The following is a 144,179-nucleotide window of genomic DNA, read 5'->3' as shown; positions in this document are numbered from 1 at the left end:
AATCACAGTGGGGATCAGGAATACACTGGGAAATACAAAAAAGCAGAATCACAGTGGATATCAGGAATATACTGTGAAATAGCTAGAAGCAGAACCACCGTGGGGATGAGGAATACACTGGGAAATACCAAGAAGCAGAATCACAGTGGGGATCAGGAATGCACTGGGAAATACCAAGAAGCAGAATCACAGTGAGGATCAGGAATTCACTGAGAAATACCAAGAAGCAGAATCACAGTGGAGATCAGCAATACACTGGGAAATACCAAGAAGCAGGATAACAGTGGGGATCAGGAATACACTGGGAAATACAAAGAAGCAGGAATACACTGGGAAATACCAAGAAGCAGAATCACAGTGGGGACCAGGAATACACTGGGAAATACCAAGAAGCAGAATCACAGTGGGGATCAGGAATGCACTGGGAAATACAAAGAAGCAGAATCACAGTGGGGATCAGGAATATACTGGGAAATGCCAAGAAGCAGAATCACAGCGGGGATCAGGAATACACTGGGAAATACCAAGAAGCAGAATCACAGTGGGGATCAGGAATACACTGGGAGATACCAAGAAGCAGAATCACAGTGGGGATCAGGAATACACTGGGAAATACCAAGAAGCAGGAATACACTGGGAAATACCAAGAAGCAGAATCACAGTGGGGATCAGGAATACACTGAGAAATACCAAGAAGCAGAATCACAGTGAGGATCACGAGTCCACTGGGAAATACCAAGAAGCAGAATCACAGTGTGGATCAGGAATACACTGGGAAATACCAAGAGGCAGAATCACAGTGAGGATCAGGAATGCACTGGGAAATACCAAGAAGCAGAATCACAGTGAGGATCAGGAATTCACTGAGAAATACCAAGAAGCAGAATCACAGTGGAGATCAGCAATACACTGGGAAATACCAAGAAGCAGGATAACAGTGGGGATCAGGAATACACTGGGAAATACAAAGAAGCAGGAATACACTGGGAAATACCAAGAAGCAGAATCACAGTAGGGATCAAGAATACACTGGGAAATACCAAGAAGCAGAATCACAGTGGGGATCAGGAATACACTGGGAAATACCAAGAAGCAGAATCACAGTGGGGATCAGGAATGCACTGGGAAATACAAAGAAACAGAATCACAGTGGAGATCAGGAATACACTGGGAAATACCAAGAAGCAGAATCACAGTGAGGATCAGGAATTCACTGGGAAATACCAAGAAGCAGAATCACAGTGGAGAACAGCAATACAGTGGGAAATACCAAGAAGCAGAATCACAGTGGGGATCAGGAATACACTGGGAAATACAAAGAAGCAGAATGACAGTGGAGATCAGGAATATACTGTGAAATAGCTAGAAGCAGAATCACAGTGGGGATCAGGAATACACTGGGAAATACCAAGAAGCAGAATCACTGTGGGGATCAGGAATACACTGGGAAATACCAAGAAGCAGAATCACAGTGGAGAACAGCAATACAGTGGGAAATACCAAGAAGCAGAATCACAGTGGGGATCAGGAATACACTGGGAAATACCAAGAAGCAGAATCACAGTGGGGATCAGGAATACACTGGGAAATATCAAGAAGCAGAATCACAGTGGGGATCCGGAATACACTGGGAAATACAAAGAAACAGAATCACAGTGGAGATCAGGAATATACTGTGAAATAGCAAGAAGCAGAATCACAGTGGGGATCAGGAATACACTGGGAAATACCAAGAAGCAGAATCACAGTGGGGATCAGGAATGCCCTGGGATATACATAGAAGCAGAATCATAGTGATGATCAGGAATCCTCTGGGAAATACCAAGAAGCAGAATCACAGTGGGGATCAGGAATACACTGGGAAATACAAAAAAGCAGAATCACAGTGAATATCAGGAATATACTGTGAAATAGCTAGAAGCAGAACCACCGTGGGGATGAGGAATACACTGGGAAATACCAAGAAGCAGAATCACAGTGGGGATCAGGAATGCACTGGGAAATACCAAGAAGCAGAATCACAGTGAGGATCAGGAATTCACTGAGAAATACCAAGAAGCAGAATCACAGTGGAGATCAGCAATACACTGGGAAATACCAAGAAGCAGGATAACAGTGGGGATCAGGAATACACTGGGAAATACAAAGAAGCAGGAATACACTGGGAAATACCAAGAAGCAGAATCACAGTGGGGATCAGGAATACACTGGGAAATACCAAGAAGCAGAATCACAGTGGGGATCAGGAATGCACTGGGAAATACAAAGAAGCAGAATCACAGTGGGGATCAGGAATATACTGGGAAATGCCAAGAAGCAGAATCACAGCGGGGATCAGGAATACACTGGGAAATACCAAGAAGCAGAATCACAGTGGGGATCAGGAATACACTGGGAGATACCAAGAAGCAGAATCACAGTGGGGATCAGGAATACACTGGGAAATACCAAGAAGCAGGAATACACTGGGAAATACCAAGAAGCAGAATCACAGTGGGGATCAGGAATACACTGAGAAATACCAAGAAGCAGAATCACAGTGAGGATCACGAATCCACTGGGAAATACCAAGAAGCAGAATCACAGTGTGGATCAGGAATACACTGGGAAATACCAAGAGGCAGAATCACAGTGAGGATCAGGAATGCACTGGGAAATACCAAGAAGCAGAATCACAGTGAGGATCAGGAATTCACTGAGAAATACCAAGAAGCAGAATCACAGTGGAGATCAGCAATACACTGGGAAATACCAAGAAGCAGGATAACAGTGGGGATCAGGAATACACTGGGAAATACAAAGAAGCAGGAATACACTGGGAAATACCAAGAAGCAGAATCACAGTGGGGATCAGGAATACACTGGGAAATACCAAGAAGCAGAATCACAGTGGGGATCAGGAATGCACTGGGAAATACAAAGAAGCAGAATCACAGTGGGGATCAGGAATACACTGGGAAATATCAAGAAGCAGAATCACAGTGGGGATCCGGAATACACTGGGAAATACAAAGAAACAGAATCACAGTGGAGATCAGGAATATACTGTGAAATAGCTAGAAGCAGAATCACAGTGGGGATCAGGAATACACTGGGAAATACCAAGAAGCAGAATCACAGTGGGGATCAGGAATGCACTGGGATATACATAGAAGCAGAATCACAGTGATGATCAGGAATCCTCTGGGAAATACCAAGAAGCAGAATCACAGTGGGGATCAGGAATACACTGGGAAATACAAAGAAGCAGAATCACAGTGGGGATCAGGAATACACTGGGAAATATCAAGAAGCAGAATCACAGTGGGGATCCGGAATACACTGGGAAATACAAAGAAACAGAATCACAGTGGAGATCAGGAATATACTGTGAAATAGCTAGAAGCAGAATCACAGTGGGGATCAGGAATACACTGGGAAATACCAAGAAGCAGAATCACAGTGGGGATCAGGAATGCACTGGGATATACATAGAAGCAGAATCACAGTGATGATCAGGAATCCTCTGGGAAATACCAAGAAGCAGAATCACAGTGGGGATCAGGAATGCACTGGGAAATACAAAGAAGCAGAATCACAGTGGGGATCAGGAATACACTGGGAAATATCAAGAAGCAGAATCACAGTGGGGATCCGGAATACACTGGGAAATACAAAGAAGCAGAATCACAGTGGATATCAGGAATATACTGTGAAATAGCTAGAAGCAGAACCACCGTGGGGATGAGGAATACACTGGGAAATACCAAGAAGCAGAATCACAGTGGGGATCAGGAATGCACTGGGAAATACCAAGAAGCAGAATCACAGTGAGGATCAGGAATTCACTGAGAAATACCAAGAAGCAGAATCACAGTGGAGATCAGCAATACACTGGGAAATACCAAGAAGCAGGATAACAGTGGGGATCAGGAATACACTGGGAAATACAAAGAAGCAGGAATACACTGGGAAATACCAAGAAGCAGAATCACAGTGGGGATCAGGAATACACTGGGAAATACCAAGAAGCAGAATCACAGTGGGGATCAGGAATGCACTGGGAAATACAAAGAAGCAGAATCACAGTGGGGATCAGGAATATACTGGGAAATGCCAAGAAGCAGAATCACAGCGGGGATCAGGAATACACTGGGAAATACCAAGAAGCAGAATCACAGTGGGGATCAGGAATACACTGGGAGATACCAAGAAGCAGAATCACAGTGGGGATCAGGAATACACTGGGAAATACCAAGAAGCAGGAATACACTGGGAAATACCAAGAAGCAGAATCAGAGTGGGGATCAGGAATACACTGAGAAATACCAAGAAGCAGAATCACAGTGAGGATCACGAATCCACTGGGAAATACCAAGAAGCAGAATCACAGTGTGGATCAGGAATACACTGGTAAATACCAAGAGGCAGAATCACAGTGAGGATCAGGAATGCACTGGGAAATACCAAGAAGCAGAATCACAATGAGGTTCAGGAATCCACTGGGAGATACCAAGAAGCAGAATCACAGTGGGGATCAGGAATACACTGGGAAATACAAAGAAGCAGAATCACAGTGGAGATCAGGAATATACTGTGAAATAGCAGAAGCAGAATCACAGTGGGGATCAGGAATACACTGGGAAATACCAAGAAGCAGAATCAAAGTGGGGATCAGGAATACAGTGGGAAATGCCAAGAAGCATAATCACAGTGGGGATCAGGAATGCACTGGGAAATAACAGGAAGCAGAATCACGGTGTGGATCAGGAATTCACTGGGACATACCAAGAAGCAGAATCACAGTGGGGATCAGGAATGCACTGGGAAATACCAAGAAGCAGAATCACAATGAAGATCAGGAATCCACTGGGAAATACCAAGAAGCAGAATCACAGTGGGGATCAGGAATACACTGGGAAATACAAAGAAGCAGAATCACAGTGGAGATCAGGAATATACTGTGAAATAGCTAGAAGCAGAATCACAGTGGCGATTAGGAATACACTGGGAAATACCAAGAAGCAGAATCACAGTGAGGATCACGAATCCACTGGGAAATACCAAGAAGCAGAATCACAGTGGGGATCAAGAATACACTGGGAAATACCAAGAAGCAGAATCACAGTGGGGATCAGGAATACACTGGGAAATACCAAGAAGCAGAATCACAGTGGGGATCAGGAATATACTGTGAAATAGCTAATAGCAGAATCACAGTGGGGGTCAGGAATACACTGGGAAATACCAAGAAGCAGAATCAAAGTGGGGATCAGGAATACACTGGGAAATACCAAGAAGCAGAATCACAGTGGGGATCAGGAATACACTGGGAAATACCAAGAAGCAGAATCACAGTGGGGATCAGGAATACACTGGGAAATACAAAGAAGCAGAATCAGAGTGGAGATCAGGAATCCACTGGGAAATACCAAGAAGCAGAATCACAGTGGGGATCAGGAATACACTGTGAAATACCAAGAAGCAGAATCACAGTGGGGATCAGGAATACACTGGGAAATACAAAGAAGCAGAATCAGAGTGGAGATCAGGAATATACTGTGAAATAGCTAGAAGCAGAATCACAGTGGGGGTCAGGAATACACTGGGAAATACCAAGAAGCAGAATCAAAGTGGGGATCAGGGATACACTGGGAAATACCAAGAAGCAGAATCACAGTGGAGATAAGGAATATACTGAGAAATAGCTAGAAGCAGAATCACAGTGGGGATCAGGAATACACTGGGAAATACCAAGAAGCAGAATCAAAGTGGGGATCAGGAATACAGTGGGAAATACCAAGAAGCATAATCACAGTGGGGATCAGGAATGCACTGGGAAATACCAAGAAGCAGAATCAAAGTGGGGATCAGGAATACAGTGGGAAATACCAAGAAGCATAATCACAGTGGGGATCAGGAATGCACTGGGAAATACCAAGAAGCAGAATCAAAGTGGGGATCAGGAATACAGTGGGAAATACCAAGAAGCATAATCACAGTGGGGATCAGGAATGCACTGGGAAATACCAAGAAGCAGAATCAAAGTGGGGATCAGGGATACACTGGGAAATACAAAGAAGCAGAATCACAGTGGAGATCAGGAATATACTGTGAAATAGCTAGAAGCAGAATCACAGTGGCGATCAGGAATACACTGGGAAATACATAGAAGCAGAATCACAGTGAGGATCACGAATCCACTGGGAAATACCAAGAAGCAGAATCACAATGAGGATCAGGAATCCACTGGGAAATAAAAAAGAAGCAGAATCACAGTGGGGATCAGGAATACACTGGGAAATACAAAGAAGCAGAATCAGAGTGGAGATCAGGAATATACTGTGAAATAGTTAGAAGCATAATCACAGTGGGGGTCAGGAATACACTGGGAAATACCAAGAAGCAGAATCAAAGTGGGGATCAGGAATACACTGGGAAATACCAAGAAGCAGAATCACAGTGGGGATCAGGAATGCACTGGGAAATACCAAGAAGCAGAATCACAGTGTGGATCAGGAATTCACTGGAACATACCAAGAAGCAGAATCACAGTGGGGATCAGGAATACACTGAGAAATACCAAGAGGCAGAATCACAGTGGGGATCAGGAATACACTGGGAAATACCAAGAAGCAGGAATACACTGTGAAATAGCTAGAAGCAGAATCACAGTGGGGATCAGGAATACACTGGGAAATACCAAGAAGCAGAATCACAGTGGGGATCAGGAATGCACTGGGATATAGATAGAAGCAGAATCACAGTGATGATCAGGAATCCTCTGGGAAATACCAAGAAGCAGAATCACAGTGGGGTTCAGGAATGCACTGGGAAATACAAAGAAACAGAATCACAGTGGAGGTCAGGAATACACTGGGAAATACCAAGAAGCAGAATCACAGTGAGGATCAGGAATTCACTGAGAAATACCAAGAAGCAGAATCACAGTGGAGATCAGCAATACACTGGGAAATACCAAGAAGCAGAATAACAGTGGGTATCAGGAATACATTGGGAAATACAAAGAAGCAGGAATACACTGGGAAATACCAAGAAGCAGAATCACAGTGGGGATCAGGAATACACTGGGAAATACCAAGAAGCAGAATCACAGTGGGGATCAGGAATACACTGGGAAATACAAAGAAGCAGAATCACAGTGGAGATCAGGAATATGCTTTGAAATAGCTAGAAGCAGAATCACAGTGGGGATCAGGAATACACTGGGAAATACTAAGAAGCAGAATCATAGTGAGGATCACGAATCCACTGGGAAATACCAAGAAGCAGAATCACAGTGGGGATCAGGAATACACTGGGAAATACCAAGAGGCAGAATCACAGTGAGGATCAGGAATCCACTGGGAAATACCAAGATGCAGAATCACAGTGGGGATCAGGAATGCACTGGGAAATACCAAGAAGCAGAATGACAATGAGGTTCAGGAATCCACTTGGAAATACCAAGAAGCAAATCACAGTGGGGATCAGGAATACACTGGCCAATACAAAGAAGCAGAATCACAGTGGAGATCAGGAATATACTGTGAAATAGCTAGAAGCAGAATCACAGTGGGGATCAGGAATACACTGGGAAATACCAAGAAGCAGAATCAAAGTGGGGATCAGGAATACACTGGGAAATACCAAGAAGCAGAATCACAGTGGGGATCAGGAATGCACTGGGAAATACCAAGAAGCAGAATCACGGTGTGGATCAGGAATTCACTGGGACATACCAAGAAGCAGAATCACAGTGGGGATCAGGAATACACTGGGAAATACAAAGAAGCAGAATCACAGTGGAGATCAGGAATATACTGTGAAATAGCTAGAATCAGAATCACAGTGGCGATCAGGAATACACTGGGAAATACCAAGAAGCAGAATCACAGTGAGGATCACGAATCCACTGGGAAATACGAAGAAGCAGAATCACAGTGGGGATCAGGAATACACTGGGAAATACCAAGAGGCAGAATCACAGTGAGAATCAGGAATCCACTGGGAAATACCAAGATGCAGAATCACAGTGGGGATCAGGAATGCACTGGGAAATACTAAGAAGCAGAATCACAATGAGGATCAGGAATCCACTGGGAAATACCAAAAAGCAGAATCACAGTGGGGATCAGGAATACACTGGGAAATACAAAGAAGCAGAAGCAGAGTGGAGATCAGGAATATTCTGTGAAATAGCTAAAAGCAGAATCACAGTGGGGATCAGGAATACACTGGGAAATACCAAGAAGCAGAATCAAAATGGGGATCAGGAATGCACTGGGAAATACCAAGAAGCAGAATCACGGTGTGGATCAGGAATTCACTGGGACATACCAAGAAGCAGAATCACAGTGGGGATCAGGAATACACTGATAAATACCAAGAGGCAGAATCACAGTGGGGATCAGGAATACACTGGGAAATACCAAGAAGCAGGAATACACTGGGAAATACCAAGCAGCAGAATCACAGTGGGGATCAGGAATACACTGGGAAATACCAGGAAGCAGAATCACAGTGGGGTCAGGAATACACTGGGTAATACCAAGAAGCAGAATCACAGTGGGGATCAGGAATACACTGGGAAATACCAAGAAGCAGAATCACAGTGGGGATCAGGAATGCACTGGGAAATACAAAGAAACAGAATCACAGTGGAGATCAGGAATACACTGGGAAATACCAAGAAGCAGAATCACAGTGGGGATCAGGAATACACTGGGAGATACCAAGAAGCAGAATCACAGTGGGGATCAGGAATACACTGGGAAATACAAAGAAGCAGAATCACAGTGGAGATCAGGACTATACTGTGAAATAGCTAGAAGCAGAATCACAGTGGGGATCAGGAATACACTGGGAAATACCAAGAAGCAGAATCACAGTGGGTTTCAGGAATACACTGGGAAATACAAAAAAGCAGAATCACAGTGGATATCAGGAATATACTGTGAAATAGCTAGAAGCAGAATCACAGTGGGGATCAGGAATACACTGGGAAATACCAAGAAGCAGAATGACAGTGGGGATCAGGAATGCAATGGGAAATACAGAGAAGCCGAATCACAGTGAGGATCAGGAATTCACTGGGAAATACCAAGAAGCAGAATCACAGTGGAGAACAGCAATACAGTGGGAAATACCAAGAAGCAGAATCACAGTGGGGATCATGAATACACTGGGAAATACAAAGAAGCAGAATCACAGTGGAGATCAGGAATATACTGTGAAATAGCTAGAAGCAGAATCACAGTGGGGATCAGGAATACACTGGGAAATACCAAGAAGCAGAATCACTGTGGGGATCAGGAATCCACTGGGAAATACCAAGAAGCAGAATCACAGTGGGGATCAGGAATACACTGGGAGATACCAAGAAGCAGAATCACAGTGGGGAACAGGAATACACTGGGAAATACCAAGAAGCAGGAATACACTGGGAAATACCAAGAAGCAGAATCACAGTGGGGATCAGGAATACACTGATTAAATACCAAGAAGCAGAATCACAGTGGGGATCAGGAATACACTGGTAAATTCCAAGAAGCAGAATCACAGTGGGGATTAGGAATATACTGTGTAATAGCTAGAAGCAGAATCACAGTGAGGATCAGGAATACACTGGGAAATAACAAGAAGCAGAATCACAGTGGGGATCAGCAATACACTGGGAAATACCAAGAAGCAGAATCATAGTGGGGATCAGGTATACACTGGGAAATACCAAGAAGCAGAATCACAGTGGGGATCAGGAATACACTGAGAAATACCAAGAAGCAGAATCACAGTGGGGATCAGGAATACACTGGGAAATACCAAGCAGCAGAATCACAGTGGGGATCAGGAATACACTGGGAAATACAAAGAAGCAGAATCACAGTGGAGATCAGGAATATACTGTGAAATATCTAGAAGGAGAATCACAGTGGGGATCAGGAATGCACTTTGAAATACCAAGAAGCAGAATCAAAGTGGGGATCAGGAATACAGTGGGAAATACCAAGAAGCATAATCACAGTGGGGATCAGGAATGCACTGGGAAATACCAAGAAGCAGAATCACGGTGTGGATCAGGAATTCACTGGGACATACCAAAAAGCAGAATCACAGTGGGGATCAGGAATGCACTGGGAAATTCCAAGAAGCAGAATCACAATGAGGATCAGGAATCCACTGGGAAATACCAAGAAGCAGAATCACAGTGGGGATCAGGAATACACTGGGAAATACAAAGAAGCAGAATCACAGTGGAGATCAGGAATACACTGTGAAATAGCTAGAAGGAGAATCACAGTGGGGATCAGGAATGCACTTTGAAATACCAAGAAGCAGAATCAAAGTGGGGATCAGGAATACAGTGGGAAATACCAAGAAGCATAATCACAGTGGGGATCAGGAATGCACTGGGAAATACCAAGAAGCAGAATCACGGTGTGGATCAGGAATTCACTGGGACATACCAAAAAGCAGAATCACAGTGGGGATCAGGAATGCACTGGGAAATACCAAGAAGCAGAATCACAATGAGGATCAGGAATCCACTGGGAAATACCAAGAAGCAGAATCACAGTGGGGATCAGGAATACACTGAGAAATACCAAGAAGCAGAATCACAGTGGGGATCAGGAATACACTGGGAAATACCAAGCAGCAGAATCAAAGTGGGGATCAGGGATACACTGGGAAATACCAAGAAGCAGAATCACAGTGGAGATCAGGAATATACTGAGAAATAGCTAGAAGCAGAATCACAGTGGGGATCAGGAATACACTGGGAAATACCAAGAAGCAGAATCAAAGTGGGGATCAGGAATACAGTGGGAAATACCAAGAAGCATAATCACAGTGGGGATCAGGAATGCACTGGGAAATACCAAGAAGCAGAATCACGGTGTGGATCAGGAATTCACTGGGACATACCAAAAAGCAGAATCACAGTGGGGATCAGGAATGCACTGGGAAATACCAAGAAGCAGAATCACAATGAGGATCAGGAATCCACTGGGAAATACCAAGAAGCAGAATCACAGTGGGGATCAGGAATACACTGGGAAATACAAAGAAGCAGAATCACAGTGGAGATCAGGAATATACTGTGAAATAGCTAGAAGCAGAATCACAGTGGCGATCAGGAATACACTGGGAAATACCAAGAAGCAGAATTACAGTGAGGATCACGAATCCACTGGGAAATACCAAGAAGCAGAATCACAATGAGGATCAGGAATCCACTGGGAAATAAAAAAGAAGTAGAATCACAGTGGGGATCAGGAATACACTGGGAAATACAAAGAAGCAGAATCAGAGTGGAGATCAGGAATATACTGTGAAATAGCTAGAAGCAGAATCACAGTGGGGGTCAGGAATACACTGGGAAATACCAAGAAGCAGAATCAAAGTGGGGATCAGGAATACACTGGGAAATACCAAGAAGCAGAATCACAGTGGGGATCAGGAATGCACTGGGAAATACCAAGAAGCAGAATCACAGTGTGGATCAGGAATTCACTGGAACATACCAAGAAGCAGAATCACAGTGGGGATCAGGAATACACTGAGAAATACCAAGAGGCAGAATCACAGTGGGGATCAGGAATACACTGGGAAATACCAAGAAGCAGGAATACACTGTGAAATAGCTAGAAGCAGAATCACAGTGGGGATCAGGAATACACTGGGAAATACCAAGAAGCAGAATCACAGTGGGGATCAGGAATGCACTGGGATATACATAGAAGCAGAATCACAGTGATGATCAGGAATCCTCTGGGAAATACCAAGAAGCAGAATCACAGTGGGGTTCAGGAATGCACTGGGAAATACAAAGAAACAGAATCACAGCGGAGGTCAGGAATACACTGGGAAATACCAAGAAGCAGAATCACAGTGAGGATCAGGAATTCACTGAGAAATACCAAGAAGCAGAATCACAGTGGAGATCAGCAATACACTGGGAAATACCAAGAAGCAGATATCCAGGAATACATTGGGAAATACAAAGAAGGCAGGAATACACTGGGAAATACCAAGAAGCAGAATCACAGTGGGGATCAGGAATAACACTGGGGGAACTATCCAAGAAGCCAGAATCACAGTGGGGATCAGGAATACACTGGGAAATACAAAGAAGCAGAATCACAGTGGAGATCAGGAATATGCTTTGAAATAGCTAGAAGCAGAATCACAGTGGGGATCAGGAATACACTGGGAAATACTAAGAAGCAGAATCATAGTGAGGATCACGAATCCACTGGGAAATACCAAGAAGCAGAATCACAGTGGGGATCAGGAATACACTGGAAATACCAAGAGGCAGAATCACAGTGAGGATCAGGAATCCACTGGGAAATACCAAGATGCAGAATCACAGTGGGGATCAGGAATGCACTGGGAAATACCAAGGAAGCAGAATGACCAATGAGGTTCAGGAATCCACTTGGAAATACCAAGAAGCAAATCACAGTGGGGATCAGGAATACACTGGCCAATACACAGAAGCAGAATCACAGTGGAGATCAGGAATATACTGTGAAATAGCTAGAAGCAGAATCACAGTGGGGGATCAGGAATACACTGGGAAATACCAAGAAGCAGAATCAAAGTGGGGATCAGGAATACACTGGGAAATACCAAGAAGCAGAATCACAGTGGGGATCAGGAAATGCACTGGGAAATACCAAGAAGCAGAATCACGGTGTGGGATCAGGAATTCACTGGGACATACCAAGAAGCAGAATCACAGTGGGGATCAGGAATATACTGTGAAATAGCTAGAATCAGAATCACAGTGGCGATCAGGAATACACTGGGAAATACCAAGAAGCAGAATCACAGTGAGGATCACGAATCCACTGGGAAATACGAAGAAGCAGAATCACAGTGGGGATCAGGAATACACTGGGAAATACCAAGAGGCAGAATCACAGTGAGAATCAGGAATCCACTGGGAAATACCAAGATGCAGAATCACAGTGGGGATCAGGAATGCACTGGGAAATACTAAGAAGCAGAATCACAATGAGGATCAGGAATCCACTGGGAAATACCAAAAAGCAGAATCACAGTGGGGATCAGGAATACACTGGGAAATACAAAGAAGCAGAATCAGAGTGGAGATCAGGAATATTCTGTGAAATAGCTAAAAGCAGAATCACAGTGGGGATCAGGAATACACTGGGAAATACCAAGAAGCAGAATCAAAATGGGGATCAGGAATGCACTGGGAAATACCAAGAAGCAGAATCACGGTGTGGATCAGGAATTCACTGGGACATACCAAGAAGCAGAATCACAGTGGGGATCAGGAATACACTGATAAATACCAAGAGGCAGAATCACAGTGGGGATCAGGAATACACTGGGAAATACCAAGAAGCAGGAATACACTGGGAAATACCAAGCAGCAGAATCACAGTGGGGATCAGGAATACACTGGGAAATACCAGGAAGCAGAATCACAGTGGGGTCAGGAATACACTGGGTAATACCAAGAAGCAGAATCACAGTGGGGATCAGGAATACACTGGGAAATACCAAGAAGCAGAATCACAGTGGGGATCAGGAATACACTGGGAAATACAAAGAAGCAGAATCACAGTGGAGATCAGGACTATACTGTGAAATAGCTAGAAGCAGAATCACAGTGGGGATCAGGAATACACTGGGAAATACCAAGAAGCAGAATCACAGTGGGTTTCAGGAATACACTGGGAAATACAAAAAAGCAGAATCACAGTGGATATCAGGAATATACTGTGAAATAGCTAGAAGCAGAATCACAGTGGGGATCAGGAATACACTGGGAAATACCAAGAAGCAGAATCAAAGTGGGGATCAGGAATACACTGGGAAATACCAAGAAGCAGAATCACAGTGGGGATCAGGAATGCACTGGGAAATACCAAGAAGTAGAATCACGGTGTGGATCAGGAATTCACTGGGACATACCAAGAAGCAGAATCACAGTGGGGATCAGGAATACACTGGGAAATACAAAGAAGCAGAATCACAGTGGAGATCAGGAATATACTGTGAAATAGCTAGAATCAGAATCACAGTGGCGATCAGGAATACACTGGGAAATACCAAGAAGCAGAATCACAGTGAGGATCACGAATCCACTGGGAAATACGAAGAAGCAGAATCACAGTGGGGATCAGGAATACACTGGGAAATACCAAGAGGCAGAATCACAGTGAGAATCAGGAATCCACTGGGAAATACCAAGATGCAGAATCACAGTGGGGATCAGGAATGCACTGGGAAATACTAAGAAGCAGAATCACAATGAGGATCAGGAATCCACTGGGAAATACCAAAAAGCAGAATCACAGTGGGGATCAGGAATACACTGGGAAATACAAAGAAGCAGAAGCAGAGTGGAGATCAGGAATATTCTGTGAAATAGCTAAAAGCAGAATCACAGTGGGGATCAGGAATACACTGGGAAATACCAAGAAGCAGAATCAAAATGGGGATCAGGAATTCACTGGGAAATACCAAGAAGCAGAATCACGGTGTGGATCAGGAATTCACTGGGACATACCAAGAAGCAGAATCACAGTGGGGATCAGGAATACACTGATAAATACCAAGAGGCAGAATCACAGTGGGGATCAGGAATACACTGGGAAATACCAAGAAGCAGGAATACACTGGGAAATACCAAGCAGCAGAATCACAGTGGGGATCAGGAATACACTGGGAAATACCAGGAAGCAGAATCACAGTGGGGTCAGGAATACACTGGGTAATACCAAGAAGCAGAATCACAGTGGGGATCAGGAATACACTGGGAAATACCAAGAAGCAGAATCACAGTGGGGATCAGGAATGCACTGGGAAATACAAAGAAACAGAATCACAGTGGAGATCAGGAATACACTGGGAAATACCAAGAAGCAGAATCACAGTGGGGATCAGGAATACACTGGGAGATACCAAGAAGCAGAATCACAGTGGGGATCAGGAATACACTGGGAAATACAAAGAAGCAGAATCACAGTGGAGATCAGGACTATACTGTGAAATAGCTAGAAGCAGAATCACAGTGGGGATCAGGAATACACTGGGAAATACCAAGAAGCAGAATCACAGTGGGTTTCAGGAATACACTGGGAAATACAAAAAAGCAGAATCACAGTGGATATCAGGAATATACTGTGAAATAGCTAGAAGCAGAATCACAGTGGGGATCAGGAATACACTGGGAAATACCAAGAAGCAGAATGACAGTGGGGATCAGGAATGCAATGGGAAATACCAAGAAGCCGAATCACAGTGAGGATCAGGAATTCACTGGGAAATACCAAGAAGCAGAATCACAGTGGAGAACAGCAATACAGTGGGAAATACCAAGAAGCAGAATCACAGTGGGGATCATGAATACACTGGGAAATACAAAGAAGCAGAATCACAGTGGAGATCAGGAATATACTGTGAAATAGCTAGAAGCAGAATCACAGTGGGGATCAGGAATACACTGGGAAATACCAAGAAGCAGAATCACTGTGGGGATCAGGAATCCACTGGGAAATACCAAGAAGCAGAATCACAGTGGGGATCAGGAATACACTGGGAGATACCAAGAAGCAGAATCACAGTGGGGAACAGGAATACACTGGGAAATACCAAGAAGCAGGAATACACTGGGAAATACCAAGAAGCAGAATCACAGTGGGGATCAGGAATACACTGAGAAATACCAAGAAGCAGAATCACAGTGGGGATCAGGAATACACTGGTAAATTCCAAGAAGCAGAATCACAGTGGGGATTAGGAATATACTGTGTAATAGCTAGAAGCAGAATCACAGTGAGGATCAGGAATACACTGGAAAATAACAAGAAGCAGAATCACAGTGGGGATCAGCAATACACTGGGAAATACCAAGAAGCAGAATCATAGTGGGGATCAGGTATACACTGGGAAATACCAAGAAGCAGAATCACAGTGGGGATCAGGAATACACTGAGAAATACCAAGAAGCAGAATCACAGTGGGGATCAGGAATACACTGGGAAATACCAAGCAGCAGAATCACAGTGGGGATCAGGAATACACTGGGAAATACAAAGAAGCAGAATCACAGTGGAGATCAGGAATATACTGTGAAATATCTAGAAGGAGAATCACAGTGGGGATCAGGAATGCACTTTGAATACCAAGAAGCAGAATCAAAGTGGGGATCAGGAATACACTGGGAAATACAAAGAAGCAGAATCACAGTGGAGATCAGGAATATACTGTGAAATAGCTAGAATCAGAATCACAGTGGCGATCAGGAATACACTGGGAAATACCAAGAAGCAGAATCACAGTGAGGATCACAAATCCACTGGGAAATACGAAGAAGCAGAATCACAGTGGGGATCAGGAATACACTGGGAAATACCAAGAGGCAGAATCACAGTGAGAATCAGGAATCCACTGGGAAATACCAAGATGCAGAATCACAGTGGGGATCAGGAATGCACTGGGAAATACTAAGAAGCAGATTCACAATGAGGATCAGGAATCCACTGGGAAATACCAAAAAGCAGAATCACAGTGGGGATCAGGAATACACTGGGAAATACAAAGAAGCAGAATCAGAGTGGAGATCAGGAATATTCTGTGAAATAGCTAAAAGCAGAATCACAGTGGGGATCAGGAATACACTGGGAAATACCAAGAAGCAGAATCAAAATGGGGATCAGGAATGCACTGGGAAATACCAAGAAGCAGAATCACGGTGTGGATCAGGAATTCACTGGGACATACCAAGAAGCAGAATCACAGTGGGGATCAGGAATACACTGATAAATACCAAGAGGCAGAATGACAGTGGGGATCAGGAATACACTGGGAAATACCAAGAAGCAGGAATACACTGGGAAATACCAAGCAGCAGAATCACAGTGGGGATCAGGAATACACTGGGAAATACCAGGAAGCAGAATCACAGTGGGGTCAGGAATACACTGGGTAATACCAAGAAGCAGAATCACAGTGGGGATCAGGAATACACTGGGAAATACCAAGAAGCAGAATCACAGTGGGGATCAGGAATGCACTGGGAAATACAAAGAAACAGAATCACAGTGGAGATCAGGAATACACTGGGAAATACCAAGAAGCAGAATCACAGTGGGGATCAGGAATACACTGGGAGATACCAAGAAGCAGAATCACAGTGGGGATCAGGAATACACTGGGAAATACAAAGAAGCAGAATCACAGTGGAGATCAGGACTATACTGTGAAATAGCTAGAAGCAGAATCACAGTGGGGATCAGGAATACACTGGGAAATACCAAGAAGCAGAATCACAGTGGGTTTCAGGAATACACTGGGAAATACAAAAAAGCAGAATCACAGTGGATATCAGGAATATACTGTGAAATAGCTAGAAGCAGAATCACAGTGGGGATCAGGAATACACTGGGAAATACCAAGAAGCAGAATCAAAGTGGGGATCAGGAATACACTGGGAAATACCAAGAAGCAGAATCACAGTGGGGATCAGGAATGCACTGGGAAATACCAAGAAGCAGAATCACGGTGTGGATCAGGAATTCACTGGGACATACCAAGAAGCAGAATCACAGTGGGGATCAGGAATACACTGGGAAATACAAAGAAGCAGAATCACAATGGAGATCAGGAATATACTGTGAAATAGCTAGAATCAGAATCACAGTGGCGATCAGGAATACACTGGGAAATACCAAGAAGCAGAATCACAGTGAGGATCACGAATCCACTGGGAAATACGAAGAAGCAGAATCACAGTGGGGATCAGGAATACACTGGGAAATACCAAGAGGCAGAATCACAGTGAGAATCAGGAATCCACTGGGAAATACCAAGATGCAGAATCACAGTGGGGATCAGGAATGCACTGGGAAATACTAAGAAGCAGAATCACAATGAGGATCAGGAATCCACTGGGAAATACCAAAAAGCAGAATCACAGTGGGGATCAGGGATACACTGGGAAATACAAAGAAGCAGAAGCAGAGTGGAGATCAGGAATATTCTGTGAAATAGCTAAAAGCAGAATCACAGTGGGGATCAGGAATACACTGGGAAATACCAAGAAGCAGAATCAAAATGGGGATCAGGAATGCACTGGGAAATACCAAGAAGCAGAATCACGGTGTGGATCAGGAATTCACTGGGACATACCAAGAAGCAGAATCACAGTGGGGATCAGGAATACACTGATAAATACCAAGAGGCAGAATCACAGTGGGGATCAGGAATACACTGGGAAATACCAAGAAGCAGGAATACACTGGGAAATACCAAGCAGCAGAATCACAGTGGGGATCAGGAATACACTGGGAAATACCAGGAAGCAGAATCACAGTGGGGTCAGGAATACACTGGGTAATACCAAGAAGCAGAATCACAGTGGGGATCAGGAATACACTGGGAAATACCAAGAAGCAGAATCACAGTGGGGATCAGGAATGCACTGGGAAATACAAAGAAACAGAATCACAGTGGAGATCAGGAATACACTGGGAAATACCAAGAAGCAGAATCACAGTGGGGATCAGGAATACACTGGGAGATACCAAGAAGCAGAATCACAGTGGGGATCAGGAATACACTGGGAAATACAAAGAAGCAGAATCACAGTGGAGATCAGGACTATACTGTGAAATAGCTAGAAGCAGAATCACAGTGGGGATCAGGAATACACTGGGAAATACCAAGAAGCAGAATCACAGTGGGTTTCAGGAATACACTGGGAAATACAAAAAAGCAGAATCACAGTGGATATCAGGAATATACTGTGAAATAGCTAGAAGCAGAATCACAGTGGGGATCAGGAATACACTGGGAAATACCAAGAAGCAGAATGACAGTGGGGATCAGGAATGCAATGGGAAATACCAAGAAGCCGAATCACAGTGAGGATCAGGAATTCACTGGGAAATACCAAGAAGCAGAATCACAGTGGAGAACAGCAATACAGTGGGAAATACCAAGAAGCAGAATCACAGTGGGGATCATGAATACACTGGGAAATACAAAGAAGCAGAATCACAGTGGAGATCAGGAATATACTGTGAAATAGCTAGAAGCAGAATCACAGTGGGGATCAGGAATACACTGGGAAATACCAAGAAGCAGAATCACTGTGGGGATCAGGAATCCACTGGGAAATACCAAGAAGCAGAATCACAGTGGGGATCAGGAATACACTGGGAGATACCAAGAAGCAGAATCACAGTGGGGAACAGGAATACACTGGGAAATACCAAGAAGCAGGAATACACTGGGAAATACCAAGAAGCAGAATCACAGTGGGGATCAGGAATACACTGAGAAATACCAAGAAGCAGAATCACAGTGGGGATCAGGAATACACTGGTAAATTCCAAGAAGCAGAATCACAGTGGGGATTAGGAATATACTGTGTAATAGCTAGAAGCAGAATCACAGTGAGGATCAGGAATACACTGGGAAATAACAAGAAGCAGAATCACAGTGGGGATCAGCAATACACTGGGAAATACCAAGAGGCAGAATCATAGTGGGGATCAGGTATACACTGGGAAATACCAAGAAGCAGAATCACAGTGGGGATCAGGAATACACTGAGAAATACCAAGAAGCAGAATCACAGTGGGGATCAGGAATACACTGGGAAATACCAAGCAGCAGAATCACAGTGGGGATCAGGAATACACTGGGAAATACAAAGAAGCAGAATCACAGTGGAGATCAGGAATATACTGTGAAATATCTAGAAGGAGAATCACAGTGGGGATCAGGAATGCACTTTGAAATACCAAGAAGCAGAATCAAAGTGGGGATCAGGAATACAGTGGGAAATACCAAGAAGCATAATCACAGTGGGGATCAGGAATGCACTGGGAAATACCAAGAAGCAGAATCACGGTGTGGATCAGGAATTCACTGGGACATACCAAAAAGCAGAATCACAGTGGGGATCAGGAATGCACTGGGAAATACCAAGAAGCAGAATCACAATGAGGATCAGGAATCCACTGGGAAATACCAAGAAGCAGAATCACAGTGGGGATCAGGAATACACTGGGAAATACAAAGAAGCAGAATCACAGTGGAGATCAGGAATACACTGTGAAATAGCTAGAAGGAGAATCACAGTGGGGATCAGGAATGCACTTTGAAATACCAAGAAGCAGAATCAAAGTGGGGATCAGGAATACAGTGGGAAATACCAAGAAGCATAATCACAGTGGGGATCAGGAATGCACTGGGAAATACCAAGAAGCAGAATCACGGTGTGGATCAGGAATTCACTGGGACATACCAAAAAGCAGAATCACAGTGGGGATCAGGAATGCACTGGGAAATACCAAGAAGCAGAATCACAATGAGGATCAGGAATCCACTGGGAAATACCAAGAAGCAGAATCACAGTGGGGATCAGGAATACACTGAGAAATACCAAGAAGCAGAATCACAGTGGGGATCAGGAATACACTGGGAAATACCAAGCAGCAGAATCAAAGTGGGGATCAGGGATACACTGGGAAATACCAAGAAGCAGAATCACAGTGGAGATCAGGAATATACTGAGAAATAGCTAGAAGCAGAATCACAGTGGGGATCAGGAATACACTGGGAAATACCAAGAAGCAGAATCAAAGTGGGGATCAGGAATACAGTGGGAAATACCAAGAAGCATAATCACAGTGGGGATCAGGAATGCACTGGGAAATACCAAGAAGCAGAATCACGGTGTGGATCAGGAATTCACTGGGACATACCAAAAAGCAGAATCACAGTGGGGATCAGGAATGCACTGGGAAATACCAAGAAGCAGAATCACAATGAGGATCAGGAATCCACTGGGAAATACCAAGAAGCAGAATCACAGTGGGGATCAGGAATACACTGGGAAATACAAAGAAGCAGAATCACAGTGGAGATCAGGAATATACTGGGAAATACCAAGAAGCAGAATTACAGTGAGGATCAGGAATCCACTGGGAAATAAAAAAGAAGCAGAATCACAGTGGGGATCAGGAATACACTGGGAAATACAAAGAAGCAGAATCAGAGTGGAGATCAGGAATATACTGTGAAATAGCTAGAAGCAGAATCACAGTGGGGGTCAGGAATACACTGGGAAATACCAAGAAGCAGAATCACAATGAGGATCAGGAATCCACTGGGAAATAAAAAAGAAGCAGAATCACAGTGGGGATCAGGAATACACTGGGAAATACAAAGAAGCAGAATCAGAGTGGAGATCAGGAATATACTGTGAAATAGCTAGAAGCAGAATCACAGTGGGGGTCAGGAATACACTGGGAAATACCAAGAAGCAGAATCACAGTGGGTTTCAGGAATACACTGGGAAATACAAAAAAGCAGAATCACAGTGGATATCAGGAATATACTGTGAAATAGCTAGAAGCAGAATCACAGTGGGGATCAGGAATACACTGGGAAATACCAAGAAGCAGAATCAAAGTGGGGATCAGGAATACACTGGGAAATACCAAGAAGCAGAATCACAGTGGGGATCAGGAATGCACTGGGAAATACCAAGAAGTAGAATCACGGTGTGGATCAGGAATTCACTGGGACATACCAAGAAGCAGAATCACAGTGGGGATCAGGAATACACTGGGAAATACAAAGAAGCAGAATCACAGTGGAGATCAGGAATATACTGTGAAATAGCTAGAATCAGAATCACAGTGGCGATCAGGAATACACTGGGAAATACCAAGAAGCAGAATCACAGTGAGGATCACGAATCCACTGGGAAATACGAAGAAGCAGAATCACAGTGGGGATCAGGAATACACTGGGAAATACCAAGAGGCAGAATCACAGTGAGAATCAGGAATCCACTGGGAAATACCAAGATGCAGAATCACAGTGGGGATCAGGAATGCACTGGGAAATACTAAGAAGCAGAATCACAATGAGGATCAGGAATCCACTGGGAAATACCAAAAAGCAGAATCACAGTGGGGATCAGGAATACACTGGGAAATACAAAGAAGCAGAAGCAGAGTGGAGATCAGGAATATTCTGTGAAATAGCTAAAAGCAGAATCACAGTGGGGATCAGGAATACACTGGGAAATACCAAGAAGCAGAATCAAAATGGGGATCAGGAATGCACTGGGAAATACCAAGAAGCAGAATCACGGTGTGGATCAGGAATTCACTGGGACATACCAAGAAGCAGAATCACAGTGGGGATCAGGAATACACTGATAAATACCAAGAGGCAGAATCACAGTGGGGATCAGGAATACACTGGGAAATACCAAGAAGCAGGAATACACTGGGAAATACCAAGCAGCAGAATCACAGTGGGGATCAGGAATACACTGGGAAATACCAGGAAGCAGAATCACAGTGGGGTCAGGAATACACTGGGTAATACCAAGAAGCAGAATCACAGTGGGGATCAGGAATACACTGGGAAATACCAAGAAGCAGAATCACAGTGGGGATCAGGAATGCACTGGGAAATACAAAGAAACAGAATCACAGTGGAGATCAGGAATACACTGGGAAATACCAAGAAGCAGAATCACAGTGGGGATCAGGAATACACTGGGAGATACCAAGAAGCAGAATCACAGTGGGGATCAGGAATACACTGGGAAATACAAAGAAGCAGAATCACAGTGGAGATCAGGACTATACTGTGAAATAGCTAGAAGCAGAATCACAGTGGGGATCAGGAATACACTGGGAAATACCAAGAAGCAGAATCACAGTGGGTTTCAGGAATACACTGGGAAATACAAAAAAGCAGAATCACAGTGGATATCAGGAATATACTGTGAAATAGCTAGAAGCAGAATCACAGTGGGGATCAGGAATACACTGGGAAATACCAAGAAGCAGAATGACAGTGGGGATCAGGAATGCAATGGGAAATACAGAGAAGCCGAATCACAGTGAGGATCAGGAATTCACTGGGAAATACCAAGAAGCAGAATCACAGTGGAGAACAGCAATACAGTGGGAAATACCAAGAAGCAGAATCACAGTGGGGATCATGAATACACTGGGAAATACAAAGAAGCAGAATCACAGTGGAGATCAGGAATATACTGTGAAATAGCTAGAAGCAGAATCACAGTGGGGATCAGGAATACACTGGGAAATACCAAGAAGCAGAATCACTGTGGGGATCAGGAATCCACTGGGAAATACCAAGAAGCAGAATCACAGTGGGGATCAGGAATACACTGGGAGATACCAAGAAGCAGAATCACAGTGGGGAACAGGAATACACTGGGAAATACCAAGAAGCAGGAATACACTGGGAAATACCAAGAAGCAGAATCACAGTGGGGATCAGGAATACACTGATTAAATACCAAGAAGCAGAATCACAGTGGGGATCAGGAATACACTGGTAAATTCCAAGAAGCAGAATCACAGTGGGGATTAGGAATATACTGTGTAATAGCTAGAAGCAGAATCACAGTGAGGATCAGGAATACACTGGGAAATAACAAGAAGCAGAATCACAGTGGGGATCAGCAATACACTGGGAAATACCAAGAAGCAGAATCATAGTGGGGATCAGGTATACACTGGGAAATACCAAGAAGCAGAATCACAGTGGGGATCAGGAATACACTGAGAAATACCAAGAAGCAGAATCACAGTGGGGATCAGGAATACACTGGGAAATACCAAGCAGCAGAATCACAGTGGGGATCAGGAATACACTGGGAAATACAAAGAAGCAGAATCACAGTGGAGATCAGGAATATACTGTGAAATATCTAGAAGGAGAATCACAGTGGGGATCAGGAATGCACTTTGAAATACCAAGAAGCAGAATCAAAGTGGGGATCAGGAATACAGTGGGAAATACCAAGAAGCATAATCACAGTGGGGATCAGGAATGCACTGGGAAATACCAAGAAGCAGAATCACGGTGTGGATCAGGAATTCACTGGGACATACCAAAAAGCAGAATCACAGTGGGGATCAGGAATGCACTGGGAAATTCCAAGAAGCAGAATCACAATGAGGATCAGGAATCCACTGGGAAATACCAAGAAGCAGAATCACAGTGGGGATCAGGAATACACTGGGAAATACAAAGAAGCAGAATCACAGTGGAGATCAGGAATACACTGTGAAATAGCTAGAAGGAGAATCACAGTGGGGATCAGGAATGCACTTTGAAATACCAAGAAGCAGAATCAAAGTGGGGATCAGGAATACAGTGGGAAATACCAAGAAGCATAATCACAGTGGGGATCAGGAATGCACTGGGAAATACCAAGAAGCAGAATCACGGTGTGGATCAGGAATTCACTGGGACATACCAAAAAGCAGAATCACAGTGGGGATCAGGAATGCACTGGGAAATACCAAGAAGCAGAATCACAATGAGGATCAGGAATCCACTGGGAAATACCAAGAAGCAGAATCACAGTGGGGATCAGGAATACACTGAGAAATACCAAGAAGCAGAATCACAGTGGGGATCAGGAATACACTGGGAAATACCAAGCAGCAGAATCAAAGTGGGGATCAGGGATACACTGGGAAATACCAAGAAGCAAAATCACAGTGGAGATCAGGAATATACTGAGAAATAGCTAGAAGCAGAATCACAGTGGGGATCAGGAATACACTGGGAAATACCAAGAAGCAGAATCAAAGTGGGGATCAGGAATACAGTGGGAAATACCAAGAAGCATAATCACAGTGGGGATCAGGAATGCACTGGGAAATACCAAGAAGCAGAATCACGGTGTGGATCAGGAATTCACTGGGACATACCAAAAAGCAGAATCACAGTGGGGATCAGGAATGCACTGGGAAATACCAAGAAGCAGAATCACAATGAGGATCAGGAATCCACTGGGAAATACCAAGAAGCAGAATCACAGTGGGGATCAGGAATACACTGGGAAATACAAAGAAGCAGAATCACAGTGGAGATCAGGAATATACTGTGAAATAGCTAGAAGCAGAATCACAGTGGCGATCAGGAATACACTGGGAAATACCAAGAAGCAGAATTACAGTGAGGATCACGAATCCACTGGGAAATACCAAGAAGCAGAATCACAATGAGGATCAGGAATCCACTGGGAAATAAAAAAGAAGTAGAATCACAGTGGGGATCAGGAATACACTGGGAAATACAAAGAAGCAGAATCAGAGTGGAGATCAGGAATATACTGTGAAATAGCTAGAAGCAGAATCACAGTGGGGGTCAGGAATACACTGGGAAATACCAAGAAGCAGAATCAAAGTGGGGATCAGGAATACACTGGGAAATACCAAGAAGCAGAATCACAGTGGGGATCAGGAATGCACTGGGAAATACCAAGAAGCAGAATCACAGTGTGGATCAGGAATTCACTGGAACATACCAAGAAGCAGAATCACAGTGGGGATCAGGAATACACTGAGAAATACCAAGAGGCAGAATCACAGTGGGGATCAGGAATACACTGGGAAATACCAAGAAGCAGGAATACACTGTGAAATAGCTAGAAGCAGAATCACAGTGGGGATCAGGAATACACTGGGAAATACCAAGAAGCAGAATCACAGTGGGGATCAGGAATGCACTGGGATATACATAGAAGCAGAATCACAGTGATGATCAGGAATCCTCTGGGAAATACCAAGAAGCAGAATCACAGTGGGGTTCAGGAATGCACTGGGAAATACAAAGAAACAGAATCACAGCGGAGGTCAGGAATACACTGGGAAATACCAAGAAGCAGAATCACAGTGAGGATCAGGAATTCACTGAGAAATACCAAGAAGCAGAATCACAGTGGAGATCAGCAATACACTGGGAAATACCAAGAAGCAGAATAACAGTGGGTATCAGGAATACATTGGGAAATACAAAGAAGCAGGAATACACTGGGAAATACCAAGAAGCAGAATCACAGTGGGGATCAGGAATACACTGGGAAATACCAAGAAGCAGAATCACAGTGGGGATCAGGAATACACTGGGAAATACAAAGAAGCAGAATCACAGTGGAGATCAGGAATATGCTTTGAAATAGCTAGAAGCAGAATCACAGTGGGGATCAGGAATACACTGGGAAATACTAAGAAGCAGAATCATAGTGAGGATCACGAATCCACTGGGAAATACCAAGAAGCAGAATCACAGTGGGGATCAGGAATACACTGGGAAATACCAAGAGGCAGAATCACAGTGAGGATCAGGAATCCACTGGGAAATACCAAGATGCAGAATCACAGTGGGGATCAGGAATGCACTGGGAAATACCAAGAAGCAGAATGACAATGAGGTTCAGGAATCCACTTGGAAATACCAAGAAGCAAATCACAGTGGGGATCAGGAATACACTGGCCAATACACAGAAGCAGAATCACAGTGGAGATCAGGAATATACTGTGAAATAGCTAGAAGCAGAATCACAGTGGGGATCAGGAATACACTGGGAAATACCAAGAAGCAGAATCAAAGTGGGGATCAGGAATACACTGGGAAATACCAAGAAGCAGAATCACAGTGGGGATCAGGAATGCACTGGGAAATACCAAGAAGCAGAATCACGGTGTGGATCAGGAATTCACTGGGACATACCAAGAAGCAGAATCACAGTGGGGATCAGGAATATACTGTGAAATAGCTAGAATCAGAATCACAGTGGCGATCAGGAATACACTGGGAAATACCAAGAAGCAGAATCACAGTGAGGATCACGAATCCACTGGGAAATACGAAGAAGCAGAATCACAGTGGGGATCAGGAATACACTGGGAAATACCAAGAGGCAGAATCACAGTGAGAATCAGGAATCCACTGGGAAATACCAAGATGCAGAATCACAGTGGGGATCAGGAATGCACTGGGAAATACTAAGAAGCAGAATCACAATGAGGATCAGGAATCCACTGGGAAATACCAAAAAGCAGAATCACAGTGGGGATCAGGAATACACTGGGAAATACAAAGAAGCAGAATCAGAGTGGAGATCAGGAATATTCTGTGAAATAGCTAAAAGCAGAATCACAGTGGGGATCAGGAATACACTGGGAAATACCAAGAAGCAGAATCAAAATGGGGATCAGGAATGCACTGGGAAATACCAAGAAGCAGAATCACGGTGTGGATCAGGAATTCACTGGGACATACCAAGAAGCAGAATCACAGTGGGGATCAGGAATACACTGATAAATACCAAGAGGCAGAATCACAGTGGGGATCAGGAATACACTGGGAAATACCAAGAAGCAGGAATACACTGGGAAATACCAAGCAGCAGAATCACAGTGGGGATCAGGAATACACTGGGAAATACCAGGAAGCAGAATCACAGTGGGGTCAGGAATACACTGGGTAATACCAAGAAGCAGAATCACAGTGGGGATCAGGAATACACTGGGAAATACCAAGAAGCAGAATCACAGTGGGGATCAGGAATACACTGGGAAATACAAAGAAGCAGAATCACAGTGGAGATCAGGACTATACTGTGAAATAGCTAGAAGCAGAATCACAGTGGGGATCAGGAATACACTGGGAAATACCAAGAAGCAGAATCACAGTGGGTTTCAGGAATACACTGGGAAATACAAAAAAGCAGAATCACAGTGGATATCAGGAATATACTGTGAAATAGCTAGAAGCAGAATCACAGTGGGGATCAGGAATACACTGGGAAATACCAAGAAGCAGAATCAAAGTGGGGATCAGGAATACACTGGGAAATACCAAGAAGCAGAATCACAGTGGGGATCAGGAATGCACTGGGAAATACCAAGAAGTAGAATCACGGTGTGGATCAGGAATTCACTGGGACATACCAAGAAGCAGAATCACAGTGGGGATCAGGAATACACTGGGAAATACAAAGAAGCAGAATCACAGTGGAGATCAGGAATATACTGTGAAATAGCTAGAATCAGAATCACAGTGGCGATCAGGAATACACTGGGAAATACCAAGAAGCAGAATCACAGTGAGGATCACGAATCCACTGGGAAATACGAAGAAGCAGAATCACAGTGGGGATCAGGAATACACTGGGAAATACCAAGAGGCAGAATCACAGTGAGAATCAGGAATCCACTGGGAAATACCAAGATGCAGAATCACAGTGGGGATCAGGAATGCACTGGGAAATACTAAGAAGCAGAATCACAATGAGGATCAGGAATCCACTGGGAAATACCAAAAAGCAGAATCACAGTGGGGATCAGGAATACACTGGGAAATACAAAGAAGCAGAAGCAGAGTGGAGATCAGGAATATTCTGTGAAATAGCTAAAAGCAGAATCACAGTGGGGATCAGGAATACACTGGGAAATACCAAGAAGCAGAATCAAAATGGGGATCAGGAATTCACTGGGAAATACCAAGAAGCAGAATCACGGTGTGGATCAGGAATTCACTGGGACATACCAAGAAGCAGAATCACAGTGGGGATCAGGAATACACTGATAAATACCAAGAGGCAGAATCACAGTGGGGATCAGGAATACACTGGGAAATACCAAGAAGCAGGAATACACTGGGAAATACCAAGCAGCAGAATCACAGTGGGGATCAGGAATACACTGGGAAATACCAGGAAGCAGAATCACAGTGGGGTCAGGAATACACTGGGTAATACCAAGAAGCAGAATCACAGTGGGGATCAGGAATACACTGGGAAATACCAAGAAGCAGAATCACAGTGGGGATCAGGAATGCACTGGGAAATACAAAGAAACAGAATCACAGTGGAGATCAGGAATACACTGGGAAATACCAAGAAGCAGAATCACAGTGGGGATCAGGAATACACTGGGAGATACCAAGAAGCAGAATCACAGTGGGGATCAGGAATACACTGGGAAATACAAAGAAGCAGAATCACAGTGGAGATCAGGACTATACTGTGAAATAGCTAGAAGCAGAATCACAGTGGGGATCAGGAATACACTGGGAAATACCAAGAAGCAGAATCACAGTGGGTTTCAGGAATACACTGGGAAATACAAAAAAGCAGAATCACAGTGGATATCAGGAATATACTGTGAAATAGCTAGAAGCAGAATCACAGTGGGGATCAGGAATACACTGGGAAATACCAAGAAGCAGAATGACAGTGGGGATCAGGAATGCAATGGGAAATACCAAGAAGCCGAATCACAGTGAGGATCAGGAATTCACTGGGAAATACCAAGAAGCAGAATCACAGTGGAGAACAGCAATACAGTGGGAAATACCAAGAAGCAGAATCACAGTGGGGATCATGAATACACTGGGAAATACAAAGAAGCAGAATCACAGTGGAGATCAGGAATATACTGTGAAATAGCTAGAAGCAGAATCACAGTGGGGATCAGGAATACACTGGGAAATACCAAGAAGCAGAATCACTGTGGGGATCAGGAATCCACTGGGAAATACCAAGAAGCAGAATCACAGTGGGGATCAGGAATACACTGGGAGATACCAAGAAGCAGAATCACAGTGGGGAACAGGAATACACTGGGAAATACCAAGAAGCAGGAATACACTGGGAAATACCAAGAAGCAGAATCACAGTGGGGATCAGGAATACACTGAGAAATACCAAGAAGCAGAATCACAGTGGGGATCAGGAATACACTGGTAAATTCCAAGAAGCAGAATCACAGTGGGGATTAGGAATATACTGTGTAATAGCTAGAAGCAGAATCACAGTGAGGATCAGGAATACACTGGAAAATAACAAGAAGCAGAATCACAGTGGGGATCAGCAATACACTGGGAAATACCAAGAAGCAGAATCATAGTGGGGATCAGGTATACACTGGGAAATACCAAGAAGCAGAATCACAGTGGGGATCAGGAATACACTGAGAAATACCAAGAAGCAGAATCACAGTGGGGATCAGGAATACACTGGGAAATACCAAGCAGCAGAATCACAGTGGGGATCAGGAATACACTGGGAAATACAAAGAAGCAGAATCACAGTGGAGATCAGGAATATACTGTGAAATATCTAGAAGGAGAATCACAGTGGGGATCAGGAATGCACTTTGAATACCAAGAAGCAGAATCAAAGTGGGGATCAGGAATACACTGGGAAATACAAAGAAGCAGAATCACAGTGGAGATCAGGAATATACTGTGAAATAGCTAGAATCAGAATCACAGTGGCGATCAGGAATACACTGGGAAATACCAAGAAGCAGAATCACAGTGAGGATCACGAATCCACTGGGAAATACGAAGAAGCAGAATCACAGTGGGGATCAGGAATACACTGGGAAATACCAAGAGGCAGAATCACAGTGAGAATCAGGAATCCACTGGGAAATACCAAGATGCAGAATCACAGTGGGGATCAGGAATGCACTGGGAAATACTAAGAAGCAGAATCACAATGAGGATCAGGAATCCACTGGGAAATACCAAAAAGCAGAATCACAGTGGGGATCAGGAATACACTGGGAAATACAAAGAAGCAGAATCAGAGTGGAGATCAGGAATATTCTGTGAAATAGCTAAAAGCAGAATCACAGTGGGGATCAGGAATACACTGGGAAATACCAAGAAGCAGAATCAAAATGGGGATCAGGAATGCACTGGGAAATACCAAGAAGCAGAATCACGGTGTGGATCAGGAATTCACTGGGACATACCAAGAAGCAGAATCACAGTGGGGATCAGGAATACACTGATAAATACCAAGAGGCAGAATGACAGTGGGGATCAGGAATACACTGGGAAATACCAAGAAGCAGGAATACACTGGGAAATACCAAGCAGCAGAATCACAGTGGGGATCAGGAATACACTGGGAAATACCAGGAAGCAGAATCACAGTGGGGTCAGGAATACACTGGGTAATACCAAGAAGCAGAATCACAGTGGGGATCAGGAATACACTGGGAAATACCAAGAAGCAGAATCACAGTGGGGATCAGGAATGCACTGGGAAATACAAAGAAACAGAATCACAGTGGAGATCAGGAATACACTGGGAAATACCAAGAAGCAGAATCACAGTGGGGATCAGGAATACACTGGGAGATACCAAGAAGCAGAATCACAGTGGGGATCAGGAATACACTGGGAAATACAAAGAAGCAGAATCACAGTGGAGATCAGGACTATACTGTGAAATAGCTAGAAGCAGAATCACAGTGGGGATCAGGAATACACTGGGAAATACCAAGAAGCAGAATCACAGTGGGTTTCAGGAATACACTGGGAAATACAAAAAAGCAGAATCACAGTGGATATCAGGAATATACTGTGAAATAGCTAGAAGCAGAATCACAGTGGGGATCAGGAATACACTGGGAAATACCAAGAAGCAGAATCAAAGTGGGGATCAGGAATACACTGGGAAATACCAAGAAGCAGAATCACAGTGGGGATCAGGAATGCACTGGGAAATACCAAGAAGCAGAATCACGGTGTGGATCAGGAATTCACTGGGACATACCAAGAAGCAGAATCACAGTGGGGATCAGGAATACACTGGGAAATACAAAGAAGCAGAATCACAATGGAGATCAGGAATATACTGTGAAATAGCTAGAATCAGAATCACAGTGGCGATCAGGAATACACTGGGAAATACCAAGAAGCAGAATCACAGTGAGGATCACGAATCCACTGGGAAATACGAAGAAGCAGAATCACAGTGGGGATCAGGAATACACTGGGAAATACCAAGAGGCAGAATCACAGTGAGAATCAGGAATCCATTGGGAAATACCAAGATGCAGAATCACAGTGGGGATCAGGAATGCACTGGGAAATACTAAGAAGCAGAATCACAATGAGGATCAGGAATCCACTGGGAAATACCAAAAAGCAGAATCACAGTGGGGATCAGGGATACACTGGGAAATACAAAGAAGCAGAAGCAGAGTGGAGATCAGGAATATTCTGTGAAATAGCTAAAAGCAGAATCACAGTGGGGATCAGGAATACACTGGGAAATACCAAGAAGCAGAATCAAAATGGGGATCAGGAATGCACTGGGAAATACCAAGAAGCAGAATCACGGTGTGGATCAGGAATTCACTGGGACATACCAAGAAGCAGAATCACAGTGGGGATCAGGAATACACTGATAAATACCAAGAGGCAGAATCACAGTGGGGATCAGGAATACACTGGGAAATACCAAGAAGCAGGAATACACTGGGAAATACCAAGCAGCAGAATCACAGTGGGGATCAGGAATACACTGGGAAATACCAGGAAGCAGAATCACAGTGGGGTCAGGAATACACTGGGTAATACCAAGAAGCAGAATCACAGTGGGGATCAGGAATACACTGGGAAATACCAAGAAGCAGAATCACAGTGGGGATCAGGAATGCACTGGGAAATACAAAGAAACAGAATCACAGTGGAGATCAGGAATACACTGGGAAATACCAAGAAGCAGAATCACAGTGGGGATCAGGAATACACTGGGAGATACCAAGAAGCAGAATCACAGTGGGGATCAGGAATACACTGGGAAATACAAAGAAGCAGAATCACAGTGGAGATCAGGACTATACTGTGAAATAGCTAGAAGCAGAATCACAGTGGGGATCAGGAATACACTGGGAAATACCAAGAAGCAGAATCACAGTGGGTTTCAGGAATACACTGGGAAATACAAAAAAGCAGAATCACAGTGGATATCAGGAATATACTGTGAAATAGCTAGAAGCAGAATCACAGTGGGGATCAGGAATACACTGGGAAATACCAAGAAGCAGAATGACAGTGGGGATCAGGAATGCAATGGGAAATACCAAGAAGCCGAATCACAGTGAGGATCAGGAATTCACTGGGAAATACCAAGAAGCAGAATCACAGTGGAGAACAGCAATACAGTGGGAAATACCAAGAAGCAGAATCACAGTGGGGATCATGAATACACTGGGAAATACAAAGAAGCAGAATCACAGTGGAGATCAGGAATATACTGTGAAATAGCTAGAAGCAGAATCACAGTGGGGATCAGGAATACACTGGGAAATACCAAGAAGCAGAATCACTGTGGGGATCAGGAATCCACTGGGAAATACCAAGAAGCAGAATCACAGTGGGGATCAGGAATACACTGGGAGATACCAAGAAGCAGAATCACAGTGGGGAACAGGAATACACTGGGAAATACCAAGAAGCAGGAATACACTGGGAAATACCAAGAAGCAGAATCACAGTGGGGATCAGGAATGCACTGAGAAATACCAAGAAGCAGAATCACAGTGGGGATCAGGAATACACTGGTAAATTCCAAGAAGCAGAATCACAGTGGGGATTAGGAATATACTGTGTAATAGCTAGAAGCAGAATCACAGTGAGGATCAGGAATACACTGGGAAATAACAAGAAGCAGAATCACAGTGGGGATCAGCAATACACTGGGAAATACCAAGAGGCAGAATCATAGTGGGGATCAGGTATACACTGGGAAATACCAAGAAGCAGAATCACAGTGGGGATCAGGAATACACTGAGAAATACCAAGAAGCAGAATCACAGTGGGGATCAGGAATACACTGGGAAATACCAAGCAGCAGAATCACAGTGGGGATCAGGAATACACTGGGAAATACAAAGAAGCAGAATCACAGTGGAGATCAGGAATATACTGTGAAATATCTAGAAGGAGAATCACAGTGGGGATCAGGAATGCACTTTGAAATACCAAGAAGCAGAATCAAAGTGGGGATCAGGAATACAGTGGGAAATACCAAGAAGCATAATCACAGTGGGGATCAGGAATGCACTGGGAAATACCAAGAAGCAGAATCACGGTGTGGATCAGGAATTCACTGGGACATACCAAAAAGCAGAATCACAGTGGGGATCAGGAATGCACTGGGAAATACCAAGAAGCAGAATCACAATGAGGATCAGGAATCCACTGGGAAATACCAAGAAGCAGAATCACAGTGGGGATCAGGAATACACTGGGAAATACAAAGAAGCAGAATCACAGTGGAGATCAGGAATACACTGTGAAATAGCTAGAAGGAGAATCACAGTGGGGATCAGGAATGCACTTTGAAATACCAAGAAGCAGAATCAAAGTGGGGATCAGGAATACAGTGGGAAATACCAAGAAGCATAATCACAGTGGGGATCAGGAATGCACTGGGAAATACCAAGAAGCAGAATCACGGTGTGGATCAGGAATTCACTGGGACATACCAAAAAGCAGAATCACAGTGGGGATCAGGAATGCACTGGGAAATACCAAGAAGCAGAATCACAATGAGGATCAGGAATCCACTGGGAAATACCAAGAAGCAGAATCACAGTGGGGATCAGGAATACACTGAGAAATACCAAGAAGCAGAATCACAGTGGGGATCAGGAATACACTGGGAAATACCAAGCAGCAGAATCAAAGTGGGGATCAGGGATACACTGGGAAATACCAAGAAGCAGAATCACAGTGGAGATCAGGAATATACTGAGAAATAGCTAGAAGCAGAATCACAGTGGGGATCAGGAATACACTGGGAAATACCAAGAAGCAGAATCAAAGTGGGGATCAGGAATACAGTGGGAAATACCAAGAAGCATAATCACAGTGGGGATCAGGAATGCACTGGGAAATACCAAGAAGCAGAATCACGGTGTGGATCAGGAATTCACTGGGACATACCAAAAAGCAGAATCACAGTGGGGATCAGGAATGCACTGGGAAATACCAAGAAGCAGAATCACAATGAGGATCAGGAATCCACTGGGAAATACCAAGAAGCAGAATCACAGTGGGGATCAGGAATACACTGGGAAATACAAAGAAGCAGAATCACAGTGGAGATCAGGAATATACTGGGAAATACCAAGAAGCAGAATTACAGTGAGGATCAGGAATCCACTGGGAAATAAAAAAGAAGCAGAATCACAGTGGGGATCAGGAATACACTGGGAAATACAAAGAAGCAGAATCAGAGTGGAGATCAGGAATATACTGTGAAATAGCTAGAAGCAGAATCACAGTGGGGGTCAGGAATACACTGGGAAATACCAAGAAGCAGAATCACAATGAGGATCAGGAATCCACTGGGAAATAAAAAAGAAGCAGAATCACAGTGGGGATCAGGAATACACTGGGAAATACAAAGAAGCAGAATCAGAGTGGAGATCAGGAATATACTGTGAAATAGCTAGAAGCAGAATCACAGTGGGGGTCAGGAATACACTGGGAAATACCAAGAAGCAGAATCACAGTGGGTTTCAGGAATACACTGGGAAATACAAAAAAGCAGAATCACAGTGGATATCAGGAATATACTGTGAAATAGCTAGAAGCAGAATCACAGTGGGGATCAGGAATACACTGGGAAATACCAAGAAGCAGAATCAAAGTGGGGATCAGGAATACACTGGGAAATACCAAGAAGCAGAATCACAGTGGGGATCAGGAATGCACTGGGAAATACCAAGAAGTAGAATCACGGTGTGGATCAGGAATTCACTGGGACATACCAAGAAGCAGAATCACAGTGGGGATCAGGAATACACTGGGAAATACAAAGAAGCAGAATCACAGTGGAGATCAGGAATATACTGTGAAATAGCTAGAATCAGAATCACAGTGGCGATCAGGAATACACTGGGAAATACCAAGAAGCAGAATCACAGTGAGGATCACGAATCCACTGGGAAATACGAAGAAGCAGAATCACAGTGGGGATCAGGAATACACTGGGAAATACCAAGAGGCAGAATCACAGTGAGAATCAGGAATCCACTGGGAAATACCAAGATGCAGAATCACAGTGGGGATCAGGAATGCACTGGGAAATACTAAGAAGCAGAATCACAATGAGGATCAGGAATCCACTGGGAAATACCAAAAAGCAGAATCACAGTGGGGATCAGGAATACACTGGGAAATACAAAGAAGCAGAAGCAGAGTGGAGATCAGGAATATTCTGTGAAATAGCTAAAAGCAGAATCACAGTGGGGATCAGGAATACACTGGGAAATACCAAGAAGCAGAATCAAAATGGGGATCAGGAATGCACTGGGAAATACCAAGAAGCAGAATCACGGTGTGGATCAGGAATTCACTGGGACATACCAAGAAGCAGAATCACAGTGGGGATCAGGAATACACTGATAAATACCAAGAGGCAGAATCACAGTGGGGATCAGGAATACACTGGGAAATACCAAGAAGCAGGAATACACTGGGAAATACCAAGCAGCAGAATCACAGTGGGGATCAGGAATACACTGGGAAATACCAGGAAGCAGAATCACAGTGGGGTCAGGAATACACTGGGTAATACCAAGAAGCAGAATCACAGTGGGGATCAGGAATACACTGGGAAATACCAAGAAGCAGAATCACAGTGGGGATCAGGAATGCACTGGGAAATACAAAGAAACAGAATCACAGTGGAGATCAGGAATACACTGGGAAATACCAAGAAGCAGAATCACAGTGGGGATCAGGAATACACTGGGAGATACCAAGAAGCAGAATCACAGTGGGGATCAGGAATACACTGGGAAATACAAAGAAGCAGAATCACAGTGGAGATCAGGACTATACTGTGAAATAGCTAGAAGCAGAATCACAGTGGGGATCAGGAATACACTGGGAAATACCAAGAAGCAGAATCACAGTGGGTTTCAGGAATACACTGGGAAATACAAAAAAGCAGAATCACAGTGGATATCAGGAATATACTGTGAAATAGCTAGAAGCAGAATCACAGTGGGGATCAGGAATACACTGGGAAATACCAAGAAGCAGAATGACAGTGGGGATCAGGAATGCAATGGGAAATACAGAGAAGCCGAATCACAGTGAGGATCAGGAATTCACTGGGAAATACCAAGAAGCAGAATCACAGTGGAGAACAGCAATACAGTGGGAAATACCAAGAAGCAGAATCACAGTGGGGATCATGAATACACTGGGAAATACAAAGAAGCAGAATCACAGTGGAGATCAGGAATATACTGTGAAATAGCTAGAAGCAGAATCACAGTGGGGATCAGGAATACACTGGGAAATACCAAGAAGCAGAATCACTGTGGGGATCAGGAATCCACTGGGAAATACCAAGAAGCAGAATCACAGTGGGGATCAGGAATACACTGGGAGATACCAAGAAGCAGAATCACAGTGGGGAACAGGAATACACTGGGAAATACCAAGAAGCAGGAATACACTGGGAAATACCAAGAAGCAGAATCACAGTGGGGATCAGGAATACACTGATTAAATACCAAGAAGCAGAATCACAGTGGGGATCAGGAATACACTGGTAAATTCCAAGAAGCAGAATCACAGTGGGGATTAGGAATATACTGTGTAATAGCTAGAAGCAGAATCACAGTGAGGATCAGGAATACACTGGGAAATAACAAGAAGCAGAATCACAGTGGGGATCAGCAATACACTGGGAAATACCAAGAAGCAGAATCATAGTGGGGATCAGGTATACACTGGGAAATACCAAGAAGCAGAATCACAGTGGGGATCAGGAATACACTGAGAAATACCAAGAAGCAGAATCACAGTGGGGATCAGGAATACACTGGGAAATACCAAGCAGCAGAATCACAGTGGGGATCAGGAATACACTGGGAAATACAAAGAAGCAGAATCACAGTGGAGATCAGGAATATACTGTGAAATATCTAGAAGGAGAATCACAGTGGGGATCAGGAATGCACTTTGAAATACCAAGAAGCAGAATCAAAGTGGGGATCAGGAATACAGTGGGAAATACCAAGAAGCATAATCACAGTGGGGATCAGGAATGCACTGGGAAATACCAAGAAGCAGAATCACGGTGTGGATCAGGAATTCACTGGGACATACCAAAAAGCAGAATCACAGTGGGGATCAGGAATGCACTGGGAAATTCCAAGAAGCAGAATCACAATGAGGATCAGGAATCCACTGGGAAATACCAAGAAGCAGAATCACAGTGGGGATCAGGAATACACTGGGAAATACAAAGAAGCAGAATCACAGTGGAGATCAGGAATACACTGTGAAATAGCTAGAAGGAGAATCACAGTGGGGATCAGGAATGCACTTTGAAATACCAAGAAGCAGAATCAAAGTGGGGATCAGGAATACAGTGGGAAATACCAAGAAGCATAATCACAGTGGGGATCAGGAATGCACTGGGAAATACCAAGAAGCAGAATCACGGTGTGGATCAGGAATTCACTGGGACATACCAAAAAGCAGAATCACAGTGGGGATCAGGAATGCACTGGGAAATACCAAGAAGCAGAATCACAATGAGGATCAGGAATCCACTGGGAAATACCAAGAAGCAGAATCACAGTGGGGATCAGGAATACACTGAGAAATACCAAGAAGCAGAATCACAGTGGGGATCAGGAATACACTGGGAAATACCAAGCAGCAGAATCAAAGTGGGGATCAGGGATACACTGGGAAATACCAAGAAGCAGAATCACAGTGGAGATCAGGAATATACTGAGAAATAGCTAGAAGCAGAATCACAGTGGGGATCAGGAATACACTGGGAAATACCAAGAAGCAGAATCAAAGTGGGGATCAGGAATACAGTGGGAAATACCAAGAAGCATAATCACAGTGGGGATCAGGAATGCACTGGGAAATACCAAGAAGCAGAATCACGGTGTGGATCAGGAATTCACTGGGACATACCAAAAAGCAGAATCACAGTGGGGATCAGGAATGCACTGGGAAATACCAAGAAGCAGAATCACAATGAGGATCAGGAATCCACTGGGAAATACCAAGAAGCAGAATCACAGTGGGGATCAGGAATACACTGGGAAATACAAAGAAGCAGAATCACAGTGGAGATCAGGAATATACTGTGAAATAGCTAGAAGCAGAATCACAGTGGCGATCAGGAATACACTGGGAAATACCAAGAAGCAGAATTACAGTGAGGATCACGAATCCACTGGGAAATACCAAGAAGCAGAATCACAATGAGGATCAGGAATCCACTGGGAAATAAAAAAGAAGTAGAATCACAGTGGGGATCAGGAATACACTGGGAAATACAAAGAAGCAGAATCAGAGTGGAGATCAGGAATATACTGTGAAATAGCTAGAAGCAGAATCACAGTGGGGGTCAGGAATACACTGGGAAATACCAAGAAGCAGAATCAAAGTGGGGATCAGGAATACACTGGGAAATACCAAGAAGCAGAATCACAGTGGGGATCAGGAATGCACTGGGAAATACCAAGAAGCAGAATCACAGTGTGGATCAGGAATTCACTGGAACATACCAAGAAGCAGAATCACAGTGGGGATCAGGAATACACTGAGAAATACCAAGAGGCAGAATCACAGTGGGGATCAGGAATACACTGGGAAATACCAAGAAGCAGGAATACACTGTGAAATAGCTAGAAGCAGAATCACAGTGGGGATCAGGAATACACTGGGAAATACCAAGAAGCAGAATCACAGTGGGGATCAGGAATGCACTGGGATATACATAGAAGCAGAATCACAGTGATGATCAGGAATCCTCTGGGAAATACCAAGAAGCAGAATCACAGTGGGGTTCAGGAATGCACTGGGAAATACAAAGAAACAGAATCACAGCGGAGGTCAGGAATACACTGGGAAATACCAAGAAGCAGAATCACAGTGAGGATCAGGAATTCACTGAGAAATACCAAGAAGCAGAATCACAGTGGAGATCAGCAATACACTGGGAAATACCAAGAAGCAGAATAACAGTGGGTATCAGGAATACATTGGGAAATACAAAGAAGCAGGAATACACTGGGAAATACCAAGAAGCAGAATCACAGTGGGGATCAGGAATACACTGGGAAATACCAAGAAGCAGAATCACAGTGGGGATCAGGAATACACTGGGAAATACAAAGAAGCAGAATCACAGTGGAGATCAGGAATATGCTTTGAAATAGCTAGAAGCAGAATCACAGTGGGGATCAGGAATACACTGGGAAATACTAAGAAGCAGAATCATAGTGAGGATCACGAATCCACTGGGAAATACCAAGAAGCAGAATCACAGTGGGGATCAGGAATACACTGGGAAATACCAAGAGGCAGAATCACAGTGAGGATCAGGAATCCACTGGGAAATACCAAGATGCAGAATCACAGTGGGGATCAGGAATGCACTGGGAAATACCAAGAAGCAGAATGACAATGAGGTTCAGGAATCCACTTGGAAATACCAAGAAGCAAATCACAGTGGGGATCAGGAATACACTGGCCAATACACAGAAGCAGAATCACAGTGGAGATCAGGAATATACTGTGAAATAGCTAGAAGCAGAATCACAGTGGGGATCAGGAATACACTGGGAAATACCAAGAAGCAGAATCAAAGTGGGGATCAGGAATACACTGGGAAATACCAAGAAGCAGAATCACAGTGGGGATCAGGAATGCACTGGGAAATACCAAGAAGCAGAATCACGGTGTGGATCAGGAATTCACTGGGACATACCAAGAAGCAGAATCACAGTGGGGATCAGGAATATACTGTGAAATAGCTAGAATCAGAATCACAGTGGCGATCAGGAATACACTGGGAAATACCAAGAAGCAGAATCACAGTGAGGATCACGAATCCACTGGGAAATACGAAGAAGCAGAATCACAGTGGGGATCAGGAATACACTGGGAAATACCAAGAGGCAGAATCACAGTGAGAATCAGGAATCCACTGGGAAATACCAAGATGCAGAATCACAGTGGGGATCAGGAATGCACTGGGAAATACTAAGAAGCAGAATCACAATGAGGATCAGGAATCCACTGGGAAATACCAAAAAGCAGAATCACAGTGGGGATCAGGAATACACTGGGAAATACAAAGAAGCAGAATCAGAGTGGAGATCAGGAATATTCTGTGAAATAGCTAAAAGCAGAATCACAGTGGGGATCAGGAATACACTGGGAAATACCAAGAAGCAGAATCAAAATGGGGATCAGGAATGCACTGGGAAATACCAAGAAGCAGAATCACGGTGTGGATCAGGAATTCACTGGGACATACCAAGAAGCAGAATCACAGTGGGGATCAGGAATACACTGATAAATACCAAGAGGCAGAATCACAGTGGGGATCAGGAATACACTGGGAAATACCAAGAAGCAGGAATACACTGGGAAATACCAAGCAGCAGAATCACAGTGGGGATCAGGAATACACTGGGAAATACCAGGAAGCAGAATCACAGTGGGGTCAGGAATACACTGGGTAATACCAAGAAGCAGAATCACAGTGGGGATCAGGAATACACTGGGAAATACCAAGAAGCAGAATCACAGTGGGGATCAGGAATACACTGGGAAATACAAAGAAGCAGAATCACAGTGGAGATCAGGACTATACTGTGAAATAGCTAGAAGCAGAATCACAGTGGGGATCAGGAATACACTGGGAAATACCAAGAAGCAGAATCACAGTGGGTTTCAGGAATACACTGGGAAATACAAAAAAGCAGAATCACAGTGGATATCAGGAATATACTGTGAAATAGCTAGAAGCAGAATCACAGTGGGGATCAGGAATACACTGGGAAATACCAAGAAGCAGAATCAAAGTGGGGATCAGGAATACACTGGGAAATACCAAGAAGCAGAATCACAGTGGGGATCAGGAATGCACTGGGAAATACCAAGAAGTAGAATCACGGTGTGGATCAGGAATTCACTGGGACATACCAAGAAGCAGAATCACAGTGGGGATCAGGAATACACTGGGAAATACAAAGAAGCAGAATCACAGTGGAGATCAGGAATATACTGTGAAATAGCTAGAATCAGAATCACAGTGGCGATCAGGAATACACTGGGAAATACCAAGAAGCAGAATCACAGTGAGGATCACGAATCCACTGGGAAATACGAAGAAGCAGAATCACAGTGGGGATCAGGAATACACTGGGAAATACCAAGAGGCAGAATCACAGTGAGAATCAGGAATCCACTGGGAAATACCAAGATGCAGAATCACAGTGGGGATCAGGAATGCACTGGGAAATACTAAGAAGCAGAATCACAATGAGGATCAGGAATCCACTGGGAAATACCAAAAAGCAGAATCACAGTGGGGATCAGGAATACACTGGGAAATACAAAGAAGCAGAAGCAGAGTGGAGATCAGGAATATTCTGTGAAATAGCTAAAAGCAGAATCACAGTGGGGATCAGGAATACACTGGGAAATACCAAGAAGCAGAATCAAAATGGGGATCAGGAATTCACTGGGAAATACCAAGAAGCAGAATCACGGTGTGGATCAGGAATTCACTGGGACATACCAAGAAGCAGAATCACAGTGGGGATCAGGAATACACTGATAAATACCAAGAGGCAGAATCACAGTGGGGATCAGGAATACACTGGGAAATACCAAGAAGCAGGAATACACTGGGAAATACCAAGCAGCAGAATCACAGTGGGGATCAGGAATACACTGGGAAATACCAGGAAGCAGAATCACAGTGGGGTCAGGAATACACTGGGTAATACCAAGAAGCAGAATCACAGTGGGGACCAGGAATACACTGGGAAATACCAAGAAGCAGAATCACAGTGGGGATCAGGAATGCACTGGGAAATACAAAGAAACAGAATCACAGTGGAGATCAGGAATACACTGGGAAATACCAAGAAGCAGAATCACAGTGGGGATCAGGAATACACTGGGAGATACCAAGAAGCAGAATCACAGTGGGGATCAGGAATACACTGGGAAATACAAAGAAGCAGAATCACAGTGGAGATCAGGACTATACTGTGAAATAGCTAGAAGCAGAATCACAGTGGGGATCAGGAATACACTGGGAAATACCAAGAAGCAGAATCACAGTGGGTTTCAGGAATACACTGGGAAATACAAAAAAGCAGAATCACAGTGGATATCAGGAATATACTGTGAAATAGCTAGAAGCAGAATCACAGTGGGGATCAGGAATACACTGGGAAATACCAAGAAGCAGAATGACAGTGGGGATCAGGAATGCAATGGGAAATACCAAGAAGCCGAATCACAGTGAGGATCAGGAATTCACTGGGAAATACCAAGAAGCAGAATCACAGTGGAGAACAGCAATACAGTGGGAAATACCAAGAAGCAGAATCACAGTGGGGATCATGAATACACTGGGAAATACAAAGAAGCAGAATCACAGTGGAGATCAGGAATATACTGTGAAATAGCTAGAAGCAGAATCACAGTGGGGATCAGGAATACACTGGGAAATACCAAGAAGCAGAATCACTGTGGGGATCAGGAATCCACTGGGAAATACCAAGAAGCAGAATCACAGTGGGGATCAGGAATACACTGGGAGATACCAAGAAGCAGAATCACAGTGGGGAACAGGAATACACTGGGAAATACCAAGAAGCAGGAATACACTGGGAAATACCAAGAAGCAGAATCACAGTGGGGATCAGGAATACACTGAGAAATACCAAGAAGCAGAATCACAGTGGGGATCAGGAATACACTGGTAAATTCCAAGAAGCAGAATCACAGTGGGGATTAGGAATATACTGTGTAATAGCTAGAAGCAGAATCACAGTGAGGATCAGGAATACACTGGAAAATAACAAGAAGCAGAATCACAGTGGGGATCAGCAATACACTGGGAAATACCAAGAAGCAGAATCATAGTGGGGATCAGGTATACACTGGGAAATACCAAGAAGCAGAATCACAGTGGGGATCAGGAATACACTGAGAAATACCAAGAAGCAGAATCACAGTGGGGATCAGGAATACACTGGGAAATACCAAGCAGCAGAATCACAGTGGGGATCAGGAATACACTGGGAAATACAAAGAAGCAGAATCACAGTGGAGATCAGGAATATACTGTGAAATATCTAGAAGGAGAATCACAGTGGGGATCAGGAATGCACTTTGAATACCAAGAAGCAGAATCAAAGTGGGGATCAGGAATACACTGGGAAATACAAAGAAGCAGAATCACAGTGGAGATCAGGAATATACTGTGAAATAGCTAGAATCAGAATCACAGTGGCGATCAGGAATACACTGGGAAATACCAAGAAGCAGAATCACAGTGAGGATCACGAATCCACTGGGAAATACGAAGAAGCAGAATCACAGTGGGGATCAGGAATACACTGGGAAATACCAAGAGGCAGAATCACAGTGAGAATCAGGAATCCACTGGGAAATACCAAGATGCAGAATCACAGTGGGGATCAGGAATGCACTGGGAAATACTAAGAAGCAGAATCACAATGAGGATCAGGAATCCACTGGGAAATACCAAAAAGCAGAATCACAGTGGGGATCAGGAATACACTGGGAAATACAAAGAAGCAGAATCAGAGTGGAGATCAGGAATATTCTGTGAAATAGCTAAAAGCAGAATCACAGTGGGGATCAGGAATACACTGGGAAATACCAAGAAGCAGAATCAAAATGGGGATCAGGAATGCACTGGGAAATACCAAGAAGCAGAATCACGGTGTGGATCAGGAATTCACTGGGACATACCAAGAAGCAGAATCACAGTGGGGATCAGGAATACACTGATAAATACCAAGAGGCAGAATGACAGTGGGGATCAGGAATACACTGGGAAATACCAAGAAGCAGGAATACACTGGGAAATACCAAGCAGCAGAATCACAGTGGGGATCAGGAATACACTGGGAAATACCAGGAAGCAGAATCACAGTGGGGTCAGGAATACACTGGGTAATACCAAGAAGCAGAATCACAGTGGGGATCAGGAATACACTGGGAAATACCAAGAAGCAGAATCACAGTGGGGATCAGGAATGCACTGGGAAATACAAAGAAACAGAATCACAGTGGAGATCAGGAATACACTGGGAAATACCAAGAAGCAGAATCACAGTGGGGATCAGGAATACACTGGGAGATACCAAGAAGCAGAATCACAGTGGGGATCAGGAATACACTGGGAAATACAAAGAAGCAGAATCACAGTGGAGATCAGGACTATACTGTGAAATAGCTAGAAGCAGAATCACAGTGGGGATCAGGAATACACTGGGAAATACCAAGAAGCAGAATCACAGTGGGTTTCAGGAATACACTGGGAAATACAAAAAAGCAGAATCACAGTGGATATCAGGAATATACTGTGAAATAGCTAGAAGCAGAATCACAGTGGGGATCAGGAATACACTGGGAAATACCAAGAAGCAGAATCAAAGTGGGGATCAGGAATACACTGGGAAATACCAAGAAGCAGAATCACAGTGGGGATCAGGAATGCACTGGGAAATACCAAGAAGCAGAATCACGGTGTGGATCAGGAATTCACTGGGACATACCAAGAAGCAGAATCACAGTGGGGATCAGGAATACACTGGGAAATACAAAGAAGCAGAATCACAATGGAGATCAGGAATATACTGTGAAATAGCTAGAATCAGAATCACAGTGGCGATCAGGAATACACTGGGAAATACCAAGAAGCAGAATCACAGTGAGGATCACGAATCCACTGGGAAATACGAAGAAGCAGAATCACAGTGGGGATCAGGAATACACTGGGAAATACCAAGAGGCAGAATCACAGTGAGAATCAGGAATCCACTGGGAAATACCAAGATGCAGAATCACAGTGGGGATCAGGAATGCACTGGGAAATACTAAGAAGCAGAATCACAATGAGGATCAGGAATCCACTGGGAAATACCAAAAAGCAGAATCACAGTGGGGATCAGGGATACACTGGGAAATACAAAGAAGCAGAAGCAGAGTGGAGATCAGGAATATTCTGTGAAATAGCTAAAAGCAGAATCACAGTGGGGATCAGGAATACACTGGGAAATACCAAGAAGCAGAATCAAAATGGGGATCAGGAATGCACTGGGAAATACCAAGAAGCAGAATCACGGTGTGGATCAGGAATTCACTGGGACATACCAAGAAGCAGAATCACAGTGGGGATCAGGAATACACTGATAAATACCAAGAGGCAGAATCACAGTGGGGATCAGGAATACACTGGGAAATACCAAGAAGCAGGAATACACTGGGAAATACCAAGCAGCAGAATCACAGTGGGGATCAGGAATACACTGGGAAATACCAGGAAGCAGAATCACAGTGGGGTCAGGAATACACTGGGTAATACCAAGAAGCAGAATCACAGTGGGGATCAGGAATACACTGGGAAATACCAAGAAGCAGAATCACAGTGGGGATCAGGAATGCACTGGGAAATACAAAGAAACAGAATCACAGTGGAGATCAGGAATACACTGGGAAATACCAAGAAGCAGAATCACAGTGGGGATCAGGAATACACTGGGAGATACCAAGAAGCAGAATCACAGTGGGGATCAGGAATACACTGGGAAATACAAAGAAGCAGAATCACAGTGGAGATCAGGACTATACTGTGAAATAGCTAGAAGCAGAATCACAGTGGGGATCAGGAATACACTGGGAAATACCAAGAAGCAGAATCACAGTGGGTTTCAGGAATACACTGGGAAATACAAAAAAGCAGAATCACAGTGGATATCAGGAATATACTGTGAAATAGCTAGAAGCAGAATCACAGTGGGGATCAGGAATACACTGGGAAATACCAAGAAGCAGAATGACAGTGGGGATCAGGAATGCAATGGGAAATACCAAGAAGCCGAATCACAGTGAGGATCAGGAATTCACTGGGAAATACCAAGAAGCAGAATCACAGTGGAGAACAGCAATACAGTGGGAAATACCAAGAAGCAGAATCACAGTGGGGATCATGAATACACTGGGAAATACAAAGAAGCAGAATCACAGTGGAGATCAGGAATATACTGTGAAATAGCTAGAAGCAGAATCACAGTGGGGATCAGGAATACACTGGGAAATACCAAGAAGCAGAATCACTGTGGGGATCAGGAATCCACTGGGAAATACCAAGAAGCAGAATCACAGTGGGGATCAGGAATACACTGGGAGATACCAAGAAGCAGAATCACAGTGGGGAACAGGAATACACTGGGAAATACCAAGAAGCAGGAATACACTGGGAAATACCAAGAAGCAGAATCACAGTGGGGATCAGGAATACACTGAGAAATACCAAGAAGCAGAATCACAGTGGGGATCAGGAATACACTGGTAAATTCCAAGAAGCAGAATCACAGTGGGGATTAGGAATATACTGTGTAATAGCTAGAAGCAGAATCACAGTGAGGATCAGGAATACACTGGGAAATAACAAGAAGCAGAATCACAGTGGGGATCAGCAATACACTGGGAAATACCAAGAGGCAGAATCATAGTGGGGATCAGGTATACACTGGGAAATACCAAGAAGCAGAATCACAGTGGGGATCAGGAATACACTGAGAAATACCAAGAAGCAGAATCACAGTGGGGATCAGGAATACACTGGGAAATACCAAGCAGCAGAATCACAGTGGGGATCAGGAATACACTGGGAAATACAAAGAAGCAGAATCACAGTGGAGATCAGGAATATACTGTGAAATATCTAGAAGGAGAATCACAGTGGGGATCAGGAATGCACTTTGAAATACCAAGAAGCAGAATCAAAGTGGGGATCAGGAATACAGTGGGAAATACCAAGAAGCATAATCACAGTGGGGATCAGGAATGCACTGGGAAATACCAAGAAGCAGAATCACGGTGTGGATCAGGAATTCACTGGGACATACCAAAAAGCAGAATCACAGTGGGGATCAGGAATGCACTGGGAAATACCAAGAAGCAGAATCACAATGAGGATCAGGAATCCACTGGGAAATACCAAGAAGCAGAATCACAGTGGGGATCAGGAATACACTGGGAAATACAAAGAAGCAGAATCACAGTGGAGATCAGGAATACACTGTGAAATAGCTAGAAGGAGAATCACAGTGGGGATCAGGAATGCACTTTGAAATACCAAGAAGCAGAATCAAAGTGGGGATCAGGAATACAGTGGGAAATACCAAGAAGCATAATCACAGTGGGGATCAGGAATGCACTGGGAAATACCAAGAAGCAGAATCACGGTGTGGATCAGGAATTCACTGGGACATACCAAAAAGCAGAATCACAGTGGGGATCAGGAATGCACTGGGAAATACCAAGAAGCAGAATCACAATGAGGATCAGGAATCCACTGGGAAATACCAAGAAGCAGAATCACAGTGGGGATCAGGAATACACTGAGAAATACCAAGAAGCAGAATCACAGTGGGGATCAGGAATACACTGGGAAATACCAAGCAGCAGAATCAAAGTGGGGATCAGGGATACACTGGGAAATACCAAGAAGCAGAATCACAGTGGAGATCAGGAATATACTGAGAAATAGCTAGAAGCAGAATCACAGTGGGGATCAGGAATACACTGGGAAATACCAAGAAGCAGAATCAAAGTGGGGATCAGGAATACAGTGGGAAATACCAAGAAGCATAATCACAGTGGGGATCAGGAATGCACTGGGAAATACCAAGAAGCAGAATCACGGTGTGGATCAGGAATTCACTGGGACATACCAAAAAGCAGAATCACAGTGGGGATCAGGAATGCACTGGGAAATACCAAGAAGCAGAATCACAATGAGGATCAGGAATCCACTGGGAAATACCAAGAAGCAGAATCACAGTGGGGATCAGGAATACACTGGGAAATACAAAGAAGCAGAATCACAGTGGAGATCAGGAATATACTGTGAAATAGCTAGAAGCAGAATCACAGTGGCGATCAGGAATACACTGGGAAATACCAAGAAGCAGAATTACAGTGAGGATCACGAATCCACTGGGAAATACCAAGAAGCAGAATCACAATGAGGATCAGGAATCCACTGGGAAATAAAAAAGAAGCAGAATCACAGTGGGGATCAGGAATACACTGGGAAATACCAAGAGGCAGAATCACAGTGAGAATCAGGAATCCACTGGGAAATACCAAGATGCAGAATCACAGTGGGGATCAGGAATGCACTGGGAAATACTAAGAAGCAGAATCACAATGGGGATCAGGAATGCACTGGGAAATACCAAGAAGCAGAATCACAGTGTGGATCAGGAATTCACTGGAACATACCAAGAAGCAGAATCACAGTGGGGATCAGGAATACACTGAGAAATACCAAGAGGCAGAATCACAGTGGGGATCAGGAATACACTGGGAAATACCAAGAAGCAGAATCAAAGTGGGGGTCAGGAATACACTGGGAAATACCAAGAAGCAGAATCAAAGTGGGGATCAGGAATACACTGGGAAATACCAAGAAGCAGAATCACAGTGGGGATCAGGAATGCACTGGGAAATACCAAGAAGCAGAATCACAGTGTGGATCAGGAATTCACTGGAACATACCAAGAAGCAGAATCACAGTGGGGGTCAGGAATACACTGGGAAATACCAAGAAGCAGAATCAAAGTGGGGATCAGGAATACACTGGGAAATACCAAGAAGCAGAATCACAGTGGGGATCAGGAATGCACTGGGAAATACCAAGAAGCAGAATCACAGTGTGGATCAGGAATTCACTGGAACATACCAAGAAGCAGAATCACAGTGGGGATCAGGAATACACTGAGAAATACCAAGAGGCAGAATCACAGTGGGGATCAGGAATACACTGGGAAATACCAAGAAGCAGGAATACACTGTGAAATAGCTAGAAGCAGAATCACAGTGGGGATCAGGAATACACTGGGAAATACCAAGAAGCAGAATCACAGTGGGGATCAGGAATGCACTGGGATATACATAGAAGCAGAATCACAGTGATGATCAGGAATCCTCTGGGAAATACCAAGAAGCAGAATCACAGTGGGGTTCAGGAATGCACTGGGAAATACAAAGAAACAGAATCACAGTGGAGGTCAGGAATACACTGGGAAATACCAAGAAGCAGAATCACAGTGAGGATCAGGAATTCACTGAGAAATACCAAGAAGCAGAATCACAGTGGAGATCAGCAATACACTGGGAAATACCAAGAAGCAGAATAACAGTGGGTATCAGGAATACATTGGGAAATACAAAGAAGCAGGAATACACTGGGAAATACCAAGAAGCAGAATCACAGTGGGGATCAGGAATACACTGGGAAATACCAAGAAGCAGAATCACAGTGGGGATCAGGAATACACTGGGAAATACAAAGAAGCAGAATCACAGTGGAGATCAGGAATATGCTTTGAAATAGCTAGAAGCAGAATCACAGTGGGGATCAGGAATACACTGGGAAATACTAAGAAGCAGAATCATAGTGAGGATCACGAATCCACTGGGAAATACCAAGAAGCAGAATCACAGTGGGGATCAGGAATACACTGGGAAATACCAAGAGGCAGAATCACAGTGAGGATCAGGAATCCACTGGGAAATACCAAGATGCAGAATCACAGTGGGGATCAGGAATGCACTGGGAAATACCAAGAAGCAGAATGACAATGAGGTTCAGGAATCCACTTGGAAATACCAAGAAGCAAATCACAGTGGGGATCAGGAATACACTGGCCAATACACAGAAGCAGAATCACAGTGGAGATCAGGAATATACTGTGAAATAGCTAGAAGCAGAATCACAGTGGGGATCAGGAATACACTGGGAAATACCAAGAAGCAGAATCAAAGTGGGGATCAGGAATACACTGGGAAATACCAAGAAGCAGAATCACAGTGGGGATCAGGAATGCACTGGGAAATACCAAGAAGCAGAATCACGGTGTGGATCAGGAATTCACTGGGACATACCAAGAAGCAGAATCACAGTGGGGATCAGGAATACACTGGGAAATACAAAGAAGCAGAATCACAGTGGAGATCAGGAATATACTGTGAAATAGCTAGAATCAGAATCACAGTGGCGATCAGGAATACACTGGGAAATACCAAGAAGCAGAATCACAGTGAGGATCACGAATCCACTGGGAAATACGAAGAAGCAGAATCACAGTGGGGATCAGGAATACACTGGGAAATACCAAGAGGCAGAATCACAGTGAGAATCAGGAATCCACTGGGAAATACCAAGATGCAGAATCACAGTGGGGATCAGGAATGCACTGGGAAATACTAAGAAGCAGAATCACAATGAGGATCAGGAATCCACTGGGAAATACCAAAAAGCAGAATCACAGTGGGGATCAGGAATACACTGGGAAATACAAAGAAGCAGAATCAGAGTGGAGATCAGGAATATTCTGTGAAATAGCTAAAAGCAGAATCACAGTGGGGATCAGGAATACACTGGGAAATACCAAGAAGCAGAATCAAAATGGGGATCAGGAATGCACTGGGAAATACCAAGAAGCAGAATCACGGTGTGGATCAGGAATTCACTGGGACATACCAAGAAGCAGAATCACAGTGGGGATCAGGAATACACTGATAAATACCAAGAGGCAGAATCACAGTGGGGATCAGGAATACACTGGGAAATACCAAGAAGCAGGAATACACTGGGAAATACCAAGCAGCAGAATCACAGTGGGGATCAGGAATACACTGGGAAATACCAGGAAGCAGAATCACAGTGGGGTCAGGAATACACTGGGTAATACCAAGAAGCAGAATCACAGTGGGGATCAGGAATACACTGGGAAATACCAAGAAGCAGAATCACAGTGGGGATCAGGAATGCACTGGGAAATACAAAGAAACAGAATCACAGTGGAGATCAGGAATACACTGGGAAATACCAAGAAGCAGAATCACAGTGGGGATCAGGAATACACTGGGAGATACCAAGAAGCAGAATCACAGTGGGGATCAGGAATACACTGGGAAATACAAAGAAGCAGAATCACAGTGGAGATCAGGACTATACTGTGAAATAGCTAGAAGCAGAATCACAGTGGGGATCAGGAATACACTGGGAAATACCAAGAAGCAGAATCACAGTGGGTTTCAGGAATACACTGGGAAATACAAAAAAGCAGAATCACAGTGGATATCAGGAATATACTGTGAAATAGCTAGAAGCAGAATCACAGTGGGGATCAGGAATACACTGGGAAATACCAAGAAGCAGAATGACAGTGGGGATCAGGAATGCAATGGGAAATACCAAGAAGCCGAATCACAGTGAGGATCAGGAATTCACTGGGAAATACCAAGAAGCAGAATCACAGTGGAGAACAGCAATACAGTGGGAAATACAAAGAAGCAGAATCACAGTGGGGATCATGAATACACTGGGAAATACAAAGAAGCAGAATCACAGTGGAGATCAGGAATATACTGTGAAATAGCTAGAAGCAGAATCACAGTGGGGATCAGGAATACACTGGGAAATACCAAGAAGCAGAATCACTGTTGGGATCAGGAATCCACTGGGAAATACCAAGAAGCAGAATCACAGTGGGGATCAGGAATACACTGGGAGATACCAAGAAGCAGAATCACAGTGGGGAACAGGAATACAATGGGAAATACCAAGAAGCAGGAATACACTGGGAAATACCAAGAAGCAGAATCACAGTGGGGATCAGGAATGCACTGAGAAATACCAAGAAGCAGAATCACAGTGGGGATCAGGAATACACTGGTAAATTCCAAGAAGCAGAATCACAGTGGGGATTAGGAATATACTGTGTAATAGCTAGAAGCAGAATCACAGTGAGGATCAGGAATACACTGGGAAATAACAAGAAGCAGAATCACAGTGGGGATCAGCAATACACTGGGAAATACCAAGAAGCAGAATCATAGTGGGGATCAGGTATACACTGGGAAATACCAAGAAGCAGAATCACAGTGGGGATCAGGAATACACTGAGAAATACCAAGAAGCAGAATCACAGTGGGGATCAGGAATACACTGGGAAATACCAAGCAGCAGAATCACAGTGGGGATCAGGAATACACTGGGAAATACAAAGAAGCAGAATCACAGTGGAGATCAGGAATATACTGTGAAATAGCTAGAAGGAGAATCACAGTGGGGATCAGGAATGCACTTTGAAATACCAAGAAGCAGAATCACAGTGGGGATCAGCTATACACTGGAAAATACCAAGAAGCAGAATCACAGTGGGGATCAGGAATACACTGAGAAATACCAAGAAGCAGAATCACAGTGGGGATCAGGAATACACTGGGAAATACCAAGAAGCATGAATACACTGGGAAATACCAAGAAGCAGAATCACAGTGGGGATCAGGAATACACTGGGAAATACCAAGAAGCAGAATCACAGTGGGGATCAGGAATACTCTGGGAAATACCAAGCAGCAGAATCACAGTGGGGATCAGGAATACACTGGGAAATACAAAGAAGCAGAATCACAGTGGAGATCAGGAATATACTGTGAAATAGCTAGAAGGAGAATCACAGTGGGGATCAGGAATACACTGGGAAATACCAAGAAGCAGAATCACAGTGAGGATCAGGAATCCACTGGGAAATACCAAGAAGCAGAATCACAGTGGAGATCAGGAATATACTGTGAAATAGCTAGAAGCAGAATCACAGTGGGGATCAGGAATACACTGGGAAATACAAAGAAGCAGAATCACAGTGGAGATCAGGAATATACTGTGAAATAGCTAGAAGCAGAATCACTGTGGGGATCAGGAATACACTGGGAAATACCAAGAAGCAGAATCCCAGTGGGGATCAGGAATGCACTGGGAAATGCCAAGAAGCAGAATCACAGTGGGGATCAGGAATACACTGAGAAATACCAAGAAGCAGAATCACAGTGGGGATCAGGAATACACTGGGAGATACCAAGAAGCAGAATCACAGTGGGGATCAGCAATACACTGGGAAATACCAAGAAGCAGAATCACAGTGGGTATCAGGAATACACTGGGAAATATCAAGAAGCAGAATCACAGTGGGGATCAGGAATGCACTGGGAAATGCCAAGAAGCAGAATCACAGTGGGGATCAGGAATACACTGAGAAATATCAAGAAGCAGAATCACAGTGGGGATCAGGAATACACTGGGAAATACCAAGAAGCATGAATACCCTGGGAAATACCAAGAAGCAGAATCATAGTGGGGATCAGGAATACACTGGGAAATATCAAGAAGCAGAATCACAGTGGGGATCAGGAATGCACTGGGAAATGCCAAGAAGCAAAATCACAGTGGGGATCAGGAATACACTGAGAAATACCAAGAAGCAGAATCACAGTGGGATCAGGAATACACTGGGAGATACCAAGAAGCAGAATCACAGTGGGGATCAGCAATACACTGGGAAATACCAAGAAGCAGAATCATAGTGGGGATCAGGAATACACTGGGAAATATCAAGAAGCAGAATCACAGTGGGGATCAGGAATGCACTGGGAAATGCCAAGAAGCAGAATCACAGTGGGGACCAGGAATACACTGAGAAATATCAAGAAGCAGAATCACAGTGGGGATCAGGAATACACTGGGAAATACCAAGAAGCATGAATACACTGGGAAATACCAAGAAGCAGAATCTTAGTGTGGATCAGGAATACACTGGGAAATACCAAGAAGCAGAATCACAGTGGAGATCAGGAATATACTGAGAAATAGCTAGAAGCAGAATCACAGTGGGGATCAGGAATACACTGGGAAATACCAAGAAGCAGAATCAAAGTGGGGATCAGGAATACAGTGGGAAATACCAAGAAGCATAATCACAGTGGGGATCAGGAATGCACTGGGAAATACCAAGAAGCAGAATCACGGTGTGGATCAGGAATTCACTGGGACATACCAAAAAGCAGAATCACAGTGGGGATCAGGAATGCACTGGGAAATACCAAGAAGCAGAATCACAATGAGGATCAGGAATCCACTGGGAAATACCAAGAAGCAGAATCACAGTGGGGATCAGGAATACACTGGGAAATACAAAGAAGCAGAATCACAGTGGAGATCAGGAATATACTGTGAAATAGCTAGAAGCAGAATCACAGTGGCGATCAGGAATACACTGGGAAATACCAAGAAGCAGAATTACAGTGAGGATCACGAATCCACTGGGAAATACCAAGAAGCAGAATCACAATGAGGATCAGGAATCCACTGGGAAATAAAAAAGAAGCAGAATCACAGTGGGGATCAGGAATACACTGGGAAATACAAAGAAGCAGAATCAGAGTGGAGATCAGGAATATACTGTGAAATAGCTAGAAGCAGAATCACAGTGGGGGTCAGGAATACACTGGGAAATACCAAGAAGCAGAATCAAAGTGGGGATCAGGAATACACTGGGAAATACCAAGAAGCAGAATCACAGTGGGGATCAGGAATGCACTGGGAAATACCAAGAAGCAGAATCACAGTGTGGATCAGGAATTCACTGGAACATACCAAGAAGCAGAATCACAGTGGGGATCAGGAATACACTGAGAAATACCAAGAGGCAGAATCACAGTGGGGATCAGGAATACACTGGGAAATACCAAGAAGCAGGAATACACTGTGAAATAGCTAGAAGCAGAATCACAGTGGGGATCAGGAATACACTGGGAAATACCAAGAAGCAGAATCACAGTGGGGATCAGGAATGCACTGGGATATACATAGAAGCAGAATCACAGTGATGATCAGGAATCCTCTGGGAAATACCAAGAAGCAGAATCACAGTGGGGTTCAGGAATGCACTGGGAAATACAAAGAAACAGAATCACAGTGGAGGTCAGGAATACACTGGGAAATACCAAGAAGCAGAATCACAGTGAGGATCAGGAATTCACTGAGAAATACCAAGAAGCAGAATCACAGTGGAGATCAGCAATACACTGGGAAATACCAAGAAGCAGAATAACAGTGGGTATCAGGAATACATTGGGAAATACAAAGAAGCAGGAATACACTGGGAAATACCAAGAAGCAGAATCACAGTGGGGATCAGGAATACACTGGGAAATACCAAGAAGCAGAATCACAGTGGGGATCAGGAATACACTGGGAAATACAAAGAAGCAGAATCACAGTGGAGATCAGGAATATGCTTTGAAATAGCTAGAAGCAGAATCACAGTGGGGATCAGGAATACACTGGGAAATACTAAGAAGCAGAATCATAGTGAGGATCACGAATCCACTGGGAAATACCAAGAAGCAGAATCACAGTGGGGATCAGGAATACACTGGGAAATACCAAGAGGCAGAATCACAGTGAGGATCAGGAATCCACTGGGAAATACCAAGATGCAGAATCACAGTGGGGATCAGGAATGCACTGGGAAATACCAAGAAGCAGAATGACAATGAGGTTCAGGAATCCACTTGGAAATACCAAGAAGCAAATCACAGTGGGGATCAGGAATACACTGGCCAATACACAGAAGCAGAATCACAGTGGAGATCAGGAATATACTGTGAAATAGCTAGAAGCAGAATCACAGTGGGGATCAGGAATACACTGGGAAATACCAAGAAGCAGAATCAAAGTGGGGATCAGGAATACACTGGGAAATACCAAGAAGCAGAATCACAGTGGGGATCAGGAATGCACTGGGAAATACCAAGAAGCAGAATCACGGTGTGGATCAGGAATTCACTGGGACATACCAAGAAGCAGAATCACAGTGGGGATCAGGAATACACTGGGAAATACAAAGAAGCAGAATCACAGTGGAGATCAGGAATATACTGTGAAATAGCTAGAATCAGAATCACAGTGGCGATCAGGAATACACTGGGAAATACCAAGAAGCAGAATCACAGTGAGGATCACGAATCCACTGGGAAATACGAAGAAGCAGAATCACAGTGGGGATCAGGAATACACTGGGAAATACCAAGAGGCAGAATCACAGTGAGAATCAGGAATCCACTGGGAAATACCAAGATGCAGAATCACAGTGGGGATCAGGAATGCACTGGGAAATACTAAGAAGCAGAATCACAATGAGGATCAGGAATCCACTGGGAAATACCAAAAAGCAGAATCACAGTGGGGATCAGGAATACACTGGGAAATACAAAGAAGCAGAATCAGAGTGGAGATCAGGAATATTCTGTGAAATAGCTAAAAGCAGAATCACAGTGGGGATCAGGAATACACTGGGAAATACCAAGAAGCAGAATCAAAATGGGGATCAGGAATGCACTGGGAAATACCAAGAAGCAGAATCACGGTGTGGATCAGGAATTCACTGGGACATACCAAGAAGCAGAATCACAGTGGGGATCAGGAATACACTGATAAATACCAAGAGGCAGAATCACAGTGGGGATCAGGAATACACTGGGAAATACCAAGAAGCAGGAATACACTGGGAAATACCAAGCAGCAGAATCACAGTGGGGATCAGGAATACACTGGGAAATACCAGGAAGCAGAATCACAGTGGGGTCAGGAATACACTGGGTAATACCAAGAAGCAGAATCACAGTGGGGATCAGGAATACACTGGGAAATACCAAGAAGCAGAATCACAGTGGGGATCAGGAATGCACTGGGAAATACAAAGAAACAGAATCACAGTGGAGATCAGGAATACACTGGGAAATACCAAGAAGCAGAATCACAGTGGGGATCAGGAATACACTGGGAGATACCAAGAAGCAGAATCACAGTGGGGATCAGGAATACACTGGGAAATACAAAGAAGCAGAATCACAGTGGAGATCAGGACTATACTGTGAAATAGATAGAAGCAGAATCACAGTGGGGATCAGGAATACACTGGGAAATACCAAGAAGCAGAATCACAGTGGGTTTCAGGAATACACTGGGAAATACATAAAAGCAGAATCACAGTGGATATCAGGAATATACTGTGAAATAGCTAGAAGCAGAATCACAGTGGGGATCAGGAATACACTGGGAAATACCAAGAAGCAGAATGACAGTGGGGATCAGGAATGCAATGGGAAATACCAAGAAGCCGAATCACAGTGAGGATCAGGAATTCACTGGGAAATACCAAGAAGCAGAATCACAGTGGAGAACAGCAATACAGTGGGAAATACAAAGAAGCAGAATCACAGTGGGGATCATGAATACACTGGGAAATACAAAGAAGCAGAATCACAGTGGAGATCAGGAATATACTGTGAAATAGCTAGAAGCAGAATCACAGTGGGGATCAGGAATACACTGGGAAATACCAAGAAGCAGAATCACTGTTGGGATCAGGAATCCACTGGGAAATACCAAGAAGCAGAATCACAGTGGGGATCAGGAATACACTGGGAGATACCAAGAAGCAGAATCACAGTGGGGAACAGGAATACACTGGGAAATACCAAGAAGCAGGAATACACTGGGAAATACCAAGAAGCAGAATCACAGTGGGGATCAGGAATACACTGAGAAATACCAAGAAGCAGAATCACAGTGGGGATCAGGAATACACTGGTAAATTCCAAGAAGCAGAATCACAGTGGGGATTAGGAATATACTGTGTAATAGCTAGAAGCAGAATCACAGTGAGGATCAGGAATACACTGGGAAATAACAAGAAGCAGAATCACAGTGGGGATCAGCAATACACTGGGAAATACCAAGAAGCAGAATCATAGTGGGGATCAGGTATACACTGGGAAATACCAAGAAGCAGAATCACAGTGGGGATCAGGAATACACTGAGAAATACCAAGAAGCAGAATCACAGTGGGGATCAGGAATACACTGGGAAATACCAAGCAGCAGAATCACAGTGGGGATCAGGAATACACTGGGAAATACAAAGAAGCAGAATCACAGTGGAGATCAGGAATATACTGTGAAATAGCTAGAAGGAGAATCACAGTGGGGATCAGGAATGCACTTTGAAATACCAAGAAGCAGAATCACAGTGGGGATCAGCTATACACTGGAAAATACCAAGAAGCAGAATCACAGTGGGGATCAGGAATACACTGAGAAATACCAAGAAGCAGAATCACAGTGGGGATCAGGAATACACTGGGAAATACCAAGAAGCATGAATACACTGGGAAATACCAAGAAGCAGAATCACAGTGGGTATCAGGAATACACTGGGAAATACCAAGAAGCAGAATCACAGTGGGGATCAGGAATACACTGGGAAATACCAAGCAGCAGAATCACAGTGGGGATCAGGAATACACTGGGAAATACAAAGAAGCAGAATCACAGTGGAGATCAGGAATATACTGTGAAATAGCTAGAAGGAGAATCACAGTGGGGATCAGGAATACACTGGGAAATACCAAGAAGCAGAATCACAGTGAGGATCAGGAATCCACTGGGAAATACCAAGAAGCAGAATCACAGTGGAGATCAGGAATATACTGTGAAATAGCTAGAAGCAGAATCACAGTGGGGATCAGGAATACACTGGGAAATACAAAGAAGCAGAATCACAGTGGAGATCAGGAATATACTGTGAAATAGCTAGAAGCAGAATCACAGTAGGGATCAGGAATACACTGGGAAATACCAAGAAGCAGAATCACAGTGAGGATCAGGAATCCACTGGGAAATACCAAGAAGCAGAATCACAGTGGAGATCAGGAATATACTGTGAAATAGCTAGAAGCAGAATCACAGTGGGGATCAGGAATGCAATGGGAAATACCGAGAAGCAGAATCACAGTGGAGATCAGGAATATACTGTGAAATAGCTAGAAGCAGAATCACAGTGGGGATCAGGAATACACTGGGAAATACAAAGAAGCAGAATCACTGTGGGGATCAGGAATACACTGGGAAATACCAAGAAGCAGAATCCCAGTGGGGATCAGGAATGCACTGGGAAATGCCAAGAAGCAGAATCACAGTGGGGATCAGGAATACACTGAGAAATACCAAGAAGCAGAATCACAGTGGGGATCAGGAATACACTGGGAGATACCAAGAAGCAGAATCACAGTGGGGATCAGCAATACACTGGGAAATACCAAGAAGCAGAATCACAGTGGGTATCAGGAATACACTGGGAAATATCAAGAAGCAGAATCACAGTGGGGATCAGGAATGCACTGGGAAATGCCAAGAAGCAGAATCACAGTGGGGATCAGGAATACACTGAGAAATATCAAGAAGCAGAATCACAGTGGGGATCAGGAATACACTGGGAAATACCAAGAAGCATGAATACCCTGGGAAATACCAAGAAGCAGAATCATAGTGGGGATCAGGAATACACTGGGAAATATCAAGAAGCAGAATCACAGTGGGGATCAGGAATGCACTGGGAAATGCCAAGAAGCAAAATCACAGTGGGGATCAGGAATACACTGAGAAATACCAAGAAGCAGAATCACAGTGGGATCAGGAATACACTGGGAGATACCAAGAAGCAGAATCACAGTGGGGATCAGCAATACACTGGGAAATACCAAGAAGCAGAATCATAGTGGGGATCAGGAATACACTGGGAAATATCAAGAAGCAGAATCACAGTGGGGATCAGGAATGCACTGGGAAATGCCAAGAAGCAGAATCACAGTGGGGACCAGGAATACACTGAGAAATATCAAGAAGCAGAATCACAGTGGGGATCAGGAATGCACTGGGAAATGCCAAGAAGCAGAATCACAGTGGGGACCAGGAATACACTGAGAAATATCAAGAAGCAGAATCACAGTGGGGATCAGGAATACACTGGGAAATACCAAGAAGCATGAATACACTGGGAAATACCAAGAAGCAGAATCTTAGTGTGGATCAGGAATACACTGGGAAATACCAAGAAGCAGAATCACAGTGGAGATCAGGAATATACTGAGAAATAGCTAGAAGCAGAATCACAGTGGGGATCAGGAATACACTGGGAAATACCAAGAAGCAGAATCAAAGTGGGGATCAGGAATACAGTGGGAAATACCAAGAAGCATAATCACAGTGGGGATCAGGAATGCACTGGGAAATACCAAGAAGCAGAATCACGGTGTGGATCAGGAATTCACTGGGACATACCAAAAAGCAGAATCACAGTGGGGATCAGGAATGCACTGGGAAATACCAAGAAGCAGAATCACAATGAGGATCAGGAATCCACTGGGAAATACCAAGAAGCAGAATCACAGTGGGGATCAGGAATACACTGGGAAATACAAAGAAGCAGAATCACAGTGGAGATCAGGAATATACTGTGAAATAGCTAGAAGCAGAATCACAGTGGCGATCAGGAATACACTGGGAAATACCAAGAAGCAGAATTACAGTGAGGATCACGAATCCACTGGGAAATACCAAGAAGCAGAATCACAATGAGGATCAGGAATCCACTGGGAAATAAAAAAGAAGCAGAATCACAGTGGGGATCAGGAATACACTGGGAAATACAAAGAAGCAGAATCAGAGTGGAGATCAGGAATATACTGTGAAATAGCTAGAAGCAGAATCACAGTGGGGGTCAGGAATACACTGGGAAATACCAAGAAGCAGAATCAAAGTGGGGATCAGGAATACACTGGGAAATACCAAGAAGCAGAATCACAGTGGGGATCAGGAATGCACTGGGAAATACCAAGAAGCAGAATCACAGTGTGGATCAGGAATTCACTGGAACATACCAAGAATCAGAATCACAGTGGGGATCAGGAATACACTGAGAAATACCAAGAGGCAGAATCACAGTGGGGATCAGGAATACACTGGGAAATACCAAGAAGCAGGAATACACTGTGAAATAGCTAGAAGCAGAATCACAGTGGGGATCAGGAATACACTGGGAAATACCAAGAAGCAGAATCACAGTGGGGATCAGGAATGCACTGGGATATACATAGAAGCAGAATCACAGTGATGATCAGGAATCCTCTGGGAAATACCAAGAAGCAGAATCACAGTGGGGTTCAGGAATGCACTGGGAAATACAAAGAAACAGAATCACAGTGGAGGTCAGGAATACACTGGGAAATACCAAGAAGCAGAATCACAGTGAGGATCAGGAATTCACTGAGAAATACCAAGAAGCAGAATCACAGTGGAGATCAGCAATACACTGGGAAATACCAAGAAGCAGAATAACAGTGGGTATCAGGAATACATTGGGAAATACAAAGAAGCAGGAATACACTGGGAAATACCAAGAAGCAGAATCACAGTGGGGATCAGGAATACACTGGGAAATACCAAGAAGCAGAATCACAGTGGGGATCAGGAATACACTGGGAAATACAAAGAAGCAGAATCACAGTGGAGATCAGGAATATGCTTTGAAATAGCTAGAAGCAGAATCACAGTGGGGATCAGGAATACACTGGGAAATACTAAGAAGCAGAATCATAGTGAGGATCACGAATCCACTGGGAAATACCAAGAAGCAGAATCACAGTGGGGATCAGGAATACACTGGGAAATACCAAGAGGCAGAATCACAGTGAGGATCAGGAATCCACTGGGAAATACCAAGATGCAGAATCACAGTGGGGATCAGGAATGCACTGGGAAATACCAAGAAGCAGAATGACAATGAGGTTCAGGAATCCACTTGGAAATACCAAGAAGCAAATCACAGTGGGGATCAGGAATACACTGGCCAATACACAGAAGCAGAATCACAGTGGAGATCAGGAATATACTGTGAAATAGCTAGAAGCAGAATCACAGTGGGGATCAGGAATACACTGGGAAATACCAAGAAGCAGAATCAAAGTGGGGATCAGGAATACACTGGGAAATACCAAGAAGCAGAATCACAGTGGGGATCAGGAATGCACTGGGAAATACCAAGAAGCAGAATCACGGTGTGGATCAGGAATTCACTGGGACATACCAAGAAGCAGAATCACAGTGGGGATCAGGAATACACTGGGAAATACAAAGAAGCAGAATCACAGTGGAGATCAGGAATATACTGTGAAATAGCTAGAATCAGAATCACAGTGGCGATCAGGAATACACTGGGAAATACCAAGAAGCAGAATCACAGTGAGGATCACGAATCCACTGGGAAATACGAAGAAGCAGAATCACAGTGGGGATCAGGAATACACTGGGAAATACCAAGAGGCAGAATCACAGTGAGAATCAGGAATCCACTGGGAAATACCAAGATGCAGAATCACAGTGGGGATCAGGAATGCACTGGGAAATACTAAGAAGCAGAATCACAATGAGGATCAGGAATCCACTGGGAAATACCAAAAAGCAGAATCACAGTGGGGATCAGGAATACACTGGGAAATACAAAGAAGCAGAATCAGAGTGGAGATCAGGAATATTCTGTGAAATAGCTAAAAGCAGAATCACAGTGGGGATCAGGAATACACTGGGAAATACCAAGAAGCAGAATCAAAATGGGGATCAGGAATGCACTGGGAAATACCAAGAAGCAGAATCACGGTGTGGATCAGGAATTCACTGGGACATACCAAGAAGCAGAATCACAGTGGGGATCAGGAATACACTGATAAATACCAAGAGGCAGAATCACAGTGGGGATCAGGAATACACTGGGAAATACCAAGAAGCAGGAATACACTGGGAAATACCAAGCAGCAGAATCACAGTGGGGATCAGGAATACACTGGGAAATACCAGGAAGCAGAATCACAGTGGGGTCAGGAATACACTGGGTAATACCAAGAAGCAGAATCACAGTGGGGATCAGGAATACACTGGGAAATACCAAGAAGCAGAATCACAGTGGGGATCAGGAATGCACTGGGAAATACAAAGAAACAGAATCACAGTGGAGATCAGGAATACACTGGGAAATACCAAGAAGCAGAATCACAGTGGGGATCAGGAATACACTGGGAGATACCAAGAAGCAGAATCACAGTGGGGATCAGGAATACACTGGGAAATACAAAGAAGCAGAATCACAGTGGAGATCAGGACTATACTGTGAAATAGCTAGAAGCAGAATCACAGTGGGGATCAGGAATACACTGGGAAATACCAAGAAGCAGAATCACAGTGGGTTTCAGGAATACACTGGGAAATACAAAAAAGCAGAATCACAGTGGATATCAGGAATATACTGTGAAATAGCTAGAAGCAGAATCACAGTGGGGATCAGGAATACACTGGGAAATACCAAGAAGCAGAATGACAGTGGGGATCAGGAATGCAATGGGAAATACCAAGAAGCCGAATCACAGTGAGGATCAGGAATTCACTGGGAAATACCAAGAAGCAGAATCACAGTGGAGAACAGCAATACAGTGGGAAATACAAAGAAGCAGAATCACAGTGGGGATCATGAATACACTGGGAAATACAAAGAAGCAGAATCACAGTGGAGATCAGGAATATACTGTGAAATAGCTAGAAGCAGAATCACAGTGGGGATCAGGAATACACTGGGAAATACCAAGAAGCAGAATCACTGTTGGGATCAGGAATCCACTGGGAAATACCAAGAAGCAGAATCACAGTGGGGATCAGGAATACACTGGGAGATACCAAGAAGCAGAATCACAGTGGGGAACAGGAATACACTGGGAAATACCAAGAAGCAGGAATACACTGGGAAATACCAAGAAGCAGAATCACAGTGGGGATCAGGAATACACTGAGAAATACCAAGAAGCAGAATCACAGTGGGGATCAGGAATACACTGGTAAATTCCAAGAAGCAGAATCACAGTGGGGATTAGGAATATACTGTGTAATAGCTAGAAGCAGAATCACAGTGAGGATCAGGAATACACTGGGAAATAACAAGAAGCAGAATCACAGTGGGGATCAGCAATACACTGGGAAATACCAAGAAGCAGAATCATAGTGGGGATCAGGTATACACTGGGAAATACCAAGAAGCAGAATCACAGTGGGGATCAGGAATACACTGAGAAATACCAAGAAGCAGAATCACAGTGGGGATCAGGAATACACTGGGAAATACCAAGCAGCAGAATCACAGTGGGGATCAGGAATACACTGGGAAATACAAAGAAGCAGAATCACAGTGGAGATCAGGAATATACTGTGAAATAGCTAGAAGGAGAATCACAGTGGGGATCAGGAATGCACTTTGAAATACCAAGAAGCAGAATCACAGTGGGGATCAGCTATACACTGGAAAATACCAAGAAGCAGAATCACAGTGGGGATCAGGAATACACTGAGAAATACCAAGAAGCAGAATCACAGTGGGGATCAGGAATACACTGGGAAATACCAAGAAGCATGAATACACTGGGAAATACCAAGAAGCAGAATCACAGTGGGTATCAGGAATACACTGGGAAATACCAAGAAGCAGAATCACAGTGGGGATCAGGAATACACTGGGAAATACCAAGCAGCAGAATCACAGTGGGGATCAGGAATACACTGGGAAATACAAAGAAGCAGAATCACAGTGGAGATCAGGAATATACTGTGAAATAGCTAGAAGGAGAATCACAGTGGGGATCAGGAATACACTGGGAAATACCAAGAAGCAGAATCACAGTGAGGATCAGGAATCCACTGGGAAATACCAAGAAGCAGAATCACAGTGGAGATCAGGAATATACTGTGAAATAGCTAGAAGCAGAATCACAGTGGGGATCAGGAATACACTGGGAAATACAAAGAAGCAGAATCACAGTGGAGATCAGGAATATACTGTGAAATAGCTAGAAGCAGAATCACAGTGGGGATCAGGAATACACTGGGAAATACCAAGAAGCAGAATCACAGTGAGGATCAGGAATCCACTGGGAAATACCAAGAAGCAGAATCACAGTGGAGATCAGGAATATACTGTGAAATAGCTAGAAGCAGAATCACAGTGGGGATCAGGAATGCAATGGGAAATACCGAGAAGCAGAATCACAGTGGAGATCAGGAATATACTGTGAAATAGCTAGAAGCAGAATCACAGTGGGGATCAGGAATACACTGGGAAATACAAAGAAGCAGAATCACTGTGGGGATCAGGAATACACTGGGAAATACCAAGAAGCAGAATCCCAGTGGGGATCAGGAATGCACTGGGAAATGCCAAGAAGCAGAATCACAGTGGGGATCAGGAATACACTGAGAAATACCAAGAAGCAGAATCACAGTGGGGATCAGGAATACACTGGGAGATACCAAGAAGCAGAATCACAGTGGGGATCAGCAATACACTGGGAAATACCAAGAAGCAGAATCACAGTGGGTATCAGGAATACACTGGGAAATATCAAGAAGCAGAATCACAGTGGGGATCAGGAATGCACTGGGAAATGCCAAGAAGCAGAATCACAGTGGGGATCAGGAATACACTGAGAAATATCAAGAAGCAGAATCACAGTGGGGATCAGGAATACACTGGGAAATACCAAGAAGCATGAATACCCTGGGAAATACCAAGAAGCAGAATCATAGTGGGGATCAGGAATACACTGGGAAATATCAAGAAGCAGAATCACAGTGGGGATCAGGAATGCACTGGGAAATGCCAAGAAGCAAAATCACAGTGGGGATCAGGAATACACTGAGAAATACCAAGAAGCAGAATCACAGTGGGATCAGGAATACACTGGGAGATACCAAGAAGCAGAATCACAGTGGGGATCAGCAATACACTGGGAAATACCAAGAAGCAGAATCATAGTGGGGATCAGGAATACACTGGGAAATATCAAGAAGCAGAATCACAGTGGGGATCAGGAATGCACTGGGAAATGCCAAGAAGCAGAATCACAGTGGGGACCAGGAATACACTGAGAAATATCAAGAAGCAGAATCACAGTGGGGATCAGGAATACACTGGGAAATACCAAGAAGCATGAATACACTGGGAAATACCAAGAAGCAGAATCTTAGTGGGGATCAGGAATACACTGGGAAATACCAAGAAGCAGAATCACAGTGGGGATCAGGAATACACTGGGAAATACCAAGCAGCAGAATCACAGTGGGGATTAGGAATACACTGGGAAATACAAAGAAGCAGAATCACAGTGGAGATCAGGAATATACTGTGAAATACCAAGAAGCAGAATCACAGTGGGGATCAGGTATACACTGGGAAATACCAAGAAGCAGAATCACAGTGGGGATCAGGAATACACTGAGAAATACCAAGAAGCAGAATCACAGTGGGGATCAGGAATACACTGGGAAATACCAAGAAGCATGAATACACTGGGAAATACCAAGAAGCAGAATCACAGTGGGGATCAGGAATACACTGGGAAATACCAAGAAGCAGAATCACAGTGGGGATCAGGAATACACTGGGAAATACCAAGCAGCAGAATCACAGTGGGGATCAGGAATACACTGGGAAATACAAAGAAGCAGAATCACAGTGGAGATCAGGAATATACTGTGAAATAGCTAGAAGGAGAATCACAGTGGGGATGAGGAATACACTGGGAAATACCAAGAAGCAGAATCACAGTGAGGATCAGGAATCCACTGGGAAATACCAAGAAGCAGAATCACAGTGGAGATCAGGAATATACTGTGAAATAGCTAGAAGCAGAATCACAGTGGGGATCAGCAATACACTGGGAAATACCAAGAAGCAGAATCATAATGGGGATCAGGAATACACTGGGAAATATCAAGAAGCAGAATCACAGTGGGGATCAGGAATGGACTGGGAAATGCCATGAAGCAGAATCACAGTGGGGATCAGGAATACACTGGGAAATACCAAGAAGCAGAATCACAGTGGGGATCAGGAATGCACTGGGAAATACCAAGAAGCAGAATCACAGTGGGGATCAGGTATACACTGGGAAATACCAAGAAGCAGAATCACAGTGGGGATCAGGAATACACTGAGAAATACCAAGAAGCAGAATCACAGTGGGGATCAGGAATACACTGGGAAATACCAAGCAGCAGAATCACAGTGGGGATCAGGAATACACTGGGAAATACAAAGAAGCAGAATCACAGTGGAGATCAGGAATATACTGTGAAATAGCTAGAAGGAGAATCACAGTGGGGATCAGGAATGCACTGGGAAATACCAAGAAGCAGAATCACAGTGGGGATCAGGTATACACTGGGAAATACCAAGAAGCAGAATCACAGTGGGGATCAGGAATACACTGAGAAATACCAAGAAGCAGAATCACAGTGGGGATCAGGAATACACTGGGAAATACCAAGAAGCATGAATACACTAGGAAATACCAAGAAGCAGAATCAAAGTGGGGATCAGGAATACACTGGGAAATACAAAGAAGCAGAATCACAGTGGAGATCAGGAATATGCTTTGAAATAGCTAGAAGCAGAATCACAGTGGGGATCAGGAATACACTGGGAAATACCAAGAAGCAGAATCATAGTGAGGATCACGAATCCACTGGGAAATACCAAGAAGCGGAATCACAGTGGGGATCAGGAATACACTGGGAAATACCAAGAAGCAGAATCACAGTGGGGATCAGGAATGCAATGGGAAATACCGAGAAGCAGAATCACAGTGGAGATCAGGAATATACTGTGAAATAGCTAGAAGCAGAATCACAGTGGGGATCAGGAATACACTGGGAAATACAAAGAAGCAGAATCACTGTGAGGATCAGGAATACACTGGGAAATACCAAGAAGCAGAATCACAGTGGGGATCAGGAATGCACTGGGAAATGCCAAGAAGCAGAATCACAGTGGGGATCAGGAATGCACTGTGAAATACCAAGAAGCAGAATCACAGTGGGGATCAGGAATACACTGGGAGATACCAAGAAGCAGAATCACAGTGGGGATCAGCAATACACTGGGAAATACCAAGAAGCAGAATCACAGTGGGTATCAGGAATACACTGGGAAATATCAAGAAGCAGAATCACAGTGGGGATCAGGAATGCACTGGGAAATGCCAAGAGCAGAATCACAGTGGGGATCAGGAATACACTGAGAAATATCAAGAAGCAGAATCACAGTGGGGATCAGGAATACACTGGGAAATACCAAGAAGCATGAATATACTGGGAAATACCAAGAAGCAGAATCATAGTGGGAATCAGGAATACACTGGGAAATATCAAGAAGCAGAATCACAGTGGGGATCAGGAATGCACTGGGAAATGCCAAGAAGCAAAATCACAGTGGGGATCAGGAATACACTGAGAAATACCAAGAAGCAGAATCACAGTGGGGATCAGGAATACACTGGGAGATACCAAGAAGCAGAATCACAGTGGGGATCAGCAATACACTGGGAAATACCAAGAAGCAGAATCATAGTGGGGATCAGGAATACACTGGGAAATATCAAGAAGCAGAATCACAGTGGGGATCAGGAATGCACTGGGAAATGCCAAGAAGCAGAATCACAGTGGGGATCAGGAATACACTGAGAAATATCAAGAAGCAGAATCACAGTGGGGATCAGGAATACACTGGGAAATACCAAGAAGCATGAATACACTGGGAAATACCAAGAAGCAGAATCTTAGTGGGGATCAGGAATACACTGGGAAATACCAAGAAGCAGAATCACAGTGGGGATCAGGAATACACTGGGAAATACCAAGCAGCAGAATCACAGTGGGGATTAGGAATACACTGGGAAATACAAAGAAGCAGAATCACAGTGGAGATCAGGAATATACTGTGAAATAGCTAGAAGGAGAATCACAGTGGGGATCAGGAATGCACTGGGAAATACCAAGAAGCAGAATCACAGTGGGGATCAGGTATACACTGGGAAATACCAAGAAGCAGAATCACAGTGGGGATCAGGAATACACTGAGAAATACCAAGAAGCAGAATCACAGTGGGGATCAGGAATACACTGGGAAATACCAAGAAGCATGAATACACTGGGAAATACCAAGAAGCAGAATCACAGTGGGGATCAGGAATACACTGGGAAATACCAAGAAGCAGAATCACAGTGGGGATCAGGAATACACTGGGAAATACCAAGCAGCAGAATCACAGTGGGGATCAGGAATACACTGGGAAATACAAAGAAGCAGAATCACAGTGGAGATCAGGAATATACTGTGAAATAGCTAGAAGGAGAATCACAGTGGGGATGAGGAATATACTGGGAAATACCAAGAAGCAGAATCACAGTGAGGATCAGGAATCCACTGGGAAATACCAAGAAGCAGAATCACAGTGGAGATCAGGAATATACTGTGAAATAGCTAGAAGCAGAATCACAGTGGGGATCAGGAATACACTGGGAAATACAAAGAAGCAGAATCACAGTGGAGATCAGGAATATACTGTGAAATAGCTATAAGCAGAATCACAGTGGGGATCAGGAATAGACTGGGAAATACCAAGAAGCAGAATCACAGTGAGGATCAGGAATCCACTGGGAAATACCAAGAACCAGAATCACAGTGGAGATCAGGAATATACTGTGAAATAGCTAGAAGCAGAATCACAGTGGGGATCAGGAATGCAATGGGAAATACCGAGAAGCAGAATCACAGTGGAGATCAGGAATTTACTGTGAAATAGCTAGAAGCAGAATCACAGTGGGGATCAGGAATACACTGGGAAATACAAAGAAGCAGAATCACTGTGGGGTCAGGAATACACTGGGAAATACCAAGAAGCAGAATCACAGTGGGGATCAGGAATACACTGGGAGATACCACGAAGCAGAATCACAGTGGGGATCAGGAATACACCGGGAAATACAAAGAAGCAGAATCACAGTGGAGAACAGGAATATACTGTGAAATAGCTAGAAGCAGAATCACAGTGGGGATCAGGAATACACTGGGAGATACCAAGAAGCAGAATCACTGTGGGGTCAGGAATACACTGGGAAATACCAAGAAGCAGAATCACAGTGGAGAACAGGAATATACTGTGAAATAGCTAGAAGCAGAATCACAGTGGGGATCAGGAATACACTGGGAAATACAAAGAAGCAGAATCACTGTGGGGTCAGGAATACACTGGGAAATACCAAGAAGCAGAATCACAGTGGGGATCAGGAATACACTGGGAGATACCACGAAGCAGAATCACAGTGGGGATCAGGAATACACCGGGAAATACAAAGAAGCAGAATCACAGTGGAGAACAGGAATATACTGTGAAATAGCTAGAAGCAGAATCACAGTGGGGATCAGGAATACACTGGGAGATACCAAGAAGCAGAATCACAGTGGGGATCAGGAATACACTGGGAAATACAAAAAAGCAGAATCACAGTGGATATCAGGAATATACTGTGAAACAGCTAGAAGCAGAATCACAGTGGGGATCAGGAATACACTGGGAAATACCAAGAAACAGAATCACTGTGGGGATCAGGAATGCAATGGGAAATACCAAGAAGCCGAATCACAGTGAGGATCAGGAATTCACTGGGAAATACCAAGAAGCAGAATCACAGTGGAGAACAGCAATACAGTGGGAAATACCAAGAAGCAGAATCACAGTGGGGATCAGGAATACACTGGGAAATACAAAGAAGCAGAATCACAGTGGAGATCAGGAATATACTGTGAAATAGCTAGAAGCAGAATCACAGTGGGGATCAGGAATACACTGGGAAATACCAAGAAGCAGAATCACTGTGGGGACCAGGAATACACTGGGAAATACCAAGAAGCAGAATCACAGTGGAGATCAGGAATATGCTGTGAAATAGCTAGAAGCAGAATCACAGTGGGGATCAGGAATACACTGGGAAATACAAAGAAGCAGAATCACAGTGGAGATCAGGAATATACTGTGAAATAGCTAGAAGCAGAATCACAGTGGGGATCAGGAATACACTGGGAAATACCAAGAAGCAGAATCACAGTGGGGATCAGGAATGCAATGGGAAATACCAAGAGGCCGAATCACAGTGAGGATCAGGAATTCACTGGGAAATACCAAGAAGCAGAATCACAGTGGAGAACAGCAATACAGTGGGAAATACCAAGAAGCAGAATCACAGTGGGGATCAGGAATACACTGGGAAATACAAATAAGCAGAATCACAGTGGAGATCATGAATATACTGTGAAATAGCTAGAAGCAGAATCACAGTGGGGATCAGGAATACACTGTGAAATACCAAGAAGCAGAATCACTGTGGGGATCAGGAATACACTGGGAAATACCAAGCAGCAGAATCACAGTGGGGATCAGGAATACACTGGGAAATACAAAGAAGCAGAATCACAGTGGAGATCAGGAATATACTGTGAAATAGCTAGAAGGAGAATCACAGTGGGGATGAGGAATATACTGGGAAATACCAAGAAGCAGAATCACAGTGAGGATCAGGAATCCACTGGGAAATACCAAGAAGCAGAATCACAGTGGAGATCAGGAATATACTGTGAAATAGCTAGAAGCAGAATCACAGTGGGGATCAGGAATACACTGGGAAATACAAAGAAGCAGAATCACAGTGGAGATCAGGAATATACTGTGAAATAGCTAGAAGCAGAATCACAGTGGGGATCAGGAATAGACTGGGAAATACCAAGAAGCAGAATCACAGTGAGGATCAGGAATCCACTGGGAAATACCAAGAACCAGAATCACAGTGGAGATCAGGAATATACTGTGAAATAGCTAGAAGCAGAATCACAGTGGGGATCAGGAATGCAATGGGAAATACCGAGAAGCAGAATCACAGTGGAGATCAGGAATTTACTGTGAAATAGCTAGAAGCAGAATCACAGTGGGGATCAGGAATACACTGGGAAATACAAAGAAGCAGAATCACTGTGGGGTCAGGAATACACTGGGAAATACCAAGAAGCAGAATCACAGTGGGGATCAGGAATACACTGGGAAATACCAAGAAGCAGAATCACAGTGGGGATCAGGAATACACTGGGAGATACCACGAAGCAGAATCACAGTGGGGATCAGGAATACACCGGGAAATACAAAGAAGCAGAATCACAGTGGAGAACAGGAATATACTGTGAAATAGCTAGAAGCAGAATCACAGTGGGGATCAGGAATACACTGGGAGATACCAAGAAGCAGAATCACAGTGGGGATCAGGAATACACTGGGAAATACAAAAAAGCAGAATCACAGTGGATATCAGGAATATACTGTGAAACAGCTAGAAGCAGAATCACAGTGGGGATCAGGAATACACTGGGAAATACCAAGAAACAGAATCACTGTGGGGATCAGGAATGCAATGGGAAATACCAAGAAGCCGAATCACAGTGAGGATCAGGAATTCACTGGGAAATACCAAGAAGCAGAATCACAGTGGAGAACAGCAATACAGTGGGAAATACCAAGAAGCAGAATCACAGTGGGGATCAGGAATACACTGGGAAATACAAAGAAGCAGAATCACAGTGGAGATCAGGAATATACTGTGAAATAGCTAGAAGCAGAATCACAGTGGGGATCAGGAATACACTGGGAAATACCAAGAAGCAGAATCACTGTGGGGACCAGGAATACACTGGGAAATACCAAGAAGCAGAATCACAGTGGAGATCAGGAATATGCTGTGAAATAGCTAGAAGCAGAATCACAGTGGGGATCAGGAATACACTGGGAAATACAAAGAAGCAGAATCACAGTGGAGATCAGGAATATACTGTGAAATAGCTAGAAGCAGAATCACAGTGGGGATCAGGAATACACTGGGAAATACCAAGAAGCAGAATCACAGTGGGGATCAGGAATGCAATGGGAAATACCAAGAGGCCGAATCACAGTGAGGATCAGGAATTCACTGGGAAATACCAAGAAGCAGAATCACAGTGGAGAACAGCAATACAGTGGGAAATACCAAGAAGCAGAATCACAGTGGGGATCAGGAATACACTGGGAAATACAAATAAGCAGAATCACAGTGGAGATCAGGAATATACTGTGAAATAGCTAGAAGCAGAATCACAGTGGGGATCAGGAATACACTGTGAAATACCAAGAAGCAGAATCACTGTGGGGATCAGGAATACACTGGGAAATACCAAGAAGCAGAATCACAGTGGGGATCAGGAATACACTGGGAGATACCAAGAAGCAGAATCACAGTGGGGATCAGGAATACACTGGGAAATACCAAGAAGGAGGAATACACTGGGAAATACCAAGAAGCAGAATCACAGTGGGGATCAGGAATACACTGAGAAATACCAAGAAGCAGAATCACAGTGGGGATCAGGAATACACTGGGAAATACCAAGAAGCAGAATCACAGTGGGGATCAGGAATACACTGAGAAATACCAAGAAGCAGAATCACAGTGAGGATCAGGAATACACTGGGAAATACCAAGAAGCAGAATCACAGTGGGGATCAGGAATACACTGGGAAATACCAAGAGGCAGAATCATAGTGGGGATCAGGAATACACTGGGAAATATCAAGAAGCAGAATCACAGTGGGGATCAGGAATGCACTGGGAAATGCCAAGAAGCAGAATCACAGTGGGGATCAGGAATACACTGGGAAATACCAAGAAGCAGAATCACAGTGGGGATCAGGAATGCACTGGGAAATACCAAGAAGCAGAATCACAGTGGGGATCAGGTATACACTGGGAAATACCAAGAAGCAGAATCACAGTGGGGATCAGGAATACACTGAGAAATACCAAGAAGCAGAATCACAGTGGGGATCAGGAATACACTGGGAAATACCAAGAAGCATGAAAACACTGGGAAATACCAAGAAGCAGAATCACAGTGGGGATCAGGAATACACTGAGAAATACCAAGAAGCAGAATCACAGTGGGGATCAGGAATACACTGGGAAGTACCAAGCAGCAGAATCACAGTGGGGATCAGGAATACACTGGGAAATACAAAGAAGCAGAATCACAGTGGAGATCAGGAATACACTGGGAAATACCAAGAAGCAGAATCACAGTGAGGATCAGGAATCCACTGGGAAATACCAAGAAGCAGAATCACAGTGGAGATCAGGAATATGCTGTGAAATAGCTAGAAGCAGAATCACAGTGGGGATCAGGAATACACTGGGAAATACAAAGAAGCAGAATCACAGTGGAGATCAGGAATATACTGTGAAATAGCTAGAAGCAGAATCACAGTGGGGATCAGGAATACACTGGGAAATACCAAGAAGCAGAATCACAGTGAGGATCAGGAATCCACTTGGAAATACCAAGAAGCAGAATCACAGTGGAGATCAGGAATATACTGGGAAATAGCTAGAAGTAGAATCACAGTGGGGATCAGGAATGCACTGGGAAATACAAAGAAGCAGAATCACTGTGGGGATCAGGAATACACTGGGAAATACCAAGAAGCAGAATCACTGTGGGGATCAGGAATACACTGGGAAATACCAAGAAGCAGAATCACAGTGGAGATCAGGAATATACTGTGAAATAGCTAGAAGCAGACTCACAGTGGGGATCAGGAATACACTGGGAAATACAAAGAAGCAGAATCACTGTGGGGATCAGGAATACACTGGGAAATACCAAGAAGCAGAATCACAGTGGGGATCAGGAATACACAGGGAAATACCAAGAAGCAGAATCACAGTGGGGATCAGGAATACACTGGGAGATACCAAGAAGCAGAATCACAGTGGGGATCAGGAATACACTGGGAAATACAAAGAAGCAGAATCACAGTGGAGATCAGGAATATACTGTGAAATAGCTAGAAGCAGAATCACAGTGGGGATCAGGAATACACTGGGAAATACCAAGAAGCCGAATCACAGTGAGGATCAGGAATTCACTGGGAAATACCAAGAAGCAGAATCACAGTGGAGAACAGCAATACAGTGGGAAATACCAAGAAGCAGAATCACAGTGGGGATCAGGAATACACTGGGAAATACAAAGAAGCAGAATCACAGTGGAGATCAGGAATATACTGTGAAATAGCTAGAAGCAGAATCACAGTGGGGATCAGGAATACACTGTGAAATACCAAGAAGCAGAATCACTGTGGGGATCAGGAATACACTGGGAAATACCAAGAAGCAGAATCACAGTGGGGATCAGGAATACACTGGGAGATACCAAGAAGCAGAATCACAGTGGGGATCAGGAATACACTGGGAAATACCAAGAAGCAGAATCACAGTGAGTATCAGGAATCCACTGGGAAATACCAAGAAGCAGAATCACAGTGGAGATCAGGAATATGCTGTGAAATAGCTAGAAGCAGAATCACAGTGGGGATCAGGAATACACTGGGAAATACAAAGAAGCAGAATCACAGTGGAGATCAGGAATATACTGTGAAATAGCTAGAAGAAGAATCACAGTGGGGATCAGGAATACACTGGGAAATACCAAGAAGCAGAATCACAGTGAGGATCAGGAATCCACTGGGAAATACCAAGAAGCAGAATCACAGTGGAGATCAGGAATATACTGTGAAATAGCTAGAAGCAGAATCACAGTGGGGATCAGGAATGCAATGGGAAATACCGAGAAGCAGAATCACAGTGGAGATCAGGAATATACTGTGAAATAGCTAGAAGCAGACTCACAGTGGGGATCAGGAATACACTGGGAAATACAAAGAAGCAGAATCACTGTGGGGATCAGGAATACACTGGGAAATACCAAGAAGCAGAATCACAGTTGGGATCAGGAATACACAGGGAAATACAAAAAAGCAGAATCACAGTAGATATCAGGAATATACTGTGAAATAGCTAGAAGCAGAATCACAGTGGGGATCAGGAATACACTGGGAAATACCAAGAAGCAGAATCATAGTGGGGATCAGGAATGCAATGGGAAATACCAAGAAGCCGAATCACAGTGAGGATCAGGAATTCACTGGGAAATACCAAGAAGCAGAATCACAGTGGAGAACAGCAATACAGTGGGAAATACCATGAAGCAGAATCACAGTGGGGATCAGGAATACACTGGGAAATACAAAGAAGCAGAATCACAGTGGAGGTCAGGAATATACTGTGAAATAGCTAGAAGCAGAATCACAGTGGGGATCAGGAATACACTGGGAAATACCAAGAAGCAGAATCACTGTGGGGATCAGGAATACACTGGGAAATACCAAGAAGCAGAATCACAGTGGGGATCAGGAATACACTGGGAGATACCAAGAAGCAGAATCACAGTGGGGATCAGGAATACACTGGGAAATACCAAGAAGCAGGAATACACTGGGATATACCAAGAAGCAGAATCACAGTGGGGATCAGGAATACACTGAGAAATACCAAGAAGCAGAATCACAGTGGGGATCAGGAATACACTGGGAAATACCAAGAAGCAGAATCACAGTGGGGATCAGGAATATACTGTGTAATAGCTATTAGCAGAATCACAGTGAGGATCGGGAATACACTGGGAAATACCAAGAAGCAGAATCACAGTGGGGATCAGGAATACACTGGGAAATACCAAGAAGCAGAATCATAGTGGGGATCAGGAATACACTGGGAAATATCAAGAAGCAGAATCACAGTGGGGATCAGGAATGCACTGGGAAATGCCAAGAAGCAGAATCACAGTGGGGATCAGGAATACACTGGGAAATACCAAGAAGCAGAATCACAGTGGGGATCAGGAATGCACTGGGAAATACCAAGAAGCAGAATCACAGTGGGGATCAGGTATACACTGGGAAATACCAAGAAGCAGAATTACAGTGGGGATCAGGAATACACTGAGAAATACCAAGAAGCAGAATCACAGTGGAGATCAGGAATACACTGGGAAATACCAAGAAGCAGAATCACAGTGGGGATCAGGAATACACTGGGATATACCAAGAAGCAGAATCACAGTGGGGATCAGGAATACACTGGGAAATACCAAGCAGCAGAATCACAGTGGGGATCAGGAATACACTGGGAAATACAAAGAAGCAGAATCACAGTGGAGATCAGGAATACACTGGGAAATACCAAGAAGCAGAATCACAGTGAGGATCAGGAATCCACTGGGAAATACCAAGAAGCAGAATCACAGTGGAGATCAGGAATATGCTGTGAAATAGCTAGAAGCAGAATCACAGTGGGGATCAGGAATACACTGGGAAATACAAAGAAGCAGAATCACAGTGGAGATCAGGAATATACTGTGAAATAGCTAGAAGCAGAATCACAGTGGGGATCAGGAATACACTTGGAAATACCAAGAAGCAGAATCACAGTGGGGATCAGGAATGCAATGGGAAATACCAAGAAGCCGAATCACAGTGAGGATCAGGAATTCACTGGGAAATACCAAGAAGCAGAATCACAGTGGAGAACAGCAATACAGTGGGAAATACCAAGAAGCAGAATCACAGTGGGGATCAGGAATACACTGGGAAATACAAAGAAGCAGAATCACAGTGGAGATCAGGAATATACTGTGAAATAGCTAGAAGCAGAATCACAGTGGGGATCAGGAATACACTGTGAAATACCAAGAAGCAGAATCACTGTGGGGATCAGGAATACACTGGGAAATACCAAGAAGCAGAATCACAGTGGGGATCAGGAATACACTGGGAGATACCAAGAAGCAGAATCACAGTGGGGATCAGGAATACACTGGGAAATACCAAGAAGCAGGAATACACTGGGAAATACCAAGAAGCAGAATCACAGTGGGGATCAGGAATACACTGAGAAATACCAAGAAGCAGAATCACAGTGGGGATCAGGAATACACTGGGAAATACCAAGAAGCAGAATCACAGTGGGGATCAGGAATACACTGAGAAATACCAAGAAGCAGAATCACAGTGGGGATCAGGAATACACTGGGAAATACCAAGAAGCAGAATCACAGTGGGGATCAGGAATACACTGGGAAATACCAAGAGGCAGAATCCTAGTGGGGATCAGGAATACACTGGGAAATATCAAGAAGCAGAATCACAGTGGGGATCAGGAATGCACTGGGAAATGCCAAGAAGCAGAATCACAGTGGGGATCAGGAATACACTGGGAAATACCAAGAAGCAGAATCACAGTGGGGATCAGGTATACACTGGGAAATACCAAGAAGCAGAATCACAGTGGGGATCAGGAATACACTGAGAAATACCAAGAAGCAGAATAACAGTGGGGATCAGGAATACACTGGGAAATACCAAGAAGCATGAAAACACTGGGAAATACCAAGAAGCAGAATCACAGTGGGGATCAGGAATACACTGGGAAATACCAAGAAGCAGAATCACAGTGGGGATCAGGAATACACTGGGAAGTACCAAGCAGCAGAATCACAGTGGGGATCAGGAATACACTGGGAAATACAAAGAAGCAGAATCACAGTGGAGATCAGGAATACACTGGGAAATACCAAGAAGCAGAATCACAGTGAGGATCAGGAATCCACTGGGAAATACCAAGAAGCAGAATCACAGTGGAGATCAGGAATATGCTGTGAAATAGCTAGAAGCAGAATCACAGTGGGGATCAGGAATACACTGGGAAATACAAAGAAGCAGAATCACAGTGGAGATCAGGAATATACTGTGAAATAGCTAGAAGCAGAATCACAGTGGGGATCAGGAATACACTGGGAAATACCAAGAAGCAGAATCACAGTGAGGATCAGGAATCCACTGGGAAATACCAAGAAGCAGAATCACAGTGGAGATCAGGAATATACTGGGAAATAGCTAGAAGCAGAATCACAGTGGGGATCAGGAATGCATTGGGAAATACAAAGAAGCAGAATCACTGTGGGGATCAGGAATACACTGGGAAATACCAAGAAGCAGAATCACTGTGGGGATCAGGAATACACTGGGAAATACCAAGAAGCAGAATCACAGTGGAGATCAGGAATATACTGTGAAATAGCTAGAAGCAGACTCACAGTGGGGATCAGGAATACACTGGGAAATACAAAGAAGCAGAATCACTGTGGGGATCAGGAATACACTGGGAAATACAAAGAAGCAGAATCACAGTGGAGATCAGGAATATACTGTGAAATAGCTATAAGCAGAATCACAGTGGGGATCAGGAATAGACTGGGAAATACCAAGAAGCAGAATCACAGTGAGGATCAGGAATCCACTGGGAAATACCAAGAACCAGAATCACAGTGGAGATCAGGAATATACTGTGAAATAGCTAGAAGCAGAATCACAGTGGGGATCAGGAATGCAATGGGAAATACCGAGAAGCAGAATCACAGTGGAGATCAGGAATTTACTGTGAAATAGCTAGAAGCAGAATCACAGTGGGGATCAGGAATACACTGGGAAATACAAAGAAGCAGAATCACTGTGGGGTCAGGAATACACTGGGAAATACCAAGAAGCAGAATCACAGTGGGGATCAGGAATACACTGGGAGATACCACGAAGCAGAATCACAGTGGGGATCAGGAATACACCGGGAAATACAAAGAAGCAGAATCACAGTGGAGAACAGGAATATACTGTGAAATAGCTAGAAGCAGAATCACAGTGGGGATCAGGAATACACTGGGAGATACCAAGAAGCAGAATCACTGTGGGGTCAGGAATACACTGGGAAATACCAAGAAGCAGAATCACAGTGGAGAACAGGAATATACTGTGAAATAGCTAGAAGCAGAATCACAGTGGGGATCAGGAATACACTGGGAAATACAAAGAAGCAGAATCACTGTGGGGTCAGGAATACACTGGGAAATACCAAGAAGCAGAATCACAGTGGGGATCAGGAATACACTGGGAGATACCACGAAGCAGAATCACAGTGGGGATCAGGAATACACCGGGAAATACAAAGAAGCAGAATCACAGTGGAGAACAGGAATATACTGTGAAATAGCTAGAAGCAGAATCACAGTGGGGATCAGGAATACACTGGGAGATACCAAGAAGCAGAATCACAGTGGGGATCAGGAATACACTGGGAAATACAAAAAAGCAGAATCACAGTGGATATCAGGAATATACTGTGAAACAGCTAGAAGCAGAATCACAGTGGGGATCAGGAATACACTGGGAAATACCAAGAAACAGAATCACGGTGGGGATCAGGAATGCAATGGGAAATACCAAGAAGCCGAATCACAGTGAGGATCAGGAATTCACTGGGAAATACCAAGAAGCAGAATCACAGTGGAGAACAGCAATACAGTGGGAAATACCAAGAAGCAGAATCACAGTGGGGATCAGGAATACACTGGGAAATACAAAGAAGCAGAATCACAGTGGAGATCAGGAATATACTGTGAAATAGCTAGAAGCAGAATCACAGTGGGGATCAGGAATACACTGGGAAATACCAAGAAGCAGAATCACTGTGGGGACCAGGAATACACTGGGAAATACCAAGAAGCAGAATCACAGTGGAGATCAGGAATATGCTGTGAAATAGCTAGAAGCAGAATCACAGTGGGGATCAGGAATACACTGGGAAATACAAAGAAGCAGAATCACAGTGGAGATCAGGAATATACTGTGAAATAGCTAGAAGCAGAATCACAGTGGGGATCAGGAATACACTGGGAAATACCAAGAAGCAGAATCACAGTGGGGATCAGGAATGCAATGGGAAATACCAAGAGGCCGAATCACAGTGAGGATCAGGAATTCACTGGGAAATACCAAGAAGCAGAATCACAGTGGAGAACAGCAATACAGTGGGAAATACCAAGAAGCAGAATCACAGTGGGGATCAGGAATACACTGGGAAATACAAATAAGCAGAATCACAGTGGAGATCATGAATATACTGTGAAATAGCTAGAAGCAGAATCACAGTGGGGATCAGGAATACACTGTGAAATACCAAGAAGCAGAATCACTGTGGGGATCAGGAATACACTGGGAAATACCAAGCAGCAGAATCACAGTGGGGATCAGGAATACACTGGGAAATACAAAGAAGCAGAATCACAGTGGAGATCAGGAATATACTGTGAAATAGCTAGAAGGAGAATCACAGTGGGGATGAGGAATATACTGGGAAATACCAAGAAGCAGAATCACAGTGAGGATCAGGAATCCACTGGGAAATACCAAGAAGCAGAATCACAGTGGAGATCAGGAATATACTGTGAAATAGCTAGAAGCAGAATCACAGTGGGGATCAGGAATACACTGGGAAATACAAAGAAGCAGAATCACAGTGGAGATCAGGAATATACTGTGAAATAGCTAGAAGCAGAATCACAGTGGGGATCAGGAATAGACTGGGAAATACCAAGAAGCAGAATCACAGTGAGGATCAGGAATCCACTGGGAAATACCAAGAACCAGAATCACAGTGGAGATCAGGAATATACTGTGAAATAGCTAGAAGCAGAATCACAGTGGGGATCAGGAATGCAATGGGAAATACCGAGAAGCAGAATCACAGTGGAGATCAGGAATTTACTGTGAAATAGCTAGAAGCAGAATCACAGTGGGGATCAGGAATACACTGGGAAATACAAAGAAGCAGAATCACTGTGGGGTCAGGAATACACTGGGAAATACCAAGAAGCAGAATCACAGTGGGGATCAGGAATACACTGGGAAATACCAAGAAGCAGAATCACAGTGGGGATCAGGAATACACTGGGAGATACCACGAAGCAGAATCACAGTGGGGATCAGGAATACACCGGGAAATACAAAGAAGCAGAATCACAGTGGAGAACAGGAATATACTGTGAAATAGCTAGAAGCAGAATCACAGTGGGGATCAGGAATACACTGGGAGATACCAAGAAGCAGAATCACAGTGGGGATCAGGAATACACTGGGAAATACAAAAAAGCAGAATCACAGTGGATATCAGGAATATACTGTGAAACAGCTAGAAGCAGAATCACAGTGGGGATCAGGAATACACTGGGAAATACCAAGAAACAGAATCACTGTGGGGATCAGGAATGCAATGGGAAATACCAAGAAGCCGAATCACAGTGAGGATCAGGAATTCACTGGGAAATACCAAGAAGCAGAATCACAGTGGAGAACAGCAATACAGTGGGAAATACCAAGAAGCAGAATCACAGTGGGGATCAGGAATACACTGGGAAATACAAAGAAGCAGAATCACAGTGGAGATCAGGAATATACTGTGAAATAGCTAGAAGCAGAATCACAGTGGGGATCAGGAATACACTGGGAAATACCAAGAAGCAGAATCACTGTGGGGACCAGGAATACACTGGGAAATACCAAGAAGCAGAATCACAGTGGAGATCAGGAATATGCTGTGAAATAGCTAGAAGCAGAATCACAGTGGGGATCAGGAATACACTGGGAAATACAAAGAAGCAGAATCACAGTGGAGATCAGGAATATACTGTGAAATAGCTAGAAGCAGAATCACAGTGGGGATCAGGAATACACTGGGAAATACCAAGAAGCAGAATCACAGTGGGGATCAGGAATGCAATGGGAAATACCAAGAGGCCGAATCACAGTGAGGATCAGGAATTCACTGGGAAATACCAAGAAGCAGAATCACAGTGGAGAACAGCAATACAGTGGGAAATACCAAGAAGCAGAATCACAGTGGGGATCAGGAATACACTGGGAAATACAAATAAGCAGAATCACAGTGGAGATCAGGAATATACTGTGAAATAGCTAGAAGCAGAATCACAGTGGGGATCAGGAATACACTGTGAAATACCAAGAAGCAGAATCACTGTGGGGATCAGGAATACACTGGGAAATACCAAGAAGCAGAATCACAGTGGGGATCAGGAATACACTGGGAGATACCAAGAAGCAGAATCACAGTGGGGATCAGGAATACACTGGGAAATACCAAGAAGGAGGAATACACTGGGAAATACCAAGAAGCAGAATCACAGTGGGGATCAGGAATACACTGAGAAATACCAAGAAGCAGAATCACAGTGGGGATCAGGAATACACTGGGAAATACCAAGAAGCAGAATCACAGTGGGGATCAGGAATACACTGAGAAATACCAAGAAGCAGAATCACAGTGAGGATCAGGAATACACTGGGAAATACCAAGAAGCAGAATCACAGTGGGGATCAGGAATACACTGGGAAATACCAAGAGGCAGAATCATAGTGGGGATCAGGAATACACTGGGAAATATCAAGAAGCAGAATCACAGTGGGGATCAGGAATGCACTGGGAAATGCCAAGAAGCAGAATCACAGTGGGGATCAGGAATACACTGGGAAATACCAAGAAGCAGAATCACAGTGGGGATCAGGAATGCACTGGGAAATACCAAGAAGCAGAATCACAGTGGGGATCAGGTATACACTGGGAAATACCAAGAAGCAGAATCACAGTGGGGATCAGGAATACACTGAGAAATACCAAGAAGCAGAATCACAGTGGGGATCAGGAATACACTGGGAAATACCAAGAAGCATGAAAACACTGGGAAATACCAAGAAGCAGAATCACAGTGGGGATCAGGAATACACTGAGAAATACCAAGAAGCAGAATCACAGTGGGGATCAGGAATACACTGGGAAGTACCAAGCAGCAGAATCACAGTGGGGATCAGGAATACACTGGGAAATACAAAGAAGCAGAATCACAGTGGAGATCAGGAATACACTGGGAAATACCAAGAAGCAGAATCACAGTGAGGATCAGGAATCCACTGGGAAATACCAAGAAGCAGAATCACAGTGGAGATCAGGAATATGCTGTGAAATAGCTAGAAGCAGAATCACAGTGGGGATCAGGAATACACTGGGAAATACAAAGAAGCAGAATCACAGTGGAGATCAGGAATATACTGTGAAATAGCTAGAAGCAGAATCACAGTGGGGATCAGGAATACACTGGGAAATACCAAGAAGCAGAATCACAGTGAGGATCAGGAATCCACTTGGAAATACCAAGAAGCAGAATCACAGTGGAGATCAGGAATATACTGGGAAATAGCTAGAAGTAGAATCACAGTGGGGATCAGGAATGCACTGGGAAATACAAAGAAGCAGAATCACTGTGGGGATCAGGAATACACTGGGAAATACCAAGAAGCAGAATCACTGTGGGGATCAGGAATACACTGGGAAATACCAAGAAGCAGAATCACAGTGGAGATCAGGAATATACTGTGAAATAGCTAGAAGCAGACTCACAGTGGGGATCAGGAATACACTGGGAAATACAAAGAAGCAGAATCACTGTGGGGATCAGGAATACACTGGGAAATACCAAGAAGCAGAATCACAGTGGGGATCAGGAATACACAGGGAAATACCAAGAAGCAGAATCACAGTGGGGATCAGGAATACACTGGGAGATACCAAGAAGCAGAATCACAGTGGGGATCAGGAATACACTGGGAAATACAAAGAAGCAGAATCACAGTGGAGATCAGGAATATACTGTGAAATAGCTAGAAGCAGAATCACAGTGGGGATCAGGAATACACTGGGAAATACCAAGAAGCCGAATCACAGTGAGGATCAGGAATTCACTGGGAAATACCAAGAAGCAGAATCACAGTGGAGAACAGCAATACAGTGGGAAATACCAAGAAGCAGAATCACAGTGGGGATCAGGAATACACTGGGAAATACAAAGAAGCAGAATCACAGTGGAGATCAGGAATATACTGTGAAATAGCTAGAAGCAGAATCACAGTGGGGATCAGGAATACACTGTGAAATACCAAGAAGCAGAATCACTGTGGGGATCAGGAATACACTGGGAAATACCAAGAAGCAGAATCACAGTGGGGATCAGGAATACACTGGGAGATACCAAGAAGCAGAATCACAGTGGGGATCAGGAATACACTGGGAAATACCAAGAAGCAGAATCACAGTGAGTATCAGGAATCCACTGGGAAATACCAAGAAGCAGAATCACAGTGGAGATCAGGAATATGCTGTGAAATAGCTAGAAGCAGAATCACAGTGGGGATCAGGAATACACTGGGAAATACAAAGAAGCAGAATCACAGTGGAGATCAGGAATATACTGTGAAATAGCTAGAAGAAGAATCACAGTGGGGATCAGGAATACACTGGGAAATACCAAGAAGCAGAATCACAGTGAGGATCAGGAATCCACTGGGAAATACCAAGAAGCAGAATCACAGTGGAGATCAGGAATATACTGTGAAATAGCTAGAAGCAGAATCACAGTGGGGATCAGGAATGCAATGGGAAATACCGAGAAGCAGAATCACAGTGGAGATCAGGAATATACTGTGAAATAGCTAGAAGCAGACTCACAGTGGGGATCAGGAATACACTGGGAAATACAAAGAAGCAGAATCACTGTGGGGATCAGGAATACACTGGGAAATACCAAGAAGCAGAATCACAGTTGGGATCAGGAATACACAGGGAAATACAAAAAAGCAGAATCACAGTAGATATCAGGAATATACTGTGAAATAGCTAGAAGCAGAATCACAGTGGGGATCAGGAATACACTGGGAAATACCAAGAAGCAGAATCATAGTGGGGATCAGGAATGCAATGGGAAATACCAAGAAGCCGAATCACAGTGAGGATCAGGAATTCACTGGGAAATACCAAGAAGCAGAATCACAGTGGAGAACAGCAATACAGTGGGAAATACCATGAAGCAGAATCACAGTGGGGATCAGGAATACACTGGGAAATACAAAGAAGCAGAATCACAGTGGAGGTCAGGAATATACTGTGAAATAGCTAGAAGCAGAATCACAGTGGGGATCAGGAATACACTGGGAAATACCAAGAAGCAGAATCACTGTGGGGATCAGGAATACACTGGGAAATACCAAGAAGCAGAATCACAGTGGGGATCAGGAATACACTGGGAGATACCAAGAAGCAGAATCACAGTGGGGATCAGGAATACACTGGGAAATACCAAGAAGCAGGAATACACTGGGATATACCAAGAAGCAGAATCACAGTGGGGATCAGGAATACACTGAGAAATACCAAGAAGCAGAATCACAGTGGGGATCAGGAATACACTGGGAAATACCAAGAAGCAGAATCACAGTGGGGATCAGGAATATACTGTGTAATAGCTATTAGCAGAATCACAGTGAGGATCGGGAATACACTGGGAAATACCAAGAAGCAGAATCACAGTGGGGATCAGGAATACACTGGGAAATACCAAGAAGCAGAATCATAGTGGGGATCAGGAATACACTGGGAAATATCAAGAAGCAGAATCACAGTGGGGATCAGGAATGCACTGGGAAATGCCAAGAAGCAGAATCACAGTGGGGATCAGGAATACACTGGGAAATACCAAGAAGCAGAATCACAGTGGGGATCAGGAATGCACTGGGAAATACCAAGAAGCAGAATCACAGTGGGGATCAGGTATACACTGGGAAATACCAAGAAGCAGAATTACAGTGGGGATCAGGAATACACTGAGAAATACCAAGAAGCAGAATCACAGTGGAGATCAGGAATACACTGGGAAATACCAAGAAGCAGAATCACAGTGGGGATCAGGAATACACTGGGATATACCAAGAAGCAGAATCACAGTGGGGATCAGGAATACACTGGGAAATACCAAGCAGCAGAATCACAGTGGGGATCAGGAATACACTGGGAAATACAAAGAAGCAGAATCACAGTGGAGATCAGGAATACACTGGGAAATACCAAGAAGCAGAATCACAGTGAGGATCAGGAATCCACTGGGAAATACCAAGAAGCAGAATCACAGTGGAGATCAGGAATATGCTGTGAAATAGCTAGAAGCAGAATCACAGTGGGGATCAGGAATACACTGGGAAATACAAAGAAGCAGAATCACAGTGGAGATCAGGAATATACTGTGAAATAGCTAGAAGCAGAATCACAGTGGGGATCAGGAATACACTTGGAAATACCAAGAAGCAGAATCACAGTGGGGATCAGGAATGCAATGGGAAATACCAAGAAGCCGAATCACAGTGAGGATCAGGAATTCACTGGGAAATACCAAGAAGCAGAATCACAGTGGAGAACAGCAATACAGTGGGAAATACCAAGAAGCAGAATCACAGTGGGGATCAGGAATACACTGGGAAATACAAAGAAGCAGAATCACAGTGGAGATCAGGAATATACTGTGAAATAGCTAGAAGCAGAATCACAGTGGGGATCAGGAATACACTGTGAAATACCAAGAAGCAGAATCACTGTGGGGATCAGGAATACACTGGGAAATACCAAGAAGCAGAATCACAGTGGGGATCAGGAATACACTGGGAGATACCAAGAAGCAGAATCACAGTGGGGATCAGGAATACACTGGGAAATACCAAGAAGCAGGAATACACTGGGAAATACCAAGAAGCAGAATCACAGTGGGGATCAGGAATACACTGAGAAATACCAAGAAGCAGAATCACAGTGGGGATCAGGAATACACTGGGAAATACCAAGAAGCAGAATCACAGTGGGGATCAGGAATACACTGAGAAATACCAAGAAGCAGAATCACAGTGAGGATCAGGAATACACTGGGAAATACCAAGAAGCAGAATCACAGTGGGGATCAGGAATACACTGGGAAATACCAAGAGGCAGAATCCTAGTGGGGATCAGGAATACACTGGGAAATATCAAGAAGCAGAATCACAGTGGGGATCAGGAATGCACTGGGAAATGCCAAGAAGCAGAATCACAGTGGGGATCAGGAATACACTGGGAAATACCAAGAAGCAGAATCACAGTGGGGATCAGGAATGCACTGGGAAATACCAAGAAGCAGAATCACAGTGGGGATCAGGTATACACTGGGAAATACCAAGAAGCAGAATCACAGTGGGGATCAGGAATACACTGAGAAATACCAAGAAGCAGAATAACAGTGGGGATCAGGAATACACTGGGAAATACCAAGAAGCATGAAAACACTGGGAAATACCAAGAAGCAGAATCACAGTGGGGATCAGGAATACACTGGGAAATACCAAGAAGCAGAATCACAGTGGGGATCAGGAATACACTGGGAAGTACCAAGCAGCAGAATCACAGTGGGGATCAGGAATACACTGGGAAATACAAAGAAGCAGAATCACAGTGGAGATCAGGAATACACTGGGAAATACCAAGAAGCAGAATCACAGTGAGGATCAGGAATCCACTGGGAAATACCAAGAAGCAGAATCACAGTGGAGATCAGGAATATGCTGTGAAATAGCTAGAAGCAGAATCACAGTGGGGATCAGGAATACACTGGGAAATACAAAGAAGCAGAATCACAGTGGAGATCAGGAATATACTGTGAAATAGCTAGAAGCAGAATCACAGTGGGGATCAGGAATACACTGGGAAATACCAAGAAGCAGAATCACAGTGAGGATCAGGAATCCACTGGGAAATACCAAGAAGCAGAATCACAGTGGAGATCAGGAATATACTGGGAAATAGCTAGAAGCAGAATCACAGTGGGGATCAGGAATGCATTGGGAAATACAAAGAAGCAGAATCACTGTGGGGATCAGGAATACACTGGGAAATACCAAGAAGCAGAATCACTGTGGGGATCAGGAATACACTGGGAAATACCAAGAAGCAGAATCACAGTGGAGATCAGGAATATACTGTGAAATAGCTAGAAGCAGACTCACAGTGGGGATCAGGAATACACTGGGAAATACAAAGAAGCAGAATCACTGTGGGGATCAGGAATACACTTGGAAATACCAAGAAGCAGAATCACAGTGGGGATCAGGAATACACAGGGAAATACCAAGAAGCAGAATCACAGTGGGGATCAGGAATACACTGGGAGATACCAAGAAGCAGAATCACAGTGGGGATCAGGAATACACTGGGAAATACAAAGAAGCAGAATCACAGTGGAGATCAGGAATATACTGTGAAATAGCTAGAAGCAGAATCACAGTGGGGATCAGGAATACACTGGGAAATACCAAGAAGCCGAATCACAGTGAGGATCAGGAATTCACTGGGAAATACCAAGAAGCAGAATCACAGTGGAGAACAGCAATACAGTGGGAAATACCAAGAAGCAGAATCACAGTGGGAATCAGGAATACACTGGGAAATACAAAGAAGCAGAATCACAGTGGAGATCAAGAATATACTGTGAAATAGCTAGAAGCAGAATCACAGTGGGGATCAGGAATACACTGTGAAATACCAAGAAGCAGAATCACTGTGGGGATCAGGAATACACTGGGAAATACCAAAAAGCAGAATCACAGTGGGGATCAGGAATACACTGGGAGATACCAAGAAGCAGAATCACAGTGGGGATCAGGAATACACTGGGAAATACCAAGAAGCAGAATCACAGTGAGTATCAGGAATCCACTGGGAAATACCAAGAAGCAGAATCACAGTGGAGATCAGGAATATGCTGTGAAATAGCTAGAAGCAGAATCACAGTGGGGATCAGGAATACACTGGGAAATACAAAGAAGCAGAATCACAGTGGAGATCAGGAATATACTGTGAAATAGCTAGAAGAAGAATCACAGTGGGGATCAGGAATACACTGGGAAATACCAAGAAGCAGAATCACAGTGAGGATCAGGAATCCACTGGGAAATACCAAGAAGCAGAATCACAGTGGAGATCAGGAATATACTTTGAAATAGCTAGAAGCAGAATCACAGTGGGGATCAGGAATGCAATGGGAAATACCGAGAAGCAGAATCACAGTGGGGATCAGGAATATACTGTGAAATAGCTAGAAGCAGACTCACAGTGGGGATCAGGAATACACTGGGAAATACAAAGAAGCAGAAACACTGTGGGGATCAGGAATACACTGGGAAATACCAAGAAGCAGAATCACAGTGGGGATCAGGAATACACAGGGAAATACCAAGAAGCATAATCACAGTGGGGATCAGGAATACACTGGGAGATACCAAGAAGCAGAAACACAGTGGGGATCAGGAATACACTGGGAAATACAAAGAAGCAGAATCACAGTGGAGATCAGGAATATACTGTGAAATAGCTAGAAGCAGAATCACAGTGGGGATCAGGAATACACTGGGAAATACCAAGAAGCAGAATCACAGTGGGGATCAGGAATACACTGGGAGATACCAAGAAGCAGAATCACAGTGGGGATCAGGAATACACTGGGAAATACAAAAAAACAGAATCACAGTGGATATCAGGAATATACTGTGAAATAGCTAGACGCAGAATCACAGTGGGGATCAGGAATACACTGGGAAATACCAAGAAGCAGAATCACAGTGGGGATCAGGAATGCAATGGGAAATACCAAGAAGCCGAATCACTGTGAGGATCAGGAATTCACTGGGAAATACCAAGAAGCAGAATCACAGTGGAGAACAGCAATGCAGTGGGAAATACCAAGAAGCAGAATCACAGTGGGGATCAGGAATACACTGGGAAATACAAAGAAGCAGAATCACAGTGGAGATCAGGAATATACTGTGAAATAGCTAGAAGCAGAATCACAGTGGGGATCAGGAATACACTGGGAAATACCAAGAAGCAGAATCACTGTGGGGATCAGGAATACACTGGGAAATACCAAGAAGCAGAATCACAGTGGGGATCATGAATACACTGGGAAATACCAAGAAGAAGAATCACAGTGGGGATCAGGAATACACTGGGAAATACCAAGAAGCGGAATCACAGTGGGGATCAGGAATACACTGGGAAATATCAAGAAGCAGAATCACAGTGGAGATCAGGAATACACTTGGAAATACAAAAAAGCAGAATCACAGTGGATATCAGGAATATACTGTGAAATAGCTAGAAGCAGAACCACTGTGGGGATGAGGAATACACTGGGAAATACCAAGAAGCAGAATCAAAGTGGGGATCAGGAATGCACTGGGAAATACCAAGAAGCAGAATCACAGTGAGGATCAGGAATGCACTGGAAAATACCAAGAAGCAGAATCACAGTGAGGATCAGGAATTCTGTGGGAAATACCAAGAAGCAGAATAACAGTGGGGATCAGGAATACACTGGGAAATGCCAAGAAGCAGAATCACAGTGGGGATCAGGAATACACTGGGAAATACAAAGAAGCAGAATCACAGTGGGGATCAGGAATACACTGGGAAATACCAAGAGGCAGAATCACAGTGAGGATCAGGAATCCACTGGGAAATACCAAGATGCAGAATCACAGTGGGGATCAGGAATGCACTGGGAAATACCAAGAAGCAGAATCACAATGAGGTTCAGGAATCCACTGGGAAATACCAAGAAGCAGAATCACAGTGGGGATCAGGAATACACTGGGAAATACCAAGAGGCAGAATCACAGTGAGGATCAGGAATCCACTGGGAGATACCAAGATGCAGAATCACAGTGGGGATCAGGAATGCACTGGGAAATACCAAGAAGCAGAATCACAGTGAGGATCAGGAATCCACTGGGAAATACCAAGAAGCAGAATCACAGTGGGGATCAGGAATACACTGGGAAATACAAAGAAGCAGAATCAGAGTGGAGATCAGGAATATACTGTGAAATAGCTAGAAGCAGAATCACAGTGGGGATCAGGAATACACTGGGAAATACCAAGAAGCAGAATCAAAGTGGGGATCAGGAATACACTGGGAAATACCAAGAAGCAGAATCACAGTGGGGATCAGGAATGCACTGGGAAATACCAAGAAGCAGAATCACGGTGTGGATCAGGAATTCACTGGGATATACCAAGAAGCAGAATCACAGTGGGGATCAGGAATACACTGAGAAATACCAAGAAGCAGAATCACAGTGGGGGTCAGGAATACACTGGGAAATACCAAGAAGCAGGAATACACTGGGAAATACCAAGCAGCAGAATCACAGTGGGGATCAGGAATACACTGGGAAATACAAAGAAGCAGAATCAGAGTGGAGATCAGGAATATACTGTGAAATAGCTAGAAGCAGAATCACAGTGGGGATCAGGAATACACTGGGAAATACCAAGAAGCAGAATCAAAGTGGGGATCAGGAATACACTGGGACATACCAAGAAGCAGAATCACAGTGGGGATCAGGAATGCACTGAGAAATACCAAGAAGCAGAATCACAGTGGGGATCAGGAATACACTGGGAAATACCAAGAAGCAGGAATACACTGGGAAATACCAAGCAGCAGAATCACAGTGGGGATCAGGAATACACTGGGAAATACCAAGAAGCAGAATCACAGTGGGGATCAGGAATACACTGGGAAATACCAAGAAGCAGAATCACAGTGGGGATCAGGAATACACTGGGAAATACCAAGAAGCAGAATCACAGTGGGGGTCAGGAATGCACTGGGAAATACAAAGAAACAGAATCACAGTGGAGATCAGGAATACACTGGGAAATACCAAGAAGCAGAATCACAGTGGGGATCAGGAGTACACTGGGAAATACAAAAAAGCAGAATCACAGTGGATATCAGGAATATACTGTGAAATAGCTAGAAGCAGAATCACAGTGGGGATCAGGAATACACTGGGAAATACCAAGAAGCAGAATCATAGTGGGGATCAGGAATGCAATGGGAAATACCAAGAAGCCGAATCACAGTGAGGATCAGGAATTCACTGGGAAATACCAAGAAGCAGAATCACAGTGGAGAACAGCAATACAGTGGGAAATACCAAGAAGCAGAATCACAGTGGGGATCAGGAATACACTGGGAAATACAAAGAAGCAGAATCACAGTGGAGGTCAGGAATATACTGTGAAATAGCTAGAAGCAGAATCACAGTGGGGATCAGGAATACACTGGGAAATACCAAGAAGCAGAATCACTGTGGGGATCAGGAATACACTGGGAAATACCAAGAAGCAGAATCACAGTGGGGATCAGGAATACACTGGGAGATACCAAGAAGCAGAATCATAGTGGGAATCAGGAATACACTGGGAAATACCAAGAAGCAGGAATACACTGGGAAATACCAAGAAGCAGAATCACAGTGGGGATCAGGAATACACTGAGAAATACCAAGAAGCAGAATCACAGTGGGGATCAGGAATACACTGGGAAATACCAAGAAGCAGAATCACAGTGGGGACCAGGAATTTACTGTGTAATAGCTAGAAGCAGAATCACAGTGAGGATCAGGAATACACTGGGAAATACCAAGAAGCAGAATCACAGTGGGGATCAGCAATACACTGGGAAATACCAAGAAGCAGAATCATAGTGGGGATCAGGAATACACTGGGAAATATCAAGAAGCAGAATCACAGTGGGGATCAGGAATGCACTGGGAAATGCCAAGAAGCAGAATCACAGTGGGGATCAGGAATACACTGGGAAATACCAAGAAGCAGAATCACAGTGGGGATCAGGAATGCACTGGGAAATACCAAGAAGCGGAATCACAGTGGGGATCAGGTATACACTGGGAAATACCAAGAAGCAGAATCACAGTGGGGATCAGGAATACACTGAGAAATACCAAGAAGCAGAATCACAGTGGGGATCAGGAATACACTGGGAAATACCAAGAAGCATGAATACACTGGGAAATACCAAGAAGCAGAATCACAGTGGGGATCAGGAATACACTGGGAAATACCAAGAAGCAGAATCACAGTGGGGATCAGGAATACACTGAGAAATACCAAGCAGCAGAATCACAGTGGGGATCAGGAATACACTGGGAAATACAAAGAAGCAGAATCACAGTGGAGATCAGGAATATACTGTGAAATAGCTAGAAGGAGAATCACAGTGGTGATCAGGAATACACTGGGAAATACCAAGAAGCAGAATCACAGTGAGGATCAGGAATCCACTGGGAAATACCAAGAAGCAGAATCACAGTGGAGATCAGGAATATACTGTGAAATAGCTAGAGACAGAATCACAGTGGGGATCAGGAATACACTGGGAAATACAAAGCAGCAGAATCACAGTGGAGATCAGGAATATACTGTGAAATAGCTAGAAGCAGAATCACAGTGGGGATCAGGAATACACTGGGAAATACCAACAAGCAGAATCACAGTGAGGATCAGGAATCCACTGGGAAATACCAAGAAGCAGAATCACAGTGGAGATCAGGAATATACTGTGAAATAGCTAGAAGTAGAATGACAGTGGGGATCAGGAATACACTGGGAAATACCAAGAAGCAGAATCACAGTGGGGATCAGGAATACACTGGGAAATACAAAGAAGCAGAATCACAGTGGAGATCAGGAATATACTGTGAAATAGCTAGAAGTAGAATGACAGTGGGGATCAGGAATACACTGGGAAATACCAAGAAGCAGAATCACTGTGGGGACCAGGAATACACTGGGAAATACCAAGAAGCAGAATCACAGTGGGGATCAGGAATACACTGGGAGATACCGAGAAGCAGAATCACAGTGGAGATCAGGAATATACTGTGAAATAGCTAGAAGCAGAATCACAGTGGGGATCAGGAATACACTGGGAAATACCAAGAAGCAGAATCACAGTGGGGATCAGGAATACACTGGGAAATACCAAGAAGCGGAATCACAGTGGAGATCAGGAATATACTGTGAAATAGCTAGAAGTAGAATGACAGTGGGGATCAGGAATACACTGGGAAATACCAAGAAGCAGAATCACAGTGGGGATCAGGAATACACTGGGAAATACAAAGAAGCAGAATCACAGTGGAGATCAGGAATATACTGTGAAATAGCTAGAAGTAGAATGACAGTGGGGATCAGGAATACACTGGGAAATACCAAGAAGCAGAATCACTGTGGGGACCAGGAATACACTGGGAAATACCAAGAAGCAGAATCACAGTGGGGATCAGGAATACACTGGGAGATACCAAGAAGCAGAATCACAGTGGGGATCAGGAATACACTGGGAAATACCAAGAAGCAGGAATACACTGGGAAATACCAAGAAGCAGAATCACAGTGGGGATCAGGAATACACTGAGAAATACCAAGAAGCAGAATCACAGTGGGGATCAGGAATACAATGGGAAATACCAAGAAGCAGAATCACAGTGGGGATCAGGAATTTACTGTGTAATAGCTAGAAGCAGAATCACAGTGAGGATCAGGAATACACTGGGAAATACCAAGAAGCAGAATCACAGTGGGGATCAGCAATACACTGGGAAATACCAAGAAGCAGAATCATAGTGGGGATCAGGAATACACTGGGAAATATCAAGAAGCAGAATCACAGTGAGGATCAGGAATGCACTGGGAAATGCCAAGAAGCAGAATCACAGTGGGGATCAGGAATACACTGGGAATACCAAGAAGCAGAATCACAGTGGGGATCAGGAATGCACTGGGAAATACCAAGAAGCGGAATCACAGTGGGGATCAGGTATACACTAGGAAATACCAAGAAGCAGAATCACAGTGGGGATCAGGAATACACTGAGAAATACCAAGAAGCAGAATCACAGTGGGGATCAGGAATACACTGGGAAATACCAAGAAGCAGAATCACAGTGGGGATCAGGAATACACTGGGAAATACCAAGAAGCATGAATACACTGGGAAATACCAAGAAGCAGAATCACAGTGGGGATCAGGAATACACTGGGAAATACCAAGAAGCAGAATCACAGTGGGGATCAGGAATACACTGGGAAATACCAAGCAGCAGAATCACAGTGGGGATCAGGAATGCACTGGGAAATACCAAGAAGCGGAATCACAGTGGGGATCAGGTATACACTGGTAAATACCAAGAAGCAGAATCAAAGTGGGGATCAGGAATACACTGAGAAATACCAAGAAGCAGAATCACAGTGGGCATCAGGAATACACTGGGAAATACCAAGAAGCATGAATACACTGGGAAATACCAAGAAGCAGAATCACAGTGGGTATCAGGAATACACTGGGAAATACCAAGAAGCAGAATCACAGTGGGGATCAGGAATACACTGGGAAATACCAAGCAGCAGAATCACAGTGGGGATCAGGAATACACTGGGAAATACAAAGAAGCAGAATCACAGTGGAGATCAGGAATATACTGTGAAATAGCAGAAGCAGAATCACAGTGGGGATCAGGAATACACTGGGAAATACCAAGAAGCAGAATCACAGTGAGGATCAGGAATCCACTGGGAAATACCAAGAAGCAGAATCACAGTGGAGATCAGGAATATACTGTGAAATAGCTAGAAGCAGAATCACAGTGGGGATCAGGAATGCAATGGGAAATACCGAGAAGCAGAATCACAGTGGAGATCAGGAATATACTGTGAAATAGCTAGAAGCAGAATCACAGTGGGGATCAGGAATACACTGGGAAATACAAAGAAGCAGAATCACTGTGGGGATCAGGAATACACTGGGAAATACCAAGAAGCAGAATCACAGTGGGGATCAGGAATACACTGGGAAATACCAAGAAGCAGAATCACAGTGGGGATCAGGAATACACTGGGAAATACCAAGAAGCAGAATCACAGTGGGGATCAGGAATACACTGGGAAATACAAAGAAGCAGAATCACAGTGGAGATCAGGAATTTACTATGAAATAGCTAGAAGCAGAATCACAGTGGGGATCAGGAATACACTGGGAAATACCAAGAAGCAGAATCACGGTGGGGATCAGGAATACACTGGGAAATACCAAGAAGCAGAATCACAGTGGGGATCAGGAATACACTGGGAGATACCCAGAAGCAGAATCACAGTGGGGATCAGGAATACACTGGGAAATACCAAGAAGCAGGAATACACTGGGAAATACCAAGAAGCAGAATCACAGTGGGGATCAGGAATACACTGAGAAATACCAAGAAGCAGAATCACAGTGGGGATCAGGGATACAATGGGAAATACCAAGAAGCAGAATCACAGTGGGGATCAGGAATTTACTGTGTAATAGCTAGAAGCAGAATCACAGTGAGGATCAGGAATACACTGGGAAATACCAAGAAGCAGAAACACAGTGGGGATCAGCAATACACTGGGAAATACCAAGAAGCAGAATCATAGTGGGGATCAGGAATACACTGGGAAATATCAAGAAGCAGAATCACAGTGGGGATCAGGAATGCACTGAGAAATGCCAAGAAGCAGAATCACAGTGGGTATCAGGAATACACTGGGAAATACCAAGAAGCAGAATCACAGTGGGGATCAGGAATGCACTGGGAAATACCAAGAAGCGGAATCACAGTGGGGATCAGGTATACACTGGGAAATACCAAGAAGCAGAATCACAGTGGGGATCAGGAATACACTGAGAAATACCAAGAAGCAGAATCACAGTGGGGATCAGGAATACACTGGGAAATACCAAGAAGCATGAATACACTGGGAAATACCAAGAAGCAGAATCACAGTGGGGATCAGGAATACACTGGGAAATACCAAGAAGCAGAATCACAGTGGGGATCAGGAATACACTGGGAAATACCAAGCAGCAGAATCACAGTGGGGATCAGGAATACACTGGGAAATACAAAGAAGCAGAATCCCAGTGGAGATCAGGAATATACTGTGAAATAGCTAGAAGCAGAACCACCATGGGGATGAGGAATACACTGGGAAATACCAAGAAGCATGAATACACTGGGAAATACCAAGAAGCAGAATCACAGTGGGGATCAGGAATGCACTGGGATATACATAGAAGCAGAATCACAGTGATGATCAGGAATCCTCTGGGAAATACCAAGAAGAGGAATCACAGTGGAGATCAGGAATACACTTGGAAATACAAAAAAGCAGAATCACAGTGGATTTCAGGAATATACTGTGAAATAGCTAGAAGCAGAACCACCGTGGGGGTGAGGAATACACTGGGAAATACCAAGAAGCAGAATCACAGTGGGGATCAGGAATGCACTGGGAAATACCAAGAAGCAGAATCACAGTGAGGATCAGGAATGCACTGGAAAATACCAAGAAGCAGAATCACAGTGAGGATCAGGAATTCAGTGAGAAATACCAAGAAGCAGAATCACAGTGGGGATCAGGAATACACTGGGAAATAGCAAGAAGCAGAATCACAGTGGGGATCAGGAATACACTGGGAAATACAAAGAAGCAGAATCACAGTGGAGATCAGGAATATGCTTTGAAATAGCTAGAAGCAGAATCAGAGTGGGGATCAGGAATACACTGGGAAATACCAAGAAGCAGAATCACAGTGAGGATCACGAATCCACTGGGAAATACCAAGAAGCAGAATCACAGTGGGGATCAGGAATACACTGGGAAATACCAAGAGGCAGAATCACAGTGAGGATCAGGAATCCACTGGGAAATACCAAGATGCAGAATCACAGTGGGGATCAGGAATGCACTGGGAAATACCAAGAAGCAGAATCACAATGAGGTTCAGGAATCCACTGGGAAATACCAAGAAGCAGAATCACAGTGGGGATCAGGAATACACTGGGAAATACCAAGAGGCAGAATCACAGTGAGGATCAGGAATCCACTGGGAAATACCAAGATGCAGAATCACAGTGGGGATCAGGAATGCACTGGGAAATACCAAGAAGCAGAATCACAATGAGGATCAGGAATCCACTGGGAAATACCAAGAAGCAGAATCACAGTGGGGATCAGGAATACACTGGGAAATACAAAGAAGCAGAATCAGAGTGGAGATCAGGAATATACTGTGAAATAGCTAGAAGCAGAATCACAATGGGGATCAGGAATACACTGGGAAATACCAATAAGCAGAATCAAAGTGGGGATCAGGAATACACTGGGAAATACCAAGAAGCAGAATCACAGTGGGGATCAGGAATGCACTGGGAAATACCAAGAAGCAGAATCACGGTGTGGATCAGGAATTCACTGGGATATACCAAGAAGCAGAATCACAGTGGGGATCAGGAATACACTGAGAAATACCAAGAAGCAGGAATACACTGGGAAATACCAAGCAGCAGAATCACAGTGGGGATCAGGAATACACTGGGAAATACCAAGAAGCAGAATCACAGTGGGGATCAGGAATACACTGGGAAATACAAAGAAGCAGAATCAGAGTGGAGATCAGGAATATACTGTGAAATAGCTAGAAGCAGAATCACAGTGGGGATCAGGAATACACTGGGAAATACCAAGAAGCAGAATCAAAGTGGGGATCAGGAATACACTGGGAAATACCAAGAAGCAGAATCACAGTGGGGATCAGGAATGCACTGAGAAATACCAAGAAGCAGAATCACAGTGGGGATCAGGAATACACTGGGAAATACCAAGAAGCAGGAATACACTGGGAAATACCAAGCAGCAGAATCACAGTGGGGATCAGGAATACACTGGGAAATAACAAGAAGCATAATCACAGTGGGGATCAGGAATACACTGGGAAATACCAAGAAGCAGAATCACAGTGGGGATCAGGAATACACTGGGAAATACCAAGAAGCAGAATCACCGTGGGGATCAGGAATACACTGGGAAATACCAAGAAGCAGAATCACAGCGGGGATCAGGAATGCACTGGGAAATACAAAGAAACAGAATCACAGTGGAGATCAGGAATACACGGGGAAATATCTAGAAGCAGAATCACAGTGGGGATCAGGAATACACTGGGAGATACCAAGAAGCAGAATCACAGTGGGGATCAGGAATACACTGGGAAATACAAAGAAGCAGAATCGCAGTGGAGATCAGGAATATACTGTGAAATAGCTAGAAGCAGAATCACAGTGGGGATCAGGAATACACTGGGAAATACAAAAAAGCAGAATCACAGTGGATATCAGGAATATACTGTGAAATAGCTAGAAGCAGAATCACAGTGGGGATCAGGAATACACTGGGAAATACCAAGAAGCAGAATCACAGTGGGGATCAGGAATGCAATGGGAAATACCAAGAAGCCGAATCACAGTGAGGATCAGGAATTCACTGGGAAATACCAAGAATCAGAATCACAGTGGAGAACAGCAATACAGTGGGAAATACCAAGAAGCAGAATCACAGTGGGGATCAGGAATACACTGGGAAATACAAAGAAGCAGAATCACAGTGGAGATCAGGAATATACTGTCAAATAGCTAGAAGCAGAATCACAGTGGGGATCAGGAATACACTGGGAAATACCAAGAAGCAGAATCACAGTGGGGATCAGGAATACACTGGGAGATACCAAGAAGCAGAATCATAGTGGGAATCAGGAATACACTGGGAAATACCAAGAAGCAGAATCACAGTGGGGATCAGGAATACACTGGGAAATACCAAGAAGCATGAATACACTGGGAAATACCAAGAAGCAGAATCACAGTGGGGATCAGGAATGCACTGGGATATACATAGAAGCAGAATCACAGTGATGATCAGGAATCCTCTGGGAAATACCAAGAAGAGGAATCACAGTGGAGATCAGGAATACACTTGGAAATACAAAAAAGCAGAATCACAGTGGATATCAGGAATATACTGTGAAATAGCTAGAAGCAGAACCACCGTGGGGATGAGGAATACACTGGGAAATACCAAGAAGCAGAATCACAGTGGGGATCAGGAATACACTGGGAAATACCAAGAAGCAGAATCACAGTGAGGATCAGGAATGCACTGGAAAATACCAAGAAGCAGAATCACAGTGAGGATCAAGAATTCAGTGGGAAATACCAAGAAGCAGAATAACAGTGGGGATCAGGAATACACTGGGAAATGCCAAGAAGCAGAATCACAGTGGGGATCAGGAATACACTGGGAAATACAAAGAAGCAGAATCACAGTGGAGATCAGGAATATGCTTTGAAATAGCTAGAAGCAGAATCACAGTGGGGATCAGGAATACACTGGGAAATACCCAGAAGCAGAATCACAGTGAGGATCACGAATCCACTGGGAAATACCAAGAAGCAGAATCACAGTGGGGATCAGGAATACACTGGGAAATACCAAGAGGCAGAATCACAGTGAGGATCAGGAATCCACTGGGAAATACCAAGATGCAGAATCACAGTGGGGATCGGGAATGCACTGGGAAATACCAAGAAGCAGAATCACAATGAGGTTCAGGAATCCACTGGGAATTACCAAGAAGAAGAATCACAGTGGGGATCAGGAATACACTGGGAAATACCAAGAGGCAGAATCACAGTGAGGATCAGGAATCCACTGGGAAATACCAAGATGCAGAATCACAGTGGGGATCAGGAATGCACTGGGAAATACCAAGAAGCAGAATCACAATGAGGATCAGGAATCCACTGGGAAATACCAAGAAGCAGAATCACAGTGGGGATCAGGAATACACTGGAAAATACAAAGAAGCAGAATCAGAGTGGAGATCAGGAATATACTGTGAAATAGCTAGAAGCAGAATCACAGTGGGGATCAGGAATACACTGGGAAATACCAAGAAGCAGAATCAAAGTGGGGATCAGGAATACACTGGGAAATACCAAGAAGCAGAATCACAGTGGGGATCAGGAATGCACTGGGAAATACCAAGAAGCAGAATCACGGTGTGGATCAGGAATTCACTGGGATATACCAAGAAGCAGAATCACAGTGGGGATCAGGAATACACTGAGAAATACCAAGAAGCAGAATCACAGTGGGGATCAGGAATACACTGGGAAATACCAAGAAGCAGGAATACACTGGGAAATACCAAGCAGCAGAATCACAGTGGGGATCAGGAATACACTGGGAAATACCAAGAAGCAGAATCACAGTGGGGATCAGGAATACACTGGGAAATACAAAGAAGCAGAATCAGAGTGGAGATCAGGAATATACTGTGAAATAGCTAGAAGCAGAATCACAGTGGGGATCAGGAATACACTGGGAAATACCAAGAAGCAGAATCAAAGTGGGGATCAGGAATACACTGGGAAATACCAAGAAGCAGGAATACACTGGGATATACCAAGCAGCAGAATCACAGTGGGGATCAGGAATACACTGGGAAATACCAACAAGCAGAATCACAGTGGGGATCAGGAATACACTGGGAAATACCAAGAAGCAGAATCACAGTGGGGATCATGAATACACTGGAAAATACCAAGAAGCAGAATCACAGTGGGGATCAGGTATGCACTGGGAAATACAAAGAAACAGAATCACAGTGGAGATCAGGAATACACTGGGAAATACCAAGAAGCAGAATCACAGTGGGGATCAGGAATACACTGGGAGATACCAAGCACCAGAATCACAGTGGGGATCAGGAATACACTGGGAAATACAAAGAAGCAGAATCGCAGTGGAGATCAGGAATATACTGTGAAATAGCTAGAAGCAGAATCACAGTGGGGATCAGGAATACACTGGGAAATACAAAAAAGCAGAATCACAGTGGATATCAGGAATATACTGTGAAATAGCTAGAAGCAGAATCACAGTGGGGATCAGGAATACACTGGGAAATACCAAGAAGCAGAATCACAGTGGGGATCAGGAATGCAATGGGAAATACCAAGAAGCCGAATCACAGTGAGGATCGGGAATTCACTGGGAAATACCAAGAAGCAGAATCACAGTGGAGAACAGCAATACAGTGGGAAATACCAAGAAGCAGAATCACAGTAGGGATCAGGAATACACTGGGAAATACCAAGAAGCAGAATCACAGTGGGGATCAGGAATACACTGGGAGATACCAAGAAGCAGAATCAAAGTGGGGATCAGGAATACACTGGGAAATACCAAGCAGCAGAATCACAGTGGGGATCAGGAATACACTGGGAAATACAAAGAAGCAGAATCCCAGTGGAGATCAGGAATATACTGTGAAATAGCTAGAAGCAGAACCACCATGGGGATGAGGAATACACTGGGAAATACCAAGAAGCATGAATACACTGGGAAATACCAAGAAGCAGAATCACAGTGGGGATCAGGAATGCACTGGGATATACATAGAAGCAGAATCACAGTGATGATCAGGAATCCTCTGGGAAATACCAAGAAGCAGAATCACAGTGGGGATCAGGAATGCACTGGGAAATACCAAGAAGCAGAATCACGGTGTGGATCAGGAATTCACTGGGATATACCAAGAAGCAGAATCACAGTGGGGATCAGGAATACACTGAGAAATACCAAGAAGCAGAATCACAGTGGGGATCAGGAATACACTGGGAAATACCAAGAAGCAGGAATACACTGGGAAATACCAAGCAGCAGAATCACAGTGGGGATCAGGAATACACTGGGAAATACCAAGAAGCAGAATCACAGTGGGGATCAGGAATACACTGGGAAATACAAAGAAGCAGAATCAGAGTGGAGATCAGGAATATACTGTGAAATAGCTAGAAGCAGAATCACAGTGGGGATCAGGAATACACTGGGAAATACCAAGAAGCAGAATCAAAGTGGGGATCAGGAATACACTGGGAAATACCAAGAAGCAGGAATACACTGGGATATACCAAGCAGCAGAATCACAGTGGGGATCAGGAATACACTGGGAAATACCAACAAGCAGGATCACAGTGGGGATCAGGAATACACTGGGAAATACCAAGAAGCAGAATCACAGTGGGGATCATGAATACACTGGAAAATACCAAGAAGCAGAATCACAGTGGGGATCAGGTATGCACTGGGAAATACAAAGAAACAGAATCACAGTGGAGATCAGGAATACACTGGGAAATACCAAGAAGCAGAATCACAGTGGGGATCAGGAATACACTGGGAGATACCAAGAACCAGAATCACAGTGGGGATCAGGAATACACTGGGAAATACAAAGAAGCAGAATCGCAGTGGAGATCAGGAATATACTGTGAAATAGCTAGAAGCAGAATCACAGTGGGGATCAGGAATACACTGGGAAATACAAAAAAGCAGAATCACAGTGGATATCAGGAATATACTGTGAAATAGCTAGAAGCAGAATCACAGTGGGGATCAGGAATACACTGGGAAATACCAAGAAGCAGAATCACAGTGGGGATCAGGAATGCAATGGGAAATACCAAGAAGCCGAATCACAGTGAGGATCGGGAATTCACTGGGAAATACCAAGAAGCAGAATCACAGTGGAGAACAGCAATACAGTGGGAAATACCAAGAAGCAGAATCACAGTGGGGATCAGGAATACACTGGGAAATACCAAGAAGCAGAATCACAGTGGGGATCAGGAATACACTGGGAGATACCAAGAAGCAGAATCAAAGTGGGGATCAGGAATACACTGGGAAATACCAAGCAGCAGAATCACAGTGGGGATCAGGAATACACTGGGAAATACAAAGAAGCAGAATCCCAGTGGAGATCAGGAATATACTGTGAAATAGCTAGAAGCAGAACCACCATGGGGATGAGGAATACACTGGGAAATACCAAGAAGCATGAATACACTGGGAAATACCAAGAAGCAGAATCACAGTGGGGATCAGGAATGCACTGGGATATACATAGAAGCAGAATCACAGTGATGATCAGGAATCCTCTGGGAAATACCAAGAAGAGGAATCACAGTGGAGATCAGGAATACACTTGGAAATACAAAAAAGCAGAATCACAGTGGATTTCAGGAATATACTGTGAAATAGCTAGAAGCAGAACCACCGTGGGGGTGAGGAATACACTGGGAAATACCAAGAAGCAGAATCACAGTGGGGATCAGGAATGCACTGGGAAATACCAAGAAGCAGAATCACAGTGAGGATCAGGAATGCACTGGAAAATACCAAGAAGCAGAATCACAGTGAGGATCAGGAATTCAGTGAGAAATACCAAGAAGCAGAATCACAGTGGGGATCAGGAATACACTGGGAAATAGCAAGAAGCAGAATCACAGTGGGGATCAGGAATACACTGGGAAATACAAAGAAGCAGAATCACAGTGGAGATCAGGAATATGCTTTGAAATAGCTAGAAGCAGAATCAGAGTGGGGATCAGGAATACACTGGGAAATACCAAGAAGCAGAATCACAGTGAGGATCACGAATCCACTGGGAAATACCAAGAAGCAGAATCACAGTGGGGATCAGGAATACACTGGGAAATACCAAGAGGCAGAATCACAGTGAGGATCAGGAATCCACTGGGAAATACCAAGATGCAGAATCACAGTGGGGATCAGGAATGCACTGGGAAATACCAAGAAGCAGAATCACAATGAGGTTCAGGAATCCACTGGGAAATACCAAGAAGCAGAATCACAGTGGGGATCAGGAATACACTGGGAAATACCAAGAGGCAGAATCACAGTGAGGATCAGGAATCCACTGGGAAATACCAAGATGCAGAATCACAGTGGGGATCAGGAATGCACTGGGAAATACCAAGAAGCAGAATCACAATGAGGATCAGGAATCCACTGGGAAATACCAAGAAGCAGAATCACAGTGGGGATCAGGAATACACTGGGAAATACAAAGAAGCAGAATCAGAGTGGAGATCAGGAATATACTGTGAAATAGCTAGAAGCAGAATCACAATGGGGATCAGGAATACACTGGGAAATACCAATAAGCAGAATCAAAGTGGGGATCAGGAATACACTGGGAAATACCAAGAAGCAGAATCACAGTGGGGATCAGGAATGCACTGGGAAATACCAAGAAGCAGAATCACGGTGTGGATCAGGAATTCACTGGGATATACCAAGAAGCAGAATCACAGTGGGGATCAGGAATACACTGAGAAATACCAAGAAGCAGGAATACACTGGGAAATACCAAGCAGCAGAATCACAGTGGGGATCAGGAATACACTGGGAAATACCAAGAAGCAGAATCACAGTGGGGATCAGGAATACACTGGGAAATACAAAGAAGCAGAATCAGAGTGGAGATCAGGAATATACTGTGAAATAGCTAGAAGCAGAATCACAGTGGGGATCAGGAATACACTGGGAAATACCAAGAAGCAGAATCAAAGTGGGGATCAGGAATACACTGGGAAATACCAAGAAGCAGAATCACAGTGGGGATCAGGAATGCACTGAGAAATACCAAGAAGCAGAATCACAGTGGGGATCAGGAATACACTGGGAAATACCAAGAAGCAGGAATACACTGGGAAATACCAAGCAGCAGAATCACAGTGGGGATCAGGAATACACTGGGAAATAACAAGAAGCATAATCACAGTGGGGATCAGGAATACACTGGGAAATACCAAGAAGCAGAATCACAGTGGGGATCAGGAATACACTGGGAAATACCAAGAAGCAGAATCACCGTGGGGATCAGGAATACACTGGGAAATACCAAGAAGCAGAATCACAGCGGGGATCAGGAATGCACTGGGAAATACAAAGAAACAGAATCACAGTGGAGATCAGGAATACACTGGGAAAAATCTAGAAGCAGAATCACAGTGGGGATCAGGAATACACTGGGAGATACCAAGAAGCAGAATCACAGTGGGGATCAGGAATACACTGGGAAATACAAAGAAGCAGAATCGCAGTGGAGATCAGGAATATACTGTGAAATAGCTAGAAGCAGAATCACAGTGGGGATCAGGAATACACTGGGAAATACAAAAAAGCAGAATCACAGTGGATATCAGGAATATACTGTGAAATAGCTAGAAGCAGAATCACAGTGGGGATCAGGAATACACTGGGAAATACCAAGAAGCAGAATCACAGTGGGGATCAGGAATGCAATGGGAAATACCAAGAAGCCGAATCACAGTGAGGATCAGGAATTCACTGGGAAATACCAAGAATCAGAATCACAGTGGAGAACAGCAATACAGTGGGAAATACCAAGAAGCAGAATCACAGTGGGGATCAGGAATACACTGGGAAATACAAAGAAGCAGAATCACAGTGGAGATCAGGAATATACTGTCAAATAGCTAGAAGCAGAATCACAGTGGGGATCAGGAATACACTGGGAAATACCAAGAAGCAGAATCACAGTGGGGATCAGGAATACACTGGGAGATACCAAGAAGCAGAATCATAGTGGGAATCAGGAATACACTGGGAAATACCAAGAAGCAGAATCACAGTGGGGATCAGGAATACACTGGGAAATACCAAGAAGCATGAATACACTGGGAAATACCAAGAAGCAGAATCACAGTGGGGATCAGGAATGCACTGGGATATACAAAGAAGCAGAATCACAGTGATGATCAGGAATCCTCTGGGAAATACCAAGAAGAGGAATCACAGTGGAGATCAGGAATACACTTGGAAATACAAAAAAGCAGAATCACAGTGGATATCAGGAATATACTGTGAAATAGCTAGAAGCAGAACCACCGTGGGGATGAGGAATACACTGGGAAATACCAAGAAGCAGAATCACAGTGGGGATCAGGAATACACTGGGAAATACCAAGAAGCAGAATCACAGTGAGGATCAGGAATGCACTGGAAAATACCAAGAAGCAGAATCACAGTGAGGATCAAGAATTCAGTGGGAAATACCAAGAAGCAGAATAACAGTGGGGATCAGGAATACACTGGGAAATGCCAAGAAGCAGAATCACAGTGGGGATCAGGAATACACTGGGAAATACAAAGAAGCAGAATCACAGTGGAGATCAGGAATATGCTTTGAAATAGCTAGAAGCAGAATCACAGTGGGGATCAGGAATACACTGGGAAATACCCAGAAGCAGAATCACAGTGAGGATCACGAATCCACTGGGAAATACCAAGAAGCAGAATCACAGTGGGGATCAGGAATACACTGGGAAATACCAAGAGGCAGAATCACAGTGAGGATCAGGAATCCACTGGGAAATACCAAGATGCAGAATCACAGTGGGGATCAGGAATGCACTGGGAAATACCAAGAAGCAGAATCACAATGAGGTTCAGGAATCCACTGGGAATTACCAAGAAGAAGAATCACAGTGGGGATCAGGAATACACTGGGAAATACCAAGAGGCAGAATCACAGTGAGGATCAGGAATCCACTGGGAAATACCAAGATGCAGAATCACAGTGGGGATCAGGAATGCACTGGGAAATACCAAGAAGCAGAATCACAATGAGGATCAGGAATCCACTGGGAAATACCAAGAAGCAGAATCACAGTGGGGATCAGGAATACACTGGAAAATACAAAGAAGCAGAATCAGAGTGGAGATCAGGAATATACTGTGAAATAGCTAGAAGCAGAATCACAGTGGGGATCAGGAATACACTGGGAAATACCAAGAAGCAGAATCAAAGTGGGGATCAGGAATACACTGGGAAATACCAAGAAGCAGAATCACAGTGGGGATCAGGAATGCACTGGGAAATACCAAGAAGCAGAATCACGGTGTGGATCAGGAATTCACTGGGATATACCAAGAAGCAGAATCACAGTGGGGATCAGGAATACACTGAGAAATACCAAGAAGCAGAATCACAGTGGGGATCAGGAATACACTGGGAAATACCAAGAAGCAGGAATACACTGGGAAATACCAAGCAGCAGAATCACAGTGGGGATCAGGAATACACTGGGAAATACCAAGAAGCAGAATCACAGTGGGGATCAGGAATACACTGGGAAATACAAAGAAGCAGAATCAGAGTGGAGATCAGGAATATACTGTGAAATAGCTAGAAGCAGAATCACAGTGGGGATCAGGAATACACTGGGAAATACCAAGAAGCAGAATCAAAGTGGGGATCAGGAATACACTGGGAAATACCAAGAAGCAGGAATACACTGGGATATACCAAGCTGCAGAATCACAGTGGGGATCAGGAATACACTGGGAAATACCAACAAGCAGAATCACAGTGGGGATCAGGAATACACTGGGAAATACCAAGAAGCAGAATCACAGTGGGGATCATGAATACACTGGAAAATACCAAGAAGCAGAATCACAGTGGGGATCAGGTATGCACTGGGAAATACAAAGAAACAGAATCACAGTGGAGATCAGGAATACACTGGGAAATACCAAGAAGCAGAATCACAGTGGGGATCAGGAATACACTGGGAGATACCAAGAACCAGAATCACAGTGGGGATCAGGAATACACTGGGAAATACAAAGAAGCAGAATCGCAGTGGAGATCAGGAATATACTGTGAAATAGCTAGAAGCAGAATCACAGTGGGGATCAGGAATACACTGGGAAATACAAAAAAGCAGAATCACAGTGGATATCAGGAATATACTGTGAAATAGCTAGAAGCAGAATCACAGTGGGGATCAGGAATACACTGGGAAATACCAAGAAGCAGAATCACAGTGGGGATCAGGAATGCAATGGGAAATACCAAGAAGCCGAATCACAGTGAGGATCGGGAATTCACTGGGAAATACCAAGAAGCAGAATCACAGTGGAGAACAGCAATACAGTGGGAAATACCAAGAAGCAGAATCACAGTGGGGATCAGGAATACACTGGGAAATACCAAGAAGCAGAATCACAGTGGGGATCAGGAATACACTGGGAGATACCAAGAAGCAGAATCATAGTGGGAATCAGGAATACACTGGGAAATACCAAGAAGCAGGAATACACTGGGAAATACCAAGAAGCAGAATCACAGTGGGGATCAGGAATACACTGAGAAATACCAAGAAGCAGAATCACAGTGGGGATCAGGAATACACTGGGAAATACCAAGAAGCAGAATCACAGTGGGGATCAGGAATTTACTGTTTAATAGCTAGAAGCAGAATCACAGTGAGGATCAGGAACGCACTGGGAAATGCCAAGAAGCAGAATCACAGTGGGGATCAGGAATACACTGGGAAATACCAAGAAGCAGAATCACAGTGGGGATCAGGAATGCACTGGGAATTACCAAGAAGCGGAATCGCAGTGGGGATCAGGTATACACTGGGAAATACCAAGAAGCAGAATCACAGTGGGGATCAGGAATACACTGAGAAATACCAAGAAGCAGAATCACAGTGGGGATCAGGAATACACTGGGAAATACCAAGAAGCATGAATACACTGGGAAATACCAAGAAGCAGAATCACAGTGGGGATCAGGAATACACTGGGAAATACCAAGAAGCAGAATCACAGTGGGGATCAGGAATACACTGGGAAATACCAAGCAGCAGAATCACAGTGGGGATCAGGAATACACTGGGAAATACAAAGAATCAGAATCACAGTGGAGATCAGGAATATACTGTGAAATAGCTAGAAGGAGAATCACAGTGGGGATCAGGAATACACTGGGCAAATACCAAGAAGCAGAATCACAGTGAGGATCAGGAATCCACTGGGAAATACCAAGAAGCAGAATCACAGTGGAGATCAGGAATACACTGGGAAATACCAAGAAGCAGAATCACAGTGAGGATCAGGAATCCACTGGGAAATACCAAGAAGCTGAATCACAGTGGAGATCAGGAAAACACTGGGAAATACCAAGAAGCAGAATCACAGTGAGGATCAGGAATCCACTGGGAAATACCAAGAAGCAGAATCACAGTGGAGATCAGGAATATACTGTGAAATAGCTAGAAGCAGAATCACAGTGGGGATCAGGAATGCAATGGGAAATACCGAGAAGCAGAATCACAGTGGAGATCAGGAATATACTGTGAAATAGCTAGAAGCAGAATCACAGTGGGGATCAGGAATACACTGGGAAATACAAAGAAGCAGAATCACTGTGGGGATCAGGAATACACTGGGAAATACCAAGAAGCAGAATCACAGTGGGGATCAGGAATACACTGGGAAATACCAAGAAGCAGAATTACAGTGGGGATCAGGAATACACTGGGAAATACCAAGAAGCAGAATCACAGTGGGGATCAGGAATACACTGGGAAATACAAAGAAGCAGAATCACAGTGGAGATCAGGAATATACTGTGAAATAGCTAGAAGCAGAATCACAGTGGGGATCAGGAATACACTGGGAAATACCAAGAAGCAGAATCAAAGTGGGGATCAGGAATACACTGGGAAATACCAAGAAGCAGAATCACGGTTTGGATCAGGAATTCACTGGGACATACCAAGAAGCAGAATCACAGTGGGGATCAGGAATACACTGAGAAATACCAAGACGCAGAATCACAGTGGGGATCAGGAATACACTGGGAAATACCAAGAAGCAGGAATACACTGGGAAATACCAAGCAGCAGAATCACAGTGGGGGTCAGGAATACACTGGGAAATACCAAGAAGCAGAATCACAGTGGGGATCAGGAATACACTGGGAAATATCAAGAAGCAGAATCACAGTGGGGATCAGGAATGCACTGGGAAATGCCAAGAAGCAGAATCACAGTGGGGATCAGGAATACACTGGGAAATACCAAGAAGCAGAATCACAGTGGGGATCAGGAATGCACTGGGAATTACCAAGAGGCGGAATCACAGTGGGGATCAGGTATACACTGGGAAATACCAAGAAGCAGAATCACAGTGGGGATCAGGAATACACTGAGAAATACCAAGAAGCAGAATCACAGTGGGGATCAGGAATAAACTGGGAAATACCAAGAAGCATGAATACACTGGGAAATACCAAGAAGCAGAATCACAGTGGGGATCAGGAATACACTGGGAAATACCAAGAAGCAGAATCACAGTGGGGATCAGGAATACACTGGGAAATACCAAGCAGCAGAATCACAGTGGGGATCAGGAATACACTGGGAAATACAAAGAATCAGAATCACAGAGGAGATCAGGAATATACTGTGAAATAGCTAGAAGGAGAATCACAGTGGGGATCAGGAATACACTGGGCAAATACCAAGAAGCAGAATCACAGTGAGGATCAGGAATCCACTGGGAAATACCAAGAAGCAGAATCACAGTGGAGATCAGGAATATAATGTGAAATAGCTAGAAACAGAATCACAGTGGGGATCAGGAATACACTGGGAAATACCAAGAAGCAGAATCACAGTGGAGATCAGGAATACACTGGGAAATACCAAGAAGCAGAATCACAGTGAGGATCAGGAATCCACTGGGAAATACCAAGAAGCAGAATCACAGTGGAGATCAGGAATACACTGGGAAATACCAAGAAGCAGAATCACAGTGGGGATCAGGAATACACTGGGAAATACCAAGAAGCAGAATCACAGTGAGGATCAGGAATCCACTGGGAAATACCAAGAAGCTGAATCACAGTGGAGATCAGGAATACACTGGGAAATACCAAGAAGCAGAATCACAGTGAGGATCAGGAATCCACTGGGAAATACCAAGAAGCAGAATCACAGTGGAGATCAGGAATATACTGTGAAATAGCTAGAAGCAGAATCACAGTGGGGATCAGGAATGCAATGGGAAATACCGAGAAGCAGAATCACAGTGGAGATCAGGAATATACTGTGAAATAGCTAGAAGCAGAATCACAGTGGGGATCAGGAATACACTGGGAAATACAAAGAAGCAGAATCACTGTGGGGATCAGGAATAGACTGGGAAATACAAAGAAGCAGAATCACAGTGGGGATCAGGAATACACTGGGAAATACCAAGAAGCAGAATCACAGTGGGGATCAGGAATACACTGGGAAATACAAAGAAGCAGAATCACAGTGGAGATCAGGAATATACTGTGAAATAGCTAGAAGCAGAAACACAGTGGGGATCAGGAATACACTGGGAAATACCAAGAAGCAGAATCACTGTGGGGATCAGGAATACACTGGGAAATACCAAGAAGCAAAATCACAGTGGGGATCAGGAATACACTGGAAGATACCAAGAATCAGAATCACAGTGGGGATCAGGAATTCACTGGGAAATACCAAGAAGCAGGAATACACTGGGAAATACCAAGAAGCAGAATCACAGTGGGGATCAGGAATACACTGGGAAATACAAAGAAGCAGAATCAGAGTGGAGATCAGGAATATACTGTGAAATAGCTAGAAGCAGAATCACAATGGGGATCAGGAATACACTGGGAAATACCAAGAAGCAGAATCAAAGTGAGGATCAGGAATACACTGGGAAATACCAAGAAGCAGAATCACAGTGGGGATCAGGAATGCACTGGGAAATACCAAGAAGCAGAATCACGGTGTGGATCAGGAATTCACTGGGATATACCAAGAAGCAGAATCACAGTGGGGATCAGGAATACACTGAGAAATACCAAGAAGCAGGAATACACTGGGAAATACCAAGCAGCAGAATCACAGTGGGGATCAGGAATACACTGGGAAATACCAAGAAGCAGAATCACAGTGGGGATCAGGAATACACTGGGAAATACAAAGAAGCAGAATAAGAGTGGAGATCAGGAATATACTGTGAAATAGCTAGAAGCAGAATCACAGTGGGGATCAGGAATACACTGGGAAATACCAAGAAGCAGAATCAAAGTGGGGATCAGGAATACACTGGGAAATACCAAGAAGCAGAATCACAGTGGGGATCAGGAATGCACTGAGAAATACCAAGAAGCAAAATCACAGTGGGGATCAGGAATACACTGGGAAATACCAAGAAGCAGGAATACACTGGGAAATACCAAGCAGCAGAATCACAGTGGGGATCAGGAATACACTGGGAAATAACAAGAAGCATAATCACAGTGGGGATCAGGAATACACTGGGAAATACCAAGAAGCAGAATCACAGTGGGGATCAGGAATACACTGGGAAATACCAAGAAGCAGAATCACAGTGGGGATCAGGAATACACTGGGAAATACCAAGAAGCAGAATCACAGCGGGGATCAGGAATGCACTGGGAAATACAAAGAAACAGAATCACAGTGGAGATCAGGAATACACTGGGAAATATCTAGAAGCAGAATCACAGTGGGTATCAGGAATACACTGGGAGATACCAAGAAGCAGAATCACAGTGGGGATCAGGAATACACTGGGAAATACAAAGAAGCAGAATCGCAGTGGAGATCAGGAATATACTGTGAAATATCTAGAAGCAGAATCACAGTGGGGATCAGGAATACACTGGGAAATACAAAAAAGCAGAATCACAGTGGATATCAGGAATATACTGTGAAATAGCTAGAAGCAGAATCACAGTGGGGATCAGGAATACACTGGGAAATACCAAGAAGCAGAATCACAGTGGGGATCAGGAATGCAATGGGAAATACCAAGAAGCCGAATCACAGTGAGGATCAGGAATTCACTGGGAAATACCAAGAATCAGAATCACAGTGGAGAACAGCAACACAGTGGGAAATACCAAGAAGCAGAATCACAGTGGGGATCAGGAATACACTGGGAAATACAAAGAAGCAGAATCACAGTGGAGATCAGGAATATACTGTCAAATAGCTAGAAGCAGAATCACAGTGGGGATCAGGAATACACTGGGAAATACCAAGAAGCAGAATCACAGTGGGGATCAGGAATACACTGGGAGATACCAAGAAGCAGAATCATAGTGGGAATCAGGAATACACTGGGAAATACCAAGAAGCAGAATCACAGTGGGGATCAGGAATACACTGGGAAATACCAAGAAGCATGAATACACTGGGAAATACCAAGAAGCAGAATCACAGTGGGGATCAGGAATGCACTGGGATATACATAGAAGCAGAATCACAGTGATGATCAGGAATCCTCTGGGAAATACCAAGAAGAGGAATCACAGTGGAGATCAGGAATACACTTGGAAATACAAAAAAGCAGAATCACAGTGGATATCAGGAATATACTGTGAAATAGCTAGAAGCAGAACCACCGTGGGGATCAGGAATACACTGGGAAATACCAAGAAGCAGAATCACAGTGGGGATCAGGAATACACTGGGAAATACAAAGAAGCAGAATCACAGTGGAGATCAGGAATATACTGTGAAATAGCTAGAAGCAGAAACACAGTGGGGATCAGGAATACACTGGGAAATACCAAGAAGCAGAATCACTGTGGGGATCAGGAATACACTGGGAAATACCAAGAAGCAAAATCACAGTGGGGATCAGGAATACACTGGAAGATACCAAGAATCAGAATCACAGTGGGGATCAGGAATTCACTGGGAAATACCAAGAAGCAGGAATACACTGGGAAATACCAAGAAGCAGAATCACAGTGGGGATCAGGAATACACTGGGAAATACAAAGAAGCAGAATCAGAGTGGAGATCAGGAATATACTGTGAAATAGCTAGAAGCAGAATCACAATGGGGATCAGGAATACACTGGGAAATACCAAGAAGCAGAATCAAAGTGGGGATCAGGAATACACTGGGAAATACCAAGAAGCAGAATCACAGTGGGGATCAGGAATGCACTGGGATATACCAAGAAGCAGAATCACGGTGTGGATCAGGAATTCACTGGGATATACCAAGAAGCAGAATCACAGTGGGGATCAGGAATACACTGAGAAATACCAAGAAGCAGGAATACACTGGGAAATACCAAGCAGCAGAATCACAGTGGGGATCAGGAATACACTGGGAAATACCAAGAAGCAGAATCACAGTGGGGATCAGGAATACACTGGGAAATACAAAGAAGCAGAATCAGAGTGGAGATCAGGAATATACTGTGAAATAGCTAGAAGCAGAATCACAGTGGGGATCAGGAATACACTGGGAAATACCAAGAAGCAGAATCAAAGTGGGGATCAGGAATACACTGGGAAATACCAAGAAGCAGAATCACAGTGGGGATCAGGAATGCACTGAGAAATACCAAGAAGCAGAATCACAGTGGGGATCAGGAATACACTGGGAAATACCAAGAAGCAGGAATACACTGGGAAATACCAAGCAGCAGAATCACAGTGGGGATCAGGAATACACTGGGAAATAACAAGAAGCATAATCACAGTGGGGATCAGGAATACACTGGGAAATACCAAGAAGCAGAATCACAGTGGGGTTCAGGAATACACTGGGAAATACCAAGAAGCAGAATCACAGTGGGGATCAGGAATACACTGGGAAATACCAAGAAGCAGAATCACAGCGGGGATCAGGAATGCACTGGGAAATACAAAGAAACAGAATCACAGTGGAGATCAGGAATACACTGGGAAATATCTAGAAGCAGAATCACAGTGGGGATCAGGAATACACTGGGAGATACCAAGAAGCAGAATCACAGTGGGGATCAGGAATACACTGGGAAATACAAAGAAGCAGAATCGCAGTGGAGATCAGGAATATACTGTGAAATAGCTAGAAGCAGAATCACAGTGGGGATCAGGAATACACTGGGAAATACCAAGAAGCAGAATCACAGTGGGGATCAGGAATGCAATGGGAAATACCAAGAAGCCGAATCACAGTGAGGATCAGGAATTCACTGGGAAATACCAAGAATCAGAATCACAGTGGAGAACAGCAATACAGTGGGAAATACCAAGAAGCAGAATCACAGTGGGGATCAGGAATACACTGGGAAATACAAAGAAGCAGAATCACAGTGGAGATCAGGAATATACTGTCAAATAGCTAGAAGCAGAATCACAGTGGGGATCAGGAATACACTGGGAAATACCAAGAAGCAGAATCACAGTGGGGATCAGGAATACACTGGGAGATACCAAGAAGCAGAATCATAGTGGGAATCAGGAATACACTGGGAAATACCAAGAAGCAGAATCACAGTGGGGATCAGGAATACACTGGGAAATACCAAGAAGCATGAATACACTGGGAAATACCAAGAAGCAGAATCACAGTGGGGATCAGGAATGCACTGGGATATACATAGAAGCAGAATCACAGTGATGATCAGGAATCCTCTGGGAAATACCAAGAAGAGGAATCACAGTGGAGATCAGGAATACACTTGGAAATACAAAAAAGCAGAATCACAGTGGATATCAGGAATATACTGTGAAATAGCTAGAAGCAGAACCACCGTGGGGATGAGGAATACACTGGGAAATACCAAGAAGCAGAATCACAGTGGGGATCAGGAATGCACTGGGAAATACCAAGAAGCAGAATCACAGTGAGGATCAGGAATGCACTGGAAAATACCAAGAAGCAGAATCACAGTGAGGATCAAGAATTCAGTGGGAAATACCAAGAAGCAGAATAACAGTGGGGATCAGGAATACACTGGGAAATGCCAAGAAGCAGAATCACAGTGGGGATCAGGAATACACTGGGAAATACAAAGAAGCAGAATCACAGTGGAGATCAGGAATATGCTTTGAAATAGCTAGAAGCAGAATCACAGTGGGGATCAGGAATACACTGGGAAATACCCAGAAGCAGAATCACAGTGAGGATCACGAATCCACTGGGAAATACCAAGAAGCAGAATCACAGTGGGGATCAGGAATACACTGGGAAATACCAAGAGGCAGAATCACAGTGAGGATCAGGAATCCACTGGGAAATACCAAGATGCAGAATCACAGTGGGGATCAGGAATGCACTGGGAAATACCAAGAAGCAGAATCACAATGAGGTTCAGGAATCCACTGGGAAATACCAAGAAGAAGAATCACAGTGGGGATCAGGAATACACTGGGAAATACCAAGAGGCAGAATCACAGTGAGGATCAGGAATACACTGGGAAATACCAAGCAGCAGAATCACAGTGGGGATCAGGAATACACTGGGAAATACAAAGAATCAGAATCACAGTGGAGATCAGGAATATACTGTGAAATAGCTAGAAGGAGAATCACAGTGGGGATCAGGAATACACTGGGCAAATACCAAGAAGCAGAATCACAGTGAGGATCAGGAATCCACTGGGAAATACCAAGAAGCAGAATCACAGTGGAGATCAGGAATATACTGTGAAATAGCTAGAAGCAGAATCACAGTGGGGATCAGGAATACACTGGGAAATACCAAGAAGCAGAATCACAGTGGAGATCAGGAATACACTGGGAAATACCAAGAAGCAGAATCACAGTGAGGATCAGGAATCCACTGGGAAATACCAAGAAGCAGAATCACAGTGGAGATCAGGAATACACTGGGAAATACCAAGAAGCAGAATCACAGTGGGGATCAGGAATACCCTGGGAAATACCAAGAAGCAGAATCACAGTGAGGATCAGGAATCCACTGGGAAATACCAAGAAGCTGAATCACAGTGGAGATCAGGAAAAAACTGGGAAATACCAAGAAGCAGAATCACAGTGAGGATCAGGAATCCACTGGGAAATACCAAGAAGCAGAATCACAGTGGAGATCAGGAATATACTGTGAAATAGCTAGAAGCAGAATCACAGTGGGGATCAGGAATGCAATGGGAAATACCGAGAAGCAGAATCACAGTGGAGATCAGGAATATACTGTGAAATAGCTAGAAGCAGAATCACAGTGGGGATCAGGAATACACTGGGAAATACAAAGAAGCAGAATCACTGTGGGGATCAGGAATACACTGGGAAATACCAAGAAGCAGAATCACAGTGGGGATCAGGAATACACTGGGAAATACCAAGAAGCAGAATCACAGTGGGGATCAGGAATACACTGGGAAATACCAAGAAGCAGAATCACAGTGGGGATCAGGAATACACTGGGAAATACAAAGAAGCAGAATCACAGTGGAGATCAGGAATATACTGGGAAATAGCTAGAAGCAGAATCACAGTGGGGATCAGGAATACACTGGGAAATACCAAGAAGCAGAATCAAAGTGGGGATCAGGAATACACTGGGAAATACCAAGAAGCAGAATCACAGTGGGGATCAGGAATGCACTGGGAAATACCAAGAAGCAGAATCACGGTGTGGATCAGGAATTCACTGGGACATACCAAGAAGCAGAATCACAGTGGGGATCAGGAATACACTGAGAAATACCAAGACGCAGAATCACAGTGGGGATCAGGAATACACTGGGAAATACCAAGAAGCAGGAATACACTGGGAAATACCAAGCAGCAGAATCACAGTGGGGGTCAGGAATACACTGGGAAATACCAAGAAGCAGAATCACAGTGGGGATCAGGAATACACTGGGAAATACCAAGAAGCAGAATCACAGTGGGGATCAGGAATACACTGGGAAATATCAAGAAGCAGAATCACAGTGGGGATCAGGAATGCACTGGGAAATGCCAAGAAGCAGAATCACAGTGGGGATCAGGAATACACTGGGAAATACCAAGAAGCAGAATCACAGTGGGGATCAGGAATGCACTGGGAATTACCAAGAAGCGGAATCACAGTGGGGATCAGGTATACACTGGGAAATACCAAGAAGCAGAATCACAGTGGGGATCAGGAATACACTGAGAAATACCAAGAAGCAGAATCACAGTGGGGATCAGGAATAAACTGGGAAATACCAAGAAGCATGAATACACTGGGAAATACCAAGAAGCAGAATCACAGTGGGGATCAGGAATACACTGGGAAATACCAAGAAGCAGAATCACAGTGGGGATCAGGAATACACTGGGAAATACCAAGCAGCAGAATCACAGTGGGGATCAGGAATACACTGGGAAATACAAAGAATCAGAATCACAGTGGAGATCAGGAATATACTGTGAAATAGCTAGAAGGAGAATCACAGTGGGGATCAGGAATACACTGGGCAAATACCAAGAAGCAGAATCACAGTGAGGATCAGGAATCCACTGGGAAATACCAAGAAGCAGAATCACAGTGGAGATCAGGAATATAATGTGAAATAGCTAGAAACAGAATCACAGTGGGGATCAGGAATACACTGGGAAATACCAAAAAGCAGAATCACAGTGGAGATCAGGAATACACTGGGAAATACCAAGAAGCAGAATCACAGTGAGGATCAGGAATCCACTGGGAAATACCAAGAAGCAGAATCACAGTGGAGATCAGGAATACACTGGGAAATACCAAGAAGCAGAATCACAGTGGGGATCAGGAATACACTGGGAAATACCAAGAAGCAGAATCACAGTGAGGATCAGGAATCCACTGGGAAATACCAAGAAGCTGAATCACAGTGGAGATCAGGAATACACTGGGAAATACCAAGAAGCAGAATCACAGTGAGGATCAGGAATCCACTGGGAAATACCAAGAAGCAGAATCACAGTGGAGATCAGGAATATACTGTGAAATAGCTAGAAGCAGAATCACAGTGGGGATCAGGAATGCAATGGGAAATACCGAGAAGCAGAATCACAGTGGAGATCAGGAATATACTGTGAAATAGCTAGAAGCAGAATCACAGTGGGGATCAGGAATACACTGGGAAATACAAAGAAGCAGAATCACTGTGGGGATCAGGAATACACTGGGAAATACCAAGAAGCAGAATCACAGTGGGGATCAGGAATACACTGGGAAATACCAAGAAGCAGAATCACAGTGGGGATCAGGAATACACTGGGAAATACCAAGAAGCAGAATCACAGTGGGGATCAGGAATACACTGGGAAATACAAAGAAGCAGAATCACAGTGGAGATCAGGAATATACTGTGAAATAGCTAGAAGCAGAAACACAGTGGGGATCAGGATTACACTGGGAAATACCAAGAAGCAGAATCACTGTGGGGATCAGGAATACACTGGGAAATACCAAGAAGCAAAATCACAGTGGGGATCAGGAATACACTGGGAGATACCAAGAATCAGAATCACAGTGGGGATCAGGAATTCACTGGGAAATACCAAGAAGCAGGAATACACTGGGAAATACCAAGAAGCAGAATCACAGTGGGGATCAGGAATACACTGGGAAATACAAAGAAGCAGAATCAGAGTGGAGATCAGGAATATACTGTGAAATAGCTAGAAGCAGAATCACAATGGGGATCAGGAATACACTGGGAAATACCAAGAAGCAGAATCAAAGTGGGGATCAGGAATACACTGGGAAATACCAAGAAGCAGAATCACAGTGGGGATCAGGAATGCACTGGGAAATACCAAGAAGCAGAATCACGGTGTGGATCAGGAATTCACTGGGATATACCAAGAAGCAGAATCACAGTGGGGATCAGGAATACACTGAGAAATACCAAGAAGCAGGAATACACTGGGAAATACCAAGCAGCAGAATCACAGTGGGGATCAGGAATACACTGGGAAATACCAAGAAGCAGAATCACAGTGGGGATCAGGAATACACTGGGAAATACAAAGAAGCAGAATCAGAGTGGAGATCAGGAATATACTGTGAAATAGCTAGAAGCAGAATCACAGTGGGGATCAGGAATACACTGGGAAATACCAAGAAGCAGAATCAAAGTGGGGATCAGGAATACACTGGGAAATACCAAGAAGCAGAATCACAGTGGGGATCAGGAATGCACTGAGAAATACCAAGAAGCAGAATCACAGTGGGGATCAGGAATACACTGGGAAATACCAAGAAGCAGGAATACACTGGGAAATACCAAGCAGCAGAATCACAGTGGGGATCAGGAATACACTGGGAAATAACAAGAAGCATAATCACAGTGGGGATCAGGAATACACTGGGAAATACCAAGAAGCAGAATCACAGTGGGTACAGGAATACGCTGGGAAATACCAAGAAGCAGAATCACAGTGGGGATCAGGAATACACTGGGAAATACCAAGAAGCAGAATCACAGCGGGGATCAGGAATGCACTGGGAAATACAAAGAAACAGAATCACAGTGGAGATCAGGAATACACTGGGAAATATCTAGAAGCAGAATCACAGTGGGGATCAGGAATACACTGGGAGATACCAAGAAGCAGAATCACAGTGGGGATCAGGAATACACTGGGAAATACAAAGAAGCAGAATCGCAGTGGAGATCAGGAATATACTGTGAAATAGCTAGAAGCAGAATCACAGTGGGGATCAGGAATACACTGGGAAATACAAAAAAGCAGAATCACAGTGGATATCAGGAATATACTTTGAAATAGCTAGAAGCAGAATCACAGTGGGGATCAGGAATACACTGGGAAATACCAAGAAGCAGAATCACAGTGGGGATCAGGAATGCAATGGGAAATACCAAGAAGCCGAATCACAGTGAGGATCAGGAATTCACTGGGAAATACCAAGAATCAGAATCACAGTGGAGAACAGCAATACAGTGGGAAATACCAAGAAGCAGAATCACAGTGGGGATCAGGAATACACTGAGAAATACAAAGAAGCAGAATCACAGTGGAGATCAGGAATATACTGTCAAATAGCTAGAAGCAGAAACACAGTGGGGATCAGGAATACACTGGGAAATACCAAGAAGCAGAATCACAGTGGGGATCAGGAATACACTGGGAGATACCAAGAAGCAGAATCATAGTGGGAATCAGGAATACACTGGGAAATACCAAGAAGCAGAATCACAGTGGGGATCAGGAATACACTGGGAAATACCAAGAAGCATGAATACACTGGGAAATACCAAGAAGCAGAATCACAGTGGGGATCAGGAATGCACTGGGATATACATAGAAGCAGAATCACAGTGATGATCAGGAATCCTCTGGGAAATACCAAGAAGAGGAATCACAGTGGAGATCAGGAATACACTTGGAAATACAAAAAAGCAGAATCACAGTGGATATCAGGAATATACTGTGAAATAGCTAGAAGCAGAACCACCGTGGGGATGAGGAATACACTGGGAAATACCAAGAAGTAGAATCACAGTGGGGATCAGGAATGCACTGGGAAATACCAAGAAGCAGAATCACAGTGAGGATCAGGAATGCACTGGAAAATACCAAGAAGCAGAATCACAGTGAGGATCAAGAATTCAGTGGGAAATACCAAGAAGCAGAATAACAGTGGGGATCAGGAATACACTGGGAAATGCCAAGAAGCAGAATCACAGTGGGGATCAGGAATACACTGGGAAATACAAAGAAGCAGAATCACAGTGGAGATCAGGAATATGCTTTGAAATAGCTAGAAGCAGAATCACAGTGGGGATCAGGAATACACTGGGAAATACCCAGAAGCGGAATCACAGTGAGGATCACGAATCCACTGGGAAATACCAAGAAGCAGAATCACAGTGGAGATCAGGAATACACTGGGAAATACCAAGAAGCAGAATCACAGTGAGGATCAGGAATCCACTGGGAAATACCAAGAAGCAGAATCACAGTGGAGATCAGGAATACACTGGGAAATACCAAGAAGCAGAATCACAGTGGGGATCAGGAATACACTGGGAAATACCAAGAAGCAGAATCACAGTGAGGATCAGGAATCCACTGGGAAATACCAAGAAGCTGAATCACAGTGGAGATCAGGAATACACTGGGAAATACCAAGAAGCAGAATCACAGTGAGGATCAGGAATCCACTGGGAAATACCAAGAAGCAGAATCACAGTGGAGATCAGGAATATACTGTGAAATAGCTAGAAGCAGAATCACAGTGGGGATCAGGAATGCAATGGGAAATACCGAGAAGCAGAATCACAGTGGAGATCAGGAATATACTGTGAAATAGCTAGAAGCAGAATCACAGTGGGGATCAGGAATACACTGGGAAATACAAAGAAGCAGAATCACTGTGGGGATCAGGAATACACTGGGAAATACCAAGAAGCAGAATCACAGTGGGGATCAGGAATACACTGGGAAATACCAAGAAGCAGAATCACAGTGGGGATCAGGAATACACTGGGAAATACCAAGAAGCAGAATCACAGTGGGGATCAGGAATACACTGGGAAATACAAAGAAGCAGAATCACAGTGGAGATCAGGAATATACTGTGAAATAGCTAGAAGCAGAAACACAGTGGGGATCAGGAATACACTGGGAAATACCAAGAAGCAGAATCACTGTGGGGATCAGGAATACACTGGGAAATACCAAGAAGCAAAATCACAGTGGGGATCAGGAATACACTGGGAGATACCAAGAATCAGAATCACAGTGGGGATCAGGAATTCACTGGGAAATACCAAGAAGCAGGAATACACTGGGAAATACCAAGAAGCAGAATCACAGTGGGGATCAGGAATACACTGGGAAATACAAAGAAGCAGAATCAGAGTGGAGATCAGGAATATACTGTGAAATAGCTAGAAGCAGAATCACAATGGGGATCAGGAATACACTGGGAAATACCAAGAAGCAGAATCAAAGTGGGGATCAGGAATACACTGGGAAATACCAAGAAGCAGAATCACAGTGGGGATCAGGAATGCACTGGGAAATACCAAGAAGCAGAATCACGGTGTGGATCAGGAATTCACTGGGATATACCAAGAAGCAGAATCACAGTGGGGATCAGGAATACACTGAGAAATACCAAGAAGCAGGAATACACTGGGAAATACCAAGCAGCAGAATCACAGTGGGGATCAGGAATACACTGGGAAATACCAAGAAGCAGAATCACAGTGGGGATCAGGAATACACTGGGAAATACAAAGAAGCAGAATCAGAGTGGAGATCAGGAATATACTGTGAAATAGCTAGAAGCAGAATCACAGTGGGGATCAGGAATACACTGGGAAATACCAAGAAGCAGAATCAAAGTGGGGATCAAGAATACACTGGGAAATACCAAGAAGCAGAATCACAGTGGGGATCAGGAATGCACTGGGAAATACCAAGAAGCAGGAATACACTGGGAAATACCAAGCAGCAGAATCACAGTGGGGATCAGGAATACACTGGGAAATAACAAGAAGCAGGAATACACTGGGAAATACCAAGCAGCAGAATCACAGTGGGGATCAGGAATACACTGGGAAATAACAAGAAGCATAATCACAGTGGGGATCAGGAATACACTGGGAAATACCAAGAAGCAGAATCACAGTGGGGATCAGGAATACACTGGGAAATACCAAGAAGCAGAATCACAGTGGGGATCAGGAATACACTGGGAAATACCAAGAAGCAGAATCACAGCGGGGATCAGGAATGCACTGGGAAATACAAAGAAACAGAATCACAGTGGAGATCAGGAATACACTGGGAAATATCTAGAAGCAGAATCACAGTGGGGATCAGGAATACACTGGGAGATACCAAGAAGCAGAATCACAGTGGGGATCAGGAATACACTGGGAAATACAAAGAAGCAGAATCGCAGTGGAGATCAGGAATATACTGTGAAATAGCTAGAAGCAGAATCACAGTGGGGATCAGGAATACACTGGGAAATACAAAAAAGCAGAATCACAGTGGATATCAGGAATATACTGTGAAATAGCTAGAAGCAGAATCACAGTGGGGATCAGGAATACACTGGGAAATACCAAGAAGCAGAATCACAGTGGGGATCAGGAATGCAATGGGAAATACCAAGAAGCCGAATCACAGTGAGGATCAGGAATTCACTGGGAAATACCAAGAATCAGAATCACAGTGGAGAACAGCAATACAGTGGGAAATACCAAGAAGCAGAATCACAGTGGGGATCAGGAATACACTGGGAAATACAAAGAAGCAGAATCACAGTGGAGATCAGGAATATACTGTCAAATAGCTAGAAGCAGAAACACAGTGGGGATCAGGAATACACTGGGAAATACCAAGAAGCAGAATCACAGTGGGGATCAGGAATACACTGGGAGATACCAAGAAGCAGAATCATAGTGGGAATCAGGAATACACTGGGAAATACCAAGAAGCAGAATCACAGTGGGGATCAGGAATACACTGGGAAATACCAAGAAGCATGAATACACTGGGAAATACCAAGAAGCAGAATCACAGTGGGGATCAGGAATGCACTGGGATATACATAGAAGCAGAATCACAGTGATGATCAGGAATCCTCTGGGAAATACCAAGAAGAGGAATCACAGTGGAGATCAGGAATACACTTGGAAATACAAAAAAGCAGAATCACAGTGGATATCAGGAATATACTGTGAAATAGCTGGAAGCAGAACCACCGTGGGGATGAGGAATACACTGGGAAATACCAAGAAGCAGAATCACAGTGGGGATCAGGAATGCACTGCGAAATACCAAGAAGCAGAATCACAGTGAGGATCAGGAATGCACTGGAAAATACCAAGAAGCAGAATCACAGTGAGGATCAAGAATTCAGTGGGAAATACCAAGAAGCAGAATAACAGTGGGGATCAGGAATACACTGGGAAATGCCAAGAAGCAGAATCACAGTGGGGATCAGGAATACACTGGGAAATACAAAGAAGCAGAATCACAGTGGAGATCAGGAATATGCTTTGAAATAGCTAGAAGCAGAATCACAGTGGGGATCAGGAATACACTGGGAAATACCCAGAAGCAGAATCACAGTGAGGATCACGAATCCACTGGGAAATACCAAGAAGCAGAATCACAGTGGGGATCAGGAATACACTGGGAAATACCAAGAGGCAGAATCACAGTGAGGATCAGGAATCCACTGGGAAATACCAAGATGCAGAATCACAGTGGGGATCAGGAATGCACTGGGAAATACCAAGAAGCAGAATCACAATGAGGTTCAGGAATCCACTGGGAAATACCAAGAAGAAGAATCACAGTGGGGATCAGGAATACACTGGGAAATACCAAGAGGCAGAATCACAGTGAGGATCAGGAATCCACTGGGAAATACCAAGATGCAGAATCACAGTGGGGATCAGGAATGCACTGGGAAATACCAAGAAGCAGAATCACAATGAGGATCAGGAATCCACTGGGAAATACCAAGAAGCAGAATCACAGTGGGGATCAGGAATACACTGGAAAATACAAAGAAGCAGAATCAGAGTGGAGATCAGGAATATACTGTGAAATAGCTAGAAGCAGAATCACAGTGGGGATCAGGAATACACTGGGAAATACCAAGAAGCAGAATCAAAGTGGGGATCAGGAATACACTGGGAAATACCAAGAAGCAGAATCACAGTGGGGATCAGGAATGCACTGGGAAATACCAAGAAGCAGAATCACGGTGTGGATCAGGAATTCACTGGGATATACCAAGAAGCAGAATCACAGTGGGGATCAGGAATACACTGAGAAATACCAAGAAGCAGAATCACAGTGGGGATCAGGAATACACTGGGAAATACCAAGAAGCAGGAATACACTGGGAAATACCAAGCAGCAGAATCACAGTGGGGATCAGGAATACACTGGGAAATACCAAGAAGCAGAATCACAGTGGGGATCAGGAATACACTGGGAAATACAAAGAAGCAGAATCAGAGTGGAGATCAGGAATATACTGTGAAATAGCTAGAAGCAGAATCACAGTGGGGATCAGGAATACACTGGGAAATACCAAGAAGCAGAATCAAAGTGGGGATCAGGAATACACTGGGAAATACCAAGAAGCAGAATCACAGTGGGGATCAGGAATGCACTGAGGAATACCAAGAAGCAGAATCACAGTGGGGATCAGGAATACACTGGGAAATACCAAGAAGCAGGAATACACTGGGAAATACCAAGCAGCAGAATCACAGTGGGGATCAGGAATACACTGGGAAATAACAAGAAGCATAATCACAGTGGGGATCAGGAATACACTGGGAAATACCAAGAAGCAGAATCACAGTGGGGATCAGGAATACACTGGGAAATACCAAGAAGCAGAATCACAGTGGGGATCAGGAATACACTGGGAAATACCAAGAAGCAGAATCACAGCGGGGATCAGGAATGCACTGGGAAATACAAAGAAACAGAATCACAGTGGAGATCAGGAATACACTGGGAAATATCTAGAAGCAGAATCACAGTGGGGATCAGGAATACACTGGCAGATACCAAGAAGCAGAATCACAGTGGGGATCAGGAATACACTGGGAAATACAAAGAAGCAGAATCGCAGTGGAGATCAGGGATATACTGTGAAATGGCTAGAAGCAGAATCACAGTGGGGATCAGGAATACACTGGGAAATACAAAAAAGCAGAATCACAGTGGATATCAGGAATATACTGTGAAATAGCTAGAAGCAGAATCACAGTGGGGATCAGGAATACACTGGGAAATACCAAGAAGCAGAATCACAGTGGGGATCAGGAATGCAATGGGAAATACCAAGAAGCCGAATCACAGTGAGGATCAGGAATTCACTGGGAAATACCAAGAATCAGAATCACAGTGGAGAACAGCAATACAGTGGGAAATACCAAGAAGCAGAATCACAGTGGGGATCAGGAATACACTGGGAAATACAAAGAAGCAGAATCACAGTGGAGATCAGGAATATACTGTCAAATAGCTAGAAGCAGAATCACAGTGGGGATCAGGAATACACTGGGAAATACCAAGAAGCAGAATCACAGTGGGGATCAGGAATACACTGGGAGATACCAAGAAGCAGAATCATAGTGGGAATCAGGAATACACTGGGAAATACCAAGAAGCAGAATCACAGTGGGGATCAGGAATACACTGGGAAATACCAAGAAGCATGAATACACTGGGAAATACCAAGAAGCAGAATCACAGTGGGGATCAGGAATGCACTGGGAAATACCAAGAAGAGGAATCACAGTGGAGATCAGGAATACACTTGGAAATACAAAAAAGCAGAATCACAGTGGATATCAGGAATATAGTGTGAAATAGCTAGAAGCAGAACCACCGTGGGGATGAGGAATACACTGGGAAATACCAAGAAGCAGAATCACAGTGGGGATCAGGAATGCACTGGGAAATACCAAGAAGCAGAATCACAGTGAGGATCAGGAATGCACTGGAAAATACCAAGAAGCAGAATCACAGTGAGGATCAAGAATTCAGTGGGAAATACCAAGAAGCAGAATAACAGTGGGGATCAGGAATACACTGGGAAATGCCAAGAAGAAGAATCACAGTGGGGATCAGGAATCCTCTGGGAAATACCAAGAAGAGGAATCACAGTGGAGATCAGGAATACACTTGGAAATACAAAAAAGCAGAATCACAGTGGATATCAGGAATATACTGTGAAATAGCTAGAAGCAGAACCACCGTGGGGATGAGGAATACACTGGGAAATACCAAGAAGCAGAATCACAGTGGGGATCAGGAATGCACTGGGAAATACCAAGAAGCAGAATCACAGTGAGGATCAGGAATGCACTGGAAAATACCAAGAAGCAGAATCACAGTGAGGATCAAGAATTCAGTGGGAAATACCAAGAAGCAGAATAACAGTGGGGATCAGGAATACACTGGGAAATGCCAAGAAGCAGAATCACAGTGGGGATCAGGAATACACTGGGAAATACAAAGAAGCAGAATCACAGTGGAGATCAGGAATATGCTTTGAAATAGCTAGAAGCAGAATCACTGTGGGGATCAGGAATACACTGGGAAATACCCAGAAGCAGAATCACAGTGAGGATCACGAATCCACTGGGAAATACCAAGAAGCAGAATCACAGTGGGGATCAGGAATACACTGGGAAATACCAAGAGGCAGAATCACAGTGAGGATCAGGAATCCACTGGGAAATACCAAGATGCAGAATCACAGTGGGGATCAGGAATGCACTGGGAAATACCAAGAAGCAGAATCACAATGAGGTTCAGGAATCCACTGGGAAATACCAAGAAGAAGAATCACAGTGGGGATCAGGAATACACTGGGAAATACCAAGAGGCAGAATCACAGTGAGGATCAGGAATCCACTGGGAAATACCAAGATGCAGAATCACAGTGGGGATCAGGAATGCACTGGGAAATACCAAGAAGCAGAATCACAATGAGGATCAGGAATCCACTGGGAAATACCAAGAAGCAGAATCACAGTGGGGATCAGGAATACACTGGAAAATACAAAGAAGCAGAATCAGAGTGGAGATCAGGAATATACTGTGAAATAGCTAGAAGCAGAATCACAGTGGGGATCAGGAATACACTGGGAAATACCAAGAAGCAGAATCAAAGTGGGGATCAGGAATACACTGGGAAATACCAAGAAGCAGAATCACAGTGGGGATCAGGAATGCACTGGGAAATACCAAGAAGCAGAATCACGGTGTGGATCAGGAATTCACTGGGATATACCAAGAAGCAGAATCACAGTGGGGATCGGGAATACACTGAGAAATACCAAGAAGCAGAATCACAGTGGGGATCAGGAATACACTGGGAAATACCAAGAAGCAGGAATACACTGGGAAATACCAAGCAGCAGAATCACAGTGGGGATCAGGAATACACTGGGAAATACCAAGAAGCAGAATCACAGTGGGGATCAGGAATACACTGGGAAATACAAAGAAGCAGAATCAGAGTGGAGATCAGGAATATACTGTGAAATAGCTAGAAGCAGAATCACAGTGGGGATCAGGAATACACTGGGAAATACCAAGAAGCAGAATCAAAGTGGGGATCAGGAATACACTGGGAAATACCAAGAAGCAGAAAAACAGTGGGGATCAGGAATGCACTGAGAAATACCAAGAAGCAGAATCACAGTGGGGATCAGGAATACACTGGGAAATACCAAGAAGCAGGAATACACTGGGATATACCAAGCAGCAGAATCACAGTGGGGATCAGGAATACACTGGGAAATACCAACAAGCAGAATCACAGTGGGGATCAGGAATACACTGGGAAATACCAAGAAGCAGAATCACAGTGGGGATCATGAATACACTGGGAAATACCAAGAAGCAGAATCACAGTGGGGATCAGGTATGCACTGGGAAATACAAAGAAACAGAATCACAGTGGAGATCAGGAATACACTGGGAAATACCAAGAAGCAGAATCACAGTGGGGATCAGGAATACACTCGGAGATACCAAGAAGCAGAATCACAGTGGGGATCAGGAATACACTGGGAAATACAAAGAAGCAGAATCGCAGTGGAGATCAGGAATATACTGTGAAATAGCTAGAAGCAGAATCACAGTGGGGATCAGGAATACACTGGGAAATACAAAAAAGCAGAATCACAGTGGATATCAGGAATATACTGTGAAATAGCTAGAAGCAGAATCACAGTGGGGATCAGGAATACACTGGGAAATACCAAGAAGCAGAATCACAGTGGGGATCAGGAATGCAATGGGAAATACCAAGAAGCCGAATCACAGTGAGGATCGGGAATTCACTGGGAAATACCAAGAAGCAGAATCACAGTGGAGAACAGCAATACAGTGGGAAATACCAAGAAGCAGAATCACAGTGGGGATCAGGAATACACTGGAAAATACCAAGAAGCAGAATCACAGTGGGGATCAGGAATACACTGGGAGATACCAAGAAGCAGAATCATAGTGGGAATCAGGAATACACTGGGAAATACCAAGAAGCAGGAATACACTGGGAAATACCAAGAAGCAGAATCACAGTGGGGATCAGGAATACACTGAGAAATACCAAGAAGCAGAATCACAGTGGGGATCAGGAATACACTGGGAAATACCAAGAAGCAGAATCACAGTAGGGATCAGGAATTTACTGTTTAATAGCTAGAAGCAGAATCACAGTGAGGATCAGGAACGCACTGGGAAATGCCAAGAAGCAGAATCACAGTGGGGATCAGGAATACACTGGGAAATACCAAGAAGCAGAATCACAGTGGGGATCAGGAATGCACTGGGAATTACCAAGAAGCGGAATCGCAGTGGGGATCAGGTATACACTGGGAAATACCAAGAAGCAGAATCACAGTGGGGGTCAGGAATACACTGAGAAATACCAAGAAGCAGAATCACAGTGGGGATCAGGAATACACTGGGAAATACCAAGAAGCATGAATACACTGGGAAATACCAAGAAGCAGAATCACAGTGGGGATCAGGAATACACTGGGAAATACCAAGAAGCAGAATCACAGTGGGGATCAGGAATACACTGGGAAATACCAAGCAGCAGAATCACAGTGGGGATCAGGAATACACTGGGAAATACAAAGAATCAGATTCACAGTGGAGATCAGGAATATACTGTGAAATAGCTAGAAGGAGAATCACAGTGGGGATCAGGAATACACTGGGCAAATACCAAGAAGCAGAATCACAGTGAGGATCAGGAATCCACTGGGAAATACCAAGAAGCAGAATCACAGTGGAGATCAGGAATATACTGTGAAATAGCTAGAAGCAGAATCACAGTGGGGATCAGGAATACACTGGGAAATACCAAGAAGCAGAATCACAGTGGAGATCAGGAATACACTGGGAAATACCAAGAAGCAGAATCACAGTGAGGGTCAGGAATCCACTGGGAAATACCAAGAAGCAGAATCACAGTGGAGATCAGGAATACACTGGGAAATACCAAGAAGCAGAATCACAGTGGGGATCAGGAATACACTGGGAAATACCAAGAAGCAGAATCACAGTGAGGATCAGGAATCCACTGGGAAATACCAAGAAGCTGAATCACAGTGGAGATCAGGAAAACACTGGGAAATACCAAGAAGCAGAATCACAGTGAGGATCAGGAATCCACTGGGAAATACCAAGAAGCAGAATCACAGTGGAGATCAGGAATATGCTGTGAAATAGCTAGAAGCAGAATCACAGTGGGGATCAGGAATGCAATGGGAAATACCGAGAAGCAGAATCACAGTGGAGATCAGGAATATACTGTGAAATAGCTAGAAGCAGAATCACAGTGGGGATCAGGAATACACTGGGAAATACAAAGAAGCAGAATCACTGTGGGGATCAGGAATACACTGGGAAATACCAAGAAGCAGAATCACAGTGGGGATCAGGAATACACTGGGAAATACCAAGAAGCAGAATCACAGTGGGGATCAGGAATACACTGGGAAATACCAAGAAGCAGAATCACAGTGGGGATCAGGAATACACTGGGAAATACAAAGAAGCAGAATCACAGTGCAGATCAGGAATATACTGTGAAATAGCTAGAAGCAGAATCACAGTGGGGATCAGGAATACACTGCGAAATACCAAGAAGCAGAATCAAAGTGGGGATCAGGAATACACTGGGAAATACCAAGAAGCAGAATCACAGTGGGGATCAGGAATGCACTGGGAAATACCAAGAAGCAGAATCACAGTGTGGATCAGGAATTCACTGGGACATACCAAGAAGCAGAATCACAGTGGGGATCAGGAATACACTGAGAAATACCAAGACGCAGAATCACAGTGGGGATCAGGAATACACTGGGAAATACCAAGAAGCAAGAATACACTGGGAAATACCAAGCAGCAGAATCACAGTGGGGGTCAGGAATACACTGGGAAATACCAAGAAGCAGAATCACAGTGGGGATCAGGAATACACTGGGAAATACCAAGAAGCAGAATCACAGTGGGGATCAGGAATACACTGGGAAATATCAAGAAGCAGAATCACAGTGGGGATCAGGAATGCACTGGGAAATGCCAAGAAGCAGAATCACAGTGGGGATCAGGAATACACTGGGAAATACCAAGAAGCGGAATCACAGTGGGGATCAGGAATGCACTGGGAATTACCAAGAAGCGGAATCACAGTGGGGATCAGGTATACACTGGGAAATACCAAGAAGCAGAATCACAGTGGGGATCAGGAATACACTGAGAAATACCAAGAAGCAGAATCACAGTGGGGATCAGGAATAAACTGGGAAATACCAAGAAGCATGAATACACTGGGAAATACCAAGAAGCAGAATCACAGTTGGGATCAGGAATACACTGGGAAATACCAAGAAGCAGAATCACAGTTGGGATCAGGAATACACTGGGAAATACTAAGCAGCAGAATCACAGTGGGGATCAGGAATACACTGGGAAATACAAAGAATCAGAATCACAGTGGAGATCAGGAATATACTGTGAGATAGCTAGAAGGAGAATCACAGTGGGGATCAGGAATACACTGGGCAAATACCAAGAAGCAGAATCACAGTGAGGATCAGGAATCCACTGGGAAATACCAAGAAGCAGAATCACAGTGGAGATCAGGAATATAATGTGAAATAGCTAGAAACAGAATCACAGTGGGGATCAGGAATACACTGGGAAATACCAAGAAGCAGAATCACAGTGGAGATCAGGAATACACTGGGAAATACCAAGAAGCAGAATCACAGTGAGGATCAGGAATCCACTGGGAAATACCAAGAAGCAGAATCACAGTGGAGATCAGGAATACACTGGGAAATACCAAGAAGCAGAATCACAGTGGGGATCGGGAATACACTGGGAAATACCAAGAAGCAGAATCACAGTGAGGATCAGGAATCCATTGGGAAATACCAAGAAGCTGAATCATAGTGGAGATCAGGAATACACTGGGAAATACCAAGAAGCAGAATCACAGTGAGGATCAGGAATCCACTGGGAAATACCAAGAAGCAGAATCACAGTGGAGATCAGGAATATACTGTGAAATAGCTAGAAGCAGAATCACAGTGGGGATCAGGAATGCAATGGGAAATACCGAGAAGCAGAATCACAGTGGAGATCAGGAATATACTGTGAAATAGCTAGAAGCAGAATCACAGTGGGGATCAGGAATACACTGGGAAATACAAAGAAGCAGAATCACTGTGGGGATCAGGAATACACTGGGAAATACCAAGAAGCAGAATCACAGTGGGGATCAGGAATACACTGGGAAATACCAAGAAGCAGAATCACAGTGGGGATCAGGAATACACTGGGAAATACCAAGAAGCAGAATCACAGTGGGGATCAGGAATACACTGGGAAATACAAAGAAGCAGAATCACAGTGGAGATCAGGAATATACTGTGAAATAGCTAGAAGCAGAAACACAGTGGGGATCAGGAATACACTGGGAAATACCAAGAAGCAGAATCACTGTGGGGATCAGGAATACACTGGGAAATACCAAGAAGCAAAATCACAGTGGGGATCAGGAATACACTGGGAGATACCAAGAATCAGAATCACAGTGGGGATCAGGAATTCACTGGGAAATACCAAGAAGCAGGAATACACTGGGAAATACCAAGAAGCAGAATCACAGTGGGGATCAGGAATTTACTGTGTAATAGCTAGAAGCAGACTCACAGTGGGGATCAGCAATACACTGGGAAATACCAAGAAGCGGAATCATAGTGGGGATCAGGAATACACTGGGAAATATCAAGAAGCAGAATCACAGTGGGGATCAGGAATGCACTGGGAAATGCCAAGAAGCAGAATCACAGTGGGGATCAAGAATTCACTGGGAAATACCAAGAAGCAGAATCACAGTGGGAATCAGGAGTACACTGGGAAATACAAAGAAGCAGGAATACACTGGGAAATACCAAGAAGCAGAATCACAGTGGGGATCAGGAATACACTGAGAAATACCAAGAAGCAGAATCACAGTGGGGATCAGGAATACATTGGGAAATACAAAGAAGCAGAATTACAGTGGAGATCAGGAATATGCTTTGAAATAGCTAGAAGCAGAATCACAGTGGGGATCAGGAATACACTGGGAAATACCAAGAAGCAGAATCACAGTGAGGATCACAAATCCACTGGGAAATACCAAGAGGCAGAATCACAGTGGGGATCAGGAATACACTGGGAAATACCAAGAGGCAGAATCACAGTGAGGATCAGGAATCCACTGGTAAATACCAAGATGCAGAATCACAGTGGGGATCAGGAATGCACTGGGAAATACCAAGAAGCAGAATCACAATGAGGTTCAGGAATCCACTGGGAAACACCAAGAAGCGGAATCACAGTGGGGATCAGGAATACACTGGGAAATACAAAGAAGCAGAATCACAGTACAGTGGAGATCAGGAATATACTTTGAAATAGCTAGAAGCAGAATCACAGTGGGGATCAGGAATACACTGGGAAATACCAAGAAGCAGAATCAAAGTGGGGATCAGGAATACATTGGGAAATACCAAGAAGCAGAATCACAGTGGGGATCAGGAATGCACTGGGAAATACCAAGAAACAGAATCACGGTGTGGATCAGGAATTCACTGGGACATACCAAGAAGCCGAATCAAGATGAGGATCAGGTTACCACTGGGAAATACCAAGAAGCAGAATCACAGTGGGGATCAGGAATACACTGGGAAATACAAAGAAGCAGAATCACAGTGGAGATCAGGAATATACTGTGAAATAGCTAGAAGCAGAATCACAGTGGTGATCAGGAATACACTGGGAAATACCAAGAAGCAGAATCACAGTGAGGATCACGAATCCACTGGGAAATACCAAGAAGCAGAATCACAGTGGGGATCAGGAAAACACTGGGAAAAACCAAGAGGCAGAATCACAGTGAGGATCAGGAATCCACTGGGAAATACCAAGATGCAGAATCAGAGTGGGGATCAGGAATGCACTGGGAAATACCAAGAAGCAGAATCACAATGAGGATCAGGAATCCACTGGGAAATACCAAGAAGCAGAATCACAGTGGGGATCAGGAATACACTGGGAAATACAAAGAAGCAGAATCAGAGTGGAGATCAGGAATATACTGTGAAATAGCTAGAAGCAGAATCACAGTGGGGATCAGGAATACACTGGGAAATACCAAGAAGCAGAATCAAAGTGGGGATCAGGAATACACTGGGAAATACCAAGAAGCAGAATCACAGTGGGGATCAGGAATGCACTGGGAAATACCAAGAAGCAGAATCATGGTGTGGATCAGGAATTCACTGGGACATACCAAGAAGCAGAATCACAGTGGGGATCAGGAATACACTGAGAAATACCAAGACGCAGAATCACAGTGGGGATCAGGAATACACTGGGAAATACCAAGAAGCAGGAAACACTGGGAAATACCAAGCAGCAGAATCACAGTGGGGATCAGGAATACACTGGGAAATACCAAGAAGCAGAATCACAGTGGGGATCAGGAATACACTGGGAAATACCAAGAAGCAGAATCACAGTGGGGATCAGGAATACACTGGGAAATACCAAGAAGCAGAATCACAGTGGAGATCAGGAATGCACTGGGAAATACAAAGAAACAGAATCACAGTGGAGATCAGGAATATACTGTGAAATAGCTAGAAGCAGAATCACAGTGGGGATCAGGAATACACTGGGAAATACCAAGATGCAGAATCACAGTGGGGATCAGGAATGCACTGGGATATACAGAGAAGCAGAATCAGTGATGATCAGGAATCCTCTGGGATATACAGAGAAGCAGAATCACAGTGGGGATCAGGAATACACTGGGAAATACAAAAAAGCAGAATCACAGTACATATCAGGAATATACTGTGAAATAGCTATAAGCAGAACCACCGTGGGGATCAGGAATACACTGGGAAATACCAAGAAGCAGAATCACAGTGGGGATCAGGAATGCACTGGGAAATACCAAGAAGCAGAATCACAGTGAGGATCAGGAATTCACTGTGAAATACCAAGAAGCAGAATCACAGTGGAGATCAGCAATACACTGGGAAATACCAAGAAGCAGAATAACAGTGTGGATCAGGAATACACTGGGAAAATAACAAGAAGCAGAATAACAGTGGGGATCAGGAATACACTGGGAAATACAAAGAAGCAGAATCACAGTGGTGATCAGGAATATGCTTTGAAATAGCTAGAAGCAGAATCACAGTGGGGATCAGGAATACACTGGGAAATACAAAGAAGCAGAATCACAGTGAGGATCACAAATCCACTGGGAAATACCAAGAGGCAGAATCACAGTAGGGATCAGGAATACACTGGGAAATACCAAGAGGCAGAATCACAGTGAGGATCAGGAATCCACTGGGAAATACCAAGATGCAGAATCACAGTGGGGAACAGGAATGCACTGGGAAATACCAAGAAGCAGAATCACATTGAGGATCAGGAATACACTGGGAAATAAAAAGAAGCATGATCACAGTGGAGATCAGGAATATACTTTGAAATAGCTAGAAGCAGAATCACAGTGGGGATCAGGAATACACTGGAAAATACCAAGAAGCAGAATCAAAGTGAGGATCAGGAATACACTGGGAAATACCAAGAAGCAGAATCACAGTGGGGATCGGGAATGCAGTGGGAAATACCAAGAAGCAGAATCACGGTGTGGATCAGGAATTCACTGGGACATACCAAGAAGCAGAATCACAGTGGGGATCAGGAATGCACTGGGAAATACCAAGAGGCAGAATCACAGTGAGGATCAGGAATCCACTGGGAAATACCAAGAAGCGGAATCACAATGAGGATCAGGAATCCACTGGGAAATATCAAGAAGCAGAATCACAGTGGGGATCAGGAATACACTGGGAAATACAAAGAAGCAGAATCAGAGTGGAGATCAGGAATATACTGTGAAATAGCTAGAAGCAGAATCACAGTGGGGATCAGGAATACACTGGGAAATACCAAGAAGCAGAATCAAAGTGGGGATCAGGAATACACTGGGAAATACCAAGAAGCAGAATCACAGTGGAGATCAGCAATACACTGGGAAATACCAAGAAGCAGAATAACAGTGGGGATCAGGAATACACTGGGAAATACCAAGAAGCAGGAATACACTGGGAAATACCAAGAAGCAGAATCACAGTGGGGATCAGGAATACACTGGGAAATACCAAGAAGCAGAATCACAGTGGGGATCAAGAATGCACTGGGATATACAGAGAAGCAGAATCACAGTGGTGATCAGGAATCCTCTGGGAAATACCCAGAAGCAGAATGACAGTGGGGATCAGGAATACACTGGGAAATACAAAGAAGCGGAATCACAGTGGAGATCAGGAATATGCTTTGAAATAGCTAGAAGCAGAATCACAGTGGGGATCAGGAATACACTGGGAAATACCAAGAAGCAGAATCACAGTGAGGATCACGAATCCACTGGGAAATACCAAGAAGCAGAATCACAGTGGGGATCAGGAATAGACTGGGAAATACCAAGAGGCAGAATCACAGTGATGATCAGGAATCCACTGGGAAATACCAAGATGCAGAATCACAGTGGGGATCAGGAATGCACTGGGAAATACCAAGAAGCAAAATCAGAGTGGGGATCAGGAATACACTGGGAAATACCAAGAAGCAGAATTACAGTAGGGATCCAGAATATTGAGGGCACAAACCTAGGATTAAAATCATGATGGGGCAGGGATACAGAAAGGCACAATTTATGAGTAAAAACACAATTGGGAACAGCAAACGAGTGGGAAAGGCTGAGTAGTCAAATCGCAACGGGGCACAATATGGGAGTAGAATGGGAAAGGAGAGTAGAAATACCTTGGGGCACAACTAAGAAGAAAGATCAGACTGCAGCACAACCTTAGAGTGAGATCCCAGTGAGAAGCAGCAGAACAGTGGAGGCACAACCTTAGAACAAAATCATAATGGACCACATCCCAGTGTAAATATCAGAGCAGGACACAACCTATCTGAGAGATCAAAGCTTGGCACAACATATGAAAAAAGCCACAGCTGGGAACATAAAAACACGGAGGGCAAACCACAAGTAAAATCACCACGGAGAGCAGAAATGCTGTGGGGGCATATCCTAGGAGTAAGCTCACAGTGGAGCACAACCTAGAACTAAATTCACAGACTCAAGCAGAAATACAGTAGGGCACTACCTAGGAATAACATCATGATGGAGCATGACCTAGGAGTAAGATAGTTTAGTAGTAATATCACAGTGGGGCAACCAAAAAACAACCAAGAAATACGATCACAGTGGAGGCCTTGATACTAGGAGTAAAATCAAAGCAGGAAATAACCTAGAAGTAAAATCACAGAGATCAGCAGAAATGTAAGAGAGCACAAGGGCAGAACAAACACTGTAGGAAGCAAATCACCATGGAGAGCAGGAACGCTGTGGGGCATGACCTGGGAGTAAAATCACAATGGAGCACAACCTAGGAGTACATTCACAGAAAGAACCAGAAATATAACAGGCTGCTACCTAGGAATAGCATCATGATGAAATATGACCTAGGAGTAAGATCACAGTGAGTCACAATTTAGCAATAAGATCACAGTAGGGCACAACCAAGAAATAAGATCACAATCGGGAGGCGTTATACGATAGAACACAAACTAAGAATAAAATAAAAGCAGGAAATAACCAAGAAGTAAAATCACAGAGGGGAGCAGAAATGCAAGAGTGCACAACCCCAGAGAAAACACTGTAGGAGCAAAATCAAAATTGGGAGCATACATATATTGGGAGCAACCTAGGTGTAAGATCACAACAGGGAGAAGAATATGCAGTGGGACACAATTTAGGAGTAAAATCAGAATGGTGCACACAATGTTAATATCATGAAATATTATGGGCCATAAACTATGAGTCTTACCAGAGTAGTCAATGCAGCACAACCTAGAAGTAAAATAGCAGCGGTCATCCCAGGTATAGTGGAGCATAACCTCAGGCCAAAATCGAATAGGGCACACACCTAGGAGTAACATAGTGATGAGAGGAGAGACACAAAAGGCTACAACTTAGAAGTGAAATCACCGTTTTGGACAAAGTACTACAAGTAAAATAATAATGGGCCACATCCTGGGAGTAAAATCACAATGGGGGTAAAAATACCGTGGGGAAGAACCTAGAAGTAAGATTATGGTGAAAGGCAGAAATACAGTAGGGCACAGCCTTGGAGCAAAATCATAATGGGGTACAAAACTAGGAATACAAAAACAAAAGGAGCAGAGATACAGAAAAGGACAACTTAGTAGTAAAACTGCCCTTGGAAACACAAAAAATCATTTAATTAGGAAATACACAATAGTAGTAAAATCACAAGGGGCACAACCTCTAAATAAAGTCACATTGGGGAGCAGAAAACCAGTGGGGGGCAGCCAACGTGTAATATCACTGCGGGGAGCAGAAATATCATGGGGCACAACCGAAGCACAAAATCACAGTGGCGCACAACCTAGGAGTAAAATCATGATGGGGTAAGACCTAGGAGTAAAATAACAATGGGTAACAAATTAGAATAATATCTCAGTTAGGCACAACCGAGTAAAAGATCACAGTCGGGAGGAGAGCTACAGTGGGGCACACAATTGGAGTAAAAGCACTGTGTGGCCCAGCCCAGGAACAAGATCACAGAAATAGAGTGGTGAACAACCCAAAAGTCAAATCTTAAAGGGGCAAAAGCTAGCAGTAAAATCACCACAGGGAGCAGGAATATATTGGGCACAAGCTGGGAGTAGAATATGCGTGGAGGCCCATCTACGAGTAAGAGCAAAAGGGAGCACTGTCTAGGAGTAAGAATACTGTTGGGCACAGCCGAGTTGTAAGATGGCAATGGTGAACATTCTAGGAGTAAGATCACAATGGTGCTCAACCTAGAAGTAAGAGCACAGTGGGCACAACCTAGGAGAAATATCACAATGGTGCTCAGCCTAGGAGTAAGAGCACAGTGGGCACAACCTAGGAGAAAGATCACAATGGTGCTCAACCTAGAAGTAAGAGCACAGTGGGCACAACCTAGGAGAAAGATCACAATGGTGCTCAGCCTAGGAGTAAGAGCACAGTGGGCAATACCTAGGAGAAAGATCACAATGGTGCTCAGCCTAGGAGTAAGAGACAGTGGGCACAACCTAGGAGAAAGATCACAATGGTGCTCAGCCTAGGAGTAAGAGCACAGTGGGCACAACCTAGGAGAAAGATCACAATGGTGCTCAGCCTAGGAGTAAGATTAGAGCTGGACAAAACCTAGGGGTAAGGGCAGAGTAGATCACAATCTAAGAATAAAATTGAACTGGGGAGCAAAAATAATATTGTTGGCACGACCTAGGAGTCAAATACAGTTGGGCACATCTATGCAATGCGCATGCTGAGCTTTTTTCGGTTATCATTGCTGCTATTTCAATAATGTGTCATTTTCTCCAATGTGATTGGTTCTCTCCTGGTTTGCTCAAGTCTTCTGTTTTCTTTCTTGACCTGGGTGAATTGGGGGCAGGGGGGGCCACTTAGCAGCTTGTATTTTTTTGTGCAATCGTGTTTGTGTATTCATGTGTCTTTTGTCATGAGCTGCAGCCTGTGTGTGGGTGTAATGTGTAAACTGCACGGTGGCAGCCGGCACTATCACCTGAGAGTCTGTCCCTTTCCCACAAATTGCTGGGACTAGACAATCAAGTTTGGTTCATTCAAGTTTGATTTTGCACTGATTGTCGGGGCCTTCTAGATAGAGTTTAGTTTCTGAACCTCACAATCACTTACTTACAGTAGCAGGACCGTGGTTTAGTGAGTTTATGCCTGTTTCTCTATTCCCATGATTGTGCTGCTGGATGCTTCTGTGCCGGTGTTTCGGTTGGTTTTTGGCTGCTTGTGACTGTGTTCCTGTCTGTTTCAGCCTGTCTGTGGTTCTGCTGTTTTATACCTCACACAAAATCCAAATGTGGACACGTATTTGTATTGGACTAACCACAAATATTGTATTATGCTGAGGTGGTACAATGCATTATCTTTTGAAGTCATCATACACATCTTCATCAGATGGTGGTCACAGAGCTAATCTAATGGGTAACAAAGAAACCCACTGGAGAATGACATGTGCTGGTTGGGTTATGTGTGGGCTACATTTGACCAGTCTTCCCGGGGATGCTATGTTGTTCATGTTTCCTGCCCTCAACCAACTACAACCACTCAGCCACCCCACCCCCACTCTCTCCACCCCAACTCACGGAGCTACTCCAGCCCCACTCTCTCCACCCTAACCCACGGAGCTACCCCACCCCCACTCTATCTAACCCCACCCCCACTCTCTCTACATGCACCCACCCATCCTAGCCGATTCTCTCAACCTCCAACCACCTAACCCCACTTTCACTAACCCGACATTCCCACCCACCCTACCTACTCTCTCTACTAAAACAGACCCACCCTACCCCCTCTCTCTATCCCCATCCACCCTACCCCCATTCTCTCTACCCCAACCACCCAGCCTACCCCCACTCTCCCACCCTACCCCAACTCTCTCTACGTCGACCCACACTATATCTACCTTCACCCACCCACCCTAGCCCCATTCTCTCCCCCCCCCACCCCATACCTACATCACCCACACTGTCTCACCCCCACCCACCCTACACCCACTCTCTCCACCCCGGCTCACCAAACCCACAGTCTGTCTGCCTTCACCCACCCATCCTAGCCCGATTCTCTCAACCCCCACCCCATACCTACATTACCCACACTGTCTCAACCCCACCCCCCACCCACCCTACACCCACTCTCTCCACCCCAGCCCACCAAACCCCCAGTCTCTCTGCCTTCACCCACCCATCCTAGCCCGATTCTCTCAACCCCCACCCCATACCTACATTACCCACACTGTCTCAACCCCACCCCCCACCCACCATACACCCACTCTTTCCACCCCGACCCACCCAATTCCCAGTCTCTCTCTCTTCACCCACCCATCCTAGCCCGATTCTCTCGGTGCCCAGCCCCATACCTACACTACCCTCACTCTCTCAATCCCATCCCGACCCTACCCCATCCACCCTAGCCCCACTCTCTCTAACCATAACACTGTCTCCACCCCTACTCACCCACCCTCCCCACACTCTCTCTACCTCCACCCACCTACCCCAAACCCCACTCTCTGTGGCACCCTCTATCATTGGCTTCGTCCCTTGCTCTATTCCACTTCTCATTCTATTGTACACCTGCACCCCTTATCGCACCGTCCTTTGAAACTTTGCACTCTCCTCCTGTACACTGGTGCCTATAAACACAAAATGCAAAGAACAGTAGTAAACGCCAAAACTATTGGCATTTCCAATGCTTGTTTTTTTATTGCTGTCTGACTGGCTCCGTGTTTCTGCCCGTTTGTGTCTGCGCCTTTGTCTCGCAATTCCTGTATCTGTTCGGATTTCTATTCAGTCTGTTTCTTTTGTCTTTCTTTATTTCTGTATCCCTGTTTCTGCCTGTTTATGTCTGTGTTATTGTTAAAGCCTCTGAACTCCTGCGTCAGTATCTTGTAGACTGGGTTTCTTGCTGTTCCTTTGTTTTCCCTGCCTTTTTCTGATTGGCTGCTTGTGTTTGCTACTGCCCACGTTAGACTGTGCTTCTGTTTACCTGTATCTTCTTTGAAATTAACATCCTTCATTTTCAGTAAAAGGGTGGACTGCCCGCAGTTACCCTTTGAGGCCACACAGAAATGTTAAATCGGTAGTTTTGTGAGCATATTTGTCGTTTTTGCAAGTCAATGAAAGTTGTTGAAAAGTCTTGACACATCTATTTGTTAAATGTTTGTTGGTCTGTATGTGCATGTG

Source organism: Ambystoma mexicanum, chromosome 9 (genome assembly GCF_040938575.1).
Source record: "Ambystoma mexicanum isolate Mex_15411 chromosome 9, UKY_AmexF1_1, whole genome shotgun sequence".
Classification (NCBI taxonomy): Eukaryota; Metazoa; Chordata; class Amphibia; order Caudata; family Ambystomatidae; genus Ambystoma; species Ambystoma mexicanum.
Note: the sequence above shows the minus strand (reverse complement) of the source record.